The 107398-nt window shown below is 37.4% G+C and overlaps 4 protein-coding genes and 1 long non-coding RNA gene across 8 annotated transcripts in view; 3 read left to right on the top strand and 2 right to left on the bottom strand.

Annotated features, from left to right (window-relative positions):
- Positions 1 to 7170: 7170 nt before the first annotated feature.
- LOC124856086 lies at positions 7171 to 12285 on the bottom strand. Its single transcript, XR_007035249.1, has 2 exons — positions 11969 to 12285; positions 7171 to 11013 (listed from the first exon to the last, which is right to left on the bottom strand). It is a non-coding gene; the product is annotated as an uncharacterized LOC124856086 (long non-coding RNA).
- Positions 12286 to 12364: 79 nt separating this feature from the next.
- On the top strand, positions 12365 to 33212 carry fkbp5 (FKBP prolyl isomerase 5). The gene is made up of 11 exons (XM_047346280.1): positions 12365 to 12730; positions 21364 to 21497; positions 21611 to 21755; positions 22020 to 22162; positions 24051 to 24165; positions 24258 to 24414; positions 27668 to 27758; positions 27929 to 28012; positions 28096 to 28281; positions 28389 to 28628; positions 29329 to 33212. Exons 2-11 carry the CDS (start codon positions 21393 to 21395, stop codon positions 29428 to 29430), a joined length of 1368 nt encoding a protein of 455 aa, XP_047202236.1. The 5' UTR covers positions 12365 to 12730; positions 21364 to 21392; the 3' UTR covers positions 29431 to 33212.
- A 3198-nt stretch (positions 33213 to 36410) lies between these two features.
- LOC124856735 (sodium- and chloride-dependent GABA transporter 2-like) lies at positions 36411 to 71338 on the bottom strand. Of its 4 annotated transcripts, none has more exons than XM_047347518.1 (15): positions 71166 to 71330; positions 51386 to 51567; positions 51048 to 51182; positions 50382 to 50522; positions 47370 to 47457; positions 47158 to 47290; positions 46537 to 46671; positions 44916 to 45019; positions 44487 to 44611; positions 44245 to 44357; positions 43973 to 44110; positions 43795 to 43897; positions 43606 to 43706; positions 39490 to 39660; positions 36411 to 39408 (listed from the first exon to the last, which is right to left on the bottom strand). In XM_047347518.1, exons 1-15 carry the CDS (start codon positions 71231 to 71233, stop codon positions 39301 to 39303), a joined length of 1845 nt encoding a protein of 614 aa, XP_047203474.1. In that variant the 5' UTR covers positions 71234 to 71330; the 3' UTR covers positions 36411 to 39300. The 4 variants fall into 4 exon arrangements, with proteins under 4 accessions (XP_047203474.1, XP_047203475.1, XP_047203476.1 ...); XM_047347519.1 differs by lacking the exon at positions 71166 to 71330 and adding an exon at positions 65020 to 65149; XM_047347520.1 differs by lacking the exon at positions 71166 to 71330 and adding an exon at positions 54243 to 54589.
- Positions 71339 to 74198: 2860 nt separating this feature from the next.
- On the top strand, positions 74199 to 90328 carry LOC124856126 (sodium- and chloride-dependent GABA transporter 2-like). Its single transcript, XM_047346352.1, has 14 exons — positions 74199 to 74439; positions 75507 to 75641; positions 81662 to 81802; positions 81891 to 81975; positions 82048 to 82180; positions 82266 to 82400; positions 85637 to 85740; positions 85836 to 85960; positions 86055 to 86167; positions 86260 to 86397; positions 88304 to 88406; positions 88505 to 88605; positions 89648 to 89818; positions 90145 to 90328. Exons 1-14 carry the CDS (start codon positions 74199 to 74201, stop codon positions 90307 to 90309), a joined length of 1890 nt encoding a protein of 629 aa, XP_047202308.1. The 3' UTR covers positions 90310 to 90328.
- Positions 90329 to 105456: 15128 nt separating this feature from the next.
- The window catches only part of LOC124857308 (green-sensitive opsin), a 3861-nt gene continuing 1919 nt past the window's right edge, over positions 105457 to 107398 (top strand). The window contains exons 1-3 of the mRNA XM_047348524.1: positions 105457 to 105899; positions 106007 to 106175; positions 107237 to 107398. The exon at positions 107237 to 107398 is cut by the window's right edge and continues 4 nt beyond it. Of these exons, the coding sequence (XP_047204480.1) occupies positions 105536 to 105899; positions 106007 to 106175; positions 107237 to 107398 (695 nt within the window). The 5' untranslated portion in view covers positions 105457 to 105535. The remainder of the gene's footprint in view (positions 105900 to 106006; positions 106176 to 107236) is intronic.

Genomic DNA, 107398 nt, shown 5'->3' with positions numbered 1-107398 from the left:
CAGTAACTATTTAAACATAAGTTGAAGAACTGTTTAATTTAAGGCATTTTAACATTATTTATGTATTAAAGCTACAATGTTCTATGAGAAACTGCCACAAGAACACCTTATGGAGATTTTCTTCTCTGATACATTTGGTAGTACATTTCGTCGCGTAAAAATGAGATAGGCCTTTTCGCACTTCAATCATTTCTCTTCCCTTAATGTCAAGCTGACATTTGAAAGTACGGTATGAAAGTCAGACTGTATTAGAGTGCGTTACTTCACACATTTCTCCTTATGAAGAGCAAAATTGTAAGCCAGAAATACAAATGAACAAGAAAACAATTGGGAAAAAACAGTTAAATGAAACTATGGATGCTGTCCGAGGTATTAGCACATTCACCAATGGCTAGATGGGTCCATTAAATTCATATATATTTTTGAAAACACCAATAGTCTTCCATCTGTTATCACTAAATCAGTTGATATAATGTACTTTTCATGCCTCTCTCAATGTGAAGTGGTCCCAAAAAAGAGGAGCTCTTTTGTAGTTTTTACAAAAAAAAAAAAAGATTTCAAATCATATTTAAGTCATGTGCATTTAGTGAAGAATTATGCAACTTATGTCTAAGGTATCTAAACTTGTCAGATTTTAAACTAGAGATGGTCCAGTGCTGGTTATATTCCTAAAAAATAACAAAATAACCCTTTAATTTAGCTAGCTCAAACCATAAACTTTTATAGAGTGTGCACACCACAGGGAGGCGCCCATTCTCAAACCCGACATAAAAAAGCGAACAGAAAACTCCTTCAGCACACAGCTAACAATGTGCAGCCTTTTGTGCTGCCCTGGGTAGAAAGCCATATCGCAACATCACTAATAAACAAATTAAGCTAGCAGAAGAAATTAGCTTACTATGGACATACTATGGTACACATGCTGACTAGTGATTGCTGTGTAAGTGACTCTATTTGCAAGGAGGTGGCATATCTATAGTAAACACTTAAGGGCCTGAGTGGTGGCATAAGGACTTGTAAGTTAGGGCACCCATATGTTGTGTCATCTTGTACTGTGTTGTCAAGAATACATCGACTGGCAGCTGCAAAAGTATCCGACAGTCCCTCAAACCATAGAAAAAGGATGTCCTGTTGTGACGATAGATAGGATTACCAGGACTTGACGGAGATTGATAGTGGTGGCATTTTTGGGAGACGAGAGGCTGGGTGGTTGTATCGTGTAATAGCCTGGCAGGTTGGACCTACTCTTTACAACATAGTGCAAGATGACACAAGTGTGGCCGCCCTCACAAATTCATTGGTTCTGATATCAGGCTACTGTCACATGTGTGCCCCACATACCGAACAATTCAACAACATGCCTGAGGTATAAGTAAAATTTTCCAACTCTCAAGTGTGCATTAATTGCAATGGGCTTGGCTGTAGGTGGGTTGGTCTTCAAATGAAATTGTGCTTAGAGCCTCATTCAGCCTTGTGCCGGCCCTGCCACCTGACCTGATGGAAATCCACATTGCAACCCCTGTTGGGCTCTGCTATCTAATGTGTCAATGGTAAGTATGAGTCTTGGGAACTTAAGTCACTGTTTTGGTTGACTGCTGATTGATCTTAAAGCTTCCTGGTAACAAGGCTCAACTTGTGGTTTCATGACCTGTGTCTTCTAGTGCCTGATATAGACATAGTGCAAACTCCTTGTAAGTCAAATTATTTACATACCTATCTCTGTGGTATGAATGTGTACCAAATTACTCCGATAACTCAGATCCCTCCTTCTTGGTGCTTAATTTGGTCTTTACCATTTATTTGACCGGCACTCTATGCTTATAAACAGAATGTCTATTTTAAATTGATGTTCTATTAATCCATTCTACTGTAATTTGTTATGCCCCTACTAAGCATAGGGTGTTGACTGGTATTAAAGTATGCCAAGATAAAAAAAAAACTTGAAGTATCAAACCTGATAAAAACATAACAGACCAATAAAGAAATATGAAACATATATACGAAACCCCTCAAACTGATAGATGTCAAGAACATGTCAAGAAAGTCCTTGGATATTTAGGGTTGATCATATTCTTTATAACTGGTAGTAGGTATATGACAAGACGACTCGGTACTGGAACTGATTCAAAAGTTATTTTGACAAGGCATTAGAGAAAGGGTGTCATGATTCACCTGTGTTAGATGTTTTGATTTTGACTTTCTTGTATGTTTCGCTGCATTGTCCCTGTTTATGTTCTCTAGTTATTATTATTCTTGTTATGCTTATTTAGGTTCATGGTTCATTCTTCTGTTTAGATATTTGTTACTTCCTTGGATTCCTCTGTTTTAGGGGTTTTAGTTTGAATGTCTTTGTAGATCTGTTTTTGTCCCTGTTTATTTTCTTTAGTTCATCCCATTGTTTACTTATTTATTGTATTCCTGCACATTTAGAGTTATGTTAGATTCTCTTGAGTATTTCCATGTCCCGGCTTTTCTGTGTTAATTTGCTTCCTTCCTTCAGTTGCTCTGCATTCTCCCTGCCACCAACTGCTCAACATTCCACCTGATTGGATCTTTTAGTGCATTGGTAATTTCTCCTGGCTGCCTCTGTATTTATACTCTGGTTTTCCTGGCTCACCATTGGTTCCTTCATTGTTTTACCTGCTTCATGCCACTGCTTACTACCTTGCTCCATGTCTGTAATCTGCCTGTATTCCATGTCCTGTTACCTCTTGTATGTCTACGTGTTTTGATTATTGAAAGGTTATTCAACTCCCTCCTGTTCATAGGTTGGTCTTTCAAAACCCCAGCCAACCATGACAAAGGGTATGCTCACTTATGCAACCATGCTGCTGCAGCTTGTCTTTCAGTTGAATATTACAGGATATAGGTCACATCAAAGGTGGAAAAAATTTTGAAAGGATTTATGTTTTTCCATCACAAACAATGGTTCATAAGCTGTGGTGTGTAGACTTTTGAAATCCACTGTATCTTCAGAGCAATTTGAATTACACTAGTGAAAAGTATTTGCTACAGGCAGATTTAAAAAAAAGGTTTTACATCCCCTTTACTAAGCCATTTGAATGTGTTCCTGCCTCTAGTATTTATAAACCCAACTGTTATCAGTAAAATTTTTCTACATACCAGGTGTCTAATTATAATGCTTTGATCTGTTAATATTGTTAGGCTTTTAAAAAGGTTGATCTCATGACAGTCAACTTGACCCTAAAATGATATAACACGGAAAACATCCACCAGCGTTTTAGCAATTACATAAGAACATTGGTAAGTCAACACACTGGGTTATTGCTCAACAGGAGAAAACTCCACCAACGACCCCTTGGAAGGGTGCAGGTGGGCGGGCAGATACTGTTTGTACGCTTCCTGTTCAAAGGCACATTCACGAAGAAGTGTGACACAGTGGAAAGAGAGAATAACCGCAGTTTTTGCAGGTCTCTGGCCATGGATCTACTCTGACACCTCATTCCTCAAACTGAAAAGCAAAACACAAGACAAAGAAAGATTAGATTACCCTGCTCGTGACAGAGCAAATCTGCAAAAAACTGTTATTTATTCGAAACTCAACATCTGGTCTGCTAAATAAATTGGGATCAATAAGTGTTTAAATTATTTATCAACTCGTTTCCTCCTATATAAGGTTTTGACACTATAAGCTATGCCTATATTGTCAGTAAGAGTAAGAAGATGAGGAAGTGACCATAAAGCCTGATTATCACTCCAAATAAGGAAATGTGTCATGTGTTATGAACTGAGTATGAGCACATACAGTCAATTTTCAGTTTATGCGTCTACAAAGCTATATATAGCTGTATTTCTCGGAGAGTTCCAGTGAATTGTATTAAGCTGACAGACACTCCTATCAAATAGTCCACAGCATGAACATATCAGGAGGCAAAATACAGATAGAAATCTCGATGTACCCTAACTCTATTGTCAATTAAACCGTATATTGCAGCTGCACTGTGGATACTTAAAGCTAGTCAAAGTGAACAGGCAATTTGTGTGACATTGGGAAATGTGAGGCGCTAAAAAGGGATCAGGATCAGGTTCAAGTGAAGCTACATGTTTTCTTTCTGTTTTCTAATGTTCTAAATGGAGTTAAAGGTTAAATCATATGTCTTTCAAAACATTAGGGACATATTTGGAGAAATCATATTTTTGCTTTTCCACTGAATGTGCACACATTTATGCTTCATAGAACTTTAGTTATATGGCAACAAATGAAAAACCTATACTCTAAAGGGAAAATTTAAATTGCCATTTAAATAAACTGAAATACCGATGGATTTATTTAAAGGTTATGAATACTTTTGCCTACCTTGCTAAAGTATTCATAACCCTTTAACTTTTTCACATTTTGTCATGGTACAACCATTAACTTCAGTGTAATATTATGGAGTTTTATGACAGAGGGAAATGACAGGGTTTTCAGGCTTGTCTTATAGTGACAACCTTAAAAATGTGGTGTGTGTTTATATTCAGCCACAATTACAACTGCAGACCCTTTGGGTACGTCTCTACCAGCACATCTAGAAACTGGGCACTGCTAACACGTAATTAGGCTTTAATCAATTCCCCTCATTACACTCTGAATTGCTTCCCTGTCCCTGCTGAAGAACATTGCCCCCATAGCATGATACTGCCTCTACCATGTTTTACCATGGGGATGGAGTGTTCAGGGAGATGTGAGGTGTTGGTTTGTGTGCAGACCAGAAAGTTTAGTTTTGTTCTCATCTGACCAGAGTACCTTCTTCCACGTGTTTGCTGTGTCCCCTAGATGGCTTGTGGTAAACTGAAAACTGTACCTTGTATCAACAATTGTTATTTCCTGTAACTCTCCCATAAAATGCCTGACTGATTGTTGTCCTATCGACAGATGTGTTTATTCATTACCAAGGGCCTCTAGGCAGCTTCCCTGATTAATGCTCTTCATGATGCTGGTCATGTTTTACTAATCTTCTCTAACAAACCTCTGTAGAGGAAATTACACAAAGGTGAACTGTATTTACTAATCAAGTGACTTCTGAGTGCAATTGCTGACTTTATTTGGGTGCATCAAAATAAAGGGGGCTGAATACAAATGCATGCCACACTCAGAAACACATACAGTCATATTCAATAAATTAGAATGTTCTAATGATGATTTTTTTGTCAGATTACAGTATTTTGTGAAAATAATATTTAAGCATGTATCAAACATACCTTTCAAAAAGCCCACATTTCTGTATCAAAAGATTTTTTTTTATCGGTCTGATGTAATATTCTAAACATAATGTAGTGTTTTCATTAGATGTAAGCAGAAAAATCCTTATAATTAACAGAAATAAAGGCTTGAAAACATTAGTTTGTGCGCAGTTAATTCTTATAATGCGTTTCCATTAGTGAGCTGAGTTCCTGAAATGAATGAACTTTTTGACAATATTCTGATTTACTGAATGGGTCTGTATTTGTTTTCCCTCCCCTTTCACTACAACTTTTAGAAGGTAAAACAACTAAAGTTGTTTTCAAACTTTTGTTATGCACGATTTGAATCTTAAATGTTGGAAATCTTGTGGCATTAAATCATTTTAGGGATTTTGTAATATTTTTGACCTTATCACTACCAACAAAAAATACAAAATGCATCAAGCAGCTCAGAGTACCCTTCTGATGATAGTCTTAGGGAAACAGAATAAAAGAAAACAGACAAAACCCAGCCATATTAGCTTTAAGCTAAGACCACATATTGACACCCCCCCCCTTAATTAGCTTTCAACATTTTCTCAGTTATCTATTTTGGATTCTTGGCAGATAGCCGTAACAAACTCCCTTTTTTGGGGGCAAAAGTTCAGAGATAAAAGGGATCGCTTGGGAGATTACTCCCATGTACGTAACATGGACGCCTGGAACACAAACAAAGAGCATTATGCTGCGCAGCTTTATTTCAGTCGTAGCATGCAGCTTCTCTGATGCTCTGCCCACCTTTTTAGCTTTCATATCACCCAAATAAAAGGAGCTCAGACTCGATTTGTTTTATTTGCACAGATCCTTCCACTGCCATGGGGTCTCCTTGTAGCTGTTTAAATAAAACATGTTTTTTTTCATACATCCACTCAGGGCAGTGTTTTTCAATCAGATTAGTACAGCACATTCTGTTCTGTTTCACTTCCTGATGACTGTGCACAGCCTCTATCCCTGAATGAACTCACCCGCGTGCTTTTGGTTAAGGCAGGGCACCCATTCAGACAGATATACACTTGCAAACCACCTGTCAGGTTTCAGGACCTTGTACAATAATTGGCAAATGTGTCAAGCAATTACTATTTGATTAAAACTACGTTGCTTATTTATGAAGGTCTGTAAGCATATTCACAGGACAAAATATGCTAAAATGTTATAAATAAGGCATAAATCTATATATGCTGTATGCAAATTAAAAAAAGCTGATTTAATCTGTCATAATTTAATCAGTCTGTGTCCTTCCATGCTTATATCTCCCCCAGAACAGAAACAAGATGCCCTCGGTGCTTCAGGAAGGAAAAACAACATCTCAAGCCAACGTGTTCCTTTAGATATCTAACCATGCATGACAGTCTGACTCAGGTCAGAAAAGTTTATTTGACCTCCTCTTAGGCAGTAAGCAAGGGAGGTGCCAACAATGCTACTGGGACACAGCAGGTCAAGAGTTAGGGCAGAACTTGCTTGACCCTGTCCAGCACAGCAGCTCACTGTTTTCAGAATATCAACTTTAATTAAGCCTGAATCTATTTCCATAGCTGCAGAGAAGTGATGATGAGTAGAGAGATTATGGTTGTTTTTCTAGAGCAGAAAGCCATTCCACTTTTGTGCTATTTTTTCTTTTTTTGAAAAAAAATTTCTGAAACAAGTGTGTGCGCAAGCTGCTTTCTTTTGTTTACCAGATGGTTGGAGGATTACTCAGCTAGTTGAAAGAGTCCCCATGGGTTTTGCAGAATCAGGTTGACATGTGTTATGTCACCATTATAATTAACAGGATCATAATGTTCTTCCCAATAACTCCCTGTTGTCAGCCGGCCGTGTCGTCAACAGTGTCTCCCCGACGCCTAGCTACAGGATTCACCCACCAGAACCTCCTCCTAACTGAGGTTCCCATTTCGTGCCTTACAAGAACAATTTATTTGCTTCTTGACAAAGAATAAGTCAAACCATACATTTTTGTCTTTTGTAAAACATTTTATTTAAAAAATAAATATTATAATAAGAAGCTCCATAAAAAAGTCAATGTCTCATGTTGAGACACTAACACCAGAATAATTAAAAGCACAAAAGCATCAAAGCATTGCCAAATATGTTATACATCATTTTAATGTGGAAATTTCATTTGCTTTTCCACACAACTTCATTTAAAATATCTGGCCTTTAGTACAAGTTTTGGGAAACACTCTTGCCCATTTTAAAACATAAGAGCTATGCAAGCAATGATATAATTTTTTTTTTTATTGAAACACAGTTCAAGATCAAAATAATGTCAGATTCTCAGTGGTTCATTAACAAGCAGATGGCGACATTAAGGAATGTCATGGAGACACTACAGCTTTCTCACAAGGACTTCAAAAATGGAAAACTCCTGGAAATGAGCTGAATTTTACTTTATTTGAATTCCTTTTATAAAAGTGCATTAGAACCTGAGAGATGGAAGACATTTGGGCAAAACACATCCACCATTATGACTTTTCAACACAACTTTAGTTAAATTTACATATAATGTCTAACTGCATACAGTATTTCAGAGAAGGCTAAAGACTTAAGGTTAACCTAAATGAGTCCTATGTTTTAAAATTCAGCTGTTGCACAACTAATTTATCCACACTGTATTTACTACAAATGACAATATCAACGTTTTTATAAATTACATTTAGAACCACACTAGTATTATCAAAGTGCAAGTTGCAAAAACAAGGTGAAACAAGTTAAAAAACATATAACATATAAACAAAAAAACAATGTGACGAGAGAAGAGAGAAAATTAGATATAAACTAATGTACAACAGAAACAAAGTTAAAATAACTGTTTAAAATATTTGAGAAGCAAATAAATTACAGGTAGTTTTTGCCTAAAATACTCTTTAACTTGCAAAACAGCCTCTTAAACAGCATTATAAATTGGACTTTCCTAGAACATAGTAACTCATTAAAATATTATTACTGAAATGTGCACTAATCAACCAGCCAGATGCATAAATAGTGATAAACATAGAATTTCTTATTTCTCTGTGCAAGAAACTCCAGCATATGTTTGTTAGGGAAAAGTAATCTGAATAAAGAGGTTTGAATTTTTGTATCGGCCCCCAGAAAAGCCAAATTGGTGTATTTCTAGTGAAAGGGGCTTATTTTGTTGATTATCATTGCCCATACTTAAAATGATTTATATTACTTTGTTAGATTTTTTGTTTTAAACACTTCTCTTTTAAATATGTCTGACTCAAAACAAAAACAAAAACTTTTGTCAGAATAAAGTAACTTGGGGACTTACGCTTTCTCGTCCAAGTTTCACAGAAACCTAAAAGATTTGCAAAAACCGCCAAATAGTGTTTTTATGTTTAAGGTCATACTTAAAACATCAAGTATGAATGCATACTTACAAACTTGGATGATGTTTGATAACCCAGGTTCCCTCTTACAGTATCCTTTTATGGTCCGTATTTACAGGTGCTTCAATGTACCATGAACAATTCAGCTCAGTATTAGTCTACCTGGAAACTGTGGGAACATTAATGTTTCCTCCTTAATGTTCGCCTGCCCTTTTCTGTTCTCTTATTAAGCAACTGTTACACATACAACTTAAATCAAAATATTACTTTAACTTTAATATGTGGACGGCCTTAATCTTTGTTCTGATATATAAATGAGACTCAGGGTGTCCTTGCACTGACTTTATAAACTGAAAACTTTGGGAAATTAGGTATAATCCTGCTTTACCTGAATGCATTTATAGATGTTATTCGTTTTAAAACTGTATTTATTACTGAATTGTAATAAATGACACACCCCACACACTTGAATAACACAATATTTTATTACTAAAACACAAGTTAATATTTCACATAAGACTAATTATTTTGGGTTATTCTACATGACCTATGTACTATGTACAGCAGCATTAAAAATCACAGGGAACCTTAACAGTTTAGAAATTGTCTAAATCTTTGATTTACTGTACAACCCCTCAAACTGCATACTAAATGCAGCTGAATTTGAATCTGTTTTCCTTAAATGTTCTTTAACAGCAAAATAAAAAAGAAGAATAAATAATTTTATTTTAAATTCTTTTTATCACATCGCTAATTGCTTTCAACATTTTTGTTAATACCACAGACACATTAAATGTTTGGAAGCGTAATTAACCAAGTACCTTAGTCTATACTTATGTTACCTATTTAACATATACTATTCTTATTTTCCTCTCTAAGCTTCATAAAAACCTGAAACATTTATATAAGGCTTACAACACCATGGAATATAATACAAACAGTTGGCTAATGTCTACTAATTTAAGTTCACATTCTGTGTTGTGTATCTTTATTACCAGTATTTAGGGTTGCTTTGTTGTGCCTTCATACTGTAAAATATTCAGCACTTTATTTTTACTGCACTTCACTGAATTTAATAACCATTTACATTTATTTGACATTTAGTTACACAAATGTTGACTTTGGTCTGCTAACACTATTTATACAACTCGAAAAGTGCTTGAAAACAACTTGGAAATTTAAAGTTTTATAATAGGATTTCTTTTGTTGCTTCTGAAAGGGTTTTTCTTAAAAGATTAAGGTTTGACTTTTAAAACAAGCTCATAAAATATTAAACAATAAACTTCTCAACATTACCAAAGGGAATCGCGTATGATGTCACCTAAACAAGGTGTGTTTACACTGTTATTTAATCATTGGAGAAATAAGTTAAAAGCATTGTAAAAAACGATGTAACGTAAACATTCGTCCAGATTTATCACTGGATTCATATGGGTGATCTCTATAATACTGAAGATGCTCAATTAAGTTGTTTGCATAAATTGAGTCAATGCGTTCCTCTCACGAGAAATTAAACTTTTAGTTTATTCCATAGTAGCCAATAGTATGGTTAGTTTTGGGACATTAAAGCACATTTGCATAGAAACAAGTGATGTCAGCTATCGTATAAATGCCAAAATGTGCCATAAATTAGAAATGTAAACAATACACAGTAGGTCAATAGCATAATCTGATAACAGTAAAAAGAATTACAATCAAGGAACTTAAATATAGCCTTAATAAGTAAAGTTCATAGGTAAAAATGCTGAGTTATTGTCAAATGCAATTAGGTAAAGTAAAAGTACAGTCAAAGTCATGAGTTTATCATTATTATCATAGGAGATGCATACATATTTTCATCTCTTTATCACTGGAAACAAAGATAGGAAAATGTCTTTACACGTCTCCTCTCCAGAGAAATTAAAATGTAATTTCCATGCATATCAGCCTATAATATGGTCACATTTTGGAACATTGGCAAACAGACAAGTGACATCAGTTAGTATATAAAAGTTAAAATCTTCTATGATCTCAGATGAGGGATGATAATGCAGCCTTCTTTACTTTCAACCAGGGTCATCACTTGGCCATCATTATAAGTGATGCATGCATCTTTTTTACCAGTTATAGCTGGAGATAATAAAGACTGAAATGAAAGTTAAATTGTTATCCATAATAGCCAACAACACATTTATGTTTTAAGAAACTGAAGTATCTTTGTAATGCTATTGATTACACATATTAAGTATACAGGTTTATAATATATTGAGAAAGAATGTAAGATAGTTACAATAAATGTAAGAAACATATAAGTTCATAGGTTAGAAACATAGGAGTCACCAAATCCATCTTCTTGAGGCACATGCCTAGAGTATTTCTTCTTTGTCCCAGTAAAATTCCCATGAAAGACAAGGCACGTTTTAAAGAGCAAAGTGGCAACAGATCCATGTATTACAACAAAAGTCTGACCACTTGGAACTAAAATCTGGAGGAAAAGACAAAAAATATGCACAATATGCAAAAGAGACAGCTTTCCTAAACCAGTTCAGTTAATAAATGCACTTTAAACCTGAGGAACGTTTAAGATATGCTGCTTATAAATGACATGTCAATTCAATTGTAAATGGGCCTCAAAAGGATCATGCTGTACTGCAGGACACTTGAAACCAGTGATTTAGATCTTAAATGCAATAGTAAAGCAGGTAAAGTTATTTTGAAGTGTTTCATTGCTTCTGTGTCCATGTGTAATATCAGGTAATTAGGGACATGTTACTACTTGATGCTGGAGAAAGTTGCTTTCAGACAAATCATGAATAAACGCATTGTGACCATCATGTCATGGCAACAGGTAAACAAGTATCTTATTTACACTTTACCTGCAAGAATTTATGGAAATTTCGGTCAGTACTTAATCTATGTCCAGATCATGTGCCCCAGCATGCCTTTTTGTCTATCAGCGCCCCTGGTTAAATTCAAGACTTATACTTTCAAGCTCTGAATCCAACCTTTTGGCAGGGAACGTCTGTCACTCTGGCGGGAACTTAATCAGGCAGGAAAGTAAGACTCTGCTTCAAGTTACAGGTTAATTGTTTTGTTCATTTTCTTTCTGACATGCGCATCACAATGCATAACTTAAACTTTCAAGAATTGAGATGATTTTTAAAGTTTTTCTTTTATTTTAATGTGATTTAGCATTTATTATTTATCAGATATTTCCCCATATTAGAGTTAAATATTAGATATGGATGCTGCTTGTTATACCGTGCAGCCTGAAGGCATCAAAGTACTGCAAACTTAGCAAAATAAAAGCTGCAAATATTTATATAACAGATTACAATATTGAATTAAAGTAGCATTTGTGGGCGGAAACAAGGCAGCTATGACTTTACAAGCGATGCGAAAACACGCTGGAAGATAAGAGAAAAAGGCGGGTTTTTTACCGTCGCTCTCAGACAAAGTAATCCGTCAAAGCGCGCGTCTTATCGGGCTCTGAGGTGAACATTTATTTCGGTGCTTACACATCCCCGTTTATGAGCGCAGGCAGGCAGCGCCGTGTTGTTGATATGTGTTGTCAGCTGAGCAGAGAGAGGAAGAGAGAGAGGACAGCCTGCTGCGGAACAGGCTGTTCCCGGCCTGGCACGGAACGGGTTACAGGTCAGGGTGTCTGTTGGAACACAGTGTTCTCATCAGCAGCGGCAGCGGTACAGCTACAGTACAGCCGGAACATTGTGTTACTTTGTGGCTGCTTTCCAAGACCTGCCCGTAATTTTACACTAAAACACCCTCCCACATCTCTACACGCTTCTGCCCCCCCCCCCACCCTTTTTTTTTCTCTACCTCTTCTCGCACTCTCTCTTTCTCTCTGTCAATTTTTGTGACTCCGAGTGTCCCTCCATGTCTCTCTAGTGTCTCTCCACAGTGTCGTTTTGAAGTCAGACAGAGCTGCATGTGCGGACTACAGCGGCACCGCCAGTCATCGCCAAGTGAGCAGAGAAAAGAGAAAGAAAAGAAGGGCGGAGTGGGGTAAAAGAGAGAAAAGAGCGCTACCAAATAACCATATGGGCAGAACACTTAATACCCAGCTGGATTGAAGATAAGAAGAAGAAGCGCAGACTTGAAATAATAGAAGGAGAAGACGCGTTCAGCGGCAGCGTGCGGGAACATTTTTACATACATACAAAAAAGGCGGATCACATGAGAATGTAAGTCTGTTCATTGCTCTTTGTTAACACTGTTGCAGGAAAAACTTGGATCAAGAAGTTCATTTAGAACCGAAGCCTGCCGGCTTTTCTATGATTCGCGCTAGGCAGGAGTGAATGGACACTTGTTATGCGCAATGGTTGTACTAAAATGACACGCAAAAATAAAGTAAGACAAATTTAGTAAATGTTACGGTTAAGGCTAGATTCTTATTTTTTTTTTTGCATGCGTCTGAATGTGGCCTATGGTTTTGTGGGTCCCAGAGGAGGAGGAGGAGTAGGAGGATGATGAGAACATCCAGTATCCCGGCAGACTTAGGTGTCTTCTTCATAAATTACAGGTTTCGTGGCCACTTAGAATTATAACATTAACTCTGGTACATTCTGTGCTTCATATTTCTAAGCCATGATGCTTATTACAGGGAACAATGCAAGTTTTCTTAGTAACTCTAAATTTATAGGTGTAATATATTCAGTCCAAGTGAAGAGGGTAAAAGTAGAGATGTAGTTTTTTTGCACTATTTCTGACTTTAATAACAGACTAATAGTTAATTTAAATAACACAAATATGTAATTAAAGAGTGTTTTTGTAATTTGTATTAGCTAAAACCTAAACACGAACTTAGGCATACTTACTGCTTACAAATCTTTAAAAAAAAATGTTTCCACTCTTGCAACATTTCCAAAAAGTGACCTCTTAGCTTGACTTTACAAGAACTTGATTTTTCATGCTTAATTGTAACAGGTTGAAGAGAGAAAGGAAAACAAGTCAGACTGTGCTTTGGGATGTTGGTGTACAGGTTTATCACATACACAGTGTCCCCACTTGTTTAGGTATGAATCAGCAGCTGAGTACGGATGTGAAACAGAATGTACAGATACACTGTGTGCGTCTCTGGATGTGCTCTTTGGCTCATTGTGTTCTGTTCCTGCATTCCTCCGCAGTGTATCTTAGTTTTTGGTACATAAGTCCATACATGCCATCTTATCTGTAATGTAACCGTTATCACAACCTGTTTATTACAGTGTCTCACGCTTTTTAATATTTCATACAGCAGATGGCAACCATAGCTAAAGAAAAGATAAAAATGGATGACATTGGAAACTTTTGCTCATACCGTTGAAAAATGTCAGTTATTTATGGTGCTTGTTGTTTTCTGGTTCAGATTATGTACTGGCCTAGCCTTAATGTGAACGTACACTCCAAGTTTGACTATTTTTGAACTAGATGCTTTTGGACCCCCCCGCTTTAAAAAAAATTAGAAGCTGGATCGTACATGAGGGGGTCTTCGATTGGCAAACGCAGTCAGGCTTTGCCAGTGGGAAATGTGAATAGAAGGAACATTGTGTTCAGACACAAGCACTCATACACAGACGGACACATGTGAAAGTTACATCTATGATCAAATCTATAAAATGTCTAAAGCACCATAAAAAGGTTTTGCAGCTGATGGAGGGGACATTTTGTACTCTTCTTGCAGATAAACACTTTATTTCTGAGAGAGGCTCAAAAAGTGAGGGATGCCAGTGAGAAAGGTCTTTGTGGTTTCAACCTGTGGGCTGAGGTGTGCAGAAGGTGCAGTGGTAACAGTGTACAAGAACAATTTAAAATTTTGATCAGGGTTCAGAAAAGTAGATTTGCTGCTGGTATGTGCAACTGAGGCTTAATATATGTATAATAATATTAATTTAAATGGTCATATTGAGGGCAATCCCTGCAACAATACATTTACTCAGAGAAATGTAAAGCTGATGAGGTTCATAAAACTGATGCGGCTAATTAAAACTGCAGTTTTCTCTGGGTTAAAGCAAGGTCAGTCGTTTAAAGTCACTGTGCAAATGTTAACTGTCCGCGAGATTGCTATCTGATCAATGCGTAAGCCATCCTCTTCCTAATGCTACCACATGCAGACCTTTAAGCCAAGATTTTACTTGCTTCAGTAAACTAGATATGAATTATAAGTGCTTTTTAATTGGAGGAACAGAAAAGCAAAATCTCTCTTAATGTGAAGAAAAATAAAGGCCTGAAATAATTTGGTTTCCTGAGATGAGATAATCTCTTTTCTTTATTTATAGAAGTTGTCTAATGAGCAGAAAATCGTTGTGTTTTTATAGGAATAATCTTTAATGTGTGAAGAACAATTTATAGATTAAGAATCAAGTATTTAAAGTCACATATTTTCCTTCCTATAGTTTCAATTTGAAACAGACGAGTTGCTTACTCTTCTTTTAAGTTTTTTATTACTTGTTCCTAGTCTTTATACTCCTTTTTGTATCAAACGATAAGCCAAAACAGGCTCTTGAGGTTGCAATCCTAAATTTAAATTAAATAGGTTTTAAAAATGATGTCACTCCCTAACAAGGCAAAAGTCCTCGTTCTTCTGTCAGAGGTAGAGTATCTCATTGTGAAAACAAAATTTTTGTTACGTCCCACATTTTGCCAAAGTAGCTAACTGCAGTAACGTCTCGACATGGTCCAGAGCAGCTGTGATCAGCAAGTGTTAATATCTCAGCCGCTACATATAATTAGCCAATAGTGCTTGCCAACATGTTTTAACATGTTATGTATGGCTTTTCCAATGTCCTGCAATACCAAGATAATTGCATTAAAGAGGACTTGGTGGATAAGAATGATTTGGTAAAATGGGCAATAATTGCTGATGAGATGAAAGAGTCAACAGGGAGCATTTTTAAAAGCAACGTGTCATTACAGCTTTTATGGGTTTGGCAAACTTTCGTTGTTTTCTTTCTTTTTCCTCCACATGGATTTGTCAAATGTTGGCCACAGACCTGTCTGTTGGGCTACATACTGAACATTTTTTCAGACTGACATGTTTCATCATCGAGCGTTACATCACCGCAAGTGTCAAATACTTCTGTAATTTTGTTATCTCTCATTCCTGTGTAGTTTTATAGCTGGAGATGTTCATGTGCTGCTGCCGGTTTACAGGCAGCTGTGTACGCTGGAGAAAGTAATAAAAAGACATTTGAACAGCAGATCAGTCTTTGTTTTCACATATGAAACCATCTCACGGGACTTGCAGTGAGTTAATCAGAACAGAACAGCAAACAAAGTACAAAAAAAACTACAAAAGTTTACATTTTTCTTTTTTTAATTTCTAAATTTTTTTGTTCACCTATTGTTTGACAATTATATTTTTACTAATCAAGAAGAAAAAAGCAGTTTGAAACTTTTTTCACATTTTATTTTATTATTACATAAATCAGGATATTTAGAGTATGTCTTTGTAGAGCTCTTGTATTTCTTTAGTTGCTGTGTAATGATTAATATTTAGGTTTATAAAAATAGTAATATAAATAATAATCTAGTTTCTTGCATAAGACTCTATGCATTGCACTTAATATATCATTCTTATTCATTCGAATTCCTATAATAGTTAATTGGGAAAAAAACTTAAAAATCTCTTGAAGTTGTAAATAGACAAACTTCAAATGGATTACTTATTGTCGTTTAGTAATAAAGTACTGCTATTATAGTGTTAGAAAAGTGTTTCTGATATTTATTCTATCATCATCTTGGCTAAAATGTTGGTACTATTCAGATTTATAAACAAAACGAGCAATACTGAGTTGAGAAAACAGATTCAAACCCTTCAATACAAGTACGCAAGGAAACAAAATTTCCCACTTGGCTACAAGTAAATTTAGAACTATTATTCTATGCAATAAATACTATAAGGCTAAAAATGCTTTAACTACATAATTAAAACTAAAAGAAATGTTTAAAAAAGTTACAGCATTGGCATGCATTGAACAGTTACAGCATATCACTTATAGCCAGTGGGACCTTTATAATTGTGTCTATTATTCACCAATTTTTATAGCAACACCCACAACAAAATTATAAACTACTGAACATAATTCACCTCAACCGTAACCTTCTTAAACAGGTGCAATGTGGTTAAAAGCAATAAAAGGATCCAGAAGAATCCCACGAACGATAAACCTCATGGGAGTTTCAAACCGCTACTTTTCTAACTTCCTGTAGCTGCTGGCTGTGCTGCACAACTAACAACAGCTGATACATGAACAGGAACCAAACATCTTATTATTTGGTTTAGTAGTTAACTGGAAACAGAAACTAAACATCTGTTGTTATTGTAGATATGCGTAGTTTACATGAATTCCTTATTAGGTTTCAGTAATTACATTATAGCCACTATGGTTTTATCATAATGTGTCTTATACTGTTGCCCATGCCATGTTGGTTAAATTCAGGTTTATAAACACAAATGGCAATATTAAAGTGAGAAATAGATCGAAACATTGTAAAACAAACAAGAAATCAACTGTCTGTGAGTACATTTAGAACTGATGTTTTATGAAGCAAATACGTGTACCTACAATATGTTTCACTTACAAATGTCTGTAGTTGACAGACATTGTCAATGATTCACATCACTAAGAGCCAGTGAGCATGTAAAAGAGTCAATGTTGCCAATTTAGTGACTTGTTTATATCCAGTAAGTTTTCAGACCCCTCTAATGATTTTTTTTTTTTCAAAAAAGCGAGTCCCCTCCAGCTTTAGCTAGAGCCGGACTGGCTGATACCCTTACAGGCAGTTAGGATGCAAACATATCGTTTTCATCTAAAAAAAAAAATCAATACTAAATGAAATGATTACATTTATTATTTTGGTTAATTCAAATTACTGGTGTAGATTGAATGCCAGAAAGGTTATACATAATGTTTTACTGTAACCTCTAGTAAGGATTTCCTAAGTGGACTACGTGGCTAAAAACCAAACGAGACTTAAGAAAACTAAAAATGAATATGTATAAAAAAGGAAAGACAAAAGTTCATTTGTGGTTCTAAATATATGTAGTTTTGTTTTACTCATTTATTCTAACTCCCACAATGTTATTCATGTTTCTGTAGTCCAGTATAATTACATACAGATGATTAATTAAGCAACAAATGGTGATGTCATTCAATGACTTTTAGGACTCTAAAAGTCACTGAATGACATCTAACTACTGATCTCGGTGTCTATAAATGGCTGCCACATGTCAAATATCAGTAAAAGCATGATTAATAGTCCCTTGACTGTTAACACTCTTGGTAATTTGAAACAATTGCTTTTCTAATTTCCTGTAGCCACTAGCTGAGCCACAGTGCTACCTCTAGGTTGTATATAAATAGTAACAAAGGAAGATTTGGTTTAATCTGTATTGTTTTGTTGCTGTTCTTTTCTGAACCATTGTTGGAGCTATAACTATATTTTGTTAGCATCTCTGCATTGAAGAAAAAGCATTGTTTGCTGCTGCTTGTGTTAACCATTGGGTTAAGTTGCTATGACCTTTAGGCACAAAAGGGCAACTCAGTGTAGTGGATACCCATAAGCATGCCACCCCCTTTGCACACGGCCATACAGACTTTCTTTGCCAATATTTTTATTCTTTTTACATGTCATTTTTGTTTTGTAAATCGGTCAGATGTTCCTTAAAATTGGAATACTCGTACTCGTACTCTTACTCGTACTTGTCGTCTTCCGTTTATCCGGAACCGGGTTGCGGGGGCAGCAGACTCAACAGAGACGCCCAGACGTCCCTCTCTCCAGACACCTCCAGTTCCTCCAGGGGGAGCCCAAGGCGTTCCCAGGCCAGCCGAGAGACATAGTCCCTCCAGCGTGTCCTGGGCCGTCCCCTGGGCCTCCTCCCGGTGGGACGTGCCTGGAACACCTCCCGAGGAAGGCGTCCCGGAGGCATCCGGTATGGATGCCCGAGCCACCTCAACTGGCTCCTCTCGATGTGGAGGAGCAGTGGCTCTACTCCGAGCCCCTCCCGGATGGCCGAGCTCCTCACCCTATCTCTAAGGGAGTGCCCGGCCACCCTACGGAGGAAGCTCATTTCAGCCGCTTGTATCCGGGATCTCATTCTTTCGGTCATGACCCAAAGTTCATGGCCATAGATGAGGGTAGGAACGTAGACCGACCAGTAAATTGAGAGCTTTGCTTTTTGGCTCAGCTCTCTCTTCACCACAACGGACCGGCACAGCGCCCCCATTACTGTGGCAGCCGCACCGATCCGTCTGTCGATCTCCCGCTCCATTCTTCCCTCACTCGTGAACAAGACCCCGAGATACTTAAACTCCTCCACTTGAGGCAGGAACTCCCCTCCAACCTGAAGAGGACAAGCCACCCTTTTCCGGTCGAGTACCATGGCCTCGGACTTGGAGGAGCTGATCCTCATCCCAGCCGCTTCACACTCGGCTGCGAACCGCCACAGCGCATGCTGTAGGTCTTAGCTAGAGGGGGCCAGCAGGACCACGTCATCTGCAAAAAGAAGAGACGAAATCCACTGGTCCCCAAACCCGACCCCCTCCGGCCCTTGGCTGCGTCTAGAAATCCTGTCCATAAAAGTTAGGAACAGGACCGGTGACAAAGGGCAGCCCTGCCGGAGTCCAACATGCACTGGGAACAGGTCCGACTTAGTGCCGGCAATGCGGACCAAACTCCTGCTCCGCTCGTACAGGGACCGGATAGCCCCTAATAAAGGGCCCCCAATTCCATACTCCTGGAGCACTCCCCACAGGGCATCACGAGGGACACAGTCGAATGCCTTCTCCAGGTCCACAAAACACATGTGAACCGGTTGGGCAAACTCCCATGAACCCTCGAGCACCCTGTAGAGGGTATAGAGCTGGTCCAGTGTTCCACGGCCGGGACGAAAACCACACTGCTCCTCCTGAAGCCGAGGTTCGACTATCGGCCGGACTCTTCTCTCCAATACCCTGGCGTAGGCCTTACCAGGGAGGCTGAGGAGTGTGATCCCCCTGTAGTTGGAACACACCCTCCGGTCCCCCTTCTTATAAAGGGGGACCACCACCCCAGTCTGCCAGTCCAGAGGCACTGTCCCCGACCGCCACGCAATGTTGAAGAGGCGTGTCAACCATGACAGCCCTACAACATCCAGAGACTTGAGGTACTCAGGCCGGATCTCATCCACCCCCGAAGCCTTGCCACCGCGGAGCTTTTTAACCACCTCGGTGACTTGAGCCTGGGTGATGAAAGAGTCCAACCCCGAGTCCCCAGCCTCTGTTTCCACCACGGAAAGCGTGATGGCAGGATTGAGGAGATCCTCGAAGTACTCCTTCCACCACCCGATAATGTCCTCAGTCGAGGTCAGCAGTCTCCCGCCCCCACTATAAACAGTGTTGGCGAAGCACTGCTTCCCCCTCCTGAGGCGACGGACGGTTTGCCAGAATCGCTTCGAGGCCAACCGGTAGTCCTTCTCCATGGCCTCACCGAACTCCTCCCGGGCCCGAGTTTTTGCCTCTGCCACAGCCCGGGCCGCTGCACGCTTGGCCTCACGGTACCCGTCAGCCGCCTCAGGAGTCCCACAAGCCAACCACAGCCGATAGGACATCATTCTTCAGCTTGACAGTGTCCCTTACTCCCGGTGTCCACCACCGGGCTCTGGGATTTCCGCCGCGACAGGCACCGCAGACCTTACGGCCACAGCTACGGGCAGCAGCATTGACAATAGATGCGGAGAACATGGAATACTGAATTGAAAATAAAACAGATTCAATTCAGCATATTTAAGATGTATTCGTTATTTTCCTACTCTTTGCATTTTATTTAGCATCTCTGCTTGTAAAAAGTGCAACTGCAAGAAAAGTCCCTTTAAACCATGCTAAATTAAATTTGTTTAAAATTGTGTAAACTTGGTGTTGAACTGTATTGCATGCACTGCATGGTTTCCCATCACTATATGGTGTAGCATCCTTTCGCTGTGACTTTGTATTGAAGATACAGTAATTAGTGTGATATATTTTATTTTGCTAGTAAGAATATTTCTTTCTGCCATATAGCTGACTAAAAGGGTCATTTTCATTGGCTAAAGAAGTCAGATTGATAATAGAAAAGCACCCAAGAGAACACGCTTAAGATATATAATAAGATTCAACTATGAAAGAAAGCCTCAAATTTTGATGAGATACGTATGAAAGTATTGATCCATTTCAAGAATATGTTAGTTTTTTTTTTTGAGATAGCACAGCTTTATCAGCACAGAGCGTGAGAGTGAGGCCAAGTCCACGCTTTCCCTGTGAGTTTGAGGCTCTCAGAGAGAAGAGGTCACTAATAATTAACTGCTTCAAGAAAAATAGACTGTACAACTGTCTGAATTCCACTTAGCCATCCTGCAAGTATAGTTCAGATGTTTGTGCAATACTGTGACATTATTTAGAGTGAGTCAAAGAGCAGAATTTGTGAGGGAACACTGCTGAGTAAAGAAAGCGTCATGCACAGATTTACGATTATGTAATTACCTAATCTGTGTGGGGATTCGTCAAGGTGTATTTCAGTTGTGCTCCTCATACAGCTGTTAATGAAGCTTTTTTTCAGCAAAACCATAAATGTGAGTCCTGCTCAATGCATAGAGTCAGAATATGTGTCCTTGATAGATCCCAGTTATATAATGCGAAGAAAAAAGTTGTCTATACCGGCTTGATTGTGTTTAACATTTTTATTCAGATCTTCCATTTCTGTTCCACAAAAAAAAGAGTTACATAAGTGTGATTTTCTATTAATAAAGGTGGAAGTATAGAACAATCAGCAGAGATCAGACCGTTAAAATTTTGTCTCGTGTGTGTCTTTGCATCTTTTGCAGTGTTATTGTGTAAGGCCCTTAAAGGAGCGATGACCACAGACCAGTTTTTGCCCATGGATGATAACTCAGCAACAGCTGTGTTTGCTGCAAATGGGATTGATGTAACACCAACAAAAGACCAGGGAGTAATGAAGGTGTGTATTATCTTTGCTTAATTTTTCTGCACCCTTATTCTCCATCTCCTTCAGCTTTTAAAGCTGCTGTTCCTTTAGATGTTGTTTAGCGGAAACCTTTCTGCCTTTTTCAGGTTGTGAGGCGTCAGGGACTCGATGGGGACCGGCCAATGATTGGGGACAAAGTGACCGTACACTACACTGGAAAACTGCTTACTGGGAAGAAATTTGATTGCAGTTGGGAACGGAAGGAGCCTTTTTCCTTTAATGTAGGCAAAGGTAGGTGCCCTTGGTTATTACTGTCAAACATGATGAGTGTTATATTTAAGTGAAAACAGTAGGTTTTAGACCTTAATTGCACTTTTTAGAATGGATTTAAGGTTATTACAGCCTTTATGCAAACCAAAACTAATACTTTCTGGCAGTAGAGTCATACTTCACAGCAAGTGGATTCATGCTGAACCACATTTTAAATTTCTCATATTTGTTTTATTTTTTGTTGATCTTTTAATGACTATATTGGACCTTTTAACCTCCTCACAGGACAAGTCCTTAAAGCCTGGGACATTGGTGTGTTGTCCATGCTGAGAGGAGAGGTGTGCACGCTGCTCTGTAAACCAGATTATGCCTACGGACCACCTGGAAATCCAGACAAAATTCCTCCCAACTCCTCAGTACTGTTTGAGGTCAGTGTGCCCTGTTGCTGCAGCCTTAGATTAATTATAAATCAGACTGAGGGACTCTTCTAATGTGGAAGCACGTGTTATGTGTCTAAAGCCTGAGCTTGCTGATTATAAAATTAACAGGTTTTTCTATTTTAATCCCTCCTTGACCAAACAGCCATCTTGTCTGAGCTCCACTCATTCTATAAGGTACTGTGTGGAAACACACAAAAAACAACTTAAGATCTTAAAAGTATCAAGAGGAATATAGTACTGCTCAAAATACACCCCCAAGTGCACAGATTAAGAAGACAAATTTATATTTTTAAATCTTGCTTTAGTAGTTTGCTGTAAATAGTCATGTTTGTATCAGCCATTAATATTAACTGCATTTACAAAATTCATGACATTTTTTACTATTCTTCCCAAGAACACAAACTACCTATAGTCTGATATAGTTAAAATGAAAGGCGTAGAAACCATCATTAAATTTAGAAGAACATAGGGGAAGAACTGCACCCCAACTGTTAACTATGTGGGTGGCAGCATCACGTTGTGTGGGTGTTTTGCTGCAGAATAAACTGGTGAACCTTTCCAAATAGATGGCATCATGAAGATAAAACACTATGTGGAAATATTGAAGCAACATCTTGGGACATCAATCAGCAGTTTAAAACTTGGGTGCAACAAATCATTGACAAAGTGGCTTATGGGCAACAAAGTCAACTTGTTTTAGGAGTGGCTATCACAAAGGCCCGATCTAAGTCCCATAGAAATTGTGGGGCACTCCTGAAAAGGTGACTCAAGCAAAATAATGTAGTTTAAAAGGCAATTCCTCCAAAACTAAGAAAATATACAGTATGTCTACATTTGAGTTGTAAGTAACTAAAAAGAATTTATGCTTCTTATTATTCTGGTATTAAGCAAATAGAAATGATTTTGAACTGACCTAAAACAGTTAACGTTATGTTGTGTTGTTTTTTCACAGTGTATGTAAATTGTTTTGCACCATGCAGATATCCAATGAAATAAGATTCGTGTCACATTGACCCACATGCTAACTGAGCTAACTTGACACAGTGAGATGCAGACCACCGAACAAAGTTGATGTGTATTTTGACACTCTTAAATGCTGGAGGAAATATGCTCCAAAACAAACCCCTTAAAATAAAATAGCAGTGAAGCTTTTCTGGTGGTCTAAAATGTCACAGAGAACTTTAAAGAATAACAAGAACCAGTTTTACCAAATTAATGGGTTGCTGGAAATCCAATGAAGTGGCAGTTTTGAAATGATGGTAATGTATAGACCAAAAAAAACAATGATCAACAACACAGTCACAGTCAAATAATCATACCTCCTATAATCTGTAACCAGCAATTTACAAACCACAAAGACGTTGCCTGTTTACTTTTACAACACTGGATAAGTCTTGAATACTTGTTCAGGCAAAGTATGAAAAATAAGATCCCTGGGCGCGGCACGTGGAGTAGCTCTAGGGTGCGTGACCCAAGTACACAGGCCTCAGGCCTCAAAGCAGCTGTCCCGGGTTCGAGTCCTGACCCTGGAGACCTAGGCTTCATGTCTTGCCCCATTCTCCACCCCACTTCCTGTCAGCCTACTTTGCTAAAACAATGAAAGTAAGGGCCACTAGTGCTGCAAACAAAAAAGATCCCTGATTTGGTAAAAAACAACAACCAAAAAACAGGTACAAATAAGCCTATCATTTATTTCCTATTGTCTCTGGCAGACATTGTTATATCAGGTTTTGTTTCAATGTCTATTACAAGTTCTCTCTTTTCTCTCCTCCTACATGTGCTGAAATGCTACGTTTTGCAGAGATGTAATTTTTCTGCCTTATATCACTGTATTTGTGAAAAATGGTGAAGAGAATTTCTGTTTTTATCACAACAGATGGAGTTGCTTAACTTTGAAGGAGAGATACTTACAGCTGATGGTGGCATCGTGAGGAGAATAAAGGTCAAAGGAGAAGGTTACAGTAATCCTAACGACGGAGCAAGCGTCGATGGTAGACACATGATTTGTTTTACAGACCAATGCTATAAACCTACAAGATAAAGTCATAATGTCAGAGGTTGAGTTGTGTCCTGTTTCGTCCAGTTCACCTGGAGGGACGCTGCGGGGACCGGTTGTTTGACTGCAGAGACGTTAGCTTCATTGTTGGTGAAGGTGAAGATAAAGGCATTCCTCTGGGGGTGGACCGAGCTATGGACAAGATGCAAAGTGGAGAATGCTGTTTACTTTACCTAAATCCAAAGTAAGTTTCTCAAAAATTCTTAAAGCATGAAAAATTTGTGATTGCTTCCTTAGTGTCTTTATGGTGAGTCAATTTCAGATGAGAATGAACTAGATTAGATTAGATATTTGTACAATAAACTCATTATCTGAGGTTTACTCCTAACTATTAAATCAAACAAGACCATTTGTCTATACTGCTAAAAATATGGTAGCATCAAAACACATATAGCGCCTTCATATCCTCTGAACATTTTCACTTTTTAATGATTTACAAACTAAGACTTAAAAGTATTTCATTGATATTTTGTGTTGTTGCCCGGCACAAAGTAGCGCATTATTGTGAAGTGGAAGGAGATTTTGTTTTACAAATAAAACAAAGTTTGGAGCACATCTGTATTTATATGCTTTGGGTCAATGTTTTGTAGTACCATTTTTTGCTTCGGAAGAAAAGCACCCACACATCACCATGTTTTACTGTAGGGATGGTGTGTTCAGGGGAACAAGTAGTGTTACTTTTCTGCAACACAACGTGTTTTGCTTGTTGGCCAAGAAGCGTGATCAGAACACTGGACTTGTGCTTTGATTTCTTTCTGTGACTTTTACGTAAAAGCTAGATTTATTGAGTGTGCAATTAACAGTGGTCATGTTGACAGTTTCTCCTACCTTTGTTGTGTATCTCTGCAGTTCTTCCAGAGTTACCTCTTGGCTACTTCTCTGAGTAATACTCTCCTGGCCGCTCCATTTATTGTTTTTGATATTTTTGGATATTAATTTATAACCTAACCCTGCTTTAATCTACTTCACAGCTACTGTGTTTCTTTGATCTTCATGTTGCTGTACAACTATTAATGTTCTCTAACAAACGTCTGAGGCCTTCTGAAGGCAGATAGATTTTATTTAGAGTTATTGCTGTAAATGGGGATAAATACAAATGCACACCAAACCTTTTAATTTTTCCAGCTTTTTTTTGGGAAAAAAAGTTTTAAATCTTTTAAATCTACTTCATTATTATACACTACTTTGTGTTGGTCACAATATATCCCAATACAATACAATGAAACATCATCTTCTACACTGCCATCATTCAGTCCTGTCTTCATCCATCTCAGTGTGGTTTGGTTCATCCACAAAACAGGACAGGTCCAGACTGCAACGAATAATCAGGACTGCAGAGAGAACAATCAGAGCTGACCTTCCCTCCATCCAGGACTTATACAGGTCTAGGGTCAAGAAAAGAGCTGCTAAAATCTCTGCAGACCCCACACACCCTGCACATAAACTGTTTAGAGTTTTACCTTCAGGCCGCCGCTACAGAGCACTGTTCACTAAAACCAGCCGCCACAAAGACAGTTTCTTCCCCCAGGCTGTTTCTCTGATGAACATTCAATAGAGTACAAAACAACAGCATACAGATGTTGCAAATGCACCTTTTCTATTAGATAAGTGTATATTGTACATTGTAAATTGTAAATTTGTATATTCTGTAATGCAGAATATTGCATTGTACATTGTATATTGTACATTGTAAATTGTAAATTTGTATATTCTGTAATGCAAAAACAGAACAAAAGAGCAAAGTGTACCGGAGTCAAATTCCTTGTTTGTATGTACGCACTTGGCAATAAAGCTGATTCTGATTCTGATTCTGATTCTGATGTGGCTGCAACATGGCAAAAATGATTGCAAATGTATGAATACTTTTGTCAGACATATTTGGACACTGGTAGATGACAACATTTTACTATTTTGTTTTCTGTTCAGGGAAGTATATTCAAAAGTGAAAGGAATATAGAAAACGTAGTGTGCCTCAAACATTTGCGACCTTCTTCAATGCCTTTTTTTGTCTTTATGTGCTGCTTTGATTGCATTAACAGAGTTGACAGAATTTTTTGTCATACAGATGTTAAGCATAAATCATTCCAACAGCAAGATATTTACTATGTATCTATGTAGGAAAGTGTGCAAAAAGACTCTTCAGAGCATGTAATGTCGAAGAGCAACATTTTGGGGTAGGGAAAACCTAAATATGACATGTTAGGTTGTTAGATCAGGTTAATATAATTAGTAATGTGAATTTGTTAGTGAAATTGCTTAAAGAATATAATTTATAAGTCAAAAATAATATTTTTTCAGACTGTGTGGATCTTGTGCTAAAATTGATTGAAATTCAGGATTTTTCTGAGATAAAATAAAAATTACTTTATATGCGCCTAAATAAGAAGTACATCACTGCTAATGTTCAATTCATGTTACTAAGCCACATTGCCCAAATTTGTCAGAAAATGTAAAATGATTTTTTAAAAACTGAAAACGTACAAAATACTTTTAAAGATGACATATCATGACTCCCTCACCCCGTAACAGCTCTTTACGTTACTCACTTTCTGCTAATGCATTACAAAGAAGATATAAGGACTATGTAGCAAAAACGGTATTGCACTCAAACAGTGGATGACCTTGAGAATCAAGGCAGTGCAATAGTTACAAGAGCAACAAGTGCTTCTCAGGCTCAAATCATTACGACTGGAATGCATTGTTTATGCATGAATCACAGCTGTCCTTCTGTAGAGACTCCATTTAAATCTGCAGATTTATTGTGTGTAGGTTTATAGCACTCTTGTTCTCATTTAACCCATATCTGCATGCATATTTTCCATCCCTTCAGTTCCTAGAAGCATTTTAAAGTTAAGAGTAATCATTTGCCTTTAACCAAATGAAAGAGAGAATAGACAATGAGTTTTATGTTGAAATCCTATTTTGGAGATCACCGTAATGTTATTTTGTTTTGTTTCTTTCTGTAAAGTTGCCAACAAGTGTCATGAGGCTTTGTATCTTCAATATTAGCCTACTATGAATAGCTCTTAAACAGAATTTTCAGCCATGCAGGTTTACTGTCAAATTTAATGAAGGGTTGGTATAATATGATGAGGAAAAATATAAGTTTTTACAGTGGCTTGCAAAAGTAGACCTTTTCAACATGTTCCAAGGATTTTATTTTTCTTTTACACAAATGATTCAACCTACTTTACTCCAATACATCTAAATAAATCCAGGGTTTGTGTGTAATTTAATATCCGTAAATGCAACTGCTGTGTAATAACCTCAGAGGTTTGTTAGTGAGCATTGGATATATCTAGATGTGGGGTGGTTGAGGTTTTAACATGAAAAAATACAGAAAAGTCCAAGACATATCAATAATTTATCATGGCACTGTTTGTGCCATTTTATTTATTATTATTATTATTATTCTTGTTCCATGTTTCCATTTACAGGTATGGGTTTGGTAGCGAAGGCAATCCAGAGTACAAAATTGGACCAGATAAAGATATTGTGTATGAAGTTGCTCTCAAGGACTTTAAAAGGGTGAGTGAAAGTTTTAATTTTTAAAATTTTTATAAATACAACACAGAATTTTGATTTACAGGAGATCAGATAAGGAAATATGTGTTAGTGCCAATGTAACACATTTTAGGCAAATATGCAGATAAGGCAACCTTCTAAAATAACCTAACTATAATCATTTTTCCCACAAGGCAAAAGAATCCTGGGAAATGGACTTGAATGAAAAGCTGGCTCTTGTCCCTGACGTGAAAAATAAAGGGAATCAGTATTTTAAGGTAGAGTTTCCAACACTGGTGTTTCCCATGAAACTGTTTTTATCATTTATATCTTCAGAACGAATCTGTGTTTTTCATTTTAGGCAGGACGGCACCACCAGGCTGTCATCCAGTACCAGCGTATCATTTCCTGGCTGGAGTTGGAGTGCGGTACTGGGATTGAGCAGCATAAGCAGATACAAGACTACGTTTTAACAGCTCACCTCAATTTGGCAATATGTTTCCTCCGGCTAAAAGAGTTCTCTCAAGTAGTGGAAAACTGTAATAAGGTGAGTGGCAGTACCCTGATCATAGTGCTTATTAAACCACCCCTGGCTATGTTTATTTGCTGTTGCATGTTAATGTTTCTCCATGTGCCTGTGTTTGTTTGTACAAGGTAATTGAGCAGGATAAGAGCAATGAGAAGGCTCTGTATCGCCGAGGAGAAGCCCGGCTTTTCCGCAACGAGTACAACCTGGCTATGGCAGACTTTCAGAAGGTCCTGGAAGTCAACCCCTCGAATCGTGCGGCTCGCACTCAGCTTTCCAGCTGTCAGATCAAGATGAAGGAACATCAAGAGCTGGAAAAGAAGATATATGCCAACATGTTCCAGAAATTTGCAGAGAGGGACTCCAAGGTCTGTGAACTGTTCATTCTTGGCTAAATGTAGTTTAACAGTCTTGCTAAACTATATTTTCCTTTACTCTCCATAAAATGAACTTATTTGAAGGCAAATGTAAGTTTTAGTATCAAAAAGTAGCTTTGAAAATAGATTCATAAATGCAGTAATTTGTAAAACCTTGACCACAACACAATGCACATTTTTTCAAACATTATTTGGAGAACTCAAACATATAAATAATCCTGGCTTTATGTACACATTCCCCAGTGTAAAACTTAATAAACTGGCAAAATTAGATAATTTCAATACATTTATATAAACTTATTAAGTTTAAAGGTGTGTGGGATTTTTTCCTTTTCTTTTCTGGGACTGACCTTCTAAATATCTATTTAAACGTAGGGCATTTAATCAGTTTTTTTTATTTCTTGAAGGTGTAAATGGTACATTGTTCCAATTTCTTCAGTGTTATACTGACCTCTAGTGGTGAAACAACTTTTCTTAAAGCTCTAGAAAACCAAATACTGGCAAAGGAAAAGAAGAAAAAATGTGTGTTAAACATTAAAAACTTGCAGAAAACATGACTCACTTCATCAAAGTACTATGTAAAACTATTAACTTAACAGATTAAGGTTCAATCAGTGCTTTAAATATCAGTCTTATCTCCGACAATAGTTTCTTCTCCCTGCTCATGTTAAATCCTGTTTCTTCTAAACAGACTGGGAGACCAAAGAGGAGGAGGGACGAGAGTGCGCGGAGCAGCATGAACGGTGAAGTGGGCATTAAGCGAAGGCGGAGGAGTCAGGACTGTTCGTCATAACAGGGATGTTTAAAAAAGGGAGAAGAGACAGCCTCCTATATCCAATGAGCAGAGGCAGAAGAAAAGTTGAGTGAAAGCCTGTAATCCGCACCTCTTCACCCCAAAAATCCAGCGGGACCATTCCTGCACATAAAGCAGAGAGTGAGCAGAACAGCATTTATTTGTCACATGTACTGTTGAACAACCAGAAAGTTCCTCCCTGTGGGGTTAGTACTACAAACATCACACAGTGAATATTGATATGAACACTTTTTGTCTTGTCTTTTATTAGGAAAAAATAACTTTTAATTTATCCAAAAATACCACAGGAACCCACCCCGTTTTTTAGCCATTTGGCCACTGTGCTGACATGTGCCTCCAAAGTGTGTTTCCAAGACCACACTGGCTAGTTTTCCGGCTTCTGACTTAGTATTAGGCCTTTTTAGGGCAGCTGCATGCATGTATCATGTTTGGGATTCAGACTTGAAACACTGCAAAATTTTAAAATGTGCAATGTTAACTTTGGATAAAAAAGGCAGAACCTGTTAACTCAGTAGTGTTTTTTTTTTTTAGAAAAAACACGACTAATTTTTGTTTTGCCCAACAACCTGTGTTAAACTTGGGTTCAACATGGAGAAATAATAGGGACGTCTGTTTTTTTTTGACAATAAACATTTTCTAAATCACAGATCCGAACTATACATTTTAATCTGGCAACAGAAGAAACGTTGCAAAAAAAAAGCACAAACAGATGCCAAGATGGTCCTAAAACAGAGATCTGCATTTTTAAAAGCGTGGCAAATTCCTGATGACATTCGACTGTAGATATTTTTTAAATGTGTCAACAGCCGAAAAGGTTACTTCCAGAAAAGAAATAAATTGTTTTGACAATGCATTAAAATATATTTACATCCATGATAATATCTTTTTATGTTTTATTTTATTTTAGATATTTCACCCATAGGACAGTATTACAGAAAGGCCAGTCTGGTACTGTTAATTTAACTAAATATGGAGAAACATCTGTCTAAAGTTTAATAAAAGGAAAATATTAAATATCAAGCCACTAACAGCTGCAAAACTCCTAATATGATGAAAAATACAAAAGACAGAATACAAGTGTATTCTCCAAAAATTTGGATATCATTCAAAAAGTATTTTATTTCAGTAATTCAGTTCAGAAATGGAAAGTCATGGAGATTCATAACATAGAGTTTTTGTTTCTGGTCTGTTACAATAACGTAAGATCTTTCCATGTTGATGATTACGGCTGATGAAAACCAACATTTCTCTCAGAATATTAGCGTATTGCATAAGATCAATAAAAATAGTTTTCTATACAGACATTTGGGTCTATCAATCAGTTAGGTTTTATTTATAGAGCACTTTTTATACAGTCAAATGTAACCCATAGTGCTGAAATGTATGTCTCTGTACTTTATATACACAAAGTCCTTGGTCAAGGCTGCTTTTGAACCCAGCATGGCTCTGCTGAGGTGTTCAGGAAGCCCAGGTTGCTTTGATAGCGGTCCCCAGCTTATGCATTGTGGCTCTGTTGTGTCACATCTTCCTCTTGACACAACTCCATAGATTCTCCATGAAATTCAGGTCACCTTCCAGGCCAGTCAAGCACAGGTCAAACGTGTATTGTTCACTTGGCAGGTGCCGAGTCTAGCTGGAAAATGAATCAGCATCTCCATACAGCTTGTCAGCAGAGGCAAACATGAAGTTCTCTAACATTTCCTGGTAGACAGCTGGTCTGAATGTAGACTTTTGAAAACACAGTGGACCAACACCAGCACAGGACATGGCACCCCAAATCATCTTCACTCAGGACTTCCAGCAACTTGGATTCTGTTCCTTTTCACTCTTCCTCCAGACTCTGGGACCTTAATTTCCAAATGAAACACAAAATTTACTTTTATTTGAATAAATAACTTTGGATCACTGCGAAACAATCAGTCTTTTTTCTTCTTACTCCAGGTAAGACACTTCTGACATCTCTGTTACAGGAGTGTTGACACAATGATTGCAACAGTTTTAGTCCATGCCTTGCATACTATCTTGGTGTGGTGACTCTTAAAGCTCTGACTCCAGCCACGTCATGCACTGTGAATATCTCCCAAACTCTTGTATGGGGTTTCCTTGTGCACCTTTTTTCTGTTACAGTTTTTCCTTCATCTCCACTTTCCATTAATGTGCTTGGATGTAGCTGTCTGTGAACAGCCAGCTCCGTTAGCTATAACCTTTCTGACTCACCCTCCTAGTTAAGGGTGCCAGTAACTGTCTGCTGGATAAATGTCAAGTTTGTAGCTATTTCATCATTATGTAGGACATAAACTAACATCTGTCCATTAAAAAGTATCTTTTTATTGGTCTTATGTTACATTCTTCTTTTTTGTTTTGATTATTTTCATTAGCCACAATCATCTGCTTTAAATATATTACTCTGTGTTTAATGAATCTATATGATATATATAACTTTCAATTCTTAAACTGAATGAATACAATAAATTACCTTTGGATGTTATTCTAAATTCATGAGATGGGCCTGTGATATATTGAATGTGTTGTAGTGAAGCAGTGGTTGAGCACTTAGTTCTCGCCCTGAGGAAGGTCCCATGTCTGACCTGCAAGACACCCAAAGCCTTTCTGTGAGATGTTTGTTTCCTGTCATCAGTTTACTCCCTTCGTCCAAAGACAAGCACGTCAGGTTAATTTGTAAACCAGATTTAGTCATATGTGTGGCATGAATGCTGTGAATATACCCCCCCCCACCCCTAACCTCATGTTCTGTGTCAGATAGGATAGTTTGCAGACCATCTCCTCCAAACCTAAATTATTGTTTACACTCTGGAGGTTTTAAATACATGTAAAGAGTTAAACTGAACCTCTATCCTGTGTAAAATTGGTTAAATCTGCTAGACGGCTTGAAATGACAGAACCAAAAGTAACACAAAATTACTTCACCCCCACCTTTGTATCGGGCTGCTTCTTATCTGTGTGCGGGAAAGTTTGAAATCATCACAAATTTCTTTAATTTATTTTTCTAGCTATATGATTTTTATTTTATTTTTTTTATTTTTGCCTCTGCTCTAAAACGTTTTTTTCTTACTTTATACTCAATCCATTTCATAAAAAAAAAAGTGTGTTAATGTTTGTGTAAAGGGCAGTATTGCACGTTGGTCACTGTCTAACCAACACTGTCATCCTGGTATGTCATGTCCAAATTTCTCCGGACAATAATACTGAGATGTTTTAGAAACATTTGGCTTGTTCAGAGTGAAAACCTTAGCTGTCTTAAAGATTTTGCATTAAAAAAAAGAAAATGGCAGTGACATTATGTTTGTGTGTCTGTATATATTATTGTATCTTGACAAGGTTTCCAAACAGCTTGTTGCTAAATGTTTTCAAGTGCTGCTGCCTTTGAATATTCAAATATTTTGTATAGTGGAAATGAGCATGAAGTCCTTTTTTCTAGCCGTTTAATTTTTAGACAAGGATTTACAGATTGTCTTACCAACTGCAACTAAAAGTAAAATATTTTCAGGCTTCTTATTTGTCACCTTTTTGGTAAACTTACATACAATCAGAAACTGTAGATGCAAAAAGAACAAGAAAACAACAGGCAGAGAAAACGCAGCTGAGTAAACTGCAGTGAGTCCGATGTATGATTGGATTTATCAAAACAACGTTTTTTGTCACAAAATGTGTTTACATGTACTCAAACGATCATTGTCTTGTAAAGAAGTGATCCATGTTTTGAATCGGCATTTATGCAAAAGAAATATTTTCCGACAAAATGCACGTGTGGTTGTCGTCTTTATGCATACATGTTCACAAGCACATACAGGTCCTTCTCAAAATATTAGCATATTGTGATAAAGTTCATTATTTTCCATAATGTCATGATGAAAATTTAACATTCATATATTTTAGATTCATTGCACACTAACTGAAATATTTCAGGTCTTTTATTGTCTTAATACGGATGATTTTGGCATACAGCTCATGAAAACCCAAAATTCCTATCTCACAAAATTAGCATATCATTAAAAGGGTCTCTAAACGAGCTATGAACCTAATCATCTGAATCAACGAGTTAACTCTAAACACCTGCAAAAGATTCCTGAGGCCTTTAAAACTCCCAGCCTGGTTCATCACTCAAAACCCCAATCATGGGTAAGACTGCCGACCTGACTGCTGTCCAGAAGGTCACTATTGACACCCTCAAGCAAGAGGGTAAGACACAGAAAGAAATTTCTGAACGAATAGGCTGTTCCCAGAGTGCTGTATCAAGGCACCTCAGTGGGAAGTCTGTGGGAAGGAAAACGTGTGGCAGAAAACGCTGCACAACAAGAAGAGGTGACCGGACCCTGAGGAAGATTGTGGAGAAGGGCCGATTCCAGACCTTGGGGGACCTGCGGAAGCAGTGGACTGAGTCTGGAGTAAAAACATCCAGAGCCACCGTGCACAGGCGTGTGCAGGAAATGGGCTACAGGTGCCGCATTCCCCAGGTCAAGCCACTTTTGAACCAGAAACAGCGGCAGAAGCGCCTGACCTGGGCTACAGAGAAGCAGCACTGGACTGTTGCTCAGTGGTCCAAAGTACTTTTTTCGGATGAAAGCAAATTCTGCATGTCATTTGGAAATCAAGGTGCCAGAGTCTGGAGGAAGACTGGGGAGAAGGAAATGCCAAAATGCCAGAAGTCCAGTGTCAAGTACCCACAGTCAGTGATGGTCTGGGGTGCCGTGTCAGCTGCTGGTGTTGGTCCACTGTGTTTTATCAAGGGCAGGGTCAATGCAGCTAGCTATCAGGAGATTTTGGAGCACTTCATGCTTCCATCTGCTGAAAAGCTTTATGGAGATGAAGATTTCATTTTTCAGCACGACCTGGCACCTGCTCACAGTGCCAAAACCACTGGTAAATGGTTTACTGACCATGGTATCACTGTGCTCAATTGGCCTGCCAACTCTCCTGACCTGAACCCCATAGAGAATCTGTGGGATATTGTGAAGAGAACGTTGAGAGACTCAAGACCCAACACTCTGGATGAGCTAAAGGCCGCTATCGAAGCATCCTGGGCCTCCATAAGACCTCAGCAGTGCCACAGGCTGATTGCCTCCATGCCACGCCGCATTGAAGCAGTCATTTCTGCAAAAGGATTCCCGACCAAGTATTGAGTGCATAACTGTACATGATTATTTGAAGGTTGATGTTTTTTGTATTAAAAACACTTTTCTTTTATTGGTCGGATGAAATATGCTAATTTTGTGAGATAGGAATTTTGGGTTTTCATGAGCTGTATGCCAAAATCATCCGTATTAAGACAATAAAAGACCTGAAATATTTCAGTTAGTGTGCAATGAATCTAAAATATATGAATGTTAAATTTTCATCATGACATTATGGAAAATAATGAACTTTATCACAATATGCTAATATTTTGAGAAGGACCTGTAAATGTGCACACCCCTAAAATTATCATCTTTTGATTCAGATTGAGAATTCGGTCCTCTTCAGTTCCTAAATGCCATTATTTATAATGAATCTGACAAACCTGTCTCAGTAGGTTTAACTTAATATTTGCTTCCTTTAGCAACAGTCATAGTTTACAGAAAGGCTAGGACCAAAGTAATCTCATTGTACAATGGGGAACGGAAAATCTATGGGGGTCACGTGAAGAGGGCTGTGGACAAGAGATGCCCTCACTGTCTGACTGATCTGAAGAATCTTTATTAAGTGGAGTTTTGCCAATATTGTAAACTCTAGATGTGGGATACCAAAGACGTATGGAAACTGAAATTCAATCAAACGTACGATCAACTACATTTTATTCTAATGGTGGGCGTAGTTGTAGAAGGTCATTGTACCGACTTACTTTTATTCGTCTTACAAATGTGTTTTCAATTGGATTGTACAAGACAAATGTCACACTATAAATAAAATACTTTTAAAATGATTCGTCATGGTCTCATTGTTTTGTATCATAAAAGCAGAGGTTTTTACACTTTTGAGAGGCACTGTACTGAAGTGGTTTAAAAACAAAATCAGTGTCTAAACATGTATGAGTTGAGATGACTAAATCTAACAAAACACAATTTTTTCCAGAATACTGCTAATTGTTCATAAACAGAAGCGACACAGGAAGATTTGGTTTCAGCTTTATTGCTTTAATTTCTCCCCACTGCACAACAAACAACAATTTTCAGCCTTTATGTTATTTGCAGCCACTTTCTGTTAAGCCGCTATACCCATTAGGAATAGAAGCATCACTGTCATCTTTGGATTAAAGATTAAAACCTGTAATTAACGTGACAGCAAGTGGAAACACGGGTTTAGTTTTTCTGCCAATCTTCCCCACGGAGTATTTTTTATGAGAAACAATTTAATAGCTTTATGTAACCCCAAGAGGGCAGTAGAACGTATTGTAGAGAGAAACACATCAGGAGCATCACTGCACTACTTAGATTTAGAGCATATCATAAGGTATTTTGTTCGCTGTAAATAATAAATTCCAGCATATATTTGATATTAAAAATTGATTTTTGCCGCTCCAGTTTAAATGTTGTCTTTTTTTTTTTTTTTTGCAATGATTGAATTATCAAAAGTTTATAATAATTTTTGAAATTCTAAAAGTAAGACCCTGGTGTTTCGAAAAAACAAAAAAATTTTGGGTTATTTCCAATGAGTAATGGGGATAGCTTAGACTGAAGTGTGGTTTGGTGACATTACAGAACCCCAATCCAAAAAATATGAACTGTTCCTTTAAGAGTCTCTAATGAGCTATAAAAAGAGACTGGAGCTACTGTACATCCGTCATTTATGATTTTATAAACATTTTAAAATATCGTACTTTGCTAAACAAAAACTGGTAACAGGTCAGTATGAACAGAGCATGAATTACTCATTATCTATTGTTAATAGAGCCCCATTTTTATGAGTTTATGACTGTGTTACCAGTTAGTTCGCAGGAACAATGAGATGTCAGTAGAAAGATATAATTTCTAACAGTTTATTTATGTATCATGTTTGATGACAAACACAATCTTCAATGCTTTAATCTGCAAAACAAATCCAACAATGAGGTTAATCACACATTATCACACTGCTTGCTCTTCCCAGTATCATTAAAAAACTACTAATATTCTATACTGACACATTATAATGAGATATGATGTAAAACAAATCACACAAAACAGTAAAAACAATAACCTCTAAACTAAGGAATCTTTGAAAATCTAGATTTAAACATGTTAAAAGTTAGATTATTGAAAAAACAGGTACATAACTGTCAAAAATACATTCATTTCATATACATACACTGATTCACATTAAATTCAAAACTGAACCAGAGATCAACAGCTCATTTACTTAATCATAGTTATTCTTTATTGCATTGTAAATTGTCTTTTAAAGCAGCATCAGTAACAAATACTAGTTAATGATTACAAAAGATCAGTAATTACTATGTTTTTGCACTTCAATGCCATATTTTTTTTCAAGTCTGTTATTAATGACTTTACATCTCATTACATTTCTGGAGCACAAAGCTAAAGGCCATTTTGTGACATTAAATGTGAAAGAACTAATATACTTCCTCTTTTGTCTCAATCAAAAAGAATGTTATCTTAAAAATGTAAAAAAGACACAGTCAGTTCTGTTTTTAAATAGAAATTTGACTCGGAAACAATTTATGAGGAAATAACAGTTTAGTCCTCTCTGTACATCACTTAAAAGTCCTTATGTGCGTCAAACAGGTTGTCCATCACAGAATACATTCTACAAAAAGGACAAATAGCAGACATTAAAAACATTTTGTTTGTGTAGATGGACAGAACATTTGCATTTTTTGCAAGTTAAAGCCCCGCTGTAGGTTTACAGCATGTGTAACAGCTACTAGGCCGTTAATGACAGTGAAACCATACAAAATTATTAGATTTGCATTTCAGTGTCACATCTTATTACATGTTGTAGACTTAAAAATATAATTTATTTGTGTAGATGGAGACAAATTTGACATTTTGTAAGTTTTTAAGTTAACAACTTTAGGTGACAGCAGTGCAAAACATTTTCTGTTGTATTTGTGCATGATATGAGGAAATAATGGAGACTATCATCATATTGTGGGTATAATTTCAAACAGAGATCCTTTCTTTACTAAAGGATTTGGCCCAGGATCTTAACTTGAACCAAACAGCAGTTTTAAGGTGTGAGTAACGTACATCGGCTCTGGTAAGTTGTGTACCTGTGATCCCTAAAACCTCCAAATCCAGAGATCTTTGCCTATTAGCATTAGACATTCCACATCCCGTTAAAAAAACAACCATGAGAATCTGTGTTGGCATAGTGTGGTTGAAAAAGGTCGACTGGACGCACACAACTCTTTGTGTAAACATTGGCAACCAATTAGAGCCTGACAAGGTTAGATTTGCTGCATCATTCAGTCAGCTGGGGTATAAAAAACCAAAACATGCTTAACGAAAATCCCACACTTATATTTTTCCCTTTATATATTGACATGAAAAGCAACAGAAAAATATGATTTTAAATCTTGAAAAGAATATAACAATCTGAAAGCTTAGGGTCAATCTGTGAGTCTAACTGAAACAGCTTGCATTAATACAAAGAATAAAGTAAAAACCAAATACTTCCTGAATGTGATGACCTTTTTTTTTTATCAATTTAATTCTTAGTTTAACAGATCTGGGTCTGTGGACTGACTGTCTAACAATCCAGTATATGAAGTTTTTACCTTCACCTTAAAATTAAAACTACATTTAAGCCCAAAAGTATTCATACGCCTGGCAGATTTACTTTGTTATTATTGTTTCTGATAGGAAATGAGAAAGGTACCTCTCAAAGGATAATAAAACAATGTAAAACGAGTTTCAATTTTGGAAGAAAATGTTTAGTTTTTATTGACATTTTATGTAAAAGTGCCATGTCAAACATTATGAACACCCTTCCCAGTGATCAATGGAATCTTCATTGGCAATACAGCAATCAAACCCTTCTTATAATTGCTGACGAGCTTTTTGCATGTATCCACAGATATTTGGACGATATATCTTTGGCCATGACCTCCAAGTATTCTTTGTCATCACCCTAATCTTAAGCTTCCTCCACAGATTCTCTATCAAATTCAAGTCAGGCTGCTCCACAGCATTACTATTACTTGTAGCCTTGGCTATGTTGGGAAAATTAAAAAAATAAATAGTTTAAACATAAAATCTGCCAGGGATATGTATAATTTGCAGCTATGGATTATGTTGCTGTTTTCAAGAAAAAGTAAATAGTGTCAAGAAATATAAATTCAACCAAATTATAATCAACATTTGTCACTAAAGAGCTACCTATATTTATTTAGATTTTATGGCTGTAGGAAAATGTGGCAGTTAATCAATATTTATGTGCTTTTGAATGCAATAACAAACTGATGCCAAGTTCTGTCTGTGTCGGCTAGATGGTAATAAGAGGGTTATAGTTAAATTATATGTAACAGGATTTATAAAATGCCAATTTGTAAAGGTTTTCTTGCAAAAGAACAAAAAAACGTTTTTACTTATTCTGTTTTTAGTATAAATAAAATAGTTTTTAATTTTTTTTAACAGATTTTAAAACTCTGTAGTGCTGAAGAGGGTAAAAAGTAATACATTCAAAGTATATTGGTTGTTAAATAATGATATAAAATCTTAACAATTTTGGAATAATAAAAAATATTTGCAAGTTTTTTGTGCATTTCAATTTCTATAAATAACTAGTTCAAATAAAACAGCAGAGCTGTTTAGTCTTCCTTAAGGGTTAAAACATCTCAAAGATGGTCCAAAGGGATCAGGCTTAGCACTCCTGATGTCTCTATGTCTCCTCCTCTGGGGCTCATTCACCGCATCACTCCATGTTGCTCTGAGACGTGGGCAAGCTGAGAAGTTCAAGAGCTTTTTTTTCTGATTTGGTTAGAGGAAGGTCTTCAGCTGGAGTGCACAAGATAGAGAACCTCTACAATAGAAGCACATTAGTTTGAATACAAGTTAATTCGAAACAGTTTTCTTGTTCTGTACTGATACGACGATAGCTTACCTCTCGCAGGGTACCAGGGGTGATGAGCAGATTGTACAGCATCCATAGGGGAACCATGAGTGTTGAGGAGAGGGTGAACCACCAGCCAAGAGCATAACCCCACCATGGGTACTCTATTGAGTTGTTGAACTTCAGAGGGGTGTACTTAACCAAGGAAAACACAAAAGTCCCCTGAAAATATTCATGACAAAAAGACAATAAGCAGGAGCTAAAGTCTTGGCAACTGAATAAAGAAAATATGTCTCCATCACAAACTGTAGTTTTGACTTCATTAAAATTATTCATTTGTATACCTTTACCAAACTTATATGGTTTCAGGGTTGTCATTTATTTTCTATCTGCTCTCTTCTGCGATTATCTCATAAAATACACAGTGGTGTGGAAGAGTGCTAACCCCTTTAAAGATTTTGTCCCAGCTAAATGTTTAAAATCTTTAAATACATTTTGATACCAGACAAAGTTAAATAAAGCAAATTAAAAAAATTCTAATTATTTTATTTATTAAGTGGAAAAAAACCTATCCAAAACAACATGCCCCACACAACCTTCCCCAGTGATGTAAAAGACTCATAGTTAGCAAAACACTAAGTATTTAATTTAGAAAAATATTTAGCTGCCATATTTAGAAATATTGTAGTACTTGTATTAATGTGTTTTTATGCCTTATGGTGTTTTGCAGACAAGCTAAGAGGGTACGAGATGGAATGTGTTACTGTGATTTTACTTTTTTAATGGGACTCTAATATCTATTCATGGCGCACGACAACCGGTGTCAATGGTGGGATTTTCTGGTCAGGACTCAAGACAAAGTGGGACGGCCTAGTTGCGTTGGATGAATTGCTCCAGTAAAAGTAAGGCAGATGACAAAAAGAAAGAATAATACTGTCAAGGTAAATAAGCTAATTTGTTTTCGAAGGCTGCATGTTCATAATAAGTAAGCCACCAATCAACTCCAAAGCTGAAAACAAGACTAAGCTGGGCAGCGTGAAATAGAGTGCAACTGTTGGAAATGGCCAACTGATGTGCACTGTAAAGAAAGGCAGTTAAGATAAGGAAATAATTCACTGTAAAAACAAGACCTAAATATGGCAAGGCTTTAAACCAAGCTTCATTTTCAGCTGGAGCTGTACATCTTCCTTCGGTGTTGCAAGAAACCCCAGAGCCCCCCAGTATTTAGCCACACACCATTTACTGCAGAATTAGAGGTAATTTAACAAAGATCACGTAATGCAGGCCCCTCTAACACTTCCACCATCCAAGATCCAGCCTTAAGATGCGGAGGGGGAGACATGCCTCAGTGACATTCTTGGGCATATCATATTTCACATAATGTGGTACATGATGCGGTTCACATATGGTGCCTTTAGCCAGGCTGAAAAATGACATGAGGTGACAAGACAGCCTACCCATGAAGCCTCCAAGACTAAAATGGCAACACATGATGGAAGGGAGAACTGGGACTCATATCTGCTTCCCATTGGCAGGCTTGTAAGTTGGATGTACTGGTGCTGGGAGAGTTGTAAGCTTCTCAAATGTCTCTGTGGCATTGCAATACCTTACAGAATGTCTGCTTCTTACCTGAACCCATCTGTTAAGATTACACTCTTCTTAAAGAGCAACCTACTCAAAGATTTGGAGTAAAAGACCCCCCAATGGCTGTTTGCAAGAAGCTGGCAAAGAATCACCCACAAAGTTTGCAAAGGAAGAGTGACACCTAATGAGTTTGATATATCCAGAAACAGATTTAGTACTGCAGGATCAGCATGCTACTGATGTCTTCCTGAAAGGCCTAAAGAACCAAAGAGTAGCCTGTGAAGAATCACTGCCCTCCATCTCTAGCTGTGGCACAGAGGCTTTCAGAAGCCCACAACCAAAATTTTAAAGAAGCTCTGGGCCATTAGGCTGAGATAAGGACAGGTAGGTCCTGGCGCATTTCCTGGATTGATGAGGGTGAAAGTATTCTTGGAGGACCAATTTAAAATGCTTTTGAACAAGTTGGAGACACTACATTTTAAACTGGAACGCCTTCAGCCTGGGGCAAAAGATTGTGGGACAGCTGCATCAAGTTTTTCCAGTGGAAAAGTAGAACAAGAGAGTGACAGCATAGCAGCATGACAGCTACCTGCTGAAGATTCACTAGCTCGGTCACATAGCCCAAACCAGACAAACAAGCCCACCTGTTTTCAAGGTGGTGAAGCAGGGCATATGATGAGAGAGTTTAAGATCACATAGTCTGATTTGATGCAGAGCAATTCCCAGGGAACCTACATTTGAACCCCTCAGGTGCTTTAGCGGTAGAAAGGATCAACACCCCACTTGAGAAATAAAACTGTCCTAACTTGCAAATTGAAATGACTCTGAATGGCCTACCCATTAAAGCAGTTGTTGACACTGATGCGGAAGCCATCGTAATATCAGAAGATGTTCAAAACATGCTGCCACGGGAAGCAAAGAAACCACTCAACAAAGCATCTTGCCAGAACATGGAAGTGGGAAGCAACATGCCCGTCTTGGGTGAATTTGTGGTGACCATGAAGTTGGGAGTCACAAGTTCAACTGGATGGTGGGATTCACGATGCTCTCCTCCTAGGTCTTGATGCAATGCAGGCAGCCAACATGACAGTCTTTGCTGGTCGCCAGGTATTTGTGGGTAAAGAGCCAGTCCCAGCTTGTGTAATTGGGGGGGCTGATAGAGAATATACTGTGGCCCGTGTGCTTCTGGAGGACAATGTCACACTACCCCCGAGAGTGAATGTGTTATCTGGTGAAAAGTTGATAACCCCAAACCTGGGCTTTCAACTGTCCTTGACTCACTAAACATAGCAGAAGCTGTTGGGTCAGAAGGCGTTGCCATCTACTTGGACCCCAGAATTCCAGTTAGACTTTGTAATTTCTCAAGCACCAATGCACCTGTGCCCTGTGGAGCATACTGTATGTTGAAACTGTGGTGTTTGCAGTTTACATAAATGATGGATTGATGTTTTCATCCTTTATATATTTCTTTACAAGTTTAGCCCAAGCTAATGTAAATGTAAATTTGTTTTGAAACTAGTCTTTTTAATTTGTTTTCTGAAATGTGAATTTGTCTCAGGCTTTGTAAAAGTGTTTCAGATTTTGTAATGTTGGTTTGCACCTCCTGGCCACTGTAAATATGACTAGTCATAAATCAGTTTTAGATTTTAGGGCCCTTGTCCGATATCAAAGTGACTGGACTGTATGATTATTCTTTAGCAAGATATAAGTTATGTTTAGGTTTTAAATAGGGTGCTACAAGTTAACGAGACAAATGTTGGATCCAGTAGCCATTGAGGTTGGTGCTAATTGTGTAATGAATGTGTATTTGACTGTCTAATTTAACAATGCATAAAGGGCTTGGTGTGCTTCCAAGTAAGTAGTATCTGCATCGTTGTTAGAGCATTTTAAACAGTGAGCTGTACTGTTTTTTTTATGTTTTTGTGGCACTAGTGGCTTTTATTATATTAATTTTTGACAGTAAGCAGATAGGAAATGGTGGAGAGAGTGGAGTAAGGGTGTGCAGAAAACATCACCGGGGCCAGGGTTTGATTTTGCAACAACCTGCATCGAGGAGTAAGGCCTCCGTCACCAGCACTGCACCACTCAGCTGTACTGTTTATTTTTTATTTGTTGGCTTTCTTTATTAAAGCAAGAATAATGTTACCTCTCCACCCTAAAATATTTTTTTATCCTGCACATAGACAGCTAAATCTTTATACAAAATGTTAGCATGGATCCCGCATCCACCACGCTAACATTGTGCATAAAGATTTAGAAGTTAACATATGTACATAGGTTGAACTGTGGTGAAAAAGTGAAGAAAAACTCCCTCCCCACTTTTGATGTAATGATGGGATAATGTTCAAAAATGTTGCTGTTAAATTTAGAGTGTAGCTTTATAAATGATGCCTCATAATAAACTTAACTGACATATAATCTTAACAGATTTACCTTTACAGTGGAAATGGAGACAAAACTGCACATTTTGGATCTAATTTCTGCAGCAGGTTTAATGCCTGCATTTGTTGCGTGAGAATTAAAACAGATATCATAACATAATGTTAAGGGACTGAGCTATGCTAACTTTATTTAACAGCCTACCAGGCAAATCACTGGAGTGACATATTTCAAACAGTACTTAATAAGGGGAAAAGGCCTGTATCCGATCATGTCCTCGATGTTGTCATAAAAGCGCTCAGCGCCTGTAAAAGAGACAAACAAAGAACGTGGGTAAAAATCTGGATCCACAGTGAACAATCTGTTTACAGTTCCTCCTGGTGATGAACTCACCATACACCCATCCAATGCACACAGACTGCAGAATAGCAAACAGAAGCAAAGTCATTCCACTGCAGGCATAGTAGTCAAATACCTGAAAGATGTACAGTCCACCCTATGTGGAAGATTATATATTTTACTGTCATGTCACAGAGAAATGTGAATTTAACCATATGTGATTGGATCTTACTTCCGTCACCATGACAAGGCCAACAAAGAAGCTGAAGACACAGACGAACAGAAGCAGAAGTTTACGTCGATGGCCGACAAGGAAGAAGGACGGATACAGGTCAGATATTGCTGTTGTGAGAGCTTCCAGGCCTACAAACTGAAGCACAGGTCTCTGGGTCAAAATTTCTGCAGCAATTAACTTGCACCATACATGCAGCATGTTAATTGTTTTTATAAAAAAAGTGTTTTTCTGATTTATTTCAGTCACACAAAGCAAAACGAATTCTCCACCTCACTGTCCAGTCCCAGAAGAATGATCATAATGAAAAATAATATGGCCCAAACTTGAGGAAAAGGCATCATGGCGACTGCTCGAGGGTAGGCGATAAATGCCAAACCAGGTCCTGCAGAGAGGGAAAGGTGAACATCTCCTCAACAACCAACCAGCAACTATTAGGGCAACTTTTGCTATGAAATATTCACTAAGTTGATCCTCTAAACATGCAATGAAATGTTGTTCAGGTGAAACTCACCTGATTCTGCCACTTTTGATATGTCAATGTTCTGCTCATAGGCCATGAATCCAAGAGCAGAGAAGATGGCAAAACCAGCAACAAAACTGGTTCCACTGTTCAAAAGGCACAAATATACACAATCCCTGTAGAAACCAAAAACATATTCATTCAAGTTTTTTTCTTCTATAGCATTTCCTCTTTTAGCATAAAATATTCTTTATAAAGTCTCAAGACTTTAGCTATCAGGTGCTTGTAGTCTTGATATATATATATATATATATATGTATATATATATATATATATATATATATATATATATATATATATATATATACATACATACATATATATATATATATATATATATACATATACATATATACATACATACATATATATATTTTATAAAACCAACAAAGCATTTTGCATCAAACCTGCTCAACTTACTTGTAGCAGTTATTGTTGTACTTATTATAGCTGCCCAATGCAGCTAAGCAACCAATACAAATTGCATAGGAATAAAATATTTGTGTCCCAGCATCCATCCATACCTGCACGACAAACAGAGGTAATTTTTTACAAGTCTCTTATAAAGCACTTGCAAAAAGCAGTGTATTGCATATTACTATTAGCTTGATTGAGAACCCCCCCCCCCAAAAAAAAAAACAAATACAAAAAAAAAACAACAAATCAGAATCAGAATCAGAATCAGAAAAGCTTTATTGCCAAGTACGTTTTTGGACATACAAGGAATTTGTTTTGGCGTAGTCGGTGCAATACAATACAAATTAAACAGTATAAACTTATCTACAATATAATGTAAATATATGTGCACAGTTTTAAGTGAGTGAGAGTAAATATAGAGCAGTATTGGATGTGAGAGCAGTACAACAGTGCAGGTGATCATTGTGCAAGTAAAGCAGGAGTCCAAGCTGAGCGTTAATGTAACACATAGAGTTACAGGTTACAAGTGTCCTGTCAGCAAAAAAAGGGGGGTGTGGGGGAAAGGGAGAGTGTCAGTGTGGTTTCCGGGCTTTGTTAACCAGGCTGGTGGCAGATGGGAAAAAACTGTTCTTGTTGCGTGAGGTTTTGGTCCGGATGGACCGCAGCCTCCTGCCAGAGAGGAGAGTCTGGTCAAATTACACCATAAATGATTTTCCTTCCACTTCATTATTATGCTGTTGTTTTAATATGCAGGTATTATATCTGGCTCAAAAAGGCACTTACAAATACTCTATGTTTACTGGAAAAACTAGAGTCAAATGGAGATAACACAGAGCAAAGCATATGTTTTAATTCACCAGAAACTACGTAACAGGCAAAACAAAGCAGTGAGAAAACCCCAGAATTGGCTAACTTGGTGTCAAAAGATCTTTCTCCTTACACTGTTCCTCTCAGTTTTAGTACACCATTAACAATCAGAAAAGATGCACATTCTCACATAAAATTTCAATAAAATCTATTGACGTTTGTGATTGTAACATGAAAAAATGTGCAACAATTTATAGAGTCTTTATGCTCTTGCTAACCCATGTATTATGCTGTTTTCATTTGAGGCTAAATCCTTAAATAACTGATGTATATTCAAAATTGATTTGCTAGAAAGGACGAATGTGAGGGACAAGGGGGTTAGTTGGGGCAGTACGCAAGTCAAGTTTATTTATAAAGTGCCTTTCACAGACAGAAAGTCACAGTCACAACATTAATCATATTTAAGTTATACTTAGTACAAAAACAAGTATAAAGAAGCACAATAAAATAATGCATTAAAAAGGTCTGGTAGCACCAAACACAGCTCCCCACCCTAACCTGTTGCATCATTGGTGGCATCAATAAAGCAATTATGATTAAAGTCAAATGCTGTTTCTTTCCCGCCGAATTACATCCAAGAAAAATAATTCAAGGGCATCATTATAAGCAACTTTTGTGTCATTTAGCTTAATGTATTTATTTAAAATCATTGTTCAAATCATTATTTTTTCCAGCAATATCGTTAATATTGAAATCACTCTATGGACTGCAGATGAAGAAACACATTTTAACAAATCAGTTAGGAAAAGATGTTTACCTGCGGGTCGGCGAGGCGGGCTGGATCTGGGTAAAGGTAGAACTTGATCCCGTCCAAGGCTCCAGGCAACGTTAGTCCACGAACGAGCAACACGACAAGCATCACATAAGGAAAAGTAGCTGTAAAGTAAACCACCTGTGGAGCAAGCATGATTGGATTTCTTTGTGGAAGAACAGAAGACTGTAGGCGCTTCCCTGCCTAAAAATGCTAAATCTTTTTGATTTAAATTAGGAGCCAAAAACCTGAAATCCTTAAATACACAATTTCTTTTCTTTACTTTTTTGTCGAGAGAAAGGGCAGCAAGTGCAGAGGGGAGCGATTGTTTAAAACTAGGTCGCATCTGCTGCATGAGTTTATTTTATCCTAATTCAATTTAGCACAATCCACATGACTCCGCTCCAGCTGGAGCCCAAAGATAAAAATAATATACATTCAGATTTGATCACTTCTGAGGAAGAATCAAACCAGGGTGGATTCAAAATGTCTTGACAGGAGAATGGTATTTTGAAAACTGTTATAACTACAATGTATTTTTAAGACTAAAGGAGACAAAATTAATGTTTTGCCCCATCAGTTGTAAAGGTTGCTTTTCTGTGTATGTATGGCATTAAAATATCCTACCTTCCCAGTAGACTTCACTCCTTTCCACACACAGAAGTAACAGATGATCCAAGACAACAGCAGACAGAGAGCCAACTCCCATCTAACACTGCCCAGCTCATCGATGCTGCCTGTGATATTTAAAACTCTTCTTCTGCAAATCAAGCACATCTGTCATTTAATCCAACTCTTCACTAACAGAACTGAAATTTTGCCCTTTTATTTATACTCACTCCCAAAACTCTCTCACTGGTGAGGTTGCATTTGCAGGTATAGTCATGTTGAAATAATCTGGTCTTTGATCAAACTCCACACAGTTTTCTGCAAAATACAGAAAAAGTGGGAAAAAATATGTTCAAACAAATAAAACAAAAAACAAACCAACAAAAAACATGGTAAATCTGCAGGCAACACTGTGCTATTCTATGGATAAATATTATTATAATATTGATATCAGCTATAGTGACTTCTTTTTGCAGTGTTCTGTTACTGAGGTTTGATATTTTCTTACATCACCAGGATGGTTGTGGCTCTTCTTATGTTTTTTGGTGTATATGATTTATCAGATTAGGCCTATAGTCTTTAATGCGGGGACATGCAGTACTTTACAAAGTGATTTGTAGCTACAGGAAAGAGAACACCTCCATGATGGTCATATTATTATTTTTTTGCTTTTAATTGTTTATTTAAAACTTTTTTTAAGGGTGGAGTAAACTTACAACAAGAATTGGTTGAAGATGTTTGAATTTATCGTGGATTTTCTCTAAAAAGTGTATAAATTATACATACAGGGTCAAATATATACATAAATTCATCTAATTGTTTTAATCAGTGGTAGTGAAAGTTTATGGATGCCGTTTCATCTTGGCATGGCCAAGGTCTATTAACTTTCCAGTAGTGATCAGGATTCACTGCAGCTGGTAGTTTCTCTTTGGAAGCATAACAAGGATTTATTTGACAGCTGTTAGGAATAACCTTTATTAATATGCTCATAGCTGTTTTTTCCATTTATACTATAGTGAAATAAAGTATAAGTTCTAATGTTTCCCTTTTGTTACAATAGGATAAGAATGCTCATAAACATACAGTACAAGGATAAATGGCCCAAGGTTTGTCATGAATGACCTGAAGCTGGGGCACTGGGGTTGATAGTGGAGCAGCTGGTATAACTGGTTTGATTAGAAAGCTACAGCACACTTAGATTAAGTATGGACACTCGCTACTACACAATCTAACAAATAGACACCACAATAGTGACACATAGTCTACTGATAATCACTGAGGGAGAGCACATAAATTGCATTGGAGTGCCAGATATAAAACTATATGTGACCTTTTATCGAAGCTCTTCATCATCCTTTAACAGATGGCGACGGTCCGAGACGGGAGCCTCAGTGCTGATCTCTGTAATCATTTCTCTGCCTTAATTTAGATTAAAAGAGCTAAAAGTTAGAAACTGGTTGAGAGTCGTTCATTTAAGAGTCTTTAGATAGAGTGTGTGATTGATTCTGGGGACCAAGTACCGGAGGAGCTCCGAGGCGTCTGACCGCCAACAGGGTGCGGTAGCTCGGACACAGCCCTCATTGAAACGACCAGTGTTCAGAACAACTCAGATGTAACTTGAGTTTCAAGAAGTTCATTGTAGACAAAAGGAGAGTTATTTTTAGCCCTTTTAACACCTCAACTTTAGGTACAAGTTATTTAGATGGGTCACCATCATGCCAAAATCTGCATGAAGACCAAACTGTCACCCTCAGATGAAAAACAAATTGAGTACACTTATTAGAAATGACAAACTAGCCACCCAGGCTCAAGGTTTACTTTAACTAGAACCTGCTAGAACACCAGTATCACTTTCCACAGTCTGTTCCAAAATTGTCAACCTGAGAACACTGTATCAACTGTCAAGCATGGTAGTGGGAGCATCATGATGTGGGGCTGTTTCATTGACATTACTTCCAAATTGTTCAACTTCCCATCAAATCAAAAGCTATGCTTAATAGCTGCGAAACGACCAATTTAAACAAACTATAATAATTCTGCCAACAATGATGGCTAATACTTGTTGATCGCTACCAAAAGCTTGTAGTTAAGCTGCAAGTCAGGGACTTTTGATAAGTGATCCACCCATCTATTGTGTGAACCCACTTATCCTTCTAGGGTTGCGTGGGCCTGGTGCCTATCTTTAGTCAACATTGGGTGAGAGGTGGGGTACACCCTGGACAGGTCACCAGTCCAAACCACCACACAGCACAGGTAGAACTTGGTAGAACTTGATCCCGTCCAAGGCCCCAGGCAATGTGAGTCCACGAACGAGTAACACGGCAAGCATCACATAAGGAAAAGTAGCTGTAAAGTAAATCACCTGTGGAGCAAGCATGATTGGATTTGTTTGTGGAAGAACAGAGGTCAGTAGGTGCTTCCCTGTCTAAAAATGCTAAATCTTTTTGATTTAAATTAGGAGCCAAAAACCTGAAATCCTTAAATACACAATTTCTTTTCTTTACTCATTTGTCGAGAGAAAGGGCAGCAAGAGCTTCCAGGTCTGCAAACTGAAGCACACACAGACACACACACACACACACACACACACACACACACACACACACACACACATCCGTGTTTTACTATCTTTATGAGGACTTTTCGGTTACTTCCATTGACTTACATTCATTTTCCTTGATTTTTAGTGCCTAACCCTAACCCTAACCCTAACCCTAACCAGTTAATACCTATCCCTATCCCTAACCCTAACAATAACTCAATTCATACCCTAGTCCTAAACCTAACCCCTGTCCCAAGAACAGAATTTGAAAAAGTGAGGACCAGGAAAATGTCCTCACTTTGCGATAAAAATACCAAAAATGGTTCTCACTCAGCAACAAGTACAAGAACACACACACACACGCACATGCACACACTGTGATATCAAAAGGCAATTTGGAGAGGTCAACTAACCTTACTGTCATGTTTTTAGACTTTGAGAGAAAGCCTATAAGGAATAAAAAAAATGCTCAATAATTGCCAATATGCTCCCCCCACCATTATATTTAAAAAATCAGAACCTTGAAAGAGGAACCTTTAAATAAATAATTGAAAGCCTAAATTAAAAAGACATCCATGCCTCTAAAAAGTAAATGTAATCTTCTGAACGTCACTGTAGATTAGCTGCAAATCATAAGTCACCCAAAAACTCTTCATAATCAAGCTTTATATTTTTCCTGGGTGGCATGTTGAAGTCCTACCTGTGTTCCAGCTGTTCCTGCAGGTCGCCCATGGAAGTTCAGAGTTGAAGGAAGAGAAGAGATATAGAAATGCCCAGGCTAGTATCACTATATAATAGATACTAGAGTACAAAACAACTACCTGACTGCCATAACCCATCCCTGAAAAAGAAAAACACATAAGAACACAGTGAAGATTGTGTTGTGTGCTTACTCATATGTTAACAAATACTTTGTTAACATATCAGTCCTATTTTTAACTTTATGATATGAACATCTGTTCATATCATAAAGTTAAAAATAGACTCTCATCACACAGTATTTTCTGCTATATTTTGCCTGCTATGCTCTGTTTTAGCTGCTTTCAAACCTTGACTGGTCAACAATCAAATACGACGAAGCAAAGTGTGTCAAACTTTGTAATATTTGGTCATCAGCAACAGATACTAGTAGATAATTAAAAAGAAAAAGGGATTGCAGGCATTATTAATGTGAAAACAATAGGTTAGTTATAATGTGGTAACAGGTCCATTTTTATTATTTTTTAATGCTTCTTTGTTCTAAAAAAACCTCTGTGAATAAAGTGATTTATACAAACCTCATTTTTTTTAGATTAGATGTATCTAGAATTGCGATATTTGACCTATTTAACTGTGTTTCAGTTTATTGGCATGCTGATCATTTTACCTTCAAATAGCGGACAGACTTTCATCCAACAGGTGATGCATCCTTGCTGTGTGTACTGGCCAAGGGATGTCTCCAGCAGAAACAAAGGAATTCCGCAGGAGAAGAGGAAAAGTATGTACGGGATGAAGAACACTCCTGGAAAACATTAAAAGTGTTACTCTGTGCCTCTGGAAGTTGATTAACTGTATCAGCAGCTACTCTGTTTGTCTTCCTCCTGATTATTGGTATGTATCATTAGATTTGCTTGTAGTTTATTTATTTTTCATATTTTGTATCATTTAACATTCTTATTGTTAATTAAATAAATGTAGTTTTTTGTTACCTTTAAAGAAACTCACCTCCTCCATTTTTGTAGCAGAGGTAAGGAAACCTCCACACATTTCCCAGCCCTATAATCTGTCCCGCAACAGCCAAAAGAAACTCAATTTTGCTCGACCACTGTCCTCTCAGGTTCGTGGGATGTTCAGTACCCTCGTCCAGTCTCAACTTGACCTCTGGACCATGCGTGTTATCCATTTTGCTGTGAAGAGACAAAATTGTACTTTAAGTTGGGAGATTCACACATTTCTGACCGGAAAAATATTCAGTGCATTTAAATGTCATTTTTCACCATTCTTATGATCACAAAACAAGTTAAAAAGTACTTCAGACATGACCGATTTTCATCCCAGTATAATGTCTATTATCTACACAGTGCGAGCAGTCTTTCTGCATTAGGGTAACAGAGGGTAATTCTTTTCATCAATGTTGCTTTTGTTTGGCTGCTTTAGTTTCACAGTGGGAGCTGCAAATGGACTGGAAAATATGTGCCATGCAAAAGCTTCAAATCCTGAGACGTTGAGAACAACATTCCTGTGTTTTATTGGTAATTTAGGGACCTGAAGGAGTGTGAGGCTCAGGGATGGACAATAACAGAGCCTGGATAGTGTACTATGGAAAAAAACTACAACGGCAATATGAAAAACAAAGTAGTAAAGCTTGTTCACATAAAAAAAATTGATAAACAAGTTTTAAAATGTAAATAGAAAAAATGTTGATTTAAACAAAATCAACAAAAACCTTTTTCGAGAGTCAGATTTGCCAATTTTCTTAGGGCTGTTAAAATGGCATAATAGACATTAAGATTATATCAGCACAGATAGCTTTTAAGTCAAGCAAAACTTAAATGCACAGTCCTCCAGCGTTTTAAAAAGATAATGTATTACAGCTCATTCACAAATATGTGTAAATGGACCATGTACAATGTTTATTTGCAAACTACAAAATGCTAACTGTGAAATTAGAATCCTTAGGATATATGAAGCTTTAACCTAGCAGACAGAAAAAGGTTAAAGTGATTGGATCTTTTGGTTAAAGAACTGGTTAGGAAACCAATGATATATGCAGAGGCAGATTTTATGGACAATATGGCTTACTGCCCAGGGCAGCATGGTAAGGGGGTGCCAGTAGTACTCAAAAATAAAAAAAAACAGTTGGTAAAAATTTACTGTTACTTATTTTGAATATCAGTTTGATAGGGAACAGAGTGTGTTTTGCACAGCACTGTACAGAAACTATGCTGTAGACTGGAGCTGATTAATAAGGCTGAAACTTTTATTCTAAAAAAAAAGGGCTATTTCCTTTTCTTTGTAAGGAATCTGGCATTTGTTACATTTTAAAGTGATCAATTGGATTATTCTACACTAATCAGAGAATTTTTAGAGAAGTCACAAAATAAAAAGTTATTGTTTATCACATAAAAAAAGGTTTTCTCAGGGAAGTGGGTGTGAGTTTGTGTCATGATCTGAGGATATTTGAGTTTTGCTTTGGACCTTGTTCTTGATTGTGTTCCAGGTGGTGCTTTGGTTTTAGCACTTTGAGTTTAGTTTCTTGTTCTGATTATTGTATATATTTTCTAGGTGTCACTTTCATTCCTTACCTATTTTTGTTCATCATGCATTTTAGTTTGTGTTCTGTGGGAACTTCCTTTGCTTGGATTGTTTTATTGCTTCTCTGTTCAGTCCATTCATGTTGTGTTCATTCCTGCCACAACCTGGTCCACCTGTTTCATGCCCATCAGTTTCTGTTTGTACCTGTGTCTTTCCCTTCATATACTCCTCTGTTCTGTTCATTTCTCGGATCATTGTCTATCCATACTGCCATTTATGTCAAGCCTTTCCACAACTATTTGTTTGCCAAAGCAGAGCCTGACCCCATCCTCAAGCCGCTTGTAACTTTTCGTTTATTCATTAAACCTTTTTATTTTACATCAGCTTCTGCCTGTCTGCATTTAGATACTACTCCTAAAACCACTGCGACAGTTTGGTTGTGTTTGGGATGGTGGGGGGCATACATACAAGGTATGATCTCAGTCAGAAAACACTGAGGGGTTGCGAAATCAATGAGCAAGTTAGGGCAAGAAAAGGAAAACAGAAACAGACACAAGGACATAAATGGAGCGACTTTAGATGGCAGGAAGGCAAGGAAAGCTCTACCACTGAGAAAGAAACTGATCCAACAAAAGGCAGAGGACGAGGTTTTTATTGAACACCATAGGTTGACCAAAGATGCATTTGTTCATTGGATTTAAGTTAAACTAAAGAATTATTCTATTTAATATTTGATGTATTATTTTCATTCTATTGCACTGAAATTTTAACAAGTATTTAATTATCTATTTGATTGTATTATATCTATCATTATTTTACATTCTGTCAGAAACATTTTGCGTCTTTCTATGTTTTGTATTTATGGTTTAGGTTTTTAAAAAATTGTTATCTCTTTATAAGTTTTTTTGTTTATGTCTGCTGTTTCTTCACCAAGCTACACCTCTGTCCCTTATCCACTGTAATAGAGTTAAATTTGTTTATTTAATTTTTTATTAGTTTAGTTTGATCTTTTGTAAGCTGTGTTTTTTAAATCTCTTCATTTGTTTTTAATGTCAGTAAAGCACTTTATGTTACACTGCATGAAAATTACTTGATTGATAAATCCACTGGCTGAGTGGAAAACAGAGGAAAATAGAAACACCTATTTAGATTTCAAACTGCCCCAGAAAACAAACAGCAACTTAGAACAAGTTCACTAATATTAAAAAAACTTAATTTAATGCAAATATGAATTCAGTTTTCATCTTTTGTTTAGGTGCATGCTTATAGTTTACTTGACAGGGATAATGTAAATTCAGAGAGACTGCTGTGAAGGCAGCAGAGTTACCTATATGCTTATTTCTGATTTGGAGCTTCAGGAAAGGTGTTAAAAGGCTTTCCTAAAAGAACACAAGACCAAATAATCAGGTAAAAGAATATTATGTTAAGTATAATTATAAATTTTCCTTGCTTTTGTTATTCAGCAAATGTGACAAAAAGTAAAAAAAAATAAACTGGTGTAGAGTAATTGAAAAGTCTTTGTAAAGTATAATGCCTTAATAATTGCTTTGAGTAGGGCTGCCACACTCTATACCCTCTACAGGGTACTTGAGGGTTCATAAGATTTTGCCCAACCGGTCCACATGTGTTTTGTGGACCTGGAGAAAGCATTCGACTGTGTCCATTGTGGTGCCCTGTGGGAGGTGCTCCAGGAATATGGAGTCAGGGGGCCCTTTATTAGGGGCCATCCGGTCTCTGTAGAAGCGGAGCAGGAGTTTGGTCCGCATTGCCGGCACTAAGTAGGACCTGTTCCCAGTGCATGTTGGACTCCGGCAGGGTTGGCCTTTGTCACCGGTCGAGTTCATAACTTTTATGAACAGGATTTCTAGGCGCAGCCAAGGGCCGGAGGGGGTCTGGTTTGGGGACCAGAGGATTTCGTCTCTTTTTGCAGGTGACGTGGTCCTGCTGGCCCCCTCTAACCAAGACCTAGAGCATGCGCTGGGGCAGTTTGCAGCTGAGTGTGAAGCGGCTGGAATGAAGATCAGCTCCTCCAAGTCCGAGGCCATGGTACTCGACCGGAAAAGGGTGGCTTGTCCTCTTCAGGTTGGAGGGGAGTTCCTGCCTCATGTGGAGGAGTTTAAGTATCTCGGAGTCTTGTTCACGAGTGAGGGAAGAATGGAGCGGGAGATCGACAGACGGCTGCTCCTCCACATCGAGAGGAGCTAGTTGAGGTGGCTCGGGCATCTATACCGGATGCCTACTGGACGCCTTCCTGTGGAGGTGTTCCAGGCACGTCCCACCGGGAGGAGGCCCAGGGGACGGCCCAGGACACGCTGGAGGGATTATGTCTCTCGGCTGGCATGGGAACGCCTTGGGCTCCCCCTGGAGGAACTGGAGGAGGTGTCTGGGGAGAGGGACGTCTGGGCGTCTCTACTGAGTCTGCTGCCCCTGCGACCCGGTCCTGGATAAGCGGAAGACGATGAGTACGAGTACAAGTACGAGTACGAGTATTTTATTAAAACAATTTTTTTTCTTTCTGCTTTGCATTGTGGGCTGGTTGTTTGAACACCAAGCAACTATTGTTCTTATAGTTTTAAAGCTAATTTATATCCTTCCAAATTCCTCAAAACAGATCTGGGTTCTAAAACACATATTCACAATGAACTGTGATATCACTAGAACCATAGGAAGGAATCTCTAGCAGCAACCATAATGTGCCAAAAACCATGTAGGAGACATGTGGAAGAAGGTGCTCTGGTCAGATGAGACAAAAAAAAAACATTCTGGGCCTACATGAAGCTTAGTAATTGGTTGCTCCATAGTCAGAAACGTGGCACTAGAGACACCAGCGACCATAGTCAAATGTTTGCCAGGGGTCACAACGGGCGATATCATATCCTTCTTGAAACTGCTGGCTGAGGATAAGCGTAAATACAGTAAGATTGTTATTCATGCTGGCAGTAATGACACCCGGTTAAGCCAATTGCAGGTCACCAAAGCTAGTGTTGCTTCGGTGTGTAAGTTTTGCCAAAACAATGTTGGACTTCATAATTTTCTCTGGTCCCCTCCCTGATCTAACCAGTGGCAACATGTTTAGCCACATGCTGTCATTCAATTGCTGGCTGTTTAGGTGGTGTCCAGGAAACGATGTGGGCTACATTGATAAGTGGCGAACATGGGGAAAACCTGGTCTGATCCGGAGAGACAGCATCCACCCCACTTTGGATGGAGCAGCTCTTCTTTCTAGGAATCTGGCCGAATTTATTAGTTCTCCAAAACTCTGACAACCCAGGGTTCAGACCAGTTTAACAGTACCCTCTGCAGCTTCATTACTGCTACGCACCCATTACCCTATTAAGACAGTGTCTTGGGGGTGGGCGTAGGGGGGGGGGTGCATATGGCATTGAGTGAAAAAATAAATAATATTTCCTCATTACCCTGTCCTGTCTGACCATTGGGATTAATTTAACCGAGTACTCCACACCTGAAAGAAAATTTCATCATAGTGGATCATTATCAGACAATGCTGTAACAACCTTTAAAGAATCGGTTCCACTATTAATTTCCTCATTATCACAGAAAAACACAGTGGAGGGCAATAATTTTGTTTCTTCCCCTTCACAAATTGATTCTCTTGTTCATAGTGTTACTTCCTCATTGCGTGATGCATTAGACAATGCAGCCCCCTTGAAAAAGAAGGTAATTATTTATAGGAAGCTGGCTCACTGGTTTAATTTAGAGCTGCATAGTTTAAATCACAATGGTAGAAAATTGGAGAGAAAATGGCACTCTACACACCTAGAGGATTCCTACTTAATCTGAAAAAATAGTCTACTGTTATATAAAAAGACACTTCGCCAAGCTAGAACAGCCAATTTATCATCATTAATAGAAGAGAACAAGAATAATCCTAGGTTTCTCTTTAGCACAGTTGCTAAACGTACACAGTCATAGCTCTGTTGAGCCATCCATTCCCTTAGCTTTCTGCAGTCATGACTTTATGGGAATATTTTTAAATAAAATTGATTCTATTAAAAACAAAATCAATGGCATACTCCTAAAAATGATTACTTCATCCTCAGTAAGCGAGACAACACTGGAATTAACTGTAGAACCTGATCTGTGTTTGGACTGTTTTGATCCTGTGGAGCTAATTGAGTTATCAAAAATATTAACTTCATCTAAACTTGTATGTTAGACCCAATCCCAACCAGATTATTTAAGGAAGTGTTCCCTCTGATTACCAGCCCCATTTCAGATATGATTAATCTATCCTTAGTAAATGGATATGTACCACAGGCTTTTAAGGTAGCTGTAATGAAACCTTTACTTAAGAAACCTTCGCTTGATCAAGATGACTTAAATAAATACAGATAAATTACAGATTTACAGCCAATCTTCCATTCTTATCTAAAATTCTTGAGAAAATAGTTGCAAATCAAATGTGTAAGCATTTACACAGCAATGATCTGTTTGAAGAGTTTCAGTCAGGCAGGTTTCAGAGCTCATCATACTAATGATATTCTCCTAGCCTCACATAATAGACTTGTGTCTGTACTCATCCTGTTAGATCTCAGCACTGCATTGGATATAGCTGATCACAATATTCTCTTAGAAAGGCTGGAACATGCTGTAGGGATCAGAGAAACAGCACTAGGCTGGTTTAAATCTTATTTGTCTGACAGATTCCAGTTTGTGTGTAAATGATAAATCATGTTCAAAATCCAGGGTTAATTGTGGAGTACCTCAGTGTTTGGCCAATTCTCTTCACTATATATATGCTTCCAATAGGTAAAGTTATCAGGCAGCATAGAATACATTTTCACTGTTATACTGATGATACTCAGCTTTATTTATCCATAAATCCTGATGAGCCAAACCAGTTAGATAGACTACGAGCATGTCTTGAAGACAAAAAAACTTGGATGATTTTAAATTTTCTGCTTCTAAATTCAGACAAGACAGAAGTTGTCGTCTTTGGACCGGAGTCTTTGAAAAAGAAACAGCTTAGTCAATCAGGTAACCTGGATGCCATTAAAATGCACCTCCGGAACATTGCTAGAATTAGAAATATCCTATCTAGGAGTGACACTGTGTTGGGACCCACAGCCATGGATTACAACATGCGGTACGGACTTTTCTGGAACTTTCAAAATAAAATGCATTAACCTACTTCCGGCACAGCCAGGGAAAAGGGTAACCGCAGACTTCCCAAGATGCCACTGGCTGTATAAAACCCCCACCTTTCCAATGAATCAATCTCTACCACGCCGGTGATGACTGGGGCAGGAGGGACACAGCGTGCTAATGTCTCTTTGCAGGCAAACAGACATAACTCTTCAAACTGGATCCAAGAGTGTCATACGATCACCGATCATATGCACTAAGTTAAGTACGAATGAATTACTGTACGTGTATCCGGTATTTTCATTCATGAACGGGGTTGATTAAGGTACAAGGGTTGCTTGACTTTCTCTCTGAAATCTACAGAAAGCAAACTGTTCCAGAGAGTTCCCAGCAGAGACCCTGTCTCTACAACACTGAGTGGAGCGGTTTTCCCAGTCTGAAGGAAGGACAGAGCGAGCCGCATCACCGTGGTTAAGGTGGTAACTGTGCAGTTTTGGTTGGCAGGCAGAGCGAGCTGCCCCACCCAACAGCTACGGAGGTTAGCTGAAGCTAATCTTTTGTTCACAGTGGATGCCTTCTTCAAACTTCGTCGTCGCCCGGACAACTTCTTCTCAGCACGGTTCATACGAGGTTAGGGGTTTGGGCAGAGAGGAGTATTTTAGAATGAAATGATCTAAGCGTTTTTCATTTTATGAAGTTTGGCTTTGTTTGTGTTGAACTCAGCTATCTTGGTGCTAGCAGGCTATCTGCAGCACATGCTCAGTTTTGTGTTCTGTGTTTGTGTGTTTTTAAAGTTAAGACAAACTTTATTTAAAGGGTGATTTTAAACACAGAAGATTGGCCATAATGCGCTGTCCACGCTTATGCAATTTAACCCTTTTATTAACGGTATTTTAAAGGTGTGTGTTTGATTTTGGTGCGAAGCTATCAGCTTCTTGTGTTAGCTTTAACTGCTAACAGCTAAGAACACGTGCTTGCCTGCTAAAGATCATCTACCCAGAAAGGTTGTTAGTTTTCAATCCAGTAAATAATATTTCCCTAACATTATTTTACTAAACTTGATAACTAAGTAAACACCATTAAGCCCCATTTCTCCAGAAAGATTTGGTTCTTGTCCAAATTATTTCCTTAAATATTTTACCATTTCCTTAATAATATTTCTTTAAATATTATTTTAATAAATAAAGGCAGCTAATGAGACACCGTTGAGAATTAGTCATCCAGAAGGTTGTTTTTATTTAGCAGATCATTCTTTTATACATTATTTTATCAAAGTAATATTTTATCTGATCTTGCATTGTGAATGGTTGTCTAAACGTCTGCTGATTATTGCCTAAGTTGGTTCCAAGACTAACTTAACTTCATTTCCAGATTCTTCAAGATAATCCTTGGTTCTCAAACATAAACATTACATGGTAATGTTGCATCACTCTTTCGGTCATGATTTTCAACCATCTTTAATCAACTGTTTATATTGTACATAACCCATTAGTCTTCCTTATTCTTTAATTCTGCTTGGTAGTTTAGTTGGATTGTTTTAGCATTGTAAAGAGTTTGTTGATTGAAATATGTTTGACTTTGAATTTACTTATTATTGTTAATAAATTCTTGTATTTTAAGAAATTGTGTGAATTCATTCCATGTGTGTGCAGAGTTTTGCTGTTCAATAATGTCAGAGCTCGTCTAACCCTCTTCAATTTTGTCCTAATATCACCGCCTTACTGGGCTGGTATTCACAGGACAACCCTTAACACACCGAAATATTATTTGATAAAATATTAAAGTATTAATATTAAATAATATATCCATATTCATAGTCACAACATATTTATGGTCCATGTTGTAATCCTTGGCTGTGGGTCCCAACAGCTGAAAAACTAGTCCATGCATTTGTTACTTCAAGGCTGGACTATTGTAATTCTTTACTATCAGGATGTCCACAAAATGCAGTTAAAAGCCTTCAGCTGATCCAAAATGTTGCAGCATGAGTTCTGATGAAAATTAAAAAGAAAGATCATATTTCTCCTATTTTAGCTTCCCTTCATTTGCTCCCTGTTAAATCCAGGATAGAATTTAAAATTCTCCTCCTCACATATAAAGCCCTTAATGATTTAGCTCCATCATACATCAGAGATCTGATTGTTCCATATATTCATAACAGAGCACTTCGTTCTCAGACTGCAGGTTTACTGGTGGTTCCTAGAGTCTCTAGAAGTAGAATGGGAGGCAGATCCTTTAGTTATCAGGCTCCTCTCCTGTGGAACCAGCTCCCAGTTTTGGTCCGTGAGGCAGACACCCTGTCTACTTTTAAGGCTAGGCTTAGAATATCTTAAGTTATACTGAGCTATCTCTGTAGTTATGCTGCTATAGGCTTAGGCTGCTGGAGGACATAATGACTACTTTCACTCTCTCTGTTACATTCTCATACTACTCTCCAATTTTGCATTATTTGCTGTTATTTCAGCTTTTAACTTTATGTTCTCTGTCTTTTCTCCTCCTAGAAGATACAACTGGCCCGACTTTGTGTTTACCTGTGACACCTTCCTTGATGGGGCTATCGTCCAAGCTTCTGCTGCCAACAACTTAATGCTCACCTTCTACCGATGATACACTTGGCCCTGTCTTTCAGTGTTTAACCCTGTCTCTCTCCTAGACATACCCACTGACTGAGCTTTTACTGTGACTAACTGTATGTGCACTCTTTCATACTCTAAACTTGAATACTGGGTCAGAGTTTATCTTTTTTATTCCTAGATGAAGCCACTAAAGGAGCAACATCCATTGACATTTTACTTTTCCTTCCCATAGAAAGGACTCCTGGATCAGTGCTTCTGTGTTCTTTTTCTGTCTCTGCTCTATTCTCTCAAACCCCCAGTCGGTCGTGGCAGATGGCCGCTCACACTGAGACTGGTTCTGCTGGAGGTTTCTTCCTGTTAAAAGGGAGTTTTTCCTCTCCACTGTCGCTACATGCATGTTCAGTATGAGGGATTGCTGCAAAGTCAACGCCAGGGACTGTCCACTGTCTCTACATGGTCATCCAGGAGGAGTGACTGCTACAAGTCACTGACTCGATGCAATCTGCTGGGTTTCCTTAGATAGAAAAACTTTTTAATCAATTTGAATAAATAACTGAATGTAACTGCACTGTTCGATAGTTAGGATTAATTGGAATGTATGTACCTGACTTGAAAGATGTATGATTCAATTGAATTGACTTTGTGAAGTACCTTGAGACAACATGTGTTGTGAATTGGCGCTATATTAATAAAATTGAATTGAATTAAGATATGATGGGTAGATGGATGAAGCTAAATGCAGGAAGAAATTCTGTTAGAGGCTGCAAAATAGTTAATAATGGGGAGGAGGCTCACCATCCCATGATACGACTATAAACAAACAGCCAGAGCTACAATGGAGGGATTTATGTCAAACCATATTCATGTCTAAATTAGTGCAGTTAAAGTCTAGACCTAGATCCAATCAAGTATCTGTGAAAAGACATAAAGATCTCTGATGTTCTTATTGCAACCTCATCTTTATATTTTAAATTCTTCAAATAGCCACCCTTTGCTTTGAGTACTGCTTTCCTCTCTTGGCATTCTGTACATGAGCTTCATGAGGTGGTCACCTGAAATGGTTTTCCAAAGAGTCTTAAAAGAACTTCCTAGAGGTTCATTGAGAGATGGCAAAAGGGTAATATTTCAGTCATCACAGCAAAGGGCGGCTACTTTAAGGAATTCAAAATATAAAACATTTCAAGTTATTTTACAATTTTTCATTTGCTACTTCATTCCACATGTTTTCATTCACAGTTTTCATGCCATGGGTGACAATCTACATTCAAAGTAAATAGTCACAAACGTAAAGAAAACAAATAGGAAAGCGTGTCTCAAACGTTTGACCGGTAGTGTATATACAGTGCATCTGGAAAGTATTCATAGCGCTGCACTTTTCCCATATTTAGTTATGTTACAGCCTTATTTCTGATGGTATCAAATTAATCTCTTTCTGTAAAATTCTACTCACAAAACCCATTATAACAATATGAATAAAGTTGTTTTTGAGATTGTCTCAAATTTATTACAAATAGAAAACTAAGAAATCACATTTACGTAAGTATTTACAGCCTTCACTTAATATTTTGTTGATCCACCATTGGCAGCAATTACAGCCTCGTGTCTTTTTGAATATGATGCCACAGGCTAAGCACACCTGTCTTTAGGCAGTTTCACCCATTCTTCTTTGCAGTACATCTCATAATCCCTCAAATTGGATAGAAGATGTCATTTTCAGATCTCTCCAGAGACTCTAGCTTGCCACTACAGGACATTCACAGGATGGTTCTGAAGCCACTCCTTTGAGATCTTGGCTTTTCTTTGGGTCGTTGTCCTGCTGAAACATGAACCATTTCCTAGTCTGAGGTCAAGAGTGCTTTGGAGCAGATTTTTATCTAGGATGTCTCTGTACATCACTGCATTCATGTTTACCTCTTTCCTGACTAGTCAGCAAGTTTCTGCTGTTAAAAAACATCCCCGTCGCATAATGCTGCCACTACCATGTTTCACTCTAGGGATGGTCTTTGCCTGGTGATAAGCTGTTTCTGGTTGCCTCCAAACAGGGTGCCTGGCATTGACACCGAAGAGTTCAATCTTTGTCTCATCAGACCACAGAACTTTGTTTTTCATGCTCTAAGAGTCCTTTTGGCAAGCTTCAGACGGGCTGCCATGTGCCTTTTTATGAAGGAGTGGCTTTCGTTTGGCCACTCTACCATGCAGGCCTGATTGGTGAATTACTGCAAAGATGGTTATCCTCCTAGAAGGTTCTCCTCTCTTCTCAGAGCAACATTGGAGCTTTGAAAGAGTGACCATTGGGTTCTTGGTCACCTCCCTGATTAAGGCCCTTCTCCCCCGATCGCTTAGTTTAGACAGCTCTAGGAAGAGTCCTGGTAATTCCAATCTTCTCCCATTTACAATTGATGGAGGCCACTGTGCTCATTGGAACTTTCAAACAGCAGAAATGTATTGTATCCTTCCCCGGATTTGTGCCGTAAAACAATCCTGCCTTGTAGCTCTACAGACAACTCCTTCGACTTCATTCTAGGTGTTTGCGCTCTGACATGCTCTGTCCACTGTGGGACTTTATATAGACAAGTATGTGCCTTTCCTAATTATGTCCAATCAAGTCAATTTACTACAGGTGGACTCAATTTAAGTTGTAGAAACATCTCATGGATGATCAATGGAAACAGTATGCACCTCAGCTCAGTTTGAGCTTAATGGCAAAGAGGCTGTGAATACTTACGTAAATGTTATTTCTTAGTTTTCTATTTGTAAAAAATTTGCAACACACTTCTTTCACATTGTCATAATGGGGTATTGTGTCTGAGGGAAATAGATACATTTGAAACCATTTGGAATAAGGCTGTAACATAACTAAATGTGGAAAAAGTGCTGTGCTGTCAATAGTTTCCGGATGCACTGTACGTGTAAAAAGGTGGGCATGGTACTGGTAGTGTTTATCAAAATATCAGTGTTTGACCAAGTATAAAATATTGTTAGAAGATTCACTTTTTGTTTTATTAGGTGCTCGACTGGATTTTAATGTTAAAATTAAAGGACAGCATGACAGCAGTGTCATGCTGTCCTTTAATTTTAACATTAAAATCCAGTCAGTTCATCCTTGAAAACTGACGCCTAACTATTGTCAAAATAAATATACTGCTCAAAAAATATAACATTTATGAAAAGGGTTAGATAATTGTGCATACAGAGCGTAAACACAAAACCTGATATCAGTTGAAAGGATAGCTGCCAAACTTATTTAGAGCTGTCTATTTTTGAGTGTCATATGACCGTAAAGTCTGTTTGGATATTAAACAAATACGTCTTCATACTTTGATTGGGCATTGTTATATATATATATATATATATATATATATATATATATATATATATATATATATATGTATATATATATATATATATTTCTTTTTTTTTTTTTTTTCTGTAGACACCAGCCTTCTTTTCAGTAATGCCACCGATTAGATGGGGCAGTTGTTTTTGTGTACTTTACAAGCCCGGCACCAACACTCTCCTGGCAGCAAGCCGGATGAATCCCTTTAAAATGTTTTCCTTCAGAGTTCTAGGTCTTATGTAAAAAGGGGATCAGATAGAGTAAACAGGGTGATGCTGGGTTCGTGTGCAGACAGGAAGCCTTTAAAAAGAGAGCAAATGATCTATAGCTTCAACTTTGTACAAGCTTTTTTGTAAAATATATATAATGTAAGAGGTACTTTTAGACATTGTAAGAAAATGTTCATTACAACATGTTTACAGTCTAACTCTTTCTAACAACTTAATGGTGTTTTTCCAGAATTGTATCTGTACCTATTTTAAATATTGACACATCACACTTGTTGGGACATGGGAATGCAGTGCATCCTTGGTCACTGTTTCTTTTTAAAATGTCAGGCCATCACTTGCTTGAACTCATGAGCTCACTGGAAACTTTCAGTTTAGTCTTTTTATGCAAGTGATTCAGAAATCTAGAGGTCTATTGGTCTGCTGTAGGTTAAGTCCAATACATGTGTCAGTGCTGTAATAAAAAAAATCTTTAAACACAAGAGAGCATAAAAAAGCACATTCAGAAATGTAAAAAATATTTTCCTAAGACAATAACAAACTTATTGGAAATATTTTTAAGAGCTTATTGTGAAGCCTGTTCAAACATTTGCATCAGAGGAATACATGAGTTTGTTTGGTTTTTGCAGCCAGTGTAGAGTGTTACACTAAACAACAGAACTGCCTCACTGCAGCATAACGAGTAACCTTTGGCCTACATAGTACAAGCTCCAAGCCTTACTGTTGCTCTGAACTGCATGGTTCCTGGCTATGTCTTTCTATTTGTGGAAATGAAACAACAAAAAATGTCACTTGGAAAGTTTCTAAAATAAACAACTATGAAAATCATGGCAAGACATAAAAGAAATAAAATAATACCTTAAAAGGATGCCATTTCATCTGGTCCCTTGAGAGGAAAATGCAAGTATAAAACCCAGTACACACTTTGTGCCCAGAACTGACCATGAGTGAGTCTATGAGGAGGTCTGATAGAGCTGAGTGGTGTGACAATGAGGTAGCACGACAGAGAAAGAAGAAGAGAGGGAAGAGGGGGGGCGGGACTGTTTCTAAATGAGCCAGTTAAGGCGGGGACTGTTCCAGCAGCCTGGGCCACATGGTCTCAGTAAAGAAGGAGGAGATTCATACATTAGTCATTCAGCTGGACACTTGCTTACATACTTTAGGCTCTCTGTATCGACACTATTATAGCTCAAACGATTGCCTCACTCTGATTTTGAGGTTATTTTCACTGTCAGTCCCACCACATGGGTAGCATTGTGCGGGTGAACCCTGAACAACAGTATTAGTATAAAACAAATACAAGAAACCAGACATCTAGTACCTGTTAATGGTACTTCTCCAGAAAAAAATAAATTACTTTGTTATTATGCCCTTGACATGTTAACTGCTTATACCAATACAAAGTGAATGCTATGCATATCGCTTCTATTTGATTCTATATAATTTGTAGTGCCTTGCAAGAGTATTCATACCCTTTGAATTTGATTGCATTCTGTAACGTCACAATCACAAACTTTAATGTATTATTGGGGGATTTAAAAGGATTGACTAACACAAGGTAGCGCATAACTGTTAAGTGGATAAAAAATGATACAATGTGTAATGAAACCCAAAAATTTTTTTTGTCTTCATTGTCTGACATGAAATCAGACAAAACTTTTCCTGTTTTAGCTCAGTTAGAATTAGCAAAATTTGTTATATTTACTAATGTTAAATATATTAGCAAAGTTTTTTTTTTTTAAAGAATTTTTATAACTTTCTTCACAGTTAGGTTTATCTATACAGTTTTCCTTTTAAACTGTATAACTTGGATTAAGCTTTGTGTGTACCCTTTCACAGGCCTCTCAGAATAATTTGCTGGTATTTTGGCCCTGTTGTTCTGACATAATTGGAGCTACTGAGTCAGGTTTGTAGGCCACTTTGCTTACCCACACTTTTTCTCAGCAAACAACGTTTCTATGGGACTGAGTTTAGAGAACTGTGATGGCCACTCCAGTTTTTTTATTGTATGTTTTCATGTATATTCAACGGGCAGTTGGCGCCCCCTGCTGGTTGGTGGGATGGGTAGAAAGCTTCTTTGGAACTGCACTGAATTTTATACCTGTCAAACATTTACATGATTTCCTGCACTTTGATTGGCTGTGGGGCAGCAGAGGGTGGGACTTTCCCAACCCGGCTTTTAATGGAGGAATCTCGACTACCTTTGAGACTTGCTTGTGGTTTATTGCAATGTTAGTGACAGTAGTGTGTAGTGTGGCCGTTCAACTCAGCATAAATCAAATATGAATATTGTAAACAACAACAACAAACAATCCTCTCAAAACTTGAATCACAAAATGAAAGCATCTAGCTTATAAATGATGGAGGTTTGTATTTAATAATTGAGAATTTTGGTAATTTGTGGTTAAATGTGATAAAAATCAAAAAATGTTTTTTCTTTATAGTTATATTTAAACCTTACTGCAAGGCTGCGCAAATACCAAAAAGCAAATGTAAAAATTAAAAAAAGGAGATCTAAACCCAAATCAGGTATTCCCAAATTCACTGTAGAACCCAGAGATTGTACAAGATTGCTGATGATGTAGCATAGTTGTTTTTATTCTTCTTCATCTTGGTGTGTCCACCTTCACTTGGTGGACACTCCATTCCCTTTGTTAAAAGGGTAACACTTTTCTTTGAGCAGCCTCTAGTGGTCACAAATGTGCTCCACAGCTTCTAGTAAAGAGGCTTTTAAAGTGCTAGCAGCACCTGCATAACTGGATGCATTGTTTAGATCCATAATAATGTCCAAATCAGCGCAAAAATGTTAATCATGGATGAGCTCTTGGAGTAATTTTGGTAGGTCGGCCAATTCTAGGAAGATTCATCCCAGTTTCTCATTTTTTGTATTTGTGGATAATGGTTCTCATGGTGGTTGTTTTTCTGTCTCTCTTTCTTCTAAGATTGCTATCTGTTGTTTTTTGCTTTGTAGTAGGATTTTCACCATTTTCTACATTTGTCTAGTCAGATCATTTATTTATTTTTTTAATTGAACAAACATTGTCTGTTTTGGTCGCATTTACCTACTTTTATTGGATATGCTTTAGGCTTGAACCCAAGCCTTTCTTCCCCTTTTGTGTTTAGAAAAAAAGACATGAACGACTCAATAAAAATGTCAGGGTGAAGCATAGACAATTAATTTATTAATTTATAACCAGCTTTATCAGCGAGCTGTGTTATCTCCTAGTGGCAGTTGGAATAAAGCAGGGTGGCATCATTCCACTTTGTGTCAGTTCACATTAACTCCAGGCATCTTGTTATGTCACAAAAATAAAACTTGATGTTGTTCATGAATGTATAATTTCCAGAAAACACCAGTGTTCCAGTTTTACATTACTAACTTAATGGTTTACTGTGTATTTTTACTGGACAAGCTGAAGTGCACCCTGGCAAGATTTTAACCCAACGAAAGCTTGCCAAGACACAATAGCTAAAGAGTTTTGAACATGCAGCATTGTCAGTATGAACATATAAACATTTCAAAGGAAGAACTATTTGACCTGATCCGATATAAAGCTGCAGCCTTGCCTGCAAAAATAAACACAGGCATAAAATCCATTCATTTATACAAACTGTTTCTTTTTTTGTTTTATGATGATATTTATTACTATGAAATCCCGGTCATAGTAATAAATATAAGTTGTAATCTTTCTGTGTAACTACATTACTCTATCTTTTGAAGAACAAATACTTACAACCAAATTTAGAAAGACACAAATAACATAACATTAAACAAAAAAAAGTGAAAACGCTATTTTAAAATTTAAAAAAGGGGCCTACAGGAGCCGCAGACCTGAACATGAACGTTTGAGAAATCTGAACCTGAGGCTGGAAAGAGTCTGACAGAAGATGCTGCTAAACTGGTCCAGAACAATAGCCAAACATGTAAGTCCGGTTTTTGCTTTAAGAAATTTAACTTGACCTAAGTTTTGAAGAGTAAAGAAAAACATAGTTTAGTAAAGAAAATAATTATAGAAGAAATGCAAGGTGTTCAGGAAGAGCACAAAGAAAGACGGAACTGAAACGGGAGATAAAACTAAGATAAAACATCAATTCTATTCTAAACAAGACAATCAGAGACCGTAGAGTCACTGATACCATAGAAAAAAAAAAACTGGGATCTGGACCGTTATCCAGATCGCAACTAAAATTTAAGTGATTCTTCTTTGGGTTAAGACACACCTCTGTTTAAAAATTCATAAGAAGTTGTAACTTTTTTTATACAGTTGCTAACAAAAACAAACAAACTCAACTTAACATAAACTTGCCGGAGGTAAAAATTCTTCCAGGATTCTGGTCAACGGGGTACACGCTGTATCAACACACAGGAGAAACAACTGTACGCACACACTCACACATAAGGCACATAAGGCAATTTGACGTGGCTAATTCACCTAAAGTGCATTTTTTGGGTATTTAAACCTAGCTAACACTACCAGTACTACACACCCCAAACACAAAATCAAGAAAATCAAACTAAGTTACCTCAAAATAAACACCAAAAAGAAAAAGACCTATGATTTTTAAATGACATTAAAAAAACCCAGCAGAAAACAAATTTATGACAGCATCACAAATTTTTCTGTGTCAAAATTATTTTTAGGCAAAAAAGAAAAGAGAGCTTATGTTTTGCCACACCTGGAAGCTGATTAATTAAGAATATATATATATATATATATATATATATATATATATATATATATATATATATATATATATATATAACTGTCCTGGCAAGAACAAGTTGTGCTTTAGAGCCTTTGCAGAAAGCCTCTAACATATAATCAAAGTGTAACTTTGCCTTCAGCTTTGAGCCCGGCCCTCCCCACTTTATAACTCTGAAGAATGCAGGAAAGAGGATGGGGGTGGCCTGGAGCTGAGGAGCATAAAGGTGAATAACAAGCTTTTATCAGTAAAATGATTTTAAGGAGAAGCACAGAGCACCTGCACATAGCACTATTTTCAAATGAAAAACCTTTCATTATTAAAATCCATGGGAGCAGAGTGCATGGAGGTGAAAGACCATGGTGATGCAGAACTCAATCTATTAGAGGGTTAAGCCATTGCTGAGACTCTAAAAGAAGGGCCAAGGTCAAACTGAATATAATGCAAAAAAAGACCTGAATGTCAACAAAGCATTTTAGTAGTAACAGTTCTAAGAGTGAGGAGGTGTTATCGGCATCACAAGCACAATTTCAAACCCTAGTCTCTCTCAATACTAGTGGAGATTGACACCCTGAAGTAACCCTGTTGTAATTATTCTGTCTTTTAAAACAATCAGAAATAAGCTAATCCACTTTCTGAAAACAGGTGGATGTTGAAAACATGCCAAGGGCTGGCATGTTTACCCAAAATTACACTACAAAATGTAAATGTAAGTAAAAATATCAATATAGGACCTACAGCAAGCTTTTACTACCACTGATATGAAAGTTTGTCTGTAGAATCAGAAAGCAACTAAATGAGTCTTGTTTCATTAGAGATGTGCAATCAGGAACCCTTTGCTCTGTAAGAAAACCTTGAAGGGTCAGACTTACAGAGAACAATGACAAAGACCAGAACTTCTGCCCAAATGTTCTTGAACACTTGGACACCAGAACAGAGGAGATGTTTGGTGTAAACCTCATACAGCATTCCAGGATGAGAATATTAATTGAGCTGTGACGCATGGAGGTAAAGAAGTGCCTTGGTTTGGGGAAGCTTTGCTGTAGCAAGACCTGGTCAGCTTACCATCATAGAATCAAACATGAATCTTTCTGTGTTTTAGAGGATGCTGGGGGAAACGTCAGACCATCTGTTAAAGAATTAAAGCTGAAGCAGAACTGGACCCTGCAACAGGACCGTGAACCAAAACATGCTTCTCCAAGGATTGACTAACAATTAGAGAAAAGGAAAATCAGAGCCACGTAAAAGCCCAGATATTGATCTCGTTAAGATATGGTGGGGTGACTTGAAACTGGCTGAACATACAGTAAACACCTATCTCGCAGCTGAAAGTGAAGAGTAGGGCAAACATTCCTCAGATCGATGTTTAAAACTAGCTCATGGCTACAAGATGTGTCTCAATAACATTGTGTTCAGCTAATGATGGAAGGACTAAATATTAGCGGGTAAATATTAGTGCTTTTTTTCAGTTAGAAAAAACATTTTGTTTAAAGACTAAAAACAGGGTTTTTTGATCTTTACCTGTAGTTACACCATTTATTTTCAGAGATAAATAAACAGAAAAGATTAGACATCAATATATGAAAATTACTAATAATAATTAATAATTACAAGCTAAATATTTAATGGGATGCCCCAGTATTTTCACATGACTGTATACACAAAATAAAACGGGGTAAACTAGAATCGTCTTTGACTTGGAAAATACTCCAGAGTGACTGTTGGTAAAACATAAATATAACAAAATAAAAGAGTTCCTATTATTATCAGGATGATTATTACATGCCATCAACTGAGGGCTTATCTTCACTCAGGGGGAAGGAATACTGTAAAGTCAGTGACTCAGTCTATTGCCTGGGTTATTTTAGACAGAAAAACATGAACAAAAATACCAAAACAAAAAGGTGGATTCATAATTATATGTTTCTGTTTATAATTGGAGCTCTTTGTCTTGTAAAGCACCATGAGATTACATTTATTGTACGTTTCCACCATAAGTTAAATTATTTGGATCACAAAACATATTAAGAATAGTGAACATTACTTTTTTTTTTTTTTATGTCTGAGTACTTTAATGATTACACATTTCAAAAGCACGGAGCTACCTGAGCAAAGTGTGCAAAAGGTCAGGTTTGAATGATATGTTATGTTCATACATACACTTCATACACTTTTTTATGACTTCAGGTATAAAGTGCATATTAAAAATAGGCGCTTGACAAAGCTGTATGGCTTATATAAGCTACAGAAAGATAACCCTATAACAGTAAGGATGAGAATTACACGGTAGGTGTACTCACTTATTACTACCCTCTGAAGCCTGATGATATCCTGGGAGTTGCTCTTCTTTTGTTTCAGCATTTTCCATTTTAAAGCAGTTGGACTTGCCTTTGGGCTGATGTCTGTTTGTGATTCTCTGACTAAAGTGCTTGCAAAGATCACAGGAGAAACATGTTGGACAAATCATTACAGGATTGTAAATGAATTGTCTTTGGCAGCGTCATCCAAAGCTATGCCGCAAAAAGTTACATAAGTACAAGGAACTGCAGCTGTGCACAGAGTTAACATGACAAGAACTTTGTTATATTCAGTTATGCAAGGAATATTATGTAGTTTGTATGCTAAAGTACAATAAGACGTGTTATGTATGCTCTGTAATCAAACCCCTTGAACCTTTTCACCTTTTGTCATGTTACAACAAATTCCAATGCAATGACCAATACCAAGTATTGCATAAATGTTAAGTTATGGAAAATGTCTGAAAACTTTGGCATACATGCATATGTATTCAATCCCCTTTAGTCCCATTGGGGAACAATATGAAACAAACCAAATCATGAAGACCACGGGACACAGCAGACAGGTCACTGATAAAGTTGTGGTGAAGCTTAAAGCAGGGTTAGGTTATAAAAATATATTTCCCAAGCTTTGAACATCTCACAAAGATGCAAACCTCCTAATAGACGGCTATCCATCTAAAGTGACCAAACAAGAAGAGAGTTAGTTAACTCTGGAGGAGGTGCAGAGTCGAAACAGACAAAGCACTGCATATTAACCTTAACAATAAACTGACTATATTTATTGCCAATCAATGAAGCGTCATCTGTGTCAAACAGAGCACTACCTAGGAACTCATCCTAAATCTGTTAGGGGTCGTCACAGTAAAACTCTGACATGCCTAAAAATACAAATTCATATTTTTTATTCACTATTGCACGGGACACGTGAAAGTAATGAGCTTGTTTTCTGTTAAATGGACTCAAGCTGCATAGTTAATGTTTTCCCTTTGAGTTAGAAATTTAGACAAAATATAGCAGACACAGAAGTGAAACAGTGTTCCATTCATTCAGAATACAGACTTTGCTGGTAGTTGCACAATGGTGGAGTTGGTAGCACTGTTGCCTTGCAGTCAGAAGGTCATTGGTTCAAATCTTTCCTGAATGCAGTCTACATGTCCTCAGGTTTTCTGGCTTCCTCCCACAGTTCAGAAACATGACAGGTTATTTGGTTAATCTAAACGGAGTATGTGTGTTGCCCTGTGATGCACTGATGAACCTGTCTATGGTGTACCCTGACGCACGCCCAAAAAATTTGAACCCAATGTTTAAATGTCAAACGTTATGTTAAATACTGACCTCCAGTGGTGAACAAAAGAACAGGCCTTTTTAAAGGCTCAAATGTGAAGTTCAGCGACAAGAACGGTCTTTTTCTTTAATGGAAGAGTTAAGACGTTGGTGCAAATATTTCTGTAGATATAATTTCATTTATTATTCATTTATTATACATATTAACATTAAGTATGGTCAGCTTGGTAAATAAGAGCTGTTTGCTGAATGACTATATAAATGACCTATTTTGATGGAAGGTATAGAAACTTCGAGAAAAGAAGCAACAAGTGTTTTTTTGTCTAGCTATGTTAAGATAAAACAATCTTGTAATTTGAATTTTAAATAAAATGTTATGATTTATTTACATGTTATGATGTAAATAAACAAGGTGTTTCATTTCTCAAGTGTTTATTGTCTGTAGTGATGGTGGTATGTATCAAAGCAGGAGATCAGGATTGGGCATGTTGCCTACATTTTTCTATATATTGTCGTATCCTATTTTGTAGATGTTTTAGTTAGGGAATGAATGAACACAGTAAGTTAATATTAAATTATATCACCCTTTCAGTTTATTTTATAGCTTTGATGTTTTCTAAAAGAAACTGATATTGTAGCTCATTTTGGTAACTTTATGCCTTATTTGTGTCTAGATCGTTTAGTCTCAGTAAGAATTATAGTGGAACACCATCATCTTCCTATAGTTGTTTTGGATGTGCAGCACAAAAGAACTGCAGAGAATAAACTCTAGGAAGCCTTCAGGTTAATCCGTTTGACACATATGTGTGAAAATAAATGTATCTTGCTTCTTAGATGAGCACACTGCTGACTTTTTTGGATCAAAAGGAAACAATGTCTAAATAACAGCTAACAAGTAACTGCACAGTTTTTGAAACAGACTATGTTCCTTGTATTTTAAAGAACAACATGATGGGGAACAAATGTACTTCAACTAAGGCCTGTCACCCCCAAGATAAACGTGAAGCCCTGCACAGCGTCTGAGATGATTATCTATTTTATCTGCAAAAAACATTCACTGAAAACTGTAAATGTAGCTGTTTTTGTTCTGAGGAAATAGACTGGTTGAGTTAGTATCACTGGCCCCTCCCTTCAGGTCTCCAGGTCTCATAAAGAAGCAGGTGTTCAACCTCCTGAAGAGAAAGGAAAGTACTTATGCTCAAGGTAAGACACAGAGGTCTTATTTATTTATATACTTATGTAACTGCACTAATTCTTGTTTAAAACTTGGACATTTAAAGGACAAGTTACAAAATTATACAGTGTTGTAAGATGTGTCCTACAAGAAAATTTGGTTCCAGCTATACGGATTTATTAATTACACTAGCTATAGCCTGATGTGTGTGTTTGTGTGTATATATTATCCAGATAGGTAGATACATGGATTACAGGACAACTTTGAACTACTGAAGTTAATGATATATAAATAAAAGACAGAACAATATAACACAAATACATTAAATGTACAGCTTTAAAAAGATGCTGACTTAAAAAATGAATGTACTGAAATGTGTCCCTACATTTCAACAGAGCATAAAAGGGTTCAAATTGCATTTATAACATAAATAATAAATTGTTGGATTTTTTAAGAATACTGACTGAATTTATATTTTTAACTGCTCTCTAGGAAGGCCATACTGGATTGTAATGTATTATAGAGGGTAGATGTATAGTGTTTGTGAATGTACTGTTTTCAACTAAACATAAATGATGGCCAATAGTATACTGAGTTATATTCATCTAATCCCTAGGTTAAAAATGGACCAAAAACAGGTTTCCCAAATAAAAACAAAACCAAAAGATGGGGACAGATCTGTAAGCACTGAGCCAAAAACTCATGTGAGGGACCAGTGGGCCACAAAGATGGAGTTCATCCTGGCGGTGGCTGGACACATTGTGGGTCTTGGAAATGTTTGGAGGTTTCCCTACCTTTGCTACAAAAATGGAGGAGGTAAGTGTTTCTTGTTGTTGACAGCTGGAACAAATCTTAAAATCTTCCTGAAATGTCATGGACATGAAAATATATCAGGATTTAGGTGACTTATGTGAGGACTGAAGCATCATCAGGAGTTCACATTTTGCTATTGTTACGCTTTAAAGCACCATAACAGATGGTCACAGAGCCGAGTTGACTAGTAGCTGTGAGGCGTGTGTGTGTGTATGGGTGGGGGTGCGTGTGTGTGTGTGTGTGTGTGTGTAAAAAGGCAGGCAAGGGTCAGAAACACAGAGGCAGGTAGTAAGGTGGTCTGGCATAGGGCGAGCTGGCATAATTGCAGAGATAAATGTAGAGTCCGACGGGGGGTGAGGCAGAACAAAAAATCCAGAGCCAAGTTCATAACCAGGAGATCAGAAATTGCCAAAGAAGCAATGCTGGACAGTTACACAGAGAAATGCTATCAACAATCTGGCAATATTTCTGTGGCTGGAGGAAGCTTAAAAAGAGAAGACCACAGGTGAGAGTCAGTAGAGCAATAAGCAGGCGCAGGACTGAAACATTACAGAGGCAAGATTTAAAACAGCTCTCCTCTCCTGAAAGCCTTTTACAGTGTCTGTCAGTCAAAACAGCCTTGTCTGTTTTTAAAAAAGGTACTGGCTTTGCTCAGGAAAGGGATATACATATAATGTATTTAGCATGATCACAATTATTTAAAAAAACTATTGCAGTGACATATGGCATAACGGTAGAGCAGGCACTTCATATACAGAGGCTCTTAGTCCTCAGAACCATCCAGGGTATAATTCTTGACCACTGGAACTTTGCTGCATGTCTTTCCCCTTCTCTCTCTCACCATTTCCTGCAATGAAGGCCACTAGTGCCACGAAAAGCAATACTACATCCAACCTGCCTAATTTCTCGATTGCATGTCAGCTTTATAAACTTTAGATTTGAGTGAGGGTTAATATCTATCTTATAGAGTATTTCGTGATAAATAAAAATGATAAAAAACTTATAGGAGAGCATATTGCCTTTGTGTTGACATTTCTGAGATACTAATCACTGACATGCTTGTTTTGAAGGTGTTTTCTTCATTCCCTATGTTTTATTTTTGGTCACCTGTGGCATCCCACTCTTCTTCCTTGAGACATCCTTGGGTCAGTTCACCAGCCAGGGTGGAATAACATGTTGGAGGAAAATATGCCCTCTTTTTGAAGGTATGTGCCACACTTGTCATAAATACAACAAAATAACTGGTTGGAATCATCAAAGCAAAAATACCAAAGCCCTCATGTTTGTATTTGATGATTTTGTGCCTGACCTATTCAATGCTCTGCAGAAGTGTTCATACCCATTGAACCTTTTTAGCTCCTGTTATGTCACAGCCACAAACATCAGCGTAATTTTTTAGGATTTTCTGTGACAGACCAACACAAATAAGTGCATAATTGTGACATGGAAGGAAAATTATACATGATTTTTAAAAGTTTTACAAATAAAAATGTGAAAATGTGGCATTCATTTCTATTTAGGCCCCTGGGTCAATATTTTTAGAAGCACACTGTGTTGCCATTACAGCTGCAACTCTTTTGGGATATGTTACTTTCAGCTTTGCTGAAATTTCCGCTCATTCTACTTTGCAAAATATCTTAGGAGACTGGATAGAGAGCGTCTGTGTAGATACATTTTCTGGACACAGAATTTCTTTTGAATTTAGGTCTGGACTTTGACTAGGCCCTGCTAACACACATATAAGCTTTGAACTAAACGGTTTTTATTGTTTGTCATTGTCCTGCTGGACACCCCATCCCTGCTGAAGAAAAGCATCCTGAAAGCATGACTTAAAAAGCAGGCACGTCTCCCATTTCCCAATTCCTCAACATCTGTTCCATTCCTGTCTCACTCAACATTACACTTCCTCTTAAACAGAGGCATTAATTCTTACATTGTTGCTGCTCAAACCTTTAGTTACAGCATTTACTTCACTTTAGAGGGTGACACGGGAGTGGATTTTCCCTCCTGTCCCATCCCGCTCCCACAGAAAAATGTCTTGTCCCATCCCACTCCTGGTAAATTGACTCCCACTCCTGTGCCACTCCCATTTTTGTTTTCTTCATTTAGTCTTTTGGCAATTTCTTTCTTTGAAGGACCAGTTAGGTCCCTGTTTTTAGCTGTAGTAAAGGCCAGTTAAAGTAAAAAGAATAATAATGAAGAAATAATAAAATATTAAACAAGGAAACAGACCAAGTCTATCTTAGTTGAATAAACAAAATGTACCTAGTTGTATTTTACTTATTTATTAAGTGATTGTTTCCTTTGAACAATGACATTACTTTTATGTTTCAAGTTGCTGAAACGAAAGAAAAATGTACCTAGTAAGAGAAATGTACTTGTTGAACAAAAGGCCAAAAAGGTATTACCTTCATAATTTAGAAACTGTACCTCAATGGTTCACAGCCCTGGTCCTCAGGGACCCCTTCCCTGTAAGTTTTAGATGTTTGTCTGCTCCAGAACACCTGATTCAAATTCTGACATGACCTCCTATACAGGCATCAAGAATGGAGGGTCAAACTGGACAAAATTAATACAATAAAATCATCATTAAATAAATAAATGTTGTGAATGTCCCATAAGTGAAGTGAATGTAACATGAAATAAATGTAACATTAAATGTGCCATTAAATTAAAGGTACCATTTATTTATTTAATACATCATTAGAAACAATAAATGTACCATTATATCATGAAATGGACTATTATGCAATTAAATGTGCCACTGAATAATTAAGTATAATCTTAAAGACGACATGACGTAATTAGTGGTACACTTAATATTTAATGATGTATTAAATAAATTGTACATTTAATGGTACATTCAATTTTTTTCTATTTCACAACATATTTATTTAATATCTTACCTTAATGAAGCCTTTCTCTACGGAGCCCGCGAGGGGACAAGGGGGAATTGTTTTCTTTTGCGTTCTCACGCAAATGTTTTTGCGTTATTTCGCAATACTTTGTGGGATAGTTTCCAAACCAGATAACTGCAAAAATGAAACAAACACTACACCCGTTTTGAGATTTATTGAGTTTTATTTTGAAATCAGCCTTAAATAAAATTATCTTCAAATCAGACTAAAAGACAGTTTTTATCCACAAGCTGTCAAACAAACTACTGAACAATAATACTGCACGAAACCACATCTGTGACACTTTGTTTGCTTATTACTGCTGCATGATGTGTACTTTTTTTTGTACGCCATTAGTGTTTTTGTTTTTATCGTGATTTGAACGGTTCTTCTTATCCTAAGCATTTTATCGCATTGTTTACTGCGTGTTAACCTGCATATGACAAATAAACCATATCAATGACATATCAGTGTTTGTTTTATGAGCAGTTTATCATCTGTGCTGCTACTCCAAAATGCTGAACGCAAAAGTATTGCGTGGAGACGCAAAATAAATAAATTTCCCCATGTCCCCTCACGGGCTTCCGTACCTTACCTCTTAAATCTTTAATGCAAATGCAGCAATTTTGTTGGTCAGATGAGACTTGACACATGATGGTACTTTTGGTTTGATGAATGAAGAGATGCAGGACTGATTTAATCCAGAATCTGTCTAACAAGTGTCCCTTAATCACTGGTGAACTTGATTACAACTAAACACGTTTTACAAGCAGCAGACTGCGTGTTAAAACCGCTACATTCAACTCTCCTGAAGTTCGGTAATATTTGAGACTTTCCTGTCAGCTCTATGAGTTTAATAGATAAGTCCTTATTTCTGACTTTACGTTACAAATCCAATTTTACCACATCCAGTTCTCCACCTGCGTTTGCTCCCTCCATTCTGAACGCAGGTGGAAAACATCGAGCAGAAGCACTGTTGGCTTGTGGGTCTTGTAGTTCGTTTGACTCACATTATAGTATAGGCTTCTTGGAAAAAAACTACACAATGGCGGCGTCGATTCAAGTTTTTTTTTTTTTAGTTTATAACAAAGTGAAAGTCTCAGTTTTACATTTCCAAGGATTGATCCTAGTTTATTTTCCCTCCTATTGATTAGCTCCCGCTCCCGTCTGCTCCCATTCATTTTTAATCCTGTACCGTCCCAATCACATGATCTTTACTGATGCTGTCTCCCATCCCGCGGGTTTCCCGTGGGAATCCCGTGACCCGTGGGACTCCCGAAAAAATGTCAGCCTCTACTTCACTTACAGTTGAAAACCATTACTTCATGGTAAATGGTAAATGGCCTGTACTTGTATAGCGTTTTACCAAGTCCCCAGAGACCCCAAAGTGCTTCACACTACATTCAGTCATCCACCCATTCATACACACATTCACACACTGGTGAGCTACATTGTAGCCACAGCTGACCTGGGGTGCACTGACAGAAGTGAGGCTGCCAACTTCATCCTTTCTTTTCATGCATCAAAAGTGATTATCAGTACTTTTCTTAAACATATTGATTAACAAAATCCAGTAGCACTTACTATTATAAAAAACTAACCTTATTGCAATTCTATTTATCAATCATAAATGTAAAAATCATAATTCCATCCACAATCATTTATATATGTTTAACAAGATTTATAAGAAATCATCCTTCATTCACTTTTTCACTACATCTTATCCATGTAGTATGATCATTAGATCATACTACATGTATTCATTAGAATACTAATATTCTAGATTCTATGTAATAAAATTTACGTAGAATTTAAAATTCTCCTCCTCACATATAAAGCTCTTAATGATCTAGCTCCATCATACATCAGAGATCTGATTGTTCCATATATTCTTAACAGAGCACTTTGTTCTCAGACTGCAGGTTTACTGGTGGTTCCTAGAGTCTCTATAAGTAGAATGGGAGGCAGATCTTTTAGTTATCAGGATCCTCTCCTGTGGAACCAGCTCCCAGTTTTAGTCTGTAAGGCAGACACCCTGTCTACTTTTAAGGCTAGGGTTAAAACTTTCCTTTTTGATAAAGCTTATAGTTAGAGTGGCTTAGGTTTTCCTGAGCTATCTCTGTAGTTATGCTGCTATAGGCTTAGGCTCCTGGAGGACCACTTTCACTCTCTTCGCTACATTCTCATACTACTCTCCAATTTTTGCATTATTTGCTGTTATTTCAGTTTTTAACTTTATGTTCTCTCTCATTTCTTTTCCTAGAAGCTACACCTGGCCTGACTCTGTGTCTACCTGTGACACCTTCCTGCTCACCTTTTACTGATGATACACTTGGCCCTGTCTTTCAGTGTTTAACCCTTTCTCTCTCCTACTGACTGAGCTTTTACTGTGACTAACTGTATGTGCTCTCTTTCATACTCCAGCCTTGAAGACTGGGTCAGAGCTTATCTGATCTTTCTTCCTGGATGAAATGACTAAAGGAGCTACATCCATTAACATTTACTTTTCCTTCCCATAGAAAGTTCTCCTGGATCAGTGCTTCTGTGTTCTGCTTCTGTGTTCTTTTTCCTTCTCTACTCTGTTCTCTCAAACCCCCAGTCGGTCGTGGCAGATGGCCGCTCACACTGAGCCTGATTCTGCTGGAGGTTTCTTCTTGTTAAAAGGGAGTTTTTCCTCTCCACTGTTGCTACATGCATGCTCAGTATGAGGGATTGCTGCAAAGTTAACGCCAGTGACTGTCCACTGTCGCTACATGCTCATCCAGGAGGAGTGACTGATACAAGTCACTGACTGGATGCAATTTGCTGGGTTTCCTTAGATAGAAAAACTTTTTATCCGATTTGAATAAATAACTGAATCTGACTGTACTGTTCAATGGTTAGTTATTAATTGTAATGCATGTGCCTGACTTGAAATCTGTATGATTCGATTGAATTGACTTAGCCCATTTTAAAGTTACCCACCTTTCACACAATGCAACAGGAAACAACACTCTCTAATTATTTTTACCTCTGCCTTCCTTCCTCCCTGTTGGATGGAGTAAGGGGGAGTCAGGTTTAGCCTAAACCGGCTCAGTTATGGTTGAGGTGCAAACACACCCTCCTTTTCTGCTCCCTGTATGACCCCTTCTCTTTTCCAATGGTTATAATCAGTCTGACAGAGAGAGGTATCCCAATCCTTGTGGTTTTTAGTATAACAATGGCCACCAGTGGGCTCTAGATGGACAAACTTTATTAGTGTATTATTTTACTTAGTAGCCCTACACATAGCCCATTCTAAAATGGCCAAACTCTAACATTCAGTTTAATCTAACCTCCCCAACAACCCTATACCATTCCAAACCCTTTGTGAAGTGCCTTGAGACGACATGTGTTGTGAATTGGCGCTATATAAATAAAAACTGAATTGAATTGAACTGAAATTATTCATTTGATACTCTAAAGATTACATAAGATGAAATGAGAGATACATTTGTTTTACTCTCAGTCTTAGTGATACAGTTCTGCACAAGAAAAGACTCCGAATGGGCCTCCCATTGACAGCTTCAAAATGTAAATATTTACTGATTTATATTTCATTGATTTGATTGCAAGGATTTAATTAATTTCTGCATGGATACATGGAATAATCTCATCTCATTTTGACAGGGGATTTCTGAGGGTACTTGGTAACACCGAATCTTATTCAGGGGTATCAAAGAAAATAGCACTAAGACAAATGCACATCATCCTGTTTAGTTTTTATATATAAAACATTTAAAAGTTGGAGATGTGTCATTTTCTTTGTGCTTTACAATTATGCCTTACTTTGTGCTGGTCTGTCACATACATTCCAATAAAATACAATTTATTTTGTGGCTGTTATGTAAAATGTGAAAAAGTTCAAAGGGTATAAATACTTTCAAAGGGCACTGTACTGTTACCACTACATGTTAGTTACTCTGTGTATGTTAACGTAGATAAACAGCAAGCCAAGCCCGTTTACAAAAACTTAAATCAGAACATCTTGCTCCTGAGATATAAGATAGCAGCAACTTGGACATGAGTAGACAGGCTTACTGATGACACATTCTCTGGAGACTGAGCTTCTGCTACCCACAATGCTTTCCAAACTTATTTATGGCTTACAATAAGATAAGGACCAATACTGACTGAATAATGGGTTTTAGCTTGTACTTTTAACATTAATTGCTACCAATTAATTGTGAAATATCAGTCGCATTTTACTGAGGGCAGCACAGACGCTGTATTTCAAGTCAGCTCATATGTTTTTTTTTGTTGTAAGTATTTCATTATGCTATTATAAAGACACACTTTTCTCTCCACAGGCTTGGGTTATGGAAGCCAAGTGGTTGTTTTGTACACTGGGGTGTATTATATCATCATTCTGGCCTGGACGTTTCTCTACCTGTTTTCTTCCTTCAGAACTGAGCTTCCATGGGTCAGATGCAACAATAGCTGGAACACAGGTACAAAGCATACTTTCAGGGTCTTTTATGTATACCTTGGCATCTTGTATTTCCTCTGCTAATCCCAACATCTCTGTTTTCTTGGAAGATGCTTGTTTTGAATATGGTCACAATGACACATCCTCTCTGCACCTGTACGCCAACATGACATCTTCAGTTGTTCAGTTTTGGGAGTAGGTATCAGGAAGTGAAACATCATTCCAGACATGATGTTTTTGTGTGTTACTGAATAAATTATGTTACAGGAGGAGAATATTGGGGCTGTCAGATGGAATTGATAACATTGGAAGTGTTCGGTGGGATCTGGCCCTTTGTCTGCTTCTTGTCTGGGTCTTGTGTTATTTCTGCATCTGGAATGGAGTTAAATCCACAGGAAAGGTACAGATCAGAACTAGAAGGTAACCTTTTATTTCTGATTTTATATTAACTTGTCCCCACCATACCTGTAATCGTTGTGCATTAGGTTGTGTACTTCACAGCTACTTTTCCATATGTGATGCTGGCAGTGTTGCTTGTCCGTGGACTTACTTTACCAGGAGCCAAAGATGGCATTGTTTTCTACCTCTATCCTGACCCATCCCGCCTCGCTGACCCAGAGGTACCATATCAAAACTTTAGCTATTTGGTTTTGTCTTCTATAACTTAAATAATGTATATATGGTTTTGCACCTATTCTTTGGAGAAAATATTAATGATACTCCAATTTTATAATCCTTATGATCAAAAATGTTCAGCAAAGGACTGTGACCCAGGTGAAAGACAGTGCTAAAGAAAATCTTGGTATTTTGTGTAATATTAAGTACTAGTATGCAAATGTTTAGATAGCTTTACCATGAATTCTGTGTTTTTACATGGGAAGGACACAAAGTGTAGATGTATCAGTGTATTAGAGAATGAAGGTTAGTGATTCAAATTTAGCAGAAAACTCTCAGCAATGAGAGTCTGAGTTTCTTTAAGGATGTTTTCACAGGCCAGGGCCTGCATGCATTTTTTGCTTAAACGTTTGTGTTAACAGCATTCATTCTGCTGCAGCAATTTGACTTAATATTAGTCAGACTCAGATCCAACGTAACAAGCATACTGAGATGCACAGCTTAAAACTATCAAAATCGCCAAGATACAGTGCTTTTACAATAATATTATTATTATTCTTTGAGTTGTTCCAAATTTCATAATGATACAACCACAACAAAAGTGAGATTTACAGGCTTCAATGGCATAGAGCAACAAAACGTAGTGGTTGTGTTAAAGTAGTAAATGTAGTAAATAGAAAAATGAGGCTTGTTTTTAATTTTTTTTTTACAACCAAAAACTTTAAAAATGTGGCAGAGGTTTGTTAGAGAACCTTAAACAGCATCATGAAGACCAAGAGAGAACACGGGTCAGGGAAAAAGTTCTAGAGGATTATAATCTGGGTAATTTATAATGAAACCCCCAAGCTTTGAACATCTCCAAGAACATTGTTTAACCCATCATCTGAAAATGTAAAGACCTTGCCAAAAACACAAACCTACCATAATATATCCTTTCCTCCTGAGCCAACAGGGTGGTTGAGAAAAGCATTAATCTGAGTATCAAGAACAAAGCCATTGTTTGAAAGAGAGACAAAGTCCTGTTTGCCACAAACCATGTAGGAGACACAACCAACAAGGTGATTTGCTCAGATAAGTCCAAAATTGAACTTTGTGACCTACATGCAAAACATGTTTGACAGAAATCACAGCCATGGTGTAGATGGATGTAGCAGCATCATGCTGTGGTGATGTTTATTTTTCAGCAGAGACAGAAAAGCTGGTCAGAGTTGATGGAAGAATAGGGGGGAGCTAAGCAGAGAAGAGTCCTGGAAGAAAGCTTTTTAGATGTTTAAAAATACTGAAGGTGGATGTTCACCTTCCACCAGGTCAGCCACCCTAAACATACACAATGTGCTACAATGTGATTGTTTTGATGGAAGAATATTCATGGCAGAATCTCCTAATAATTGTCCAGACCTAGATCCATTTCAAAATATGTGGCATGGCAGAAAAATGAATGCTCTCAGATGCCCTCCGTATAATTTGAAAGAGGTTGAGCAATTTTGCAATTAAGAACAGGCAGATCTTAAATTCTCCAGATGTGGAAGGCTGGTAGAGACATACCCCAAAGAACTTACAGCTATTACTACTGTGAAGGATGTTACTATACAGCATCCTCTCAGTGGCTGAATGCAATTCTACACCACACTTTTCAGATTTTTATTTGTAAAACATTTTTAAATCATGTGTCTCTTACCATCCATCTCACAATTATCCACTGCCTTTTGTTGGTCTATCTCATAAAATCCAAGTAAAATACATTAAAATTGGTGCTTGTTATGTGGCAAAACCGAGAAAAGGTCAAGGCCATGAAAACATTTGCAGACCACTGCAGTCACATGCAATGCTTTGCCTGAGGATTTGTGTCTAAGGACATCAGCACATATTGGATGTCAGGACTTTGAACTCAAACAAGCTGCAGAGGGAGCAAAAACATTTTATTTTGTGGATTTGAAGCAAAAATGCTCTAAATCTTTGATGTTGAGAGAAAAATCCCTGCGAAAACCCTACTCCAGGTATTAACCTTATAGATCTTCAGTCATATTCAGCTATGAGCTCTGGCTGTACCACTCCATAATCTTCTAGAGAAGCCATTAGTTGGATTTGGATGTAAGCTTTTGGCTGGTGGTCATCCTGAAACAGGATGTGCCTCCTGTTCTTTAGGTTTCTAGCTGAAGTCTGAAAGTGTTGTGCCAAAGTAGACTGTTATTTGCAACTGTTTCTCTGTACCCTGCCTCAGGCCCCAGTTCAAGAAAAACAGCCTCAAAGGATGATGCTACCACCACCATACGTCACAATGTGATTTTGGTGATGTTGTGATGAGCTGATGTGCTGTGTTATTTATTTATTTTTTTTGGCAAAACATACCATTTGGAATTATGGCCAAAAAAATCAGCCTTTGTTTTATTGTTTTATCATTTCTCACATGTTTTATCATTTCCCATGTACTTTGAGGAGACTTAAAATGTGTCGTTGCATACTTTAGCAGGGCTGGATGGTTTTCCTCACAAGACAAGTCTGTCCTGCCACCCTACCCCATAGCCCAGAAACATTTATAACACAGGAGCTTGCTGTCACATGTACTAAACAGCTAGTGCTTTCTACTTTAATGTTACTGTAGCAACCTCTGTGGCCAGTTTTCGTCTTGTCTTTTTATCAATTGTGGAGGGGCATCCAGTTCTTGGTAATATCACTGCTGGGCCATATTTTCTCTACTTGATGATGGCTGCCTTCACTGTGTTTCATGGTATACCTATTATCTTGCAATTTATTTTCTACCTTTCTCCTAACTGACACCTTTTGACAATGAGGAATGCATTGTCAAGAGCTTCCCATGTATCTGATGCATCTCACAGTTCTGCTTTGTGATGCCACTAAGAACCTGTCAGGCAAAGCCTACTAAAACAGCTGAACTTTATTTAGAGTTAATCAGAGGCTCTTTAAAAATATGCTTATATCTGCTGACTCCTTTGTAGCACGAGTTTCAATTTAGTGAATAATGCTGAAAACAGCTTTATCTCCAGTTGTAAGGAGGCGTGCACACTTATGCAGCCGTATTATCTCAGTATTTCATTTAGTATTTTTCCATTTGGAAAATTCCAGTTTGTTTTGAATAGAGTTGTACAGGTTATTGCGCGGGAAACATTTTAAAATGTTTTTGTTATACAGTCTTAATAGGGGTGTGTAAACTTTTTTAATTAAATGAGACATGCACATTTAGGTTCTGGCACTATAATGAAAAAACAATTAAAATTTTCAGGTATGGATTGATGCAGGCAGCCAGATTTTCTACTCCTATGGAGTTTGCACAGGTGTTCTGACATCTCTGGGAAGCTACAACAAATACAACAACAACTGTTACAGGTTTGTGTGTGTTTTTATTACTCTGCTCATACTTACCTCATCATGACATACTGTAGTTAAGACATTGTCTTCACATTTGACTATCTCCCCAACAGGGACTGTATTTGCCTATGCCTATTAAACAGTTTAACCAGCTTCGTAGCCGGCTTTGCCATTTTCTCTGTGCTCGGTTTCATGGCAAAAGAGCAGAATGTGGAAATTTCCATGGTGGCTGAATCAGGTACTGAAAGTTGCTAAATCATGTATAACAGAGGTTTATAGTGATTGTGCTGTGTTTTACTTATGAGAATGACTTATTTAATATCATTTAACAGGTCCAGGCTTGGCATTTATTGCTTACCCTCGAGCTTTGGCTTTAATGCCCCTCCCTCAGCTTTGGGCAATATGCTTCTTTGTTATGATCATCTTCTTGGGATTAGACAGTGAGGTAGGAAGCACAACAATGCTTAATGTCAAACTAAAACTGTTACATAAAAGTGAAGTTGTAATTTTACTGAAAAGTATCTCTTACCACAACAGTTTGTGTACCAGGAGTCCTTGGTTACAACCATCTCCGACATGTATCCATCCTTCTTTCAAAGAACAAGTCGACGCAGACTGCTTCTTCTCACAATTTGTGCTGGATGTTTCCTGGTTGGTCTTGTGATGGTAACTGAGGTGAGTGATTTGATTAATAGGGCCTTCATTTACAGTATGAACAGATGTAAATAAAACTGGCTTAAATTTAAGATACAACAAAAAAACAGGTCAGAATCCTGATAACAACTGGAACTTATGACATCAAAAGCATTGATTTGTGTGAGATGAGAAAACACATTTTTTTCTCATTTAGAGACCCACAAAGTGATCAGTTAATGCAATTTATGTTCAGAACAACCCATGGATGTGATGCCCAATCCATGAAATTCGGTGTCTACACCTTATGTAGAGACTACATACAATCTCATCTCTGGTTTCTGAACTTGAAAAAATGTCCTTAACTATTAAAAATCACAAACCTGATTAAGTAAAATTTAACAAATTGGTTGCATCAGCAAGGTTGACATGAGATGATATATATCTATCTGGATATACAATGAGATGTCCAATGATAATAATAATAAAAATAAATAAATAAATAAATATATATATATATATATATATGCTTTGGAAATAGCAGTGCCTTATAATAGCCACATTTGGGCTTCTAATGAATAATGCTAAAATTTGTCTCCAATATCTGCTTGTTTTAGATTATACACAAATATTTTTTTATGAATAATTCACTTTTATATTTAGAAGGTTTACACAATATTCCAATTTGCCATTTTACAAAAAGATGTTTGTGAAGATTTATGCACTTCAGAAACTTGAAAATATGTGGCCTGTAAAAAATTGTAAACATTTATGATCCATCCATCCGTCCATTCCAGGGCCAAGTAAAAAAGGTATAAGTTTCTGGGCAAACATACGTTTTTGACACAAACCAGTCTAAACTTAGTTGTGGAACAACTGTATTTCATGCCAATCCATGATTTCATGGCTCATGATATCCAAGAATTAAAATGCAACTAACTCTGCTGCGAAAATGACTCAAGAACACAAAGAACCTACATGTTTGAGCTGGTGTAAAAACTTCACAGATTCCCACTGCTTTGGTCATCCACTGAGAGCATGAGAACAAGTCTGAGGCACCAGACAAGCCATTAAAACATAATGTACCATAGCTAAGATACATGCCATGTTCCCAAGGATTGAATTTCTAAAAAAAAAATAAAAACCCAGAAAAAAATCACAAGAAAATGTGCTTAAACAGATTAATGACAATTCAGCTTTTTAAACGCTTATACAGATGTTTTGTAGTTTGTATACAGTTTGAATAGGTCCAGTGATGAATTTTATGACATGTTGTCATGGAGTTTTCTGACCCACATGCAGAATCAACTAGGACACGAGGTAAATGTTAGTTTATTTACAAAAATGAATTCTGAATTTTGGCGGTCTGGTTCCACTGTGTCCCGAAGGGGAAACAAGAGTTAATACAATGCCTGTTGTGGAGCAAGTCTTGCAAGAATGAAATCAACAGTGGCTTAATGTGAGAAGTTGGATGGTTGGTGTTGAGAGGGGTAAAAATCCTGGTGATATTCTGTGAGGGCAATCTTCATAGAATCTCTAAGAGCGAATAGGTTAAGGCTGACATCCAAGCTCCAAGGTCACAAATGTTAGAGAAGTGAACAAAGGCTTGCAACAAGGGAGCTGTGAGAGAGTTTGAACCTGGAAGGCAGAGAACAAATCAAGGTGTGAGCTTGAAGGAAAAAAGGAGCAGAAATAATAACACTTTCTCACAGTGAAAGATTAAAAAAAATAAAAAATCACTCATAAGAATGCGGGTGGCTTGACTCTACCGGTGAGGTTGACCATCAGGCAAAGATTGGTTGTCTCACAGTTGCTAAATCTATAGCAGTGATTATCGGTAGGTGTGCCAGCTGTCAGTGGCAACCGCGCCCTCCAGCAACAAGACATTCTGCACTCACACAAATATACACACTCACACTTGGATCCTGACATTCTGTGTCTTTTGCAGGGAGGCCTTTATGTTTTCCAGCTGTTTGACTTCTATGCCTGCAGTGGGATGACACTTTTATTTTTTGCTATTCTTCAGTCTGTCTGTATTGGATGGGTTTATGGTATGCAATCAATATACATTTGCTTTAACTCAGTTTTTTAATGGCTTTCTGTATTTTGCTACAACATGTTAGCACACTAAAAGTGCCCATTGTTCCAGGTGCAGATCGTCACTATGATAATGTAAAGGACATGATTGGTTATCATCCCTGGCCTTTCATGAAATACTGCTGGAGATACTTCACACCAGCTATCTGTACTGTAAGTGTTGATTATGTGATATTTTGCATTCATTTATCTTTTGTAAATACAAGCTTTAAGTCATTGAGAGAGAGGGTCTCAGGATATATTATAGTAAACTTTAAACTCATTGAAGACAATACCACACAACTTTTCAAGCTAGAGAGGGCATCTCTGATTATAATCGGTTAAGGAAATATTTAAGATATATTTGTGCATAAAATTACAAGCCATTTCAGTAGGTACACCATACCAAAACCAGGTCGGACTCCCTTCTGTCAACCAAAATGCTTTATTTCTTTGTGGCATCGCTTCTAAAAGGTGTCTGAAATATTCCTCCGAGATTTTGGTTCCACGTTGAGATCACATTGTAACGCAATGGTTGTGAATTTGTTGGCAGCATGTCCATGAGGTAAAGCATCTGCCTTGCTTTGAACATTAAAAATATTAATGACTTGTGTATTAGCTGCTCTCTGTGAAGCCCTCACCTGCAAAGACAGGTGTGTGTGCACAGACTGTAGAGTGAGTCACATGACACTTTCAGACAGAAAACTGCAGCAGCATAGTTGCCTCAATGCTAGCCGGGGCTACAACAGACAGCAGACCAACAACAGGTGTCAAAGGTCTCAAACTAAAAAGCACTTTTTTGTTCATACATAAGTTTTACAACTCGTTTATTTACTTACTACCCTTCATCTTGTTTATCATATTGTAATTCATACCTTACATTTGAAGATCTTTATTACTTAGAATTGAAAACCAAGGGTTTGAATGTGGATTTAGAAAATGGTTTCCAAATATTATATTATATTATATTATATTATATTATATTATATTATATTTTTCTTAGAGCATAAATGTCTATATTTCCAAAGGGGTAAACGTTACATTTGAACACTTTTCAAAATAATATTAAGCACATTTCTGGATAGTATAATAAACATTAAATACTTAAATACTTTACTTGCTTGCTTGTAGAAATTTCTCAGAAGCTTTATGCCTTCAGTGCATTAATTAATGTTTTGCCTTTTTGTGATTTCTGTTTTTTTGTTTTTGCTTCTAGTTTACATTTCTGTTCTCTGTGATCAAACATAAACCTCTGAAATTCAACAACACGTATGAATACCCATGGTGGGGCTACACTTTGGGACTGTTCTTCACACTCTCTTCAACATTATTTTTTCCACTGTGGATGCTGTATGCTGTAAGTGTCACTCCAGGAACACCAAAACAGGTAAACATATTCAATCAAAGGGCAGAATTCTAAATAAAAACCGTTGCGTTAACTAGGCATCAAGACTCCGAGGACATTCAGAGTATTTGATGCGAAAATAATCTGTTATTTTGTCATTTAACAAAATACTGACTCGGTGTATACAGACATTTAATAATTTGGAGATAACAATAAAAGCTAAAACATAACTGCATAACTCCCAAATAAATCTACTCTTGATTTATTTGAGAGGCAGATTTTTACATTGCACCTGTTTTCATTCTTCATTATAAATTATCTTACCACATATTAAAATGGCAAAAATATTTTTCCTTGTCATTACACAGAGGCTAAAACATCTCTGCACTCCGGCGAAGGATTTACCAGCTGGAACAATAAAGAAAGCAATAAACCCTGAAGCATTTCATTCATTCACAGACTTGTCCACACTGCGACCGGTCAAGCGTCCAAACGAAACAGAAAACAGAACTCTGAGGTCATCAATGGTTTAATCATCTATCATCTATCTATCGATCTATCGATCTATCTATCTATCTATCTATCTATCTATCTATCTATCTATCTATCTATCTATCTATCTATCTATCTATCTATCTATCTATCTATCTATCTATCTATCTATCTATCTATCTATCTATCTATCTATCTATCTATCTATCTATCTATCTATCTATCTATCTATCTATCTATCTATCTATCTATCTATCTATCTATCTATCTATCTATCTATCTATCTATCTATCTATCTATCTATCTATCTATCTATCTATCTATCTATCTATCTATCTATCTATCTATCTATCTATCTATCTATCTATCTATCTATCTATCTATCTATCTATCTATCTATCTATCTATCTATCTATCTATCTATCTATCTATCTATCTATCTATCTATCTATCTATCTATCTATCTATCTATCTATCTATCTATCTATCTATCTATCTATCTATCTATCTATCTATCTATCTATCTATCTATCTATCTATCTATCTATCTATCTATCTATCTATCTATCTATCTATCTATCTATCTATCTATCTATCTATCTATCTATCTATCTATCTATCTCTCTCTATCTATCTTGCAAAGCATGTAGAAGTCTTTAAGTTTTATCATAGGTACTCTTGAATTGTGGGTGATGGAATCTAAAACAAAAATCCAGAACCACAGTGTATGATTTGTAATTAATTAATTTGCATTGTATTGCAGTATTTGATATATCACAAAAAACAGAAACCTTTGTTTGCAATTACAGCTCGTCCGTCTATATAAGGTGTGTTAGGGAAGAAAGAAAATAAAAACAGAATTAGTTGATAGATTTTATGAGGCAATGAAAGATTTTGGTAAAACATTCGTAAAGTAAAAGCACAAATGTGTGAACCAGATTAAATATCCTCCCCGCACTTATACAGACATTCAGCTTGTTACAGCAAACCAGCTCAGGTGACATCCGAAATTGTGGAAAAACTGGTTTGCAGGCTATTCACAGCTTTATTCACAATCTGATTACAGGGTAACGTAAAACAAAACTGTTCAGCAAATTTACACACCGTACGGCACAAGTGCAGCTGCTGCGATTAAAAAAAATGTATCCATTAAAGGAGAACCAGACAGAGAACAAGTGGGGCGGCTGGTTATAAAACATTTTTTCGGGGGGCACACTAAAGGTTGGGGTTTATAACACAACATTAAAACTCTACTTGAACATACATTTTGCTCTCCTGTCTTTTAGGCCAGCAATTTTTTTTATGACTTTCTGATTGAAGTCTGTCATTTTACAAACAAGTCTTTTTCCACGGAGAGTGGGGCCTGCGCATTTAACCTCTCCTGGGTCATTATGTTTCTCAGAAAAGTTTTTAAGGTCAAGGAAGCACCAATCAGCTTCTGCTGTGGTTGTGGGTGTGAACACAATGGTCTTTAGAAGAGCGAAAGTTTCTAAAAAATAAAAAATAAAACAACCTCTAGACTGATCTTCATAAACAACCGGAATATAAATCTTCTCTACTGTAGATGAGACCAAGTTCTGTCTTCAGCTTGCTACCATTCAGCACTGGGTAGGCCTTCAAGGTGCTGTGCAGTGCATCATCAGGAAATGCGCTGTGATCTCCTGTGATGCAACAAGGTTGCACAGACAAGATGGTTTGTGAAGAAGAAGCGCTCTCTGGTGTGTCCAGAATGGTGTTGCACACCTACAGAGAGAAGAATACAAAAACATTAGAGGAAAAATAAATGTCATTAATTTATTTTTGTTCACATTTACCATCTGTTGCTGCATGGTTTTGTAAATTAATATCTTTCTTTTTGACTACTGCAATTGTGACATGATTTGAAATATTTTTCAACAATTTTCATTGTCCTTAAAAATAATGGTGATTAGGTGATAGGTTGGAACATCTCTGCAACATGTCATTGATGAATTTAAAATGGTATTTCAAAATACATTTCTCCTCTAACAAATATTAAAACCTCCAATGAAACATGGACAGTGACAGATTTCTATAATTTAAACTCGCCTCTTCAGCAACACTTTGGTGATACTCTAAACTGAGCTGCTTTGCTCACCCATGGAATGGAGAAAATTTCTGTAAGGGATAAAGATAAGTCATAATAACTAAAAATGGGAAAGAAATAATGATGAATAAAAGTGATGATCATATTACTAATAGGAATACTTAATATCTGATGTTTTGTATTTCCTGTTAAAATTTGTGGATGCTCCCTTTGATGTGGATTAATGTTCTGTGGCACAATGTTGTGAAAATGTTCCAGTAAGAACCTAAAAGTCCTGATGCACCAGCAGCATGGCCAAGGGTTCTGCCTCCTTGATAGTACTGGGGCCAGAGTTATTCATAAGCAAGGATGGGGTGAGATTCACCTCTTTGTGAACTATTGCGTGAGTAAATAGTCCAACAGTTTAAGGAAAATGTTTCTCAAAGTGCAATTGTAGGGAATTTAGGGATTTCATCATCTGCAGGCCATAATATCATCAAAAGATTCAGAGAATCTGGAGAAATCTCTGCACGTTAGTGGCAATGGCGAAAAGCAACATCGAATGCCCGTGATCTTCGATTCCTCAGGAGGCACTGCATTAAAAACCGACATCTTTCTGTAACAAATATTACCACATGGGCTCAGGAACACTTCAGGTAACCAATGTCAGTTAACACAGTGGAAAAGTTTGCTGTGGTCTGACGAGTCAGATTGTTTTTGGAAATCATAGATGTCATGTCCTCAGGGCCAAAGAAGAAAATGACTAACAGGATGTTTAGCAGTTCAAAAGCCGCCATCTGTGATGGTATAGGGGTGTCACATTGTGCACCTGTTAATGCAGTGTGACTTTGTTGTGAAAGAGTACAGGTACTAGACTGGCCTCGCTACAGTCCAGACCTGTCTCCCATTCAAAATGTGTGGTGCCTTATGAAGCCCAAAATACAACAATGGAGACCCCAGACTGTTGAACTAAAGTTGTACATCAAGCAAGAATGAGAAAATTGTTATGATTTGGGGTTGTTTGGTTTTTGGTTGCGGGTTTTTCCTCATGTTTCTTACAGTTAAGGTTTTGAATCATGCTTCTGTTTATTATTTTTCTAGTTGCGGGTTTTTCCTCATATGTTTCTCACAGTTAAGGTTTTGAATCATGCTTCTGTTTATTATTTTTCTGGTTATGCTTTAGTTTCATGTTTTTCTAGTTATGTTTCTATTAGTTTGTATCTTTGAATTCCTGTTTTGCTCCAGTCATGTTTTGTTCTCTCCTGTCAATTAACTTTATTTGGTTCACCTGCACCATGTCAATCAGTCTTCCTGCTTCTCTTGTGTCATGCCCTATATATACTCTGCCGTTATGTTTACTCCTCGCGGAAACATTTTGGATCACTGTCTCTGTTCATGTCTTGCCCTTTTTGATCATGCCAAGCCTGTTTTGACAACCTGCCCATGTCTGTTTTTGCCGTCACCCTCTGTAATAAGTTTTTTTCATTTAAATCATTTCACTTACCGTCATGCTGCCTGCTCGTCTGCATTCCGGGGTCCTCTGTTACACCGCACTTGACAAAAATATTCTACCTACAAAGCATTAAAAATTTGTGTTGTCAGTTCTCAAATGCTTATTGAGTGTTGTTAACAGGAAAAGCGATGTAACACAGTGGTAAACATGGCCCTGTTCCAGATTTTTTGGAATGTGTTGCAAGCATCAAATTCAAAAGGAGTGAACATTTGTAAAAAAAACAATAAAGGTTTGTCAGTTTGAAGATTACGATTTTGTCTTTGTAGTTTATGCATTTGCATATAGGTTGAACAGGATTTGCAAATTGTATTTTGTTTTTATTTACATTTTTCAGAACATCCCAACTTCCTTGGAATTGGGGTTGTAATCATTTATTAAGTTTGTTCGAGCAGTGAAGGTCAATCTGGACTAATCTTTAATGTTTTAATGTAGGCTTTCCTGTTTCCCATCATATTCTGATTCTCTGAGAAGAAACTTTGCTGTTTCTTCTTTTAAATGACTACAAGAAAACTGTACTGTGAACATGGACTATTTTCATTTATTGTTTATGCCTTTGTGCCACTCGAGGGCGCTAAATTGTTATGTTTAAACAGGTGGGTCACCATGGTAGCTATGAAAAGCAGACTTGTCTTCTGAAATAAATTAAACAAATAAACATATCAGTTGTTTATAGAGCTTAGGTAGGCATCATTAACTGTTTGTCAGGTGACTGATGTAATAGAAGAAGACACATAATAGGGATTCCCTCTGGTGGTAAAAATTAACCTCCTTATTTGCATGGTTTGTCTTCAAAATGTGCCATAGTTATCAATACATGATATCAACAATCAGCTCTATTTCTGAGCACTCTCAGAGTTTTTCCATACATGGTAAATGGTTTGATAATGGAATGGGAAAGATGAGCATGAGAAAGGGTGTCATTAGGGACCACGACTACTCAGTTGTCCGGGGGCCATGGTGGAGAGGGGTGAAGGGCGGGAGGGGCGGCAACCATCAAATTATGGTCAAGAATTTGGTTTTTCAAAATAGGCCTGACTGCAAGGGAAAATATATGTGTTAAATTTAAGTTACATAAACCCTTTTCTATGTTTTGTCCTCCCAATTGCCCTTGCAGTATCTTGGAGAATGACACCCCTCCCCTCCCCCTACCACAAACACAAAATGATTTGGCCACTGACACCACTTCTGGCTCTGAGTTATTAATTATACTCTAGTAAGGTATAAAATTCACCTGAAATTCACCTGAGGAACATGCCTCAAGCTGCAGGTACAGCCTAGCAGCTGGACGGCTCATCTCTGTGTCCTCTGCTCTAACGGTGCTCTGTGAGCAACATGTTGGGTATCTTTGCTAGTGGAAGTTAGAATTAGATCAGGTCCAATAGGTTAACGTTTTCAGCGTTAGCGAGACTGTTGTCTAGAACAGGGGGTTTCCCAAACTTTTTCTTACCCTGGCCCCCCAAACAGCATTAGCTTCTGGGCGGGAAACCCCCTTTTGCAAAACTCACAGAAACATCAACTTTTTAAATGTCTTGTATTAACTTTTCAATAATCAATGCATTTATTTAATATAAGAATATTATTAAAATATGTTAACACAATTATAATATCATTAAAGAACATTCAACAAACTGTTGAGAATAAGAACAATGTTTTTTTTAATCATCGTCCCCAACCTTTCTGAGGCCCCCCTAGTGCCCCTGGCGGCCCTCTGAAAACCACTGGTCTAGAATACGAATGGTTAGGATCAAAAATCCAAAGTATGTAGCAGATAAGAGGGGGAAGAAGAGACAAAGAGAGTCACAGAGAACATGGAAGATGGATTTAGAATGCAGTATAAACCCTGTCTTAAAATTGTGAATATTAGTTAATTTTCTACTAGTTTCAAAATGCCATTAGTGGGGGCCCATCTGAGATTATGTTAAATAGTCTTAGATGGGCTGTCAGCTGGCCTGTTAGTGAGTAATCCTTGTTGCTCGAGTGTCAGAGCCACTCTGAGGGCTGAGATTAGCCAGAGCACTCATCACGTCAGCCGTCACAGTCTATGGCAGAAGGTCCTGGGACATCATTTCACATCAATGTTCATCCCAACAAGTGACAACAGTTTTATTGGTGCCAGACTTTAACTTCAATATTTAACATCACTTGTCAGGATTGATTTACATGCATGTCTTAAGTTATTAAGGTGAGTTTGTCTTCTGAGTGTAACAGCTTTGATTTCTTAGAGTCATTACTTTTTTACCTCTCTTACTTCACCATGTTAGAGTTTCTGCAGACCAAAAACTACCTGAATGTTACCCTCTGGATGGTGGATCAGTTTTGCAGGAATCCATCCAAACAATAATCTTTTCCTCTTTCACAAAATAAACCGGTAAATTTACATTTTAATTGCAACAATACCCACCGTGGCTTATTTGATTTGCCACTGGATCTGCATGATGAAATACTTTCATGTGTGGTTATTTGTACAAGATATTATTATAAAGATGGTCTTTTGTTTCTTGCATTTCAATTTTTTTTATTGACATCCCTTTTTTTATACCTAAACCATTTTAGCACTTGTTGTTTGTCATAACTAACATCCATCCTAGTTGAGAGATTTGTATATTAACAAAATCAAGATCGTTTATGCAAAAAATTACTTGTAGACAAACTGGTTGACACACTTTTAAATCATGTTTTAGATGCATTAACACATTTTATCATTTTTATCAAGTATTTTCTTCTATGCTAGTTTATTAATTAAAAACATTAAACTACTTGTAATAGTTTGATTCTTTGATTTCTTTCATTCTAAGCTGTTCTCAATCACTGTTATGTGTCTTTCTGACCTACACACAGATTAGCTGTAGTTCCTGTTTGCTTCCTGTCACGGTTTCATCACACCTAGGCCCTGCAAGTGTGCTAAGCACTTGTTACTGCAAAGCAGAGAGTTAATGCCAATTAGCTGTTGTTTATGCGTGACTGTAAGAGTGTAGCATGGCACCCCAGTGATCTAAGCTTTTTTTGGACTTCTCACCTTGCCAGTTCTCATATCCCCAATACACTATCTATCTAAACGTTTTTTTGCAATTAAAGTCTGTCCGTCCGTCCGTCCATCTGTCTGTCTGTCTAAAGTTTAATATATTCTGACACAGTTAACATCAATCCTTGTTTGTTTTATGTACAAACTTGGCAATAAAGCTGATTCTGATTCTGATCAATCATGTGCTCATCTGTATTTTTAAAATTTTGAATGACATTTTAAATAAAATGTGTAGTGTTGCAACTGAATAATTCTAATAAGTGAAATATTTTAAATGCTTGGGGGGTAGGAGAGATACTGTTAAATGGATAGTTCAGACTTTTTGTAGTTTTGTGGCAAAATACAGTATGTTACCTGCAACAAGCATGCAGAGTTTGGTTTTCCCCACATATTTGACCCTTGTGTGTTTCATATGAAATGCTTTAGCTAACAAACAGTTGGCTCACACAATCTTAACAGTGATTAAAAACAATTTTCTTTTTAAGTAACTAGCTAATACAAAAGTAATTGTTCAAATGTTTTTGATGAAGCATTCACCTAAACTGAAATGCTGTTTGGATCCGGCCCCACTCTGACAAACCATTTGCTTATTCAGTTTTTACTGTAGTGAAAATCAGGGGGAAAACAGCTCCTGTCTCTCCTTAAGTATTATTTTAAAAACTACCCACCTCAGGTAAGATACTGACTCTTTAACCTTACTACAGGTACCGAACGGGGGGTGATATTCAATCAGAACAGGACACCAGCGTATTGTAGAGCTACATCAGAGCCAGAGTCTTACAGTAGAAAAAAACAAACATGCACCAGGAAAACATGCTAACTTCAAAACGTGCACAACTGAAGATTTAATGCTTAACAATATGTTATGTGGGAATTCTAGCAATAATGCTCCACAAAAAAACTTGTTGTCAGAAATAAAAATAAAAATCTCCACAAAATAACTGAAAACTAACTTGAGCTACATTCTTTGATCTCAGTGTTGCGCGAGTTGACCTGCTTTCTGTGAACAATGCAGCCAGAATGTAATCGGTTCACATGAATTGAAGAAGACAGGTGTCACCTCTAACGTGCACTGTGACTCCTAGACAACCTACTTATCACCTCCGACTTGCGTAGAAGGTGTGAATCCAATTTGTTAGGATTGAGGATTAGGAAGGGCCAAACCCCTCCGGTTTAACAGCTTGCTAGTGACAATTTTTGGATGCTAAGCGGATAAACACAAGCTTCTTGGTCTAGAAATCCCACTTGTGGGAATTGGCATTCTTATGAAAACTGTGTGACAGATGGCTTTCTGTCAGTGCATCCAGGGCACTTCTATAAATCTTTTCATTACAAATAGCACATATCACTTTCTTTTGAATAAATCTTTAGTGACAGATATCTCTTTAAGATTGCAATACAATGTTGGTTAATCAAGCTTCTATAAACTAAGAAAAGCAAATATTTTTCAGGGAACATCAAAAAGTGGAAATAAATTTAAAAGATGTTTTATCAAACTAAATTGTGTTACAGAAACTTAAGAGAGCAAGATTTTAGACAACCTGAATATCTACCATACTGTACATATTAGAAATGATGCTACAATGTAATTCAGTATCAGTTCAGTTACATTTACTCTATATGGCGTCAATTCATATGAAATGACATCTCACAGCGAACAAATATCAAATTCCTACCCAATGATACAAAAACAAAATCAATTAAATAGAATCTAGTTATATAAACAATTAAGTTACACACATTTCAATGGTGGTTATAAAACAATGCATTAAAATGTAGTTTTTCAGTGAGTCACTGTCACTGTATTGTTTTTGATTATTCTATTATCTCAACAATAAATTTACTGCAAACAAATCCACAAATTACCATTAATGTACATAAATAAGTTGCCATTTTTTAAGAAATGAAAAGCAATAGGTGACTTGGTAAAAGCAACTTGGGCCACTATATTTAGTTTAATAGAAATTTGTGATGATTATATATATTATATTATAAGATTATACTATATTATATTAACAAATAAGATATTATCATTATTATTGAAGAATATACAGAAGCAACTTAAAGTCCAGATAAGAGCCAGCAAGGAGGTGTACTTGCTGGAGAGCAAGCTCCAGCAAAACAATATCAGATATGTGTGGCCAGAGATGAAGATCACAGGCTTCAAGCAGAAGGAAGATCAAATCAATGGATGTCTGGACAGAGCCAATAAACTAAACACATTCTTCAATAGGTTCAGTTCAGAAACAAGCTCAGCATCCTCCTCTCCTGCTCACAACCCAACAGACATCCCACCCTCCTTTGACCAACAGGTTTTCTGTCACACTTCAATTTTTGTATCTTCCCCCTCAACCATGGATCATTCAGCTTCTACGTGTAAGCCTTCAACCAGATCAGAAGATGATGATGATGCTCCCTTTGACCCTAGAGTCCTGAAGGCCTGTGCAGAGCAGCTCTGTGGGATTCTGCAGCACCTCTTCAACATCAGTTTGGCCCAGAAGAAGGTTCCAGTGTTGTGGAAGATCTCCTGTCTTGTTCCGGTACCAAAGAAAACTCACCCATCAGTCCTCAATGACTCTAGACCTGTTGCCCTGACATCCCACATCATGAAGATCCTAGAGAGACTCCTGTTGGCCCACCTGAGTAAGCAAACAATAAACTCAGGACCTCCTTCAGTTTGCTTATCACTGTGGAGTTGGAGTTGAAGATGCCATCATACACCTGCTTCAACGGCAATTGGACATAAAGTATTTACATTACATTATGACTGTGAATTAATTGCCCATACCAACAAAATCACACATCCTTTAAACACTGTTTATTGGCAGTGTTGTCAGAATTTTATTTATTTAACAAATGTTTAACAGACATCTATATTATTATTGGAAATATTTAAAAATGCTCATAACAGGACTGGGCCTCATAGCATGTATGACACTTTCAGTGCCTTCAAAAGAAAGCATTTATCTCATTTAACCACAATACACCTACAGACCAACATCAAGATGTGTAAAATAAAAAATTAAAGATTTCTGTTTTTATAGAAACATTCTTGTTGGACCCTTAGTCAAACAATTTGCAGAACAACCCTCACAGTAGATGTAATTATAGCTGCAAGTGTTTCAGGGTTTGTGTTATCCTGCTAGTTACATTTCTGTCCATCCTGCTTTGCAACATAGCTGAAGCTCAGTCAGATTGAATAGAGAGTATCTTGAACATCAATCATCAACCACTGTAACACCTGAGTATGCTTTGATCTAAACTTTAGGCTGTATGTTTGGGGTTGTTTTCCTGCTGCAAGGTGAACCTCCACCCCAGTCTCAAGTCTTGTGCAGTAGCTAACAGGTTTTTCTTCAACAATCACCCTGTATTGAGCTCCATTCATCTGTTCATCAACGGTGAGGTTTTTTGTGGCATTCAGGAGACCATACACCCATCATGCTCCTCTGACTATGTGCTTCCTGTAGAGAAGAGGAGCAGCATCAAGTTTATGTGCACATATACAGAGGCACCATTGTGAACATAGTGACCACTTGCACCACTCTGTGGGTCAACGCCTGCACCGTTTTCTACCTTAAAACCCTCTGGTGCACAGTGAGAGCAGCTGAGAAGTTTGTTGTTGCCTCTCCCCTCTCCCTTTAGGAAAATGTGCTTGGATATCTCCCCGTTCTGCCCCTGAACACACCAACTTTGGACTTTTACTCTTTAAACTAAAGATTGGTTAGATTTTATATAAAGTATCTAGTCATAAAACTGAGTGGTTACAAATTATACTTTAAAATGTTCCAATCCAAAATGTTTTTATCGGCTAAATGTTCTCTTTAAAAAGATGCAGAAAACACAGGCTTAAAATAGATTAATTTACCTCACAGCTGAACAGGTATGTACAAATATGTATTTATAAAATAAAAATGTGTCTGTGTATAAAAATGACATGAATGCTCCTGCTTCAGTGAATGTCTAAACTGCTGATTTATTTCAAACCAAAGGTTCTTAGAGAGGGTTAAAGGTAATTTTCTATTTTTGTGCAGTTCCATGTGATCCACGTGAAAATCTTAATGTAATATTTTACATTTGCATCACCTTGCCTCCAAAAGCATGAATCAGAACTTATTTTCATGTGAAAAGACAAACGAAAGGCACTGAAAAACGTACTTCTGCTCCAACCTGCTGTTTGGTTGATAAGCCACTAATTAATTGCAGCACTACAAAAATCTTAAACTAAAACAAATACATTTAATCATTTAAAAGGAAACCAAAGTGCTTCAATCGGTATTAGATTTTTCTTTTTCTCAAAATCTAACGATTTAATGGGATTTTGAGTGTCAAATGGTGTAAGATTACATGTTCACAGATGAGACCTACCTGTAAAGGGATTACCTCAGGTGCTCCCAAACTTTATTCATCGTGAGACAGATCGGGTAACCCCAGCCAGTAATCTAGTTATTTAAATAGGTATTAGAAAGTCGAACAGTTTCTGTTACAAGGTCGTTGCCTGCATGCTCTACACAGAAAATATTTTGCGTATTTCTAGTAAATATTGAAATGGTTATGTTTATTCTCTGTTCTATTGGAAGCTTCTGTGATTGGATGTATTGCATACATTGTGTGTTTTTGTAATAACTGTAATGAAAATATAACAGCATTTTTTTCTGGTCAGATTGAAAGGAAGATCGCAAGGGAGGCAAGCAAAAACTGCAGAAGTTTAAGACTCTTTGAAGTTTTTCAGTAATCAAAGATCGTAGCGTATTGTGTTGTCCAAAGGACGGCACATGGGCTGTCTGTGGCCATTGGAATTAGTTTGTGCAACCCCTTACCTCAGCAAGGTTTTAATGACAATTATAATCTTAAAATGCAAAATGTTAGTGTTAAATGTTAATCTTTCAGTAGCAGGGTTCTTACATTTTTGTTTTTGCAAAACAAACTTGGGCACAACCTTTCTTTAACCTTAGCTAAATACAGGGACTGCTTTTGAAAAAAGAGTGACCAATACTCAAATCCTGTTGCTGAGAACAAACTAGAAAATGTCTACACAAAGAAAATCGACCCTTTCTTTTAATAAGGCAAATGTGCAAGACTTCTTTATGTTACGGATCTACAACTGTGTATTGATCCATTTATTCACTTTTTTATTACTCTTTTGTTCTTTTTAAAGACATGTTGCATGTTAATTTTTAAGCAGCTACAAATAAGAAATTTCACAATAAAGTAATTTTTTTGCATTTAACTTTTTTAAAACTTAGCATTTTTGTGGCCATGTAGAGGATTTTGCAAAAAAAAAGAAGAAGAATATAAGTGTTTTTCATCCCTGACAAATGTACTCAAATTGAACATTGGATGTTTCCTTAATCTTTAGTGTGAGATGATGCTTCCAGAATAAAATGAAAACATTTTAAAGCTTCTTCCACATCTTTACCAGTGATGTCGATACGTTTGGCTGGCACTGTGTGTGATTTCTCCCGGAAGCTGGAAGCAAACACTTTTAAGTCGGTAATTCTATTTTGTTTAAAGCAGCCGGATCCAATTACATCTTTACTACTGCCTTGTGCATTACATCTGTTCATGGTAAACCAATTGATGAGAGTCAAGAGGATCCGGAGCGGCTCAGCTGTAGCCACATATGCCTCGAGCCAGAAAACAGGGATCATGTTCTCAGTCAATTAGACAAACCAGAAACCTATTTTCATGTTGATTGATTTCCAAATTGCATCTGCTGAAGGTAAGCATTAGAAGGATCTTGGTTAAGGAAGCTCATTTTAATGGCAGCCAGTTACAGTGATCCTGGACATTTTAAAACTCTCTGTAACTCTCATAAATCTAATTATGCACCTCTTAGGACCGCTGACAATGCAAGTTTAAGCATGTCTGTGTGTAATCTACATGACAATAAAAAAACAATTATAAACAGACTTGAAATTTTGTTTATACGTTGATTCAAATTTCTACTTAGAGTGCTTGATTTAGTAAGTTCTTATAACTGAAACTGGTGAGTGCATAACTGAGTCAATGAAGCAGTACCGTGCACCTAACCAGAATGTTGAAAATGTTGACCAGTTTCAGTAAGGAACACGTGCAGTGTTATAACGCTTTATGACTATTTAAACTTATTCATACCCAGGTCCGATTACTACTAGAACGATAAAATCAAGAAATCCCTCTAACAGAACCTGCCTTGCATTATTAAGTAGGCTAAGAAATCTCAAAAAGCCGCTCATCCTATCCAGAAAATCAGTAACAGATTAGAAACAACATCGCTGACATATATCAGTCTGGCAAGTGTCTATAGCAATTTCTTAGGCTTTGGGACTCCAGACCCAAAGTGTTTGTGGAAGCAGTCTGCATGTTTCAGTGCTGCATTTTATACACCTGTGACCAAGGAAGTGATTGGAACAACTAAATTCAATCATTTGGACAAGTGAGCAAATGCTTTTGGGTAATATAGTGTATTTACAGGCTCCTTTACAATTATTCTTTTTAATAATGTGGATAAGAGGTTCAAAGTAGAATTTCAGTATTTAATTGCGCAGTAATAATTTCATGTTGTTAGTGCCTGCAACAAAACTACAAGTTAGAGATAAAATGTTCCGACACAATACTGATAGTCTCCTGGAATGTCACAGGAGACAAATGCCTTTGTCTGTTTCTCACCTTCCAGCTCACTGTAATCCTCTGAGCCTAATTAGGAGGCAACTGAACTTCTTCTTATGGTCGGTGAAGATGTTCTTCCTCTCATCTAAAAAGACTTATAGGTGCCTGGTATAAAGTACACTGGAGACTGCTTTTTGTAAAAAGGAAAACAGTTTCCATCATGAACTTACTTTGGTTTGACAGAATTTGTTTTTAACTGTCTCATATTGGCAGGAGTTCTATTTTCAGTTATTAATAATTAATTTAGACGGAACAGATCTTTTTGCATATTTGATGTAATGTGTTTTATGCACAGCGCTTGCAGTATTAGTCTGAGCAGAGCTCTTCATAGATATTGTGTGATTCCTGAATGGATGACTTTAGGTGTAGGGTGCTGAGACTGGAGCGAAGATGGATGCTCATGAAGGCTTTACACCGTAGTAAGTGGTTTATGTCAAGATGTATAAGTTGTTCCGTTTTGATGAGGTCATTCGGGGGAAGGCTATGTTAGTGATGAACCACTTTTGACTTTTTATGCCTCGAGTTGTTATGAAGAGGAATAAATGCACACATAGGATAGAGAATCAGAAAACCTAATATATAATGAAGCCATTTTGTCTTATATCTGTGGGAATTAAGGTTTTATTTGTCATTTACAACAAACAACACATGGCGGCTGGTCAAGAGGGGATTTTACAAGCGTCTGCAATAGTATTTAGACATATTAGACATAGCCTTATGTTTAACAGTTTGGAACCACCATCCCTGTTAATATTGCATATTTTACTGGGATGGAGAAATAAATAGAGACTGAATGTCAGCCAATTCACAGTCCTGGGTCACCTTTTGGCAAAGTGGAGGGCAAAAGAACAAGTAGGTGGTGAAAAACTTGGCCTGCATCTAACCTAATGCCAACAATCCCATCTCTGACATGGTAACGGTTCGAAAATCCTTCTTTAGTGATTGGTTTATTGATTGCTGATTTGTTCAGAGAAGCATTCCAGAGAGGCTTCTTCTAGAACTTGTCATAAAGCAGACATTAAAACTTGTTCATTAACCATATTGTTAATTGTGTTTCTTACAAACCAAAGTTGTTGTTTTTTTCTAATTGATTTACTACAGAAATGTTGCCACAATTTACTCTTTATTGCCCATTGCTTTGAGGTACTCTCTTGCTACTTCACTTTTGAATTATTATTTGGGCGTGGTCTTTCTCACCTCAGATTTTGATACAAAACTGCTTTCTTAGCCCATACATTTCTCAAAAAGGAAATCCCACACATCAAAATAAAAACACAAACAATCTGCATAAGCTCTGTCAAGTAATCCCAAACATTTTTCAGGTTTTTACATCTCAGAGTTTTCTGGTGGTCCACCCTTTGAGAGACTGTGTGGACAAATTGAGAAACTGGAGAATCTATTTGCTGGTGTTAGAGATTCAGATTTACAGTGCACACAGACCCGTACTGTGAAATCCTATTTGGAAATTGTTAGCTGCAACCCATCTAAATGGATAGTGACCCAGGGTTTTCAAACAGGCTCCACCTTTAATTCCATTTAAGTCATAACCTACAAGTTGTTTTGCTTTGTTCGATTTAAATTGTTTACCAACCGCTTGTTCAAGGGTGGCGAAGCAAACTCAACTGGAATTAGAGCTGACTAAGTTGGTACGTGCATATGTTTTCAGGGAAAAATGGTTTACTACTGTTATTTTGTCCATTTGAATTGAGGAATACCTGTCTATTAAAGTAAAAAATGTAACAGAAACGAAGAAACTCACAGAATATTTTTGTCCCTAACCAAATGTTAAGATATTGAATCTGTGACCTCATTCGTTCCAAAACTTGCCCTAAAAACTTGAAAAAGAGATCACTGATTAACAAGTGATTATACTAGGAGATTATGGGCTGATTTCCCAGATCCTCTTAGCTCATCTTCTTATAACGTGCCTAAGGGATATATAACCATCCCTCCATGTAAGAAGCAAGAGAGCAGAGACAACTGCATAGACAGAGCTTTAGGTTTACTCTATTCTGCTAGTTCAGATCACAGCCTGTGAAGATGGAGAATGGTACAGAAGGCAAGAACTTCTACATCCCCATTAACAACAGGACGGGGTTGGTGAGGAGTCCCTTTGAATATCCACAATACTATTTGGCAGAACCCTGGCAATTCAAACTACTAGCTGCGTACATGTTTTTCCTGTTCGCCACTGGCTTCCCCATCAATGCTCTGACGCTGGTGGTCACAGCTCAGAACAAGAAGCTCCGGCAGCCTCTCAACTATATCCTGGTGAACTTGGCGGTGGCAGGATTGATCATGATCACCTTTGGATTCACAGCCACCATTTACTCTTCCTTGGTGGGCTATTTTGCAATGGGCCCCATTGGTTGTGATATGGAAGGTTTCTTTGCTACAATTGGAGGTACAGTTTATAAATATGCAAATCTTGCCCTATGTAAATTATTGTTAGCTTCATTAGCCTTTCACTGGTTTCACACTACAGCTTGTTTTATTCTTTGTCTACAACAGGTCAAGTGTCGCTATGGTCTCTTGTGGTCTTAGCTGTTGAGAGATACATAGTGGTCTGTAAACCAATGGGTAGTTTTAAATTTACTGCCACCCATTCTGCAATTGGCTGTGGATTTACCTGGGTCATGGCGCTCTCGTGTGCGACTCCTCCTTTGGTGGGCTGGTCAAGGTGAGAAAATTCCAATAATGGCTCTAATTACTTGTCCACACCTGTAGGGTGGTGGAGCAAAAATGAAACATTTATTGTTGTGTTTCTTCACACCTTTTTTTTCAAATCTGGTTCATGGATTGCGAATTATAAAATGCTTTCATTATTTCATGCTTGTTATTTTGCAAACCAATTACCCGAAACGCTGTAATGTTTTTACTGCACAACCTGGAAGGTTAATCACTTTTAGCTGAACCCTGATGGAGGTGGCCTCTAATATCCAACTTAACTTATGGCATCATACTCTTTGTGTATTACAAATTACCATCAGTCAAATTCTGGATTTGTTCACTTTAAAGTCCCTGTTCATAATCATTGATTTACCTGATGTACACAACCAAAGAGAATAATACTAATGAGATAAAACTAATCATTTATTTTACAGATGCCCTCACCAGCCCAGCTGCCATTAATGTAAAAGTAAAAAAAAGACAGAAGTATTCAGAGCAAATTGGAGAGCCAGTTCAGCAAGGAAAATGAGAACAGGTGGATTGGGCAAAGAGACATTTATAAATATAGACCAAAAAAAGCCTGTGATCCTCCACCTGAACTCCTGCTTAACTGTATTTGTCTCAGTTAAACTCCATCTTAGAGGAGAAGCTGGTGATACTAAAATTGAGATATTTTAGCTAAACACTATAGTGTCATCAGCATAACGTGATTTAGCTATCTTAAAACAGGACTGACTAAAAATCAATTTAGGTCTGCACATAACCTCACTATTTAACTCCTTTTTTGGAGTAGCTGATGAAGTCATTGAGTTTGTCTGAAGTTAGCAGTCTTCAACAAAAAAGGCAGGTTGTCTTTCAGCTCAAACAAAAAAAAGGTAATATTTTAAGATGCATTTGCATGAAGTTTTAGCGATGTTTTAGTTCTTCAAACCCTTACAAAAAATGGCTTTTAATTTCTTTTATTCTAAGAGCGAGTCTTCTATTTCTAAGATAATTCATATATGAACATCAACTAGGAACAATCTAAGTAGAGAAAACAAATGACTTACACAATTTGTACTCTCTCTATAGGTATATTCCTGAGGGTCTTCAGGTATCCTGTGGACCTGATTATTACACCTTGGCCCCAGGCTTCAACAATGAATCATATGTGATGTACCTGTTCACCTGCCACTTCTGTTTCCCTGTCTTCACAATCTTCTTCACATATGGAAGCCTTGTGTTGACAGTCAA

Source organism: Girardinichthys multiradiatus, chromosome 20 (genome assembly GCF_021462225.1).
Source record: "Girardinichthys multiradiatus isolate DD_20200921_A chromosome 20, DD_fGirMul_XY1, whole genome shotgun sequence".
NCBI lineage: Eukaryota > Metazoa > Chordata > Actinopteri > Cyprinodontiformes > Goodeidae > Girardinichthys > Girardinichthys multiradiatus.
This window is presented reverse-complemented; position numbering and strand designations above follow the sequence as displayed.

Bases quoted from the DNA above. Each gene is read 5' to 3' on its own strand.
- LOC124856735 (XM_047347518.1), bottom strand. From the start codon at position 71,233: ATGGAAAATGCTGAAACAAAAGAAGAGCAACTCCCAGGATATCATCAG. The intron at 51,183-51,385 runs GTGAGTTTCTTT...AATGTTTTCCAG, and splicing joins CTGCTACAAAAATGGAGGAG to GAGTGTTCTTCATCCCGTAC. The intron at 43,898-43,972 runs GTAAGATCCAAT...TCTTCCACATAG, and splicing joins GCCTTGTCATGGTGACGGAA to GGTGGACTGTACATCTTTCA.
- LOC124856126 (XM_047346352.1), top strand. From the start codon at position 74,199: ATGGCCAATAGTATACTGAGTTATATTCATCTAATCCCTAGGTTAAAA. The intron at 86,168-86,259 runs GTAGGAAGCACA...TTACCACAACAG, and splicing joins TCTTGGGATTAGACAGTGAG to TTTGTGTACCAGGAGTCCTT. The intron at 88,606-89,647 runs GTAAGTGTTGAT...TTTTGCTTCTAG, and splicing joins TCACACCAGCTATCTGTACT to TTTACATTTCTGTTCTCTGT.
- fkbp5 (XM_047346280.1), top strand. From the start codon at position 21,393: ATGACCACAGACCAGTTTTTGCCCATGGATGATAACTCAGCAACAGCT. The intron at 27,759-27,928 runs GTGAGTGAAAGT...TTTTCCCACAAG, and splicing joins CTCTCAAGGACTTTAAAAGG to GCAAAAGAATCCTGGGAAAT. The intron at 28,282-28,388 runs GTGAGTGGCAGT...TGTTTGTACAAG, and splicing joins TAGTGGAAAACTGTAATAAG to GTAATTGAGCAGGATAAGAG.